The sequence below is a fragment of the Eublepharis macularius genome, chromosome 11 (assembly GCF_028583425.1).
Source record: "Eublepharis macularius isolate TG4126 chromosome 11, MPM_Emac_v1.0, whole genome shotgun sequence".
NCBI lineage: Eukaryota > Metazoa > Chordata > Lepidosauria > Squamata > Eublepharidae > Eublepharis > Eublepharis macularius.
Genome location: NC_072800.1, coordinates 59,099,325 through 59,229,209, shown reverse-complemented (window position 1 = coordinate 59,229,209; position 129,885 = coordinate 59,099,325). Strand labels below are relative to the sequence as shown.

The 129,885-nt window shown below is 42.6% G+C and overlaps 1 protein-coding gene across 8 annotated transcripts; it reads right to left on the bottom strand.

Moving 5' to 3' along the window:
- Window positions 1–9,483: 9,483 nt before the first annotated feature.
- ICA1 (islet cell autoantigen 1) lies at window positions 9,484–109,780 on the bottom strand. 8 transcript variants are annotated; one of them, XM_054991845.1, is made up of 15 exons: window positions 109,625–109,780; window positions 95,926–95,964; window positions 95,452–95,620; window positions 90,284–90,356; window positions 88,944–89,067; window positions 82,420–82,618; window positions 62,912–63,037; window positions 62,596–62,694; window positions 50,555–50,652; window positions 46,659–46,708; window positions 36,751–36,813; window positions 36,615–36,656; window positions 29,057–29,329; window positions 10,996–11,091; window positions 9,484–9,745 (listed from the first exon to the last, which is right to left on the bottom strand). In XM_054991845.1, exons 2-15 carry the CDS (start codon window positions 95,940–95,942, stop codon window positions 9,624–9,626), a joined length of 1,551 nt encoding a protein of 516 aa, XP_054847820.1. In that variant the 5' UTR covers window positions 95,943–95,964; window positions 109,625–109,780; the 3' UTR covers window positions 9,484–9,623. The 8 variants fall into 8 exon arrangements, with proteins under 8 accessions (XP_054847820.1, XP_054847814.1, XP_054847821.1 ...); XM_054991839.1 differs by having other exon boundaries at window positions 29,057–29,332; window positions 109,625–109,779; XM_054991846.1 differs by having other exon boundaries at window positions 29,057–29,332; window positions 36,751–36,810; window positions 109,625–109,779.
- Window positions 109,781–129,885: the final 20,105 nt, after the last annotated feature.

Genomic DNA, 129,885 nt, shown 5'->3' with positions numbered 1-129,885 from the left:
CTTTGCCTCGTGGGATGTGTCTTTAATCTTCTAGTTAATGGGCTTCCTGACTATTAATCAAATTGATAATGTTGCACTCAAACTGTCTTTTTACAATTGAACTAGTCAGACATCAACTTACTTCATTTTCAGGCATTTATATAGAGAAAAATTCTTTAACTGTAAGACAGTATAGATTGAATCTAGAGTTAGTGCTAACCTGGCCATTCAGTAAACATATGCTTCTCCATTAGACACACAGTTAACATGTAATTTCTTATTTTGTTTGACTGTAACACATGCAATAGCACTGATGCATTAACTGTTCTTTTTATTTAACATCTTTTGTTCCTATAGAGTTGGGAACTGAAGTTCATATTAAAATGTGCTCCCCACTCCAATACTTATTATTTTATAGAAGCTGCAGAGCACAAAATTTTTCTGTATAACTAACACATTTGCCCCCTGCTTTACAGTTTATATATGTGGGAAACTGTCATTATATGCTTCAGCACCTATTAAAACTTCCATTAACAGCATCATACATTCCCCAATAAGCTTTGATTATCACTTACGAAAAAAAAAACAGCACTTTGCTTTGTGGCTTGAACACCATGAGTTCAAGAATAGAACAATTATGGTATTTGTACCTACACTGTACTGTTGATACATTTGGTGGGTCAGTGGAAAGCAGAAATCATCAGACTATAGTATGCCTATGCATTATCCCTGCCTGAATTGCTATAGTCCTATTGTTGTAAATGTATTAGCATCCTGAAGTGGAATACCATCAGTAAGGCCAGGACTGTGTCTACATTACAAAGTGTTGGTGTTGCTCCTGGGCACAGCTGTGCTTCATGTTTTAGTACAGCCTATATGCTTCACATTGCCTGCTCCATGTAAGCATCTGTGGGGGTTAGAAGCCTGTGGTGTGTGCAGTGAAAAAAAAAGGAAGTAAAAATAAACCATGATTCAGGTGATGAGGAGGTACAGGATTCCTTTGTCTTCGCTTGCATAGGATGATGGAGTCCAACGTTGCAGGTAGAGCCAGAAAAGCCTGCGCCTAACTTGGCATACTATTCTTAAAGCAGATCTCTTCAGCAAAGTGCCACTGGAGACTCCTTTCTTACCATATGCCTATTTGTTGATGTGTCCTAAATTTTAAATAGTCTTTTTTTACATTGTTTTATTGGTTTCTAAAGCAGGGACAAAATACCTGTATAACTAAGCAGACTACTGGGAAGAGATTTCTTATGCGGTCAGTGACATCTAACAATTCATCCTTGGCATTTACATTAAAATTCTGAAATTGTCACCGGTCAGTTCTCATCAACCAAATCTAAAAAAATCACGATTGAATTCCTTGAAGATAACTTGTTGAGCACTTGGATCCCCCTAGTTATAATCTTCTCCTATGGCAAAAGGGAAAGCAGCTGTAAGTTCCCATATACCAGCAACAGAGAGGCTCCTCCAGACAAAAGCACAGCAGTCAAGCAGGGGAAACCGCAGACACCGGAGGGAAATGTATGCAAAAATGCATACAGAATCAATTGTATATTTGTAAAGTGACAAGTGCTGATACTGAATTAATATATCTCATACAAAAATATCTACAAAATCCTATGCATAAGTAACAGTCCGCTTTACAAATATACAACTGATTCTATATACATTTTTGCATATATTTCCTTCTGGTGTTTGGGGCTTCCCCTGCTGATTGCCGTAAATTCCCATATAGCAAAAGATTCCTAGACTACCAATTATTCATGTGCTACTCCAGAAGCTCCTTATTTTGAGAGTTGTTATCAGGTCATTTGAATACATGGCCACAGCCTCACAAAGGGCAATTAGTGTCTGTTGAAACAGGGTTCGTTGAGGTATGACTTGCCAATAATTAAGCAAAGAGAAAGTACACTCTGTATCTCAAAGCCTAGCAGTAGAGTTTCCAGCAGGTAGCTCATGAATTACCAGTAGCTCACCAACAGCTGAGGAGAAGTTTGTGCATCACCTAGAAGAGATCTGCTCAAGGCTTTTTTTTTTTTTAACTTCCATAATTTTTTTTCTTGGCGCTACTTAGCTGATGGCTAGTAATTTCCTAGTTAATGTTCTGTTTTTAGGACAGAATAACACTTGATAACATGCTGAGGGTAGGGAATACCTCCAGATACTTTTTATTACTCAAAACTAGCTTTAGGTTTTTTTATTTAAAGGTCTAGCACCTGAAGTCTCTCTCTCCCCATAAGCCTGTACCTTACTAACAAAACTGAGCACCTCCCTATGAATCTATCGTTTCCATTTTCCAGTTTGCCACCTCCACTGCTTTTAGCTTACATGGGTCTTGATGCTGATGTTTGTTTCTGGTCTTGGAACAAATCTGAACGTTTTATAACATGTAAAATGTGTGCCCATTCCCAATGAGCTCTGTTCCAAGGTGATTAGGATTTGTACAAATGCACAGGTGGAAAGGAATGTGCTCATGTACTGTTCTGTAACTGTGGGCTTATAAAGATGCTTCAGCAATTTATTCTGTAGAGTTAAGAGTGCTGTAATGTAACCTTGCTTTTACAGTGTAGCATTGTGTAAGAAATCTCCAGTCAGACAGGTCAGGCAGCTCATGCTAGCAATAAGAAAGGAGAGAGACAGGGCTCTGTCATTTTCCCAGGCCTGGTAAATGTGTCTCCTTTCCAACAAAAGCTTGAGCAGCTCATCAAATGCCACAACTAATTCAGGAAATAGATGTTCATATTTGAGGAAATGATTCACTTTGGAGACAGAGGAAGGAGTGACCTCAGCTAATTTGACAAGTATGTCTGCCGCTGCTAGGCTGTTGTCTTTAAAACTCTCTAAAAAATATTGCTGTTTTTGCCAACATATCACCTGCCTTGCTAAACAATAACCCAGCTGAGTTATTTCCCAAAGGAGTGATCACATGTGCTATGTACATTATTCTTCCCTAGAAGTACAAAGGCATTCTCAAGCCTTTGGGATAGGCTTGTCAAGGGGTAGGAGGCAGAACTAAATACTACTATTGAGTCAACGTGAACAAAATTGGTGGAATCTCAGTCCTTGCTGGATGATGAAACATTAGTCTTACTATAATGAGTATCATTTTTCCTTAACAATGTTGGCCCATAGCTAATTCTGGTTATGTAGCACTGTGATTATTATCCTGTCCAGTATGTGATCCATGATAGGTTATGAATCATAACCTACCAGGGAGCACATACCAGATGGGATAATAATCATGATCACAAAAGAATGAAAGTAATATATTGGATTTCAAAGCAGTTACAGAGATATGAAAGAGTTGCTACAAGCAACTATGAAAAATATTTGAGATACAGATTCCTGTAATTTTTCAGGATGAAAATGGAATTTTGAAAACATTAGACTGGGCAATATTCTGATTACTTCCAGGGAAAGTAATAATTCATCCTAGCAGACCTAATGACCAGGAAGAGAGCTTTCTCTGCAGTAGCTTCCTGCTTTTGCTTGACATCCTTCTCATCCTTAGGAAGTGATTGCCACAAAAAACGACTAGCTTGTGAAGACAAAGGAGTTAATCTGGTAGAAACGGCTCAATGCAGTGGATGTTTCTCTGCCGTTCGCTTACTCTTCTACTGTTGCTCTGGGTTGAATGGAGATGCTTGTCAGCTCTCCCAGTAAGGAGTGGCAATTGGAAGCAGATAGACAGCTCATCTGTTCATAGCCAAGGTGTGTTACTTTTAAGATTGCATAGGTATTGGAAGGAAAGGCTTCAGAACAAGCTACCATCTTAGCAGTCTCCCACCTTCCCCAACAGTAAGATGATAGGCATTTATGAGTAACTGAATGGTGGCAAGGATGTGAGCATTCCAGATTTCTCCAAGGATGCTATCCTTTGAATTGCACCCATCCTGGAACCCTGTACCTGTAAAAAGGCTAATGGTTTGGGTGACGATGTTACAAATGATATCTGGAGCAGCAAAATTCAGTGAGAGAAGGTCTTGCAATAGTTAGTCCTGCTCCAATCCCAAATGGTACACATCATCTTCCAGAAGTATCTCCTCTGGATACATGCCTGCCCTCTGTAAAGGTCTAGAAGACAGTAGAGTGGAATTCAGCACCCCTCACATTCAAGTGGCCGCTATCTATGGCTACCCTCTAGATAACATTCTCCCACTCTAGCAAAATTTATGTAGTTTTGCTTAGCTGAGAGGGGAAAGGGGACCAGATTTCTCATGAGATCACTTCCCAGCATGGATTGAATTTATTTCTTTAGCCTACCCAGAGGAAGGAAATTGGATCCAGCTAAGCCATATGTGAAACACCACTTGCCTTTAGGGGGGTTTGAAAAAATGTTCAAGGCTATGTACACATTGCAGCTTATTAGAAAGGCTGATGGCAAACAATTGTCATCTACTTTTGCCTGAAGGGGCTACAATGGTGGCCCTGCAAGGACAAGTTGCATGATCGGGCCTGAATTGGGCAGCTGAGGTGCACAGGAACGTGCCAGGGTGCTTGCCTCCCCCTAGCCGGTCTCCCGGCAGTAAGTGGGCATTTTGCAGCAGCCTTGAGGCCAGAGTTGTCGGCAATGCACCTGCACAAAAATAAAAAATGAGTCATCTCCAGTACAGCTTGCCTTTTATATAGTAGACTAGGAAAAAGTAGATCCTTTTAGATAGCCAAGCTACTTGGAGATGAGATCTTTGTACATTTACTATGCAACGTGTAGCAGCCCCTGAACATCATCATCATGCAGAGACCCCCAAATGTGTTCATGTGGGTAGCCTGACAATTACTACTGTGTTTCCAGACACACGGTTCTTTTTTGGACAAACCCAAGAGGGCTAATTCTGACTTTACCTCCTTGGAGCAGGAAGGTGCTTCTGTAAGCAGCTAGGAGGCATCCCTTTGCATCAGTAGAATGTACTCATTCCAAAACAGCTGTCTTCACCGTAGAGAGACACTTGGTTGAGAACATCCAAATATTTTAATTGGCTGCACCTCCAATGGTAGCAATTTTGTGGCGGAACCCACTCGGTGTTCTTAATGTTCCCCAAGTTCCCACACGTTCAACAAGGCTAAAGATGCCTGTCATAAGGTACTGGGCAAAGGGAGAGCATCTGCAGCTAGGCAAATGTACTCAGATTCTAAACCTGTTTAATTTGCCCACAGTTGATAGATTCCCTGCCTAGAACTTCAATTAATTTCCCTCAACACTCACCCATGCTCAGGGCTCCACTTAAGAAACTAATGCTTAACGGTAGTGTTTTCAGTTGTCATCACAGCAGCTGAGTGAGTGCTTAAGGCCTTTCATCTAGTACTGAACTATGCATTTTCCATAAAGGGAAGTTAGGTTTGAGATGGAATCCTAGCTTTCTTCCTGTCCAATTTCTTTCTATATTCAGTTGTTCTAGGTCTTCATTTATCACTCTGTCTACAGAACAAATGTCACGGGTCAACAGGGGAGCGCTCTCCATTCTCAGATGCTCTGATGCCACTGCATTGCTGAGTGCCTCCTGTACAATCTCAAGTTTTTGAACCCGTATGAAAACCAGTGAGATTTAATCTTATCAGAAACCACTGTGTTGCTATAAAACATCAGCTTACTTTAACGCTCACTGGGGAAAGGGAGCTTGTTCTTCCTAATACAGGCCCCGTAAAGGTTAAGTCTACACATTTTCTGGAGACATATTCTACACTCCACTTCATCAAGATGGAGCTGGGGATTTCCTCTCTCTAAGTCAGGGGTGGGCACATTTTTCAACCTAAGGACCACATTCAAGTGTTTAGTACTGGATACAGCCTCAAACGTGGAACCTTAAAAAATAGACAGGGACCCAGATGTGGCCCTACTACTCTACTGCTCTTAATGCCATTTGATCCTCAAGCAGTTCAACAAGGAAGGGGGTGTTTGAGTTGCTAGCTGATGCTGCAGTCTGGCAGCTCTCCTGATAATTTGTTGAGCTACTTGAGGAGCAGCTGAAAAGTTCCCATAGGCTGTATATAGACCCGGGCCATAATATGTCCACATCTGTTCTAAGTCTTCTTTTGACAGACAAAGGTTTCCTCTACTGGAACAATTCTTAGTGGAAGGAAGTCTATGGATCTAAGCTATTTATTAAATAGTTGTTTAGTAGTTATTAACGCACATCCAGATGCTATATACATTACATCCCAAGTCAAGGATGCAAACTGATTAAACACAAAATGATGAACTAAACCTAGGATCCGTGCAATTTTATATACAAGCAGGCATTAATATTTGCACAGTGCATAGCAAAGGTATATTCAGGCTATCCTTATCTGTTTGGAGAGTTTTCCTCCAGAAAACAAATTAAATATAATTTAGTTGTACATAGCTTTTCATGCCACTAGTTTAGCTGCAAGTTTTCAGTTTCTATAATTCTTGAAGAATTATTGAAGTGGGTTTGCATGAGGGTTCATACATTCTTGGGCCCTCTTTTTCTCCAGCTACCAGTTGTCACAATCTAAGTACCCCAGGGAAGCTATTCTTGATTTTGCATAAATTCATGCTAGCTGAAATGAAGCAGCTTTTCATAAAACTTCCTTCTAAGAACAGCATATCAGCCACTGGCTTTGTGCAGCACATATCCTAATATTTTAATATATATTTTATATTTTTTATAAATTTCTCTTCCCTACTTCCAAAATCAAATATGCAACTGCAAGGTAGTTAGTACTCACAATCCAGAGGAATATTCACATTGGAAAGATAATCAGGTTCCTAGCAGTAAATCAATCTGTTAGTGCCTCAGTTGTCCAATTTAGCAAGAGTCTGTGCACATGTGCACTACAGTGAAAAAAACCCTACAGGGCCATACCATTTAATTACGCCTAATGGCAATTTAAAAAATCCGTACCGTATTTTTAAATTGTAAGCCTGGGAACTCAGCAAAAAGGTAAACAGTATGTTTGCCAAGCTCTGTTTCTAGATTCTCATTATAGTGATGGCCATTGTTTAAAATAAAATGCAAAATTATATTCATTGCTTATTCTGCATTGATGGCCTAAATAGTTTTTGCATTAAACAAATCCTGGCTTTATCTAGCTGTTGTTTGTCATTGTATACAGAGAGCTTAATCGGGGAGGGGGAGGGGGAGTTGGTGTTTTTCTGCCTCAGATCTTGTGGCAGTTCAGCTATTGTATCTGAAGTGTGATGTGAATTGGTGGCAGTGCAGACCTTTGTTACACTCGTGCGGCACTCTCTGCACAATACTCTGATTGAGTGGGAGCCATTTGCAGCTCAGATGTCTATGATCTGTGACCTAAAAACAGCTCTAATTAAGTCTGACACAGTAGCGTATTAGCTTGCTTGAAAGCCACTGCAATCTATTCACATTAGCCCCCTTTTCCCCGATAAAACATTCTCCCTCTGTAAGCTGGCAAGACTGCAGCTCCAGTTCATTAGTTGGCTGCAGATCTAACATAGATTGGGATGAAAATAATTGTGTATGGGGTTTTGGAACACTGTAAACAGTGGATGGAAATCTGCAATATATTATGGAATGCACTGTTCATTGTTTATAAAACCACCAGCTGCTCCCAGCCAACTTCAGCTTTGTCTCTAAACATAAAATCAGAAGAGCTTCTGAGCCTCCATCTTGTGGGCTTTAATGACATGGGACACAAAGAATACACCTAGTAAGCCAAACTGCTTCCATGATGTGGTAATATGCACTGGTGGGTATTCCCCTGCCCCACCTTAATTTTCTTACAGTGGAAAAGAACAAACAATACGAAGAGCATTAACAGGCAACGGTACTTGGGCTTGGAGCCGATGCTATTCTCCCGGTGTGCTGCTCTCTGGATGCAGGGGAGGCATTCCTCTGGCACGAGGCACTAGAGAGCTCCTTGGACAGCATCGCTCTAGTGCAAATGGAAGTGCTTGACACAAGAAGAAACAAGTTTGGCAGAGGAAGATCACCGCTACAGAGCTCAAAGAGAAGTGCCCCAGGGACAAAGGTGACCAAGTGGAAAGACCACTTCGTATCCTACATTCCCATGAGCCTATAATGTGTGTACTATCCAAATAAGCTGCCCACCATTCAAGCTTCACAGGTAACAGAGAACTCTCATAAATCATATTGGAAAGTCTTTCTTCAAGGCTATTTCAAGGAATAGGTATCTGGTATGCCAAATCAGGCGCAAGTTCAGAAGTCCTGCATTGTTCAATAAAACATGCCTGAGAACAAGATATACATTACAGGCAGGAAATACAAGTTTGCATTTTAGGCTGGATACATACATGAGATTGCAGTGGGAGGGGCCTAAGAATGGATTGTATCACTGACTGCAAGCGAGGATCTTTTTTTTTTTTACAAAAAACTTCCCCGTATAAAAACCTTGCAAGTAAAAAACAAACGAACAAAAAAGCACAGCAGAGGAGGATGGATGGATGTAGGAAGGCTTCTATATGGGGGAAGCATTATCCTTGCTTGCAGCCTGAACTGCTAAAATCTACTCACTCTCATTAAGACTTGCCCGTTCCTCTGCTAGATGCAATAATCTGTGTTTTAACAGCGAAGTTCTCTTTACAAACAGAAGCGAAGGGGGGAAAGGGCAAGCATGCTACATACGCAACTGCCAACCCATTTTTGTTTAAAACCATTCAACCAAAGTAAGGGACAGCACCTGTTTCTTTAGTGTCTCATGGTGGGAAGATCGAAGAAGAAAGGGTTAGAGATATTCATCTGAAGAGGAACGTCAACCTGAACCAACATCTTGGCTGCATGAGTCTCTTGCCAGCTGACTACATGCAACATGCTTTCTGGCAGTGAGAGGAAAGGTTACCTTGTGACTGAAAAGGGTTATATCTCCGCTGGGCGAATAGCCCCTGTTCCAGTTGACAGAGGGGAAGGTGTCTACACACACTTTTAAAATGTCAAAACCATCTTTATTAAAGAAGAGTTTTACAACAGGCTCAAGAATATGAGTGTATGAAACTGGCAGGAATGGAAAGTACTTGGCGTGGAAATGGAGATGACTATAAATGCACATCCTGGTAAAGTCAATGCCACCTGTTCTCTAATTGCAGAAACTGTTGGCACAACAGAACACACTAGGAGGAAGTAGTCTGGGCAGTAGGTGTGGACTTGCACAATGCTGTTGGCCTAATCATTTAAAGTTAGAGAATAAGCATGGCCAATTCATTGTCTCTGATATAATTCTCTTAATGATTAGATCCAAAGTATTGATTTTTTACTACAGATACTAAAAGATAGGTACATTTTCATATTGCAGCAGGATCCTGCATACTACTGTATATACAACTGATTCATGCATTACATTATTTCGTTTTCTGATTTACACCGATATAAAAAAATAGGCTTGTCATTTATATCTTCTTGTATTAGCTGTGGCACCCCTTTGCCAAGAGACTATGGCAGCACATTAATCTGGCTAGCAATCTCCCCTGAACTGAAATCGCCATCAGTACATTCACAGACATAAAAAAGGTGTGACTTCTTTATACAAAAACAAGAGCAAGGAACTATTACCTATAGAAAGGGGAGGGTCAATCCCTTTGATTTTATTAGAATGGCACAGATGTGAGAAGTTGTACAGCAGCACACTGATCTCGTTCTATAAATCCTCTAAAGCCCCAAGAACAGAGTTGATGAAGGGTGAAGGCAGACAACTCATGCATTGAGCAATTCGTGTTCTTTATCTGTTTTCCCAACAGCATCTGGATTGGACAAGGGGTCCAAATCAGCAAAGAGGCTAAACCAAGCAGTTAAATCTTTAGAGGTACTTGCAGCTTCTGCAAAAACAAAACAAAATCACCACCAAGTCAGGTTTTTGTTTGAGAACGATCTGAAACAACATTCATTCTGACCAGAGATATGCATTGCCCTGCTGAAGAAAAGATACATCTTTACTGAAATACGCTGTTAGGCTTTTAAGGTGCCACTGTTGTTACAAGGTGATGACAGCAAGCTTTTGAGTTTCACAGAACTCTTCATCGCGCTGCAGGAGTTAGGTGCAACTGAGAGGCATGCGTGTTTTTAAATTTACTTTTCCTCCACCTACAGTCTTTGTTATAGGACATTCTCTCGCGTTGCTCAATTATTTGCAAGGAAGTCCAGTTAACACTCCCTGACAGGGATGCACACGCGAACATCGTGCCCTTTATCTACTTGTGCAGGTGAGGGTTTTTTCTTTGCCACCGCCAACATTTTCTTGAAAACAGAAAAGAGGCGGTGATAACTGAGGAAGGGTTTTGCTTCTTTTTGTGCTGCTGTTCCCACCTGAATGCATTGACAGAGCCTCAGTAGTACACGCTGGATGAGCTTGGTGGGTGGGCACTATCCCTCGAAGCTTGAGCCTCGCGAGCTGCCATCGCGGCCTCTGCCAGCTGAGACTGTCCGATACATCTTCTTCTTCCCAGGAGATGCATGGCCATTCCACAAAACGTTTATTCTCTCTGCCATGTGCACCAGTACCGAAGTGACTCACATTCGCTCTAACAACGTTATTCCTCAAAGCATCCCTGGAAGGCCAGGGGCATATTTGCCTTTTGAGACTAAGGGATGGCCCTGGGACTTGCCTCTATCTTTGGTAAGCTTTTTTGGGGGGGGGGGAGGGAAATTAAGGAGGCCGTTAGGTGGCAAGATCAGGAATGCCAAAAGCTGGCAAGGCTGCAGAGCTGGGTCCATACTGCCTCCAGGCAGAAGTGTTTTGATTCAGATTGCCAATTGGAAAGGACAAGTGTTTGATTCCAAAGAAAGCAGAGTGTGTCCTTAATGATCCAGCGAAGGTTTGTGGCCTTTATAACTCAAGGGGTGCTGCTACACTGCCTTGGCTGCATTAATGCCAACCAACAAACAGGCATAGGAATTTCCACACTGATTACTTAAATTATGCTCTAATTAAAGCATAATTCCTGAAAGGAAACTGTTTTATGTAAATAGATCTGAGAGCAACTAGGGGAGAAAAGTAAGCTTTAATGGCAATGTGGGTAAAATAAACACAGATGAGGCTGAACAACCCAAAGGGTAACATATTTATCACCTTTCATAGGCGTCTTGTTGATGTTCATGACCAGGCCACTGGATTTTTGTGCTGTCTGAGGTGCAGGGGAAGGACTAACACTGCTGGCCGCCCAACCTAAAATTCAATAGCAAAGTTGCACTTGTGTCAATCAACAGTAATGACCTAATGAGCTCATACCACTAATGGTAGCAATACCTGAAGCAGCTGCTGGAGGTGTATCTCTCTCCCAAGGCAAGTCAACCACAGTTTATTTTTAGGTGCTATTTACTTGGAATGGCAAACAGCAATCTCTTTAACTGTCCTGCTTGGTTAAATCAATTAACCTATAGTACATCATATTGAAAATGCTGATACTTAACAGAAATCCTGAACAGATTTGGTGTGATGGGGGGAAAGACTTGAGCCCACTGCAAATGGCAGCCTGATGTCTTCTCAGCCTGCAATTCTGTACCCCAAGAAGGGTCCCTGGCAGCAACGAGCTGTGACCCTTCCTGGGTCGATATCAGCTGCAGTAGCCAACACTTGCCACATGCATGGGGGCGGGCTCTGCGAAAAACAGCAGTTTTAAAAAACTGTTACAGAGCAGCCCTTATCTAATGGATTTTCATTGTTTAGATACAGTGAACCTGTAAAGGAAGAAAATTGCCTGTGGGGAAAGACCCCCTTTCCAACCAGTTTTAAAGTGTTTGTGGCTGAAATCCTATGCCAGCTTGTACTCAAAGAGCAGCTAGAGGCAAGACTATCAGTGAGACATTAAGGAAACTAAGCCGCCGCCTCCTCCTCTGCCACCAACTGTACCAAATGTGGAAAGTTGAAACAAACAAACAGAAAGTCATCCCCTGACCCCCAATTAAATTTAAAAATGGAAACAGTCACTAGATTGTTCACTCCATCAGACAGCACAGTTCTTATACATGTAAATTAAATTTGACTGCCTTAATTATTATTAGCAAACTGGAATGCAAGCAGAGCAGGGGGAGGGCAGAGAAAGAAGTTAATGCCTTTTTTATTAAAGCAGTCTATACAATTAGAAAGGCAGCCAGATGAGAGAGAGACATTACCAGTGGAATACTGAAAACACCTCCCTGGAAGGCAGGCTCTCTTTCACCTGCACTGAGAGCATTTCAAACAACAATAATTATTTGTTCTACAATAGGATCCAGAATCTGTTCATCTGCCCCCATGCCGCCCTCCTCCCCCCGCAGTCAAAACGAGGATAAATAATATAATTTTGTAAACAGACAAAAAAGAATGAACAAGAACGCCTTTACCAAAAGGCTAGAGGATGTGGGGAGGGGGAACAGTAAAAATAATTTCCTAAGCCTGCGAAATTTCCTGTATATACTTAACTTGGTGTTCATCATCGGACTTCAGTGCAGTCCCACACTGGGCCTGTACAGGTGCAGGCCAACCACTGGAAAAGATTTTAAAGCTCTCAGAGCCAAGCTACAAGTGACGCCTGACACAGGTTGGACACTTGTCAGCTTCCCTCAAGTTTTGATGGGAAATGTAGGCACCTAGAGAGTAACTGACTTACTACCCTAGTCTCTTATGTGGATCTGAGTAACATGTGAACAGAGCTCTAGATTTTCTGAAGGGTCTTGTTCTGTGAATGTAATACAATGAAGACCTTTTCACATCTAATCTGTGTAGTGTGCGTTCTGATTCAGAGGTGGGACGTAGGAAGAGGATGGGGAGAACAACTTTTTGTTATATGTGGAACTTAGAAACTACCTTGGGAAAGAACTCAAGGCCTGGTTAGAGGATGACCTTTTCCTCAAAGAACTGAAGAAAGGGGGAGTCCAAGTGGAGCGCCGTTAAGTTTGCCCACTCTCCTCAGGAAGGTGACAGCTACCAAAAGAGCTACTATCCAGGAGAGCAAATTGAGGTCACAGTTTGCTAGAGGCTCAAAAGGAGGTAGCATAAGTTGCCCTAGCACTAGTGAGAGACTCCATTGAGCTAAGGGAGGAGTTCTAGTAGGGAAAGTATTTTTAACATCTTTCAAAAATTGTTCGGAGGCCTGGTGTGAAAAAATTGCCCTGCCATCTATGGTTTCGTGAAAACGGAGATGGCAGCAAGATGGACCTTGACAGAAGAAGCTGATAGTTCCTGCTTCGGAAGTGACACTAGGTATTCGAAAATAAAAGAAATGGGGCAAGAGAATGGAGAATTCTCAGTGTGTGCTATCCATACTGAAAACCTGGACCACTTGTGGTTATAGGCTGACTGATTAGATGGTTTATAGGCATTTAGTATAATCTCTGCCACTTCTTTAGAGAAGGGGATGTTTAAGGGAACAGGAGGCCAAGCTGTGAGCCTTAGGGCAGGCACATTGTGCTGGAGGATCTGTCCCGTTGAGGAGGTCTGGGGTTTCTGGTAGGCATATATATGTGCCTCTGGACATTTCCCATAGGATCGGGAACCAATGGCCAGAAAGGAGTGACCAAAATACAGTGTGCCTTGAACTGTCTGATTCTCCCCAGTACCCTAGCTATTAGTGGTATAGGTGGGAAGTATAGAACAGGCCGTGGTCCCATGGGATCTGGAAAGCGGCCCCAAGGGACCGTGGGTCTAACCCTGCCATGGAGCAAAAGATTCTGGCCTTGGTATTGTCTGCGGTTGCAAACAAGTCTATGTCTGGTGTTCCCCATTTGTGGAAAACAGCGTAAAGTTAAGTGGGGTTGATGGCCCATTAGTGGTTTCTGCCTTGCTGTTCACGGTGCCTGCAATGTGGATTGCTTGTGGCGAGACATTGTGTTCTATGGCCTGGTGCCACAGGCGTGATGCCTCTGAGCGGAGCGTCAATGAAGCTGTTCCCCCTTGCTTGTTCAAATAATAGAGGGCAGTAGTGTTGTCTGTGTGGACCTGGACCCTCTTGTTACATAGTGGATCTGCAAAGGAAATAAGGGAATAACAGATCGCTCTCAACTCTAATATGTTAATGTGCATACCCTTTTCCACAATGGCCCACTATCCTTGTGTGGAGATATCCCCACAGTGTGCTCCTCAACCCATGAGGGAGGCATCAGTGGTAATAGAAATATCTGGTAATTGGAGCCCAAAGTGTACCCCCCTGGGCAGGTTGTCCTCAGACAACCACCAATTGATGGATTTGAGGATATATCTGGGGATAGAAAGTTTCTTATGTTGCGGTTTTCTGATGGGGTCAAAACACCTAATGAACCAATTCTGTAAAGGCCTCATAAAGGGACAGGCAAAGGGTGTAACACTCGTAGTGGATGCCATGTATCCCAGAAGCTTCTGGGTCAACACGGCCAGTTGAAATCTGTTTGTGTGGAATTCTGAGACTAGAGTCTATAATGATCTGGCCCTACCAGGGGTAGGAAGGCTTTACCCAAGGTGGCGTCCAAGTTAGTTCCTGTGAACTGAATCACCTGGGTGGGACAGAGACAGGATTTTTTCCAATTAATTATGAGCCCCAAGGAGGATACCATTTGGATTGTAATGTTAATCTGCTCTTGGAGGGAGTCCCTAGAACACGCTACCAGGAGCCAGTCATCTAAATAAGGGTAGACAGAGCACCCCCTAGTCCTAAGGTGGGCCACCACAACTGCCATGCACTTTGTGAAAATATGCGGTGCCAAGGAAAGACTGAAGGGAAGGACTGTATATTGGAAGATTTCTCCACGAAAGGAGAATCTAAGGTACTGTCTGTGTTCTGGGTGTATTGCAATGTGGAAGTAGACATCCTTTTAAGTCCAATACAGCGAACCAGTTGCCTGGTTCTAAGCACTGCAAAACACCAGAGAGAGTTAACATCCTGAATTTTTCAAGTTTAATAAACACATTTAAATTGCGGAGATGAAGTATGGGGCAGAGGCCGCCGTCTTTCTTCTCCACAATAAAATATCTTGAGTAGAAACTCAACTGGGAGTGTCCGTCAGGTAATCGTTGTATGGGTCCCTTAGAAAGCAGTTCTTCAATAACAGGAGTGAGGACTTTGACTGAACAAGTCGAAGCATTGGTGAGGAAGGATAGCTGTGGCAACTCTATAAACCGTAATCAATGACCTTGTTGAACAATTCTGAGGACCCACGAGTCTGAACAAATTGTAGCCCATGTCCGATAGAAGGGGGCTAGTCTGTCCCTGAAGTGAGGTTGTGTTTGTTGAGGGGCAGTCAGTCATATGGAAGTAGTTGGGGTAAGCCCTCTGTTGGTAGAGCTGGTAAGAATATCCATGGCGTTGGTGATATGAAGGCCAGTTCAGTGCTTTTGCAAGGGTTGTTGTTGCTGCTGAGGTGCAATCACTCCAAGCAAATGGGCAGTCTACTGGTTCTTCTTCATTTGTTGTAGGGATTCATCCATACATTCTGAGAATAAAGATGTGCCCTCAAAGGGGAAAGCTTCTATTTTGTTCCTCTTCTCTTGGGACAGTGCGGTGGAGCGAAGCCAAGAGTGGTGTCTAAGGAGTATGGCAGAAACCATAGTTTTGGCTAAGCAGTCTGCTGATTGCTTCCCTGCAGACATCTGTCGCTTGGCTAACCTGGTTGCCTCGCCCTGAAGAGCCTTGATAAGAGCTTTCCTGTTGTAGTTTTTGTTGTAGTTTTTGTTGTAGTTGAGCTTTTTTGAGATTTTGTTGTAGTTGTAACTGTTCTCAACCTTCCTGGATGTGGCAGGGGATGAAGCAGGTTTCTCCCAGATATTGTGTGCAATGTCCAGGAGGTCCTCTATGGCTGGGAAGGCAACTGATGCAGGGGAGTTGTTATATAGTGCTTGAAGCACTTTGCTTTTAAATTTTGGTGTTTCAGAGGTGATGTCTAAGTCAAGAGCCTGGGCCATCTTGATCATCTGCTCGTAAAACAAGCAAGAGTTCTCCGTCAGTGAGGAGGAGGCGGTATCCCCAACTGCTTCCTCCGGGAATGCATCCGAAGCCAGTTCAGATACTACATCCAAACAGGAGTGAATATCATAAGAACATAAGAGAAGCCATGTTGGATCAAACCAATGGCCCATCCAGTCCAACACTCTGTATCACACAGTGGCCAAAAACCAGGTGTCCTCAGGAGGTCTGCCAGTGGAGAAGGGGCACTAGAAGCCCTCCCACTGATTCCCCCCCCCAAACACAAAGAATACAGAGCATCACTGCCCTAGACAGAGAGTTCCTTGTGGCTAATAGCCACTGATGGACCTTTGCTCCATATGTTTATCCAATCCCCTCTTCAAGCTGTCTATGCTTGAAGCTGCCACCACCTCCATGAATTCCATGTGTTAATCACTCTTTGGATGAAGATGTACTTCCTTTTATCTGTTCTAACTCGACTCGTCAGCAATTTCATTGAGTGCCCATGAGTTCTTGTATTGTTAGAAAGGGAGAAAAATACTTCTTTCTCTACCTTCTCTATCCCATGCATAATCTTGTAAACCTCTATCATGTCACCCCTCAGTTGTCATTTCTCCAAGCTAAAGAGCCCCAACCTTTCTTCATAGGGGAAGTGTTCCATCCCTTTAATAATTCTAGTTGCCCTTTTCTGCACTTTTTCCAGTGCTATAATATCTTTTTTGAGGTGTGGTGACCAGAATTGTACACAGTATTCCAAATGAGGCTGTACCACTGATTTATACAGGGGCATTATGATACTAGCTGATTTGTTTTCAATTCCCTTCCTAATAATCCCGAGCATAGCATTGGTCTTTTTATTGCTGTTGCACACTGTATCACATTTTCAGTGAGTTATCCACTACGACTCCAAGATGTCTCTCTTGGTCAGTCTCCGCCAGTTTATCCTCACCCTCATCAGAATCTGAAGGAAGCGGCGATCGCATTCCAAGTCATGGGATGATATAGACAGTGTTGCAGAAGCCTGGTATGGAGCTGGTAGGGTTGACAGTGTCGGAACCGGATGAGTTGGAGCTGAGGGAAGCACAGGAGTGGATTGCAGCCATGACAAGAAGTCTTGCCAGTTTGGAGCCTGATAATAGGCTATACCTACAGGCCATGATGAGGATGAGCTTGATGCCTGGTTCCAGTTGCCTTATTGTTGGGGCTGAGTCGGTTCCAAATGGGGTGTGTTGGTTGGAACCATGGTGGTAGGGAACAGATCTGGTATCGGTTCCAGTGAAAAATGTTGTTGAAAGCCTCCCGTTGGGCTTTCTTCCTCCCGGTGTAGTAAAGGAGTGGGTAGAGGAGATGGGATCAGTGGTTCTCGGAGAATGTCTTCCTCTGTGATGAGAGAAGGAGTGAAGGATGTGGACTGATGACGATGACAATGTGAAGAGGTCGAGGCTGGGTGTTTAGGATGTTTAGTTTTTGCCTTAGCCTTTTTTGCTGGCGGTTCCGATGCGCACGTTCCCCTTGTTCTGGGGAGTGATGTTTCTTAGGATCCAACGCTGTGAGTTCCCTTTGATCTGGAGAACGTTATTTCTTAGGATCTGATTTTGGTTTCGGAGGCTTGGTTGGAACTGAAGTCTTGTCTGTTGGTGCAGTTGTTGGAACCGAAGGTCGGTTCTGAGTGCTCGCCCTCAGTGTGGAAGGGGTTTATTGGAAAACAGCTTCGGTTCCTGCTCGGCGGATGGTGTTGCAGCTGGCTTAGCAGAACCTGTGAGGGACATTTCCCAGAGCGCTGCTTTCAGGTGTGCAGCACAATTGTGCCTGGCCTTTGGGGTACAGCATTTGCAGTGCTGGCAAGCCCTGATGTTCTCTGCCTCAGCAAGGGCCATGATCATCCAAATGTGGCATTTTTGTGTTGCATTGGGAGCATTTTTTGAACAGGACTTTTTGAGACATATCTTCAGTGTAAGCAAGAGATGAAAAGAATACTCAGAGAAGAGTGAGAGAGAGCAAGAGAAAGAACCTTTCACAGTGGCGACAAGAAAGGAACTGAGGGAAGAGATAATGCTCCGCCCAGCAACTTGGCACTTGGCGGGAACAACCATGCATGAGTGTTGCTGTGTGAGAGCGCCCTCTACTGTCTGAGATATTTAAAATCTTTTCTGGTGGAGGGCCTGTGCCTGCGCAGTCCCAATGTGTGCCTGCACGAAGACCTAGACGAACAACAGTTAGAGGTAAGTGCAACACTGTTTTACCAATATCTGAAGGAAGTCTGTCTGGATTGTGGCAACTCATAGAAATGCTTGATTGATTTAGTTTGACTGAAGAATTAGTCCAAATTTCTATGAGAGTTAGGATGGTTAAATCTCATATACTTCAATGGAAGTAGGCAGGGCAACAGCACACAGAACAGCAGCCTTAGAAACTACTCTCCAATTAATCAGATCTGTGAAAAACAGCGGCCTGAGCAATTTCCTCATGCACTGCTGGGAACCTTGGCTGCCTGTGTGCTACATTATTCCATGCTGGTGAAAGTGTCCATTATAGTGAGTGCATCACAAAAGGTAGGCAGAGGGGGGAGGGGGAAATTCCCAGACAATCAAGATTCTTTGTGTGGTATAGAAGGATCAGTTTTTGTCAATCTTTTAGGCAACTCTGTCGAACATCAAGTCTAGAAAGTACCTTTCTAGCATGTTTTACAATATACTCTCTCCCCCCTGCCCCCCCCCATTGCAAGCAAAACTATTTCAAGATCAGGGATGTTCCACATGCTTATCCCCCATAGCCCATACAACACTGACATGGATGGAGAAGCAAGGAATTTTAGAATACTATGACAAGGAATGCCTTGGGGGCATCACAGTATTATTAGAAACACAAAGAATGTATTGATACATGATTTTAAAACTTTGTAAAATCCCATTAGAAAATTCCCTTTCTTTTGAATACTGTGGTGGAAATAGACTTCTAGGAACACCTAACTCTGCTTTTATCCTACTCCCACACTGCAGTGACAGGATTCACAGCCATGTTTACCTCCAAGAAAGAAATTCCACAACCTGAAGAAGGGTCATGGCTCAGTGATTGTGCGCTTAACTCACATGCCCAAAGGTCTTCAGGCAAGGCTCCCTAGTAGTAGTAGTTGAGGAAGATCTTCCTCTGTGTTGCAAAGCCACTGCCAGTCTGGATAGACAATACTGAGCTCGATGGACCAATGTAATGAGTTACTCTAAGGAGGCTTCATAACTTTTACTGACAACTGCACAACTCTTCTTTGACATTTATTTTGACATGCAACTTTATCTCTGCTCTGCTTCAACTTGAATATCATCCTCATCCTTCAAATATCTTCTCCCTCTAAAACATTCTGGTTCCTTCATTATTTCCTCAAATGGCCTATATTCCAAGCCCTTGATCAACATTCTTCTCCTCAAAATGTGAAGAGCCAATACTGACCCAGCTGGGGGCAATCCAGTACCCAAGGGAGCAACAATGGTTAATACTTTCTTCTGTGGAGGAGGCCTCTGCTAACATAATCCCCAATGACATTAGCCTCTTTTAGCAAGCAACAGCATTGTGTAGGTGGCATACATTAACATTTTATGATACCCTCCAATCACCACATTCTTGGTTGTACTAGAGAAATGGGGCCTATACTCTTCTCCTCTTTTGAATTTAGGCATTCTCTTCAAAATGCGCAGTACTTTACAGCTGTCTTTATAAACTTCAGCCTACACTACAGTCACAGCCCATGCAAGGAGTCACAAATGGAAAATATGTTGTTTATGATTTCAATAACTTATTTTCCGGTATGCCAAAAATTGTTCATCCTCTCAATGACCTGCCTCACAAAACTTTTCTACACCCACAGTATCAGTAAGGACCCTAGGCTGAAAGACTTGCCCAAAGCCAGTGGCTCAGCAGGGATTTAAATTCACGTTTCCCTGACCCAAAGCCAGCACACTACTCTTTGGAACACACTAGCTGGCGTGGTCAGCTATTTGCAGTAGCATTGTTTGTTCATGTAATACAACAGAGTTTCAAGAGAGTGCATTTTTCTTACAAGTTACCATTATCCCTGTTAAATAACTGAGAGAATATTATAAATACAAATAACCTCTCCTTGGCATGGCTGAAAGACCAACCGTGGCAACTTTTTTCCCCCAGAGTTGCCATTTATTGTAGTGTAATGACTTGCTTATAAAGTATGCTTACTCAGGCTTTTCATTTCAGAAAAATGGCATTTTCATTTTTGTCATCTACTGAATGTATGTCTAAAAGAACAGTATCTTGTACTTGCGTATGTTACTGCCCAACGCATGGTGCCAGCTAAACAGAAGAAGGCATCACTGTAGATGCTCCAGCATTGAACCAGGAATGTACAAGACCTATGTTCAAATCCCTTCTCAACAAGGCACAAGTCAGGAACCTTCTGTCTCAGTTCCTCATGTGAAACTGAGAATGGAAGCTAAGAGGTGTCCATCACTCTCTCAGAAGGCTGCTATAAAGCCAAAATCAATATAGTAGGGCTGTTTGCACATTCAAATATAAAAAGTTAGGCCTATGTGAATTCAGTAGTGTCTTTGGTGACATTATATCCTATAACAGAAGCTGTAACTCTATTAGAAAAAGTGTTTCACTTACCTTAACTGTTGTTCATCTAGGTCTTCTGTGCAGGCACACATGGGACTGCGCATGCGCAGGCCTGCCGATTCCAGAGGTTTTAATAGCTAAAAACCACTAGGGGGCGCCCTCGCCTCTCTGTGCACATGCGCAGCCATCTTCCCGCCAGAACAGCCCCAATAAGGTGGGGCACCCCGTCATATTCTCAGTCCTCACCGCCGTACTGCAAAATAAGTCCCAAGAGTGTTAGTGGGGAAGGAGGGAGGGTATGTGTGCCTGCACAGAAGATCTAGATGAACAACAGTTACGGTAAGTGAAACACTGTTTTTCATCGATGGTCTTCCTGTGCAGTCCCACATGGGAGATTAAAAAGCTTAAATACCTGGGTGGAGGCAGAAGAACCAGTCACAAGAATAACGACTACAAAACTGCTGTGCCAATTGCCATCTCCTTTCTGTCTAGGACATCCAATGCATAGTGTTTGACAAACGTGTCAGCTGAGGCCCACGTCGCTGCTCTGCAGTTGTCTTGGAGTGGAACTCCTTTCAGAAGAGCCGCTGACAATGCCAAGGACCTGGTAGAATGAGCGTGAACTCCTAGAGGGCAAGGTAGGTTAGCAGTCTCATAACACAACATAACTGTCTGGCCCACCCAGCGAACAAGGGTTTGAGGGGTCGCCCTCCTACCCCTCTTTTGGCCTGAAAAACGTACAAAGAGGTGAGAGTCCACTCTAAATGATTTGACTCGATCTAAGTAAAAAAGAAGCGCCTACAAACATCCAAGGAGTGCAGTGCTTTTTCTGCTTCCGACGCCTGTGTATGAAAAAACACCGGCAAGGATATCTCCTGAGAGAGATGGAAACTAGAGACTACCTTGGATAGAAACTCAATCTTAGTTCGTAAAACCACTTTTTCCGCATGGATCTTCAAAAAGGGAGGCTCACAGGACAAAGCAGCTAACTCCCCCACCCTCCTAGCCGAGGTAATGGCCACCAGAAAGGCTACTTTCATAGACAGAAGGCGCAACGGGCACGTGGCCAAAGGTTCAAAGGGCTTAGACATCAGTTTAGACAGTATTAAAGGCAATGACCATTGGGGAACAATAGGTCTAACTGGAGGAAAAAGGTTATTTAACCCCTTCAAAAATAACTTGGACATGTGATGAGAAAACACTGTCTTACGGTCCACACAGGGATGAAATGCAGAGACAGCTGCCAGATACACCTTTATAGAAGAGTTAGACAGTCCCTTCTGTTTTAAGCCCCAGAGTAATTCTAAAACCTCTGGTAAAGAGGATGCAAAGGGGTCCGTATCCCTTTCCCCACACCGAAGACTAAATTTTCCCCATTTAGTCTCCTAAGACTGCCGAGTAGACAATCGTCTCGCATTCTGTAGGACGTGGGTCACTTCAGAGGAACATCTCTGCCCCAATTGATCAGCCAGGCAGTCAGTTTGAGATTTTTATCCTGTGGTGGGACACCCTCCTCCAGGACAACAGGTCCGATTCCACCGGGAAGCTGTGTTTCTGAGTTTGTAACCTGAGTAGGGCATGGAACCACAGCGTGGCCAAAAGGGAGTTACCAGGATAATCAAGGGTCTGTCCACCTGAATCTTGCTGATCACCTTGGTTATGAGAGGAAACGGGGGAAACACATAGAAGGTGGCCTGACCACTCAAGTTGAAATGCGTCCCCAAGAGACCCGTGGCCTAGGCTGCCCCTGGAGCAGAATCTGGGAGTCTTGTGATTGTCCTCCGAGGCAGAAAGATTTACGTCGGGAAAACCCCACTCAGAGAAGACACAAATTAGGTAATTGTCTCAAATGGACCACTCGTGGCTGTCTCCTTGCAGCCTGCTCAAGTGGTCTGCCAAGGAATTGTCTACGCCAGGAATATGAACCACTTGCAACCACGTAGAGTGATCTGTGGCCCAATCCCAGATTCTCACTGCTTCATTGCACAGAGTCGCCAAAGCCGTGCCTCCGTTTGTTTATATAAAACATTGTCGTTGTATTGTCTGTGAGAATCTGGACGGTTCTGTTCTTCACGAGATCTGAAAAAGAAATCAGTGCATAGAACACAGCCCTCAGTTCTAGATTAATATGCTCTTGACTCTCAGAGTTATCCCATATACCATGCGCATATGAGCCTTTGCAATGGGCACCCCAGCCAAGATTAGAAGCGTCCGTTGTGACAGACACTTGTGGTTGCTACAGCCAAACTGAACCCCTTTGAAAAGATTTGTATCCACTAGCCACCAATATAGGGAGTGGAGGATACTTCTAGGGATGGTAAACCTCCTGCCTTGAGGGTCCCTATCAGGGAAATAAACAGAGGTAAACCAAAGTTGTAGGGAACGCCTATGTAACCTAGCCAACGGCACCACTGCAGTGGTAATGCCATACAGCCTAATAAGGTTTGGAAGAAATGAGCCAACTGAAAACAGCATCTCTTGAGTTGTCTGATAAGGGTCTTAATCTTAACTGCCCTCTCCTGGGGGAGGAATCCCATATTCTGGGTACCATCCAGAATGGTTCCAATGTATTGAATAACCAGGGAACGGGTAAGCTTGGACTTCTTCTGATTCACAAACAAGCCCAGCCGTAAGCAGGTGGCTAAATTGTCGAAGGCTTTCACGGCCGGAGAACGATGGTTGTTGTGGGTTTTCCGGGCTGTATTGCCGTGGTCTTGGCATTGTAGTTCCTGACGTTTCGCCAGCAGCTGTGGCTGGCACCTTCAGAGGTGTAGCACCAAAAGACAGAGATCTCTCAGTGTGACACTGTGAGATCTCTGTCTTTTGGTGCTACACCTCTGAAGATGCCAGCCACAGCTGCTGGCGAAACGTCAGGAACTACAATGCCAAGACCACGGCAATACAGCCCAGAAAACCCACAACAACCAGGTGGCTAAAGTCAATGACACTTGCCTAGCTATGTTGTTGGCTGCATGCCCAACCAGTAACCAATCATCCAGGCAGGGAAAAATACAGCACCCCTGGATTCTCAAGTAGGCCACAACCACTGCTATAACCTTGGTAAAGACCCGTGGGGGTGTGGACAACCCAAAGGGAAGGACCCTATACTGAAAAATACGGGTACCATAGAAAAAACAAAGCAACTTTTTATGTTCTGAGAAAATAGAAATATGAAAGTAGGCGTCTTTTAGGTCCATCACTGCAAACCACGTTAGTGGGTAATAGTGACAGGACCGCCTGTAAAGTGACCATCTTGAACTTATGAACTCTAATAAAGGCATTCAAACTACGGAGATCCAGGATAGGCCGAGAGCCCCATCTTTCTTCTCCACCAGAAATAATTTGGAGTAGAAACCCATTGAATCGGTCTGGTCAGTGACTTCTTCAATAGCCTCTTTCTCTAAAAGGGCAGAGAGCTCAGTGAGAACCTCTGACTGAGGTGCTTCAGAAGAAAACACAGGAAGTCGTAGGTAAGGCAACTGTAAAAATTCAGCTTTATAACCAACATTAACTATCTTTTGAACCCAAACATTGGTCGTAACAGAACACCATTCAGAAAAAAATTCACTCACTCTGACACCAAAATACGGGTCAGGGCCCTGTAATTGTCAGAATTGTTTAAGTGGCTGGAACTGGTCCTTGGCATGCTGCTGAGTCATGCCTTGTTCAGACTTCTGGCCTGGTCTTCTCCTAGAAAAGGAGGACTGCGGGCTCTGGTAAGGTCACTGGTTTCTATAAGCATACCCCTGGTAAGGTTGGAAACGCTGTTGCTGTTGTCGTCCTCTTGAAAAGGACCTGTAGTGGGAGTGTGCTGTGCCTTGCTGTTGGTGATGTGGAAGCACACCATAGGAACGAGCAGTGAGGCGATCCGTCTGCTTCTTCAACAGATATTCATCTGTCTTGTTGGAGAACAACGTGGAGCCTTCAAAAGGGAGATCTTCCACCCTGTTCCTTGTGTCCGTAGGGAGAGCTGTGGTCCTCAGCCACGTGTACCGGTGAAGGACAACCACTGACAACAAGGATCGCTCCGACATATCAGCCACATTGCGGCTGGCATTGACTTGATGGCAGGAAAGGCGAACTGCTTCTTCCTGAATGACCCTAAGGAACACCTTCTGGTCCTCCAGTAATCTAGGGATAAATGTGTCTACCTTATTCCACAGGAGAAGCTGATAGGCGGCCATCATTGCTGAATAATTAGTACTCTTCATGCCAAATGCTGAAGAGTCATAGAACTTGCGTCCCATTGCATCCAGGCGCCTACTCTTCTTATAGGACGAACCTTGCTTGGGTCTCGCTTTGATCTCCTCAGTCACTAAAGATGAAGGCGGGAGGTGAATCGAAAGGAAGGGACAGAGATCATCCTTCACCCTATAAAGGTTCTCAACCTTCCTATTTGTGGCCAGTGTAGAAGCCGGTTTTAAATTCAGGTCTTTTAGTAGCTTCACAAATCCCTCAATAACCGGGAAAGAGACAGTCGGAGTCGACATGGAATAGATATGTTGGAGAATCTTATCCATGAACTTCGGTTCTGTTGAGGTAACTTCAATCTCCAAGGCTTTCACCATCCTCTGGAGCAGCTCGCTGTATTCTCTGAAATCATCAGTGGGAGACGCATCCTCCATAGGTCCAATCTCACCAACAGGGAGTCAGACAGGGGAAGTCGCTGGACTGATGACAGTCGGCGCTAGCTTCCATGATGGTGTCCGACAAATGCGGGGTACACTCGGAGCCGGCACAGGAGTGTGTAGACGGAGATCTGGATTTCCTTCTGTTGGGGAATTCCAAGTAACGTGAGTAGTCTTCGTAGTGACGACGGGGTTCATCGTGCAGATAGGGGTCTCTTGAGTAACTCCTATAAGAACAGGGACTCACTCTGTGCCAAGAATGCCCACTGCGTTCCCGGGATGACCAAGATGACCCACAGGACAGCAATCTAGGACGCCCCGTTGGTGTAGGAGGTTTTTCCACCAGAATGACATCCTCCTCATGGCTGCTTCTACAGCATGGGACACTACGGGGAGATGGGTGATCCCCTGAGTCCCTCTGTCTTTTATTAGGGGGTTTGGAACCAGCATCCTCCAATGGGGGGATCGGAGCCGAAAGCACACTTTCCAAGATAGCTTTATCTTGCTTCGATGAATGGTGCTTCCTTTTCTTCTTGTCAGGATCGGAATGGATTGATCCCGGAACCGGGGTCAGAACCAAAGTAGTGCCCCCTTGTTGACATGGGATCTTCGGATTGGGTGCCTGCACAGGAGCCTCTTGACAATGGGCTCTAGGGGAGATGCAAACAGCTGTCAACATCAAGGGCATTCGACTCCACGGAGTCTTCGAGCCCAATGCTGCCAAATCTGACCCGGCAGGAGTCCGTTCTGAGATACTTTGGACCGAAGTTGAGGTTGAAGCCAGTGGAGGTCTAGGTTCCGAACGAGCTGGAGATGACTGAGAACATGGCGTTTTAGAGCCCGTAGAGGCAAGACCTTGTCAGGTAGTCAAACCGGGCAAGGCAGAACACGGTGCCTTAGCTGGTGGACCAGAAGCTTCCATTGCATGTTTCCAAAGGGAAGCTTGAAGTCTACCCGCCCACTCTGCTCTGGCCTTCGAAGTGAAGGCTCTACAATGCTTGCATGCTTGTGTATTGTGGGTCTCACCCAGACAGTAAAGGCAGCTGGAATGGCCATCCAATCTGGTCATTTTCCTGTCGCAAGATGCTTGACGCTTGAAAAGAGCTGTTTCCAACATTGTGGACGATGAAATCGAATGAGCAGAAAAACTACGAACCTCTCTCATCGGCAGCAAAAGAGGAACTAAGGGTATGATGGGGCGGGGGGCGCCCTGCCTTATCGGGGCTGTTCTGGTGGGAAGACGGCTGCGCATGCACGCAGAGAGGCGAGGGTGCCCCCTAGTGGTTTTTAGCTATTAAAACCTTCGGAATTGGCAGGCCTGCGTGTGCGCAGTCCCATGTAGGACTGCACAGGAAGACCGTCGATGAACCCTAGTTCAATCCCACTATTAAAAGAGAAAGAATGCTGTTAGTAAAGCTGGGAAAATCCTCTGAGGGAATCACTTCCAGTAAGGACAGATGGTAATAGGCAAAGACAGAATAGATCCAGATCCCCTTACCTTCCCAGCTGGGGGGGGGGGCAGAACGTGGCACTCATCTTTAGAAAGTCTTCTGGTACCAATGTGATGACATCACTTCCAGGAATGGCGTCATTGCACAGGCCGCAGGAGTGCTCCCATGCTTTGAACCAGGGTGATTCTTAAAAGAATTGGCCTGTTTTGGGCCCAAATTGGCCCAGCGCAAAGTGCAGCAGTCCCACAGCCTGCACAATGACATCACTCTGGGGAGTAACACTGTCACACCGCATTGAGAGTGTGCCCCGGGAGGCCCATTTCTGCAAACCTCCCCCTACTGACTAGCTGAGTGGTGGCAGAGGGTAAGTGGTAGCAGGGGGTGGCAGCTGGGAACGGGGGATCCCCACCCCCACTGGAGGACCGGCAACCCTAAGACAGAAATTTTCTCATTTAACGTAAGGACCACTGGGTTGGGGGGGGGGGGGAGAGGGACAGAGGAGACAACTTTCAGAGAACCTGATATTCTTTAAAAATCCTGTCCCTTTTTCTTTACTGTTTCTTATCTGATGAACAATTATTTGTTTTATTATCCAATGAACAATTTTCTATGCCATGTATCAGGAAGCCAAGTGATTTGTTTTGTTATGATTAGTGTTTAAATCAGGGCCATATAGGGGGTGGGCGTGGAATCTTTGTCTGTAGACCTGAGGTAGCTCGCAGCGGCCCTGACTAAATAGTTCCATGTCCCTTAACAATTTTTCCACCAAGGGTGAAGTCAGGGTGAGCCATTCTTCATCCCAAAATTGCCCTCCCTAGCTGCTTTCCCCTTCACTGGGAAAAAATAAGATTCTTAGATTTTCTCCCGAGAGAAGAATAGCCATTTGAGAGGTGTAATTTTGAGTGGAAAACTGGCACTCTTGACTGCTGCCTGTGTTTAAAAAGTCAGGAAACTTACATGAAACTCTGTGCAACATGCAATTTGGCCTTAAGATAGAGTCTAACAGGATAAGACAGCTCATTGGCAGAGCACACACTTTTGGTACAGCTGGCACCATCAAGAATGAAGGGAGCTATGCTGGCACAGAACAGTAGCTGAGATCTTGGAGTCGAGCTACCAGAGAATTCAGTATTTAGCTTGATGAACCTACAGTCTAGCTCAGTAGAAGGCAACCTCCTATATACAAATACTTAGCATTTATATAGCCCTTGAAGCACTGAAAGTGCTTCACATAGATCTCAGAGCCAAGCTATAAGTGACGAATGACACTTGCCTGGCAAGTGAACAGACTCACGTGTATTCCTCCCTGTTCACTTGCCACTCGCTTGTGCTCCACTTGATCAAGTGGAGTGCAAGTGGAGCGCAAGTGAACAGGGAGGAATACACGTGAGTTTGTTCACTTGCCAGGCAAGTGTCATTTGTCACTTGTAGCTTGGCTCTCAGTGAGGCTTATAATAAGCCTGTATAACAGGCCAGCATTCATTCATGCCAAAGGCGAGATCTGAATTTCAGAGTTCCTGGTTCACAGCTCAGTTTCTTAAGTCAATTTGCAATACTAGATTTCCTACAGTGGGATACCCTGTATCTTTAAAAATTCAGTACTTTCCATTTTATTAAACATTTAAACTAGAATGAGAAGCCAGTTGCGTCCCTGGTGACACATCTATGAAGCTAAAGTACATGGATTTCAGTCATTGAATTCCCACCAATGACATGCTCCCATCTTAGGTCCACCAGTCTTGACAAAGTCCCTTTAATAACAGCTTTCTTATTGCTACTGCAAGCTCTTCTATTTTCCTCTACCTGAAGAATGTCAGAGGAATAATTTTCTCATCAACAAATGACAAGCAAACCAGCCCACGTTAACACCCTGGAGGAGTTAAGAACCCTTCACACACGTCATCCCTTCACTCTAAAAATAATGAGGCAATTTTTTCCTTTCACCCTTTACGCCTCCCTCCCACAACCACCATCTGCCCAAGAAACAGCGGCAAGATGAACACACAGAATATCGGCAACAAGGAAGCTGGTCTGCATATGAAGCACTGGAGTAACTAGCAGTGCAAATTTATAGAGCAGATTCATTTTAAGTCTGGGTGCAGATGCAAGGATTTTGCAGCGCAAGAAGCACAATGATACATATGAAAAGTGAAAACAGTGGCTGGGGGCGGGGGTGGTGAAATAAAATATATACCTCTCATAATATGACTAATCTGGAGGAAAGGATTAACCTGGGAGCTATGCAGAAATACCACCTAAGGGGTTGGACCCAGACTACATTTTCTAGTTGCAGAATGGAATGTTTGTCCCCAACCCACCTCCCATCCAGTGCAGCTCTCTGATCACATAAATGCTGCTTCTGAGGGACAGGGCACGTAGAGGAATTACATGGGGGGTGGCTGCAGTGGGAAGGGAGAATTAGTGAAAAATGCCAGTATAGTCTGGATCCAATGCCAGACATACAGTAAGGCACATGTACCTGTCATACAATGCACAGTCCATGTGTACACTGCTTAGTATGAGGGAAATTCATAGTTCACAGCTACTGGGGAAAGGCACTAAACCACAAGCTATGTTGTATTGCTAAAAAGTTTATTTCATTGGCAATAAAACTATACCTTGAAGGGAGGACTGTAAATCATTCATATTTTGGTCTAAAAGCTGAGAAGGAAGAAAGCCTGAAGGTGATGATGATGATGTTGACTGATTGATCTCCATTTCTCCTCCAGAAGAATTAGTGGTTATGTCAGCAAGTGGATCCTCTCCGAAGACAGCTGTCCATTCCCTGCTGAATTCACCATCATCCAAAGAAGATGCATTGAGAATCTCATTCAGCAATAGAATATCGTCCTTATCAGGCTCCAAGAAGGTTGCATGTGGGTCCTTTGATGCTGCTGAAAAAACAGGAGCAGCCATGTAAAAGATCCAGTAAAGAACAGGTGAATATTTTAAAAAGATCCACCATTTAGATCCACCAGGGCAGATACAGGTATAATTAGTTCCATTTACGGAAAGCAGTTGATGTAGATAACCTTCTAAACGTTCCTTCAACTTTGCAATTTACTTTGGAATTCCATCTGGGCATTTATAATTTCTTTCTTCTTTGATTAACCTTTTCAGAGGCTGAGCAGACATCTTTGGCAGATTAAACAATACACCAGATACTTAAATAGAAGAATGTAAATTATTTTTTCTGTATTAATCTTTACTTGCTGTAATATGAGATGTCATTTAATACAGTCAACAAATAGAAGGCTTACAAGTGAGGGACACACACAAAAATCTGGTGAAGTTGCGCAATGGAGCCACTAGGCTGAGCTCAGTTGCATGGTGAGAAACTAGGACTGCCAGGTCCTCCAGAGCCCAAACTGGGGGACTGGAGGGGTTAGGGGTGCACACACTGTGCACGAGTCATTCTCAGCATGACAAGAAAGTGAACACTAAATTGGGGGCTGATTTTTATCCACTCAGCACCGCACAGAGGCCTTCCCTTCCTTGTTTCACAGGGAATGACGTCATTCCTGGCACGACTGCTCCACAGCACACAGGAGTAGGCTGAGGGGTTCCTGGGTCCATTCTCCGCACCTTTTCCCCTGCTAGGAGTGAGTGGTGAGTGGTGGCAGGGGGGGATGGAGGCTGGGAATGGGGGATCCCCCACCCCTACCAAGGGAATAGGATCTCTGTGGGAACCTGCAAGGATTTGCAGGAGGCACCTTACTTTCCTCTGTATTCCCTTCACCACACTATTTCCTTTTTGTCTCCTCCTGGCAGCCCCCATATCCTCCGCTTGCCCTGTCTTGATAAACTGAAATTTGATCCAAAGACTTCTGAAACCAGGAAGTCTTCAACTGCTTTCTGTGTGTATCGGGAGGGAATGTACAAGCCAGGTTAATGCCTATCACAGACAAATCTCCCTATGTTTGTGATACCTGAATGCATCCATTGTGTGCCTGTGCACTGGACAAACCGAGATAGCTGGTCAAGGAGAAGACATTGTGCTCAACCAATCATAGCTGTGCAAAAAGTGAAAGCATTTTCACTGAGCAAAATGACTAGTGTTTTCCACACAAAAACAGGCTTATGCATTTCCCCCATCACTTCTGTGGCTGCCCATACAGCACAGCAGCAACAGGACTTCCATCTACCCCAGTCCCCCAGCACTCTCCCCGCCATATGCCACCAGTTCTTTTTCCATTTTTAAAAAAAATCAGCAATTGAATATCATTATAGTCAGGGCTCATTTGGAGGGGGAACGTGCAGGAACAGTGTTCCTGTAGATCTGAAAAGAGGTCACGTGGGTTTTGGCCCTGCCTATGTGATTCCTTTTCCTCCCTGCTGCCTCCCCACTGCCCGTGTCTTTAGCAGCAGGCAGTGGCAGAGGCAGCAGCAGCTGCAGCACCTGGATTCCCTGGTAGGAACCTGGGGTAGGGGGTGGCAGCCATGTGGAGGGGGGTGCTGCACACGGATGGTGGCCACGTGGCCCGTCCTCCAGGCCTGAAAGCAGTGAGGGCTCTGCAGAGGGGGGGTAAGCTGCTTTGAATTCATTCTGCTGCTTTATTTTCATTCGTGACTTGTGAGTGAGTGAGTGAGTGAGCAAGTGAGTGAGTGCAAGCCGGGCTACAGGTGCTGGCTCTCCAAAGGAGGGTAAGCTGCTTTATTTTCATTCGTGACTTGTGAGTGAGTGCAAGATGGACTACTGGGGCTAGCTCTCCAAAGGAGGGTAAACTGCTTTAACTTCATTCTGCTTTATTTTCATGAGTGAGTGAGTGCAAGCTAGGCTACTGGGGCTGGCTCTCCAAAGGAGGGTAAGCTGCTTTAAATTCATTCTGCTTTATTTTCATGAGTGCGTGCGTGTGTGCAAGCAGGGCCACTGGGGCTGGCTCTCCAGAGGAGGGTAAGCTGCTTTGAGTTCATTCTGCTTCATTTTCAGGAAATACTTGGAGATTTTTGGGGAAAGGGGCCTGAGGGGTGGGTGTTGTCTTCTAACACACTTCCAGTGATGTCAGGGTGTGTGGCATATGCTAATGAGTTATGCTAATGAGTTATGCTAATGAGTTCCTGCAGTTCTTTTTCTACGAAATGACCCCTGATTATATCGATATAACCATCTATGTAACAGGTTCTCTGAATTCCAAATTTTCATTAAAAAATTAAATTTCTGGCCCCTTTCATTGTGAAGATATGCCTTTCCTTTTATATCTCACTTCCCAACAGCATTAAACCTAAGGCAAATAACGCTCCTACATCAGAAAGGGGCTGCTTTAATCACAAAGAATACTACCAGATGCATAATGAGTTGTTATTGATAGGACAGTATGACTGGAGATATCCTATGAGTCACTGAAGCCTACTACTTGTTTATCACTTTACTTATAACCACCGCCACCACTACACCAGTTCAAGACAAAATCTAAAACAAGACTGGATCCTCATGACCACTTCCTGAATGGTGGATGTTTTAGAACATCCTGTTATCATACCCCTCATGGCTCATGGAAATATGAAGAAACAAAGTGTGCAGTTATACACAGCTCTGTAGGTGGGAGGCAACAAGTAACCATCTCTCCCTTAGGGTAGTGTTACCACATGGAACATGCTAAGTAAGCCACCCTATGAGAAGATTCTACCCTGAAAATGTGAAAATTTTACCTTCCTCTGTTCTACACATCATGCTGGATGCAACAGCTGTTGATACTCCTTTAGATTTATTGACCAATTTTGTTTCCATTACTGCTAAGCTCCCCAACAAGTTCCCTGTTTGAACTCAACAGAGAATTGTCAGTTAAGATTATGGGGTTAAAATGGAACCTGCCAAAAATAACAAGGCATAAAAGTGCAACATGGCTCAGAAGGGATACCTTACAGGGCGAGGATCAGTTGCTTGAACTGCAAGTAAATAAACAACAATAAGCACAATCAAAAAAGAGAGAAATAGTGAAACAAAGAATTAGGCTCTAGATCAGGGGTGGCCAAACTTGCTTGATCCAAGAGCCACATAGAATAAACGTCAGATGTTTGAGAGCCGCAAGATATGATGCACAGAAGTGACTTCAGAGGAAGAGGTGGGTTTGAGGGAGTGCCCTGAAAGTGACATCACAGGAATGGGTGGAGTTTGGGTACAGTATGCAGGAAGTGACATCAGCAGAAGGGGGTGAAACTTGAGAAGTGCCATCACCTGACCTTTGACCTGGAAGTGACATCACAAAAGTGATGCCACATCCTTGCTAGGCACTACCCTCAGAGTCTTCTGGCTCCACCCCCAAAGTCACCAGGTATTTTCTGAGTTGGACCTGGCAACCCCAATGTTTTTATTGAAAATATGAAAGACATGGAAAGAAAGAAGGAGGGAAAGGGAGGGAAGGTATGAAAAGAAAGAAGGAAAGAGAGGGAGGGAAAGACATGGAAAGAAGGAAAGAGAGGAAAAGAAAGAAGGAAAGGGAGGAAGGGAGGGAAAGAAAGAAATCTGAAAGGGGGGATATTAAAATGCACATGTGGTGAGAGGAGAAGAAAAGAGAATAGAAAAGGCTTGGAAGGGAAACCAGGGAAGGAAGCACTGGGATTGCTTACCTTGGTACTCTTAAATGAAATACACAGTGAGGGTTTAGAAAGTGGGGAGGGGAAGAAAAGGGAGGGCTGAACATGAAAAGCAATCTGAAAAGAGGAGGATATTAAAATGCACGCATGCTGGGGGAAGAAAAGGCTTGTAAATGGGAGGAAAAAGAAGATCAAAAGGCGTAGTTGGCGGGGATATAAAAGTTGGGGGCAGCAACACAAAACCATGGATGGGTTCCCTCCTCCCAACTCCTGCAAAGGCACCCAGCCACCCACTCAACCCTCTCCCAGCACTTCCTCAAGGGAAGGGATTCCCCATCAACACATACCACAGTTATTTCTCTTTTTCTCTCTCTCTCCCTCCTGCTTGCTCTGAAAACAGATTGGACTCTCCTCCCCACTTTCTCATTCATGCACACACAGGGGAAGGAGAGATGGGCTTCCTCCTGTGTAAACCACTGCGCAAAAGATTCACGCTGCAATCTCTGATTAAACAGCTAGGGAGGGAAGCATTGTGATTGCTTGCCTTGCCCGCCCTCCTGCCAGCAGCCTCCTGGCCCAGCACCATGGCCACTTATGTTCAGAGAGGCATGGAGAGGGGCAGCTGGGTTGGGTTGCTGCCTTCCTCCTGCATCGCCTCGGCTGAGATGGCCAGTCAGCAAGCCCCACTGTGCACCTGTTCTGGGGGGAGGGGGCGCCTCATGGCTCTGTGTTGAAAAACTACAAATCAATTAAACATGGAGTCAATAGACACAGGTTTAAATCCAGAGACCCCGCCATTTGTTGTGCAGTCCTAGGTATGGGCGGGGGGGGGGGTCTCCATTAGGCTTCCTATCAGTCTTGCATCATGGTGAAGATCAAAGAAGTGCTAAAATGCACAATAAGATTTATTTAGTAAAGCTTCAGTTGGCTAGATATGCTCCTGGGAATTAAATTCTCCACCCATAAACAAAGCAGAAACCATAAACTCTTGTAAAGAGTTGGGCATATCAGAAACATCTAGATGAAAGAGCTTTTTGAAGCACAGGGGTCACTACAGTCACATCAGCAGGTCTTACTTTAAAGCAAGTGTTTTCTCCCTTAGAGAGGATCTTCCTTTTAAAGAACACAATGCAGAGCAAAGTGATTGGGGGTGTGAAGGAGGAGAGGTAGGGGACAGAGCTGACTTTTAAACAAACATATGAGTCAATGCCACATGGGAGAATCAAAATACCTATGCAGGATGGATAAAACCAACGCCGATAAAAGAAAGCAGCAGCTGAAACTTTTATCAAATATTTGGATGAAGGCTACAGACAATCTGAGCTTAGAACTGTTCATTTATGTTTTCTCTCTCCTCTGCAGTTACATGTTTGTCCAAAAAAAGGGCAGCAACATAAGAAGTCAACCTGCTGTATCAAAATGGCAGCCAAAGCTTTCATCTCAGCATATCAAACTTGGTAGAATTGGGTGGTTAATGTCACCTTCTACCTCTTGGGAACAGAATCTGTACTTAGCCATTCATCACAGTCAGCAAATCACAATATAGAACAGGCAAGCCATGCTTAGGCCCAATAAAAATATGTTACAGGCTGGCGGCGCCACTGGTATGTCTCCTCCTAACCCGTACCTGACCTGTCGGGCTCAAGCTAAAAGCAGCTGTACTAGAATGCTAGTTCTTCGACCTAGAAACTACACAGAATCTGTGACAACTGTAGCATTAACCACTGCCACTCTGTCTACCAGTAAAATGCCTCTCATTCTGACTCCTGCACTATCTCTCAGTGTGTTGCTGTATTAGGCAGGACTTGCTTTGCTTCCAGGAACTTAGAAGCCTATCAGAGGGTTGGTGAAGTGACAACAGATATTAAAAACATTGTTACAATGATAAGATTCCCACCATTCCTCTGCTATGCCATAATTCACATTTATCGCAACAGGAAAAACATCTGACATCGGTACAGCCAAAGAGAAAGCTATCCTTTCAGTAATTTTAACTACCTGTACTTCATGAAGATGCAATATATACAAATATGATACAAGCTATTTCTTATCCTAAAAGTGCAGTTGTATAGTCACTAAGAAGCTCTTAACAAAGTGGCTCTTCTCAGTAAGCTTCATGCTTGCTTATTTGCTTTGCAGTGGCTTTCCCCTTCCTTTCACTTGTGTTCTGTGTGAACTGCTTCCGCTCCTTTTTTCCAACAATAAATCTAGCTCTCACAATATTTAAGAAAGAGAGCAAACCAAAACATAACCTGTAACTACACTCTCCATGTAGATTTACTACATGTAAGCTATTCAAGCTATTGAGCTTTCATATCCATCAGTGACCTCTGATGTTTTTGCTACCTTAGCCAATGTGTGTCCATGTTGAATTTTCCTGGTTTTTTTTGCCTTTCTTGCCTACTGTCTTCAGAATTTCTATTGATCAGTTAGTACAAATCCATCTTTTTAAAACGTTACTGCACATGTGTACATATGCACAATTTTTCAAAAAAGGCATAATAACTAAAGATAACAATGGTGCCATAGGAGAGATCCACATCAAGCCACCAAGTTTGCTTACAAATATAGATGCATCAAACGTCATGAAAGGCAGAGCTGCCAGGCATCTAACAGGAACAGCAGCTAAAGCCTCTTTGACCACACTGTCCATCAGTGCCGGTCATTCCACACCCACCTAACAAAAAGACCAGCACTGATCAGGGTGTGCAGTTTTCACTTTCTTAGATTCTACACACAGTAGAATCTAATGTCGTTTTTTGTATTGTAGTTTTACTTACTAAAATCATCACAAATGTTTTAATTCTGTTTTTATAAGTGATATTACTCCCTTCTCTAAAAGGTGTTTTCATACACTTTCATACATCTCCTACTAGGAAATGACTTTAAACTCTGTGACATTCATTTGTGAAAAAAACAGGTTTCAATTGTTTGTGTATTTCTTTGGAAAAATAATCTTTTATCTCATGGATAACAAATGCGACTTCAGGAGACAGTCAAGCGAAGATCAATTCACAGTCACCAAAAGTAGTAACTTCACTACAGGCTTATTTCCTAGATTTCACATGGTGGTTATTTCTTATGACCAACTCATTTGGTAGCAGCTGGTACTATTTATCACAATAGTAGCCATTGCCACCTGTGCTGAGTATATTACATATTCAAAACAGGAAAGGAAAGGATGATGATGACATAACTTCAACATGTCAAAATGGTCTGTGGAAATCTGCCCTTGGATGCTGGCAACAACGGATGGACTGGTACACAAAACCTCACAATAAGATGCAACCCCCTCCCCACAAAAGGTAATTGCCAGGATGTGTACATTATGCAACACATAAATGCTTAGAAACACATATATTTGTAACAGACTATTGAAGAACAAGGCTACAATAATGATTGACATCAAGGACACTGACAAAGAGTAAATTCTTATTACCATCAGCAGGGGTACAAGAGCAGATACGTTTCCATACCAATGTCACATTGAAAGCCCGCAGACTGAGCTGAATTTTCTTTTATATCCCCTAATCACCCAAAGCAAAAATGATCATACTGGAAAAATAGTTAGCTTGTACAACAAAGATTAAATTATATTTGATGTCTGTTTGCAGAACCCAGTTAGACAAAGACATTACCTACCATTTCCCTCAGGTTTCAAGTCTAATAAGTCATCTATAGCCCCTAAAAATAAGGCAAAAAAATGGAAACAATTAATCTGTACATTTTGAAATTTGTAGTTACAATGCTGTCGTTCTCATGAATCTAGGTCACATACCTGAACTCTCTCTGTGGTTGAAGCTCTCCTCAAAAGTACTCAGGATATCCTTGGCATCTTCTGCTATAACCAAAATATTTACTAAGTAAAATTAAATTCAGTAGAGATCTCCTAGTTTCAGACATGGAATGCTCCTCAAAGTTTATCAAGTAGGATGATCTGGTAGGATTTCTTACATAAACTGAAGCTATCCTGGACTGTTGATTCATTTATTTACACGTTCCTAAAAACTTCAGCAAAGAAGTCTTCACTTTAGATTATCTTAATGTATCTAGGCTCTCCCCCATTTTGTAGACCATTGGCAGATACTGAGAGAAACCCTTGTTGTAGTTTGCAAGGGCATTTCCTGAATTCAATTCATTGCTTCCCCAAAAAACAAGTCAAGCCTAAAAATGAATTCTATGGTCATTTTATCAAAATGCTTGGATCCATACACATTCTGAGCTATGGGTCACCACTAGAGGTGGGCATGGACTGAAAAACGAACCAAAATTTGACATGTACCGGCCCAGTTCGCCATTTGTGAACCGGTGGGTTGTGGGACGGGCGTTTTTCATGGACGTGACCACTTTTGGGGCAGTCCATTGGTCCATGAAACCAGACATGCTGGCGCCAAGCAATCTATTCCCTAGGCAATGGAGGGGATGTCCGCAGACCTTCTCTGGCTGTCAGACATAGAGCCCCTGTTCTTCTCTATGAGAGCAGAAGGAGTTAATTCCCCACCACCACCTCTCAGGCAAGTGGTTTCAGTTTCCAGCAGGCAGTAGACCCGGAGAAACTGCAGGGTGGATTTTTCAGTCACAGAGGGAAGTATTTGAAGCTTTTGCTTGAGATTCTGGCTGTTTCTGCTCCACAGCCAGGCTCAGGGGCTAAGCCTGTGAGGATTCACAGAATATATATATTATACTTATTAACAGTAAAAAGGTAATGGTAGTCCTCTGTGCAAGCACCAAGTCATTAGTGACCCATGGGGGAACATCGCATCACAACGTTTTCTTGACAGACTTTTTGTAACAGGGTGGTTTGCCATTGCCTTCCCCAGTCATCTGCACTTTACCCCCAGGAAACTGGGTACTCATTTTACCGACCTCAGAAGGATGGAAGGTTGAGTCAACCTTGAGCCGGCTACCTGAACCTGACTTCCGCCAGGATTGAACTCAGGTTGTGGGCAGAGGTTGGACTGCAGTACTGTAGCTTACCACTCTGCACCATGGGGCTCTCTACTTATTAACAGAACCATTATTATTTAGTACTTGTCCCGGCTGGAAAGGTGCCTGGGTGGGTCAGGGCACTGGACCACCCCGTCCTTGCCAAGTGTGAATGCACCCCTCCACAAGAGGAATTTTAACCTCCTTTCCCATTGGTCCTCCTGTTCCCTAGTCCATCAGGGCCTGCTGCCCTCTGACTGCATCCCAGCAGAGGGACTCGTAGTCCATAGCGGGGTTCGTTCCAGGAGGATCTGACCCCCCCTTTGGGAATTCCTTGCCACTAGGACCATGAGGATCTATGGTTTTGAAGCATGTTTTTGCATTGTGGTGGTGCAACGAAGCAGTGAGTGCATGGTTTTTTTGGGTGCAATTTGTGGCAATAGACATGATATGGGATTGTGTGGTGGATTTTGGGTGGCCCTATGTAAAAATCAAGGGAGTCCATGAGGATCTATGTTTTTGAAGTATGTTTTTGCGCCGTGGCAGTGTCACGGATCAGTGGGTGTGTGATTGTTTCAGTGCTGTCTGTAGACTAGGACATGATCTATAATATGATGGCCTTTTTGTTTTATTTCAATATAGAAATCATATGAATTAATGAGGATTTGTTTAAAATGATCTGGATCTGACTTTTACCCACTCCCTGTTCCCAGACACCATCATTCCACTCTGGTTGCTTTCATTCCTGGCCCAGATGGGGTTGCCAGCTCCAGGTTGGGAAATTCCTGGAGAATTTGGGGGTGGAGCCTGAAGATGACAGGGTTTGGGGAAGGGAGGAACCTCAGCAGGGTATAATGCCATAGAGATCTCCCTCCAAAGCAGCCGTTTTCTCCAGATGAACTCATCTCTGTGGCCTGGAGATCAGTTCAGGGAGATCTCCAGCCACCACCTGAAGGCTGGAGAGAGCAAAAACCTACTGAAGAAGAAATCAATGACCCTAATCGTTCTTAAAGTGCACTGTGCAAAAATTATATAATTTAATATTTAGAAATAGTATTCGAAATTTTTTTACAATACTCTTAACTTATTTAAAGTACAAGGCGCCCAAATTAGCAAGATAAATACGACAATACATAAGTTCACATCCAAGATTCACAATGTCAGGTCCAGAATGCTTTCTTGTATGCCTTTGCTTAACCGACTCCATTTTTAATCCTTTCAGTGTTTAAGTGCTCTCTTCACAGGTGCCAAGGTTCCCAGGCAGTTATCTCTCAGAAAAGGATTGTTTTGGCTACCGATGTTCCACCGTGAACCGGCCTTGAAGAACTTTCGCTTTCCTAACTTCAAACCCAGAATCAAAGTTCTTCCATCTGATAAGGTAGAACAGCTGATTTCTTTTTAGTTTAGAGTCCAATATTTGTTGAACTTCATAGTGGGTTTGATCATCAATTAAAGTTGGGATTGGAGGGGCACGGGTGTGCCACTGGTCTGCAGAGGGAGCTTTTTTCAACAGACTGACATGGAAGGTATCATGCACGTGGCGTAAGTTCTTTGGTAAATCCAAGGCAACAGTCACTTTGTTGATTACCTTGCGAACAGGAAAAGGTCCTAGGAACTTTAATGCTAGCTTGCGGCTGGTTTGGGTTACTTTCAGATTCTTTGTAGAAAGATAGACAAGATCACCAGGTTGTAAATCCCATTCCGCCGCACGATGGCGATCGGCGTACTTTTTGTAATCCTGTTTGGCTTTGATGAGGTGTTTTCTAATTTGAGTCCATTGTTGAGCTGCTTCCCCCCACCATTCGGTGACGTCTTTGGAGAATGTAGTAGGAGGGGGGAGCGCTTCAAACGGGAATGGTTTGAAGTGGAAGCCATAGACGACTTTGAAGGGAGTTTCTCCCGTGGAAGCGTGTACGCTGTTATTGTACGAGAACTCTGCCAAGGGGAGTAAATCAAACCAATTATCCTGTTGGAAATTAATGTAACAGCGTAGAAATTGTTCCAATATCTGATTAGTTTTTTCTGACTGTCCGTCGGTTTCCGGATGATGGCTTGAACTTAAACCTTGTTCAATGCCCAGCAGTTGTAAAAGCTCCCGCCAGAAGTTGGCAACGAATTGTCCGCCGCGATCCGAAATCACCTTTGATGGAAAAGAATGAATCTTTACAATGTTTTTTATAAAGATGTCGGCTAGTTTTCTAGCAGAAGGAATTGTAGTGCAAGGTATAAAATGAGCTTGCTTGGAGAACAAATCAACCACGACTAAAATACAGTTGTGCCCCTTTGAGGGGGGTAAGTCAGTGATAAAGTCCATAGAAATTATTTCCCACGGTCGACTTGGCGTTTCGAAAGGCTGTAATAGTCCTGGAGGTTTGCCCTTTCGGGATTTGTCGCTGAGACAAATGGGGCAAGACGCTACATATTGGGAAATGTCCTTGCGCATGCCCGGCCACCAAAATTGACGTAGCACTAAGTGAAGCGTTTTCAAGTACCCATAGTGCCCTGCCGTGGGGGCATCGTGACAGCGTTGTAAGACTTCTTTTCTTAAACTTTTGGGTACATAGAAGCGATCTCCCCAAAGCCATTCCCCTTGATCGGATTGTTGCAGTTTGTCTTTGGGCACGTCCCCCCCCTCCTTTTCCACTTCAGCTTTCAGTTTTTGCCTCCACCCCTGGTCGGGTTGAGGGGATTGGGTTGTGCGGCTGCGTGTGGTCACCACACCCCCTAATTGCGTAGGCGAAAAGACTGTGTCAATTGTCTCCTCCCTTTTGCTTTTATGCTGGGGCATGCACGATAGAGCGTCGGCCAAAAAGTTAGTTTTGCCCGGTAGAAAGTTTAATGTGAAATTGAACTTGGAGAAGTATTCCGCCCATCTCAGTTGTTTGGCGTTTAGCCTACGGGGGCTGCGTAGGGCCTCTAAATTTTTATGGTCCGTCCAGACCTCGAAAGGATGACGGGCTCCTTCTAACCAATGTCTCCAGGTGGTGAGAGCAGCTTTTACGGCAAAGGCCTCCTTTTCCCAAACATTCCAATTCCTTTCCGCCTCTGAAAACTTTCTGGAAAGGAAGGCGCAGGGTTTGAGCGTCCCATCCACCCCCCGCTGCAGCAGTACGCCCCCAATTGCAGTGTCGCTGGCGTCGACCTGCACTATGAAGGGGCGGTTTTCATCGGGGTGTTGTAGAACGGGTTCCGAAACAAACTGCGTTTTAAGGTGATTGAACGCTATTTGGCATTCTGGTGTCCAAGACAATCTTGCACTTGGTTTTTTGGCTTGGTCCCCCTTGTCTTTGGTTTTTAACAGTTCGGTTAGGGGGAGTGTAATTTGAGCAAAATTCGCAATGAATTCTCTATAAAAGTTGGCAAAGCCCAAAAAGGATTGTAATTCTTTGCGGGTCGCGGGGGTTTGCCAATTTAGTACTGCTTGTATTTTGCCTGGATCCATTTTCAATCCCTCTTGGGAAATGCAGTAGCCTAAGTAAGTGAGTTCTGTTTTGTGGAACTCACATTTAGAGAGCTTAATGGGCAGTTTGTTATTCATGAGAGTGGTTAAGACTCTTTCTACAAGGTCCACATGTTCCTCTTCAGTCTCCGAATAGATTAAAACATCATCTAGGTACACCACAACACCTTTGTATAGGAATTCATGCAGTACTTCATTGATCATGGACATGAAAACCGAGGGGGCCCCAGCCAGGCCAAATGGCATAACCAGATATTCATACTGGCCGAGGGGCGTGTTAAAAGCGGTTTTCCATTCATCCCCCTCTCTGATACGAACATGGAAGTAAGCGTCTTTTAAATCTAATTTCGTAAAGACCTTACCTTGAGCCACGACGTTGAGTAGATCTCTGATGAGCGGGATGGGGTAGGCGTTGCTGGAAGAGACAGCGTTAAGTCCCCGAAAATCCGTGCACAGTCTTAAGCCCCCGTCCTTCTTTTTGACGAAAAGCACTGGCGCGGCATGGGGGCTGTTAGCAGGGCGGATGAATCCTCTTTGAAGATTGAGGTCAATGAACTTGCGGAGCTCTTCCCTTTCGTTAGGACTCATGGGATATAGACGGCCTTTGGGCAGCGAGGCGCCCGGTAAAATTTCCACGGCACAGTCCGTCCTCCTGTGAGGAGGTAAAGTATTAGCTTCTTCCTCTGTGAAGGCTTGGGTGTACGCTCTGTACTGCTTGGGTATTTGGTTGATTTCTTCCTGGGTGAGGAGAGCAGGCTCAGTGATAGTAGGGTTATTACCCCAATTTTGATTCCAACGATGATTTTTGCAAGACTCATGGGTGAACGTGATGCTTCCCTCTGCCCAGTTGATATAGGGGTTATGATCGCACAACCACCAGCTTCCCAGGATCAAGGGGTATTTCGCAGTGGCACTAATGACGAATGATCTTACTTCCCAATGCTGTCCCATGCCTGTTATGACCGGAGTGGTTTCAGTGGTGACTGGATTCATGTTAGTGTCATCCATTTGCTCAAAAATGACAGGTATTTCCAATTCTTTCACAGGAAGTACTAGCCCATTTACTAGGGCTGGTGCAATAATGTCTCTGGAGCAGCCCGAGTCTATTAGGGCTTGCACGTGGATGTGCATTTTCTTGTCAGGATTCACCAAAGTTATTGGTATGAAGAGTATGGACCCGTGGGGTCGGTTCGAAACCAGAACTGACTGAGGTTTGATCTGCCGTTTGGGTCCTTTTACGACAGATCCATTTTGTTTCCTGAGGAGGGCCTCTCTGGGTTCTCCCCCCCCCGTTAGGGCTGTTGGATCATAGTCCATAACTTCTTCCAATTCTAATCCTCTTTCGGGAGGGTTTCTCCAAGAAGCTCCTCTACCTCTCGCTGTTCTGGGAGCTGGAGTAGGGCGCGGTGGCGCCGGGTAGGCTGCGGGGGCTGGGCGTCTTAGTTGGAGTAGAGGTCTTTGCACAGGCCGATATGGGCATTGCGCCGCAAAATGACCACTTTGGCCACACTGCAGACACAACCCTTGTTGCCATCTAGCTTCTCTTGCTCCACGAGTAGCATATCCAGCCCCTCGGCTTCCTCGGACGAGAACGGAGGAGCGCCTTTGGCCCATGGGTTGTTGGTGTTGTTCTACCAAACGAACTTCTAGCATGCGATTCTCTACTTCGCAAGTTAATTGGATCCAACCTAACAGTGTAGGAGGATTATCTTGCATGAGAGCTCTGTCCAGCAATTTAGGGTTTAAACCCTGCTTGAATAAAATGATTTTGGTGGATTCTTCGCACCTTGGGCATTTGGCAGCGAGCTGTCGGAATTTTGTGGCATAGTCTCTAGCCGACATGCTGCCTTGCCTAATAGACTGCATTTCAGTCCGGGCTCTAGTTTCTTCCAGGGGATCTTCATATTGGGCTCGAAGTGCATCCACTGGCCCTTGAAGTGTATCCAACTTGGGGGCCCCAATCTCATAAAGTCCTACATACCAGTCAGCGGCTTTGCCTTGGAGTCTTGATCCCAGGTGCTCGATTTGACTGACTTCACTTCCGAATAAATGTCCCCATCAATTGAAAAATTGTACTTCTTGAACAAGAAAAAATCCCAATTTGGAAGGATCTCCATCAAATGTAGCGTCCAGCTTAACCCAACCCATGGGAAGTTCTTGTCTGGGAGCTGGTGCTGGCATCGGGTAGACGTCGAGCGGGGCGAGTTGTAAAGGGGGCTGTCGCGGTGTTGGCAGTAGCTGCGGCGGAGGCTGCTGAGGATAAGGTTGAGGTTGTTGCGGGAGAGGCGCTCCCGGAATCGGCTGGGGAGGCCCTCTAGGTGCGGGTTGTAGCGGCGCTGGCCGTAAGGGGGCCGGCCGCGCCGGCGGTGGGCCTCGAGGCACTGGCACAAGAGGGGCGGGAATTGGCCCTTGGGGTGCCGGTTGCAACGGGGATGGGTGAGGAGAGATGGGTTGGAGAGGCGCCGTAGCCCCCTGCGGCCCCGGCGTTTGATGAGGCCTGGGAACAGTACCTCTTCCGATTCTGCTCATCCCAGGGATGGTTCGCGGTGCATCTCCTCTCAGGAGGCTTGGAGGCTGATTCGCTTGGGTCGTGGGTGGAGGCACTATAGGGGAAGCGGGCCCCAGCGGTTGTCCTGCTTCCCCACCTCCTCCTCCGTTTCCACTGTCAGCGGGAATGATTGGACGATCGGGGCAGGGGTCTTCTGGACTCGGTTCTCCCCCTCCTCCACCGGCTCCGTCGGCATCTGGTATGATCGGTTGTTCAGGACGGGGTTCTCCTGGGCACGGGTCTTCGGGGCAGGGTCCTTCCCCGGTTACAGAATCATCATCCCCCGTTTCTGGTGGCTGTTGCGGCCACGGTTGGATAGGGCCCTCTGGACGGGGCAAAAGATCTTGCAGGTTAGCCAAACTTTGGCTGATGTCTGGTAGACCAGCTGGCGGTTCACGACCACCGTTCCCCGCCACGAGTACGGATAGCAGGTGGACTGCGTGGGCTAAGCTTTCTTCTATGCTTGCTAGTCTGGTCTCCAAAACTTGCACTCTATCAGGATTTTCCTCCTCTTGTTCCGTATAACCAGTAGCTTGCGAAGTGGACACATTTTCAGTATCTGGTCTCGGTAGACCAGGTATGATTTCTTCCACTCCTTGCTCTTCTTGAGATCTCGCGGCTAAGATCCCTTTCGCCAAACCAGTGATTGCCGATATTCCAGAGTCGATTGCAATCGTTTGGCTTTGAAGCTGCACCCATTGATGCTCACTTACTTCTTGTTGCCCCGACCACGGGGTGACTTCCGCATAATCCCAGCTCAGGGCGCCACGGCGGGACGTCTCCCATTCCGTTTGTTCGGTCGTCCTGTTCCAGTAAAGCCACGGTCGGCTACTGGCGTGCTCGGGTATAGACTCCAAACTGCGCCGGCTATCCAGCTGCGTTTGCGTGAACATCGTGCTGGCCCTTCGTTCCCTCGTCTCCCTTGGTCTCGCGCCCCACTGCGTCGGAGTGGGCAGGGAAAACAGTGGTTCGGCTGTAGCTCTGGGCCGGGTATCTGCACTGCTGGGAGCGAGGGTATAAAGCGTAGTAACCGAGGAGTTGTTTCCTCGCGGTACAGGTCCTTGAGGTTCCAAACCTTGAGAGCCGGGAGAGGCATACGGGTCAAACAAAGGATCCCTGACTGGGACAGCTTTGGAGTCCGTCTGATCCGGCTTAGGCATTGGAAAAGGTGATTGGTAACAAAATGTCAGAACTGTGGCTAGATAATGTCCTTACTCCAGACTACCTTCTGCAATCAGACAACAGTCCATTGTTTCCAAAAGGTTTTTTACTGAAGAATTAGTTCATTATAGTCCACTGGCCTGAATGCAATATTCAGGATGGTACATAGGCATTGTTACCAATGACAGGCAAAGCATGAGGTACAAAGTAACAGATCACAGCAGGCCCAACCTCCCCCCACAGTTCTCAAAACAACCCCTTTGAAGTTAGGAAAGCGAAAGTTCTTCAAGGCTGGTTCACGGTGGAACATCGGTAGCCAAAACAATCCTTTTCTGAGAGATAGCTGCCTGGGAACCTTGGCACCTGTGAAGAGAGCACTTAAACACTGAAAGGATTAAAAATGGAGTCGGTTAAGCAAAGGCATACAAGAAAGCATTCTGGACCTGACACACAATTCCAATATACAAATAACAATAAAGACCATCAAAGGAGGTTTTTCTTTTTCAGTCAAACAGTATAGTCCAGAGACTTGGAGTCAAAGGTAATTTTTCAATTGATTATGACCATGTATTGTCGAAGGCTTTCACGGCCGGAGAACGATGGTTGTTGTACAGCCCGGAAAACCCACAACAACCATCGATTATGACCGTCTTTCTTGTTTTTTTCTAGATGCAGATCCAACCTGATGGAAGTCGCCGGTGCTGTAGCTATCTCCTGGGCGGAAGGATCCACCAAGGACCCACAAGTCTCACGGGAAGGAGAATCCGCAGCCACTTAGAAACGCTCAACAGGAAGCTAGCAATTCTCCTGTTTCAGAACAGCTTTTTCAAGAGCGTTCTACCAGCAGTTGTCTTCCTAAAGCATATAATCATTTAATAAAAATCATCCTCTTTACAATGTGTGTAGCACAATTAATTATCTAGGTCAATACTTACAGCTCCGACCTAGATAATTAATTGCACTTTTACACGCTCTTGAAAAAGCTGTTCCGAAACAGAAATTCTACATTAGAGTCTAGCTAAATTTAACTGCCTTTAATGTAGGGTAGGTTTGTAGTTAAGATGGCACTTACCCGGGACAAGGAAAAGCTGCAGCCAGGCCCAGCTCCATCACTACTGCATCTGCATGCATGCTTTCATTTGTCAAGAAAGAGCACACATGGAAAACCAGTAGGGCTCCTGCACATTTGGAAAAGCATAGCAGAATGCCATGTCTGGACTGCAGAGTCTCTCTCTCCTGGAATAAGGCAGGGGAGAGAACCCTAGAATTAGCAGCAGCCATATTATCATGCTATATTTCTCCATCTGTAGGAGACAGAAGTCCCATCAAGCAGTGGTAGCAAGCAAGAGGATGCAGCAGGTTGGTGCCCACTCTACAGCCCTTATTTTTCAAGGTGCCCTGACAGTTGCTAAAGAAAACCACCAATCTCTGCTCATAATTGATTTCATGTGATTTAAATTTCTAGGGCTTGGATGGAAAAAATTCTCAAACAATGCAATACAGATAGCTAGCAAAAAAAATCCATATTGCATCTATTAAGACAACTAAAAAATATGAAGCACATAACATCTGAAAGACATAATAAAAATACCTGAGCTTGCCAATTCCTTGGGGTGGCTTTCGTCATCTAATGAAATCAACCTGAAATTGAAGGATAGGGGAGAACAAAAGTGTTTCATTTTGGTCTTTGTCATAACACATGCTAAGGGAGAAAATATAACCAAGTTAGGGATGTCTTCTCCTTTCTTTGTTCTGTGGAATAATCAAGAGACCTTGAAATTTTGAGGATGCTGGTATTCCAGTATGCTCTAAGAAATAAAGTTGTGGATGATTGTCATTTTATCAGCCACTACAAAATTTCCAAGCATTATTTTAAACGTTTCCTGTGCCAGCAAATGAACACTCAGTATGGGATATACTAACTGCTACAGCAGTCTGTCATCACAAATACTAGGTGCAGTTCACTTCCACTGGTAGTACAACTTCTGCTGCAGCTACTGTGTGGGATCTGATCGAAGGTGCCATAAAATGATGGGCAGAGGCTGCTTCTACAGCATTGGTGCAGGTGCACAGCTGCTGAGAGCTCACACACATGAGGCTGTGTGTCTAGAATCATGTCTGTTCCTACTTGCCCGTGTCCATTTTGCCCTGGGTGAATATGTGTCCTGTAGCCCTAGTCCGAGCATGTGTCGGGTGATTGGTGTCGTCATGGTTGTGAGTGTCCAAGGTCATAATCAGCGAGTTGCATTGCAAAGCATTGGTTCTGGGCAGCTTCTGCTTCCCTCTCCTCTCTTTTTGCCCTTAGATCTGGCGTATACCCAAACTGTTTTGCTTTTAATCTGGTATGTTTTAAATTCTCCTGTTTTCCAGTTGACGCCACCTCCCTCCTCCTCCTTCCTGCACCCTCTTCCCCCCTTAACTTCCTCCTCCTCCTCTCCATGCAGCATCTTTGATCGGGATAAGGAGGTGAGGAGAAGAAAGATTGTGGCAACATGATTAAGCATCTCAGCAAAAGTTCAGAAGCATGCCCGATACATGAACCTGAAAAGGACGGGGTGGGGGGTACTCATTCTCCAGTTTGGTTTGGCAATACAGAACAAATGGGGTAAAATTTGGCCATCGTTTTCCAATGGGAAATTTGATTTGGGGCTTCCGGGGGTCTAGGGGGACATTTTAGGACCAAATTTTACCAAATTTGCTGGGGACTTACTCCTAGCTGTTCTCTAAAGACCTCCCCCCCCACCGCAAATTTCAGGGAGATTGGACCCCGAGGAAGGCATGATCTATGGGTTTCTGCAGTTGCTGTCATTTTTCTCTCCACAATAAGAAAAAATGGGGTGGCTGAGGGCACTTTCTTTGGGGGGGGCATTGAATGGCTCCCCAAGGTCCAATCTTCCAGAAACTTGGGGGGGTCTTTAGAGGATAGTTAGCAGTAGGTCCCCTGAAAATTTTGTAGATTTGTTTTGCAAAATGTCACCCCCATGCGCCTGGATAGCCCCCATAGTTTTCCCCATAGGTAATAATGGAGATCGGAGGTGGCTGGAGACAAACAGGCAGGAAAGAGTTGACTCTGGCTGACAGCAAGAAACACTACCGTGCCTCCCGAAGCAGGGATTGCCCACCCCCATTTGCATAGATGCCCCCCTTCCTGGTGAACCGAGCTGCAAGATCTCAGCAGAGGTGTGGACCCCCGTTTTTAGCATCTCCCCCCCCCCCCCACAAAACTCTGTGGCATTTTTCCCCGATACGTCCAATTGAGTAAAGAAGTCCCCCTCTCAGAAAAGCTGCAGAGGAAGGTTTCAGCATGAAGAAGGTAGAATGTGCTGCCCTGCTCACATGAGGAGACCTGCACAAAACCTGAATCTTTCTCAAAACTGACTGTAGCAAGAATAATTTGAGGACCTTATCTGTATTAAAATGTCTCTATCTTCATAACTGCTTATTACTACAGAGAGTTCTCTTTGCCATTGCTTAATTCCACCTCCTTCTTCAGTGAATGTATTAATAAGCACCAATACTGAGAAGCTCTAGATGGAGAGCCCTTGTGGCTTTTATAAACATTTAAGATTATTATTCAATGTTCTGGCAGGAGGAGCAGAGCAGCTCCTTTCTTTGACCTTGTGAAGAGTGGCCTGCAGAGCCACTGGACTGGTTACATGGCAACTGACCGTACCAGCTTGGCAGGGATCACTGCTATACTATGCCTGATGTCACACTGTGATCTTATCTGAACCACAAGCCAAGCACTGAGAACAGATCAGCTGTTTCTTTAGATCTATAAGAGGAACACAGACATAGTGAGGTTCTCTGAAAGAAGCTTTGAAGTGAAAGAGGGAAGAAGGAAGAAAAACGTGACAGCTTCACACTCTTCCAGCTTTGCTTTAGAAAGAGAAAAAGAACTTGTACATGACATTCTGAGCAACTTACATCAGGCAGGCTGGAAAAGAAGTAGAATCACTCATGTACTCTTTTTGGCACTCCCAGTGATTACCAAAAGTGCCTTCAGTGACTTAAGCTTCTACCCTTAGAAAGTGGTTTCATGTGGGGACATTCTTGTAGCAGCCATTCAGAACCACTCATCAACATAGCTAATTTAGGCTTTTAAGTGGATGCCATTTTCAGTGTAGGTAATCATGACCTGCTTCCATGGGCACATGTTGATGTGAAAATGGTCTACAAAAGTTACTCAGAAATATGCTCAAACCCTTTAAATGTGCAAAAACAGTCAGCATGTTGTTTACTGTTTGTCTGGAAACAATACATTAAAGACATTTTGTGAAGAAAGCTGCCAAACAAAACCAAATGGTCAGTACTCAAAGCAGCTCTCCAATTCACTGGCAACTTAACCCTGGATGCTCAGAACAACAATCAGCAGCAGGAACTTCAAAATTGGAACAATCCTCATCTCTGACTGGTTGTTTCCACCAAACATTATTTCTGTTCCTCCTTTTCTCCCCATAGTCTGACCAGCCCATTTATATATTTTTCCTGACATCAGTAACTTAAATCCCACCAGTTCAATTCTCAGGATATACTTTTACAGAGTACTTGCTGCTTTACTGGATTAACTTCCCAAACCCTGTATAGCTTACAAAAGCTAATCAGTGCTCAAAATGAGTAGTGGATCTGTTCCAACTCTTGCGGGCAAAAGGAATACCAAAGGACAGAGTGAAACATGCATTCCTTCCATGTGATATTTTTTGCCCCACCAAAAAATAAATGAAGAGAAGCAAAACTGGGCAAGCTATGCTGCCAGGATGTGGTCCCTGCTGAGGTTCAAGAAGATTCGCAGACAAAAACGTTATTCTTTGTTCTTTATAATGCTTTTCTTTGTACAGGGACATCCACGGAGACATGTGTGGAACACTGCACGAAGGACAAAAGCGACGTGCATTTTGCTCCATTCAGACATAGTGTATTTCAAATCTTCTTCAGCTTTAAGAGAAGAATATGCTAAATAGTCAGCTAGGAAAGCAAACAGTGCATAAAATTAGGAGGTTGTTCCAAAAGATGAAGTCACCATTTTTTTTAAAAGGGAAATTTTTGCCTCCTATCACAGACAAAAAGCTCAATAAAGCCCTTCACTTCTCTTTGGGATTCTTGCCACACTTTGAGATAAGGAGAAATAGTCCTTAGGCTCACCAGGTTGTGATCCTAAATGTCTCATGTCCATGTATAGGATTACACCATAAATTTCCTTTACAGCACTTCATATCAGCTGTAAAACTACTTTCTGGGGATGGGTGGGTAAGGACTACCAGTTTGTGTGACCAAGGCAGTTAGAAAGGACTACAGGCCAAGGTCAAAGTGCACACACTGGCAGGAAGCCAGTATTGTTTTGAGTCTCATCTGGACCGATAATTGCCAGCTTTTTATACTTTCAATCAGAAATACAGGTTTTTTTCAATAACAAAGCTAAGATGAATCTGAAAGTGTACCATCATGTAAAAGATTAAAATGTTCCAAGATGTATTTCACAAGACTTACTGACTCTGCTGATCCTCTTTTGATTTGGTGTTCTCCAGCTGCAGTTCCTCTTCCTTTTCTTCATTCTCTGTTAGCTTATTTACTGGTTCTTGTAAGCTCTATGTCACCCATCAATCCATTCATGAAAGAAAATATAAGAAGTCCAAAATAAAGAATGCTGATTTTTTAAAAAATATATATTGTGGCTGATCAAAGTTGCATAAAACAGAAGTTTCACAGTGATGGGAACTTTAATATAAGTAGGGAAAAAAGAGAATGACTATAGCATAAAAAGGTCAGTAGACAAATAACCTATGTAAACAGAATGAAAAAGAGGTAGACCAATCCTATAAATTTGCTTTAGTTATCAGACAGCAGCATCAATTTGCATGGCAAAACCAAACTCAGGTAAATGGACAGAGATATCCTGGAGGAGGGACATGCAGTTAGTCCAGCTGCACCAACCAGGAAATAATTGAAACCGCAGAGACTAGTGTTGTCACTATACCAACAGCTGGACTGAATCCCTTCATTAGTGTAAGGAAGACAACTTTATGCATCTAAGTGGACTTTGGCTGACAAACGCTTGTGTTATGATAAATTTGTTCATGTTTAAGGTGTTTTTGCTGTAAGAAACTAACATATCTTCCATTTTTATCCCTGTGGCACTTATGTGATAGGGTCCCATCTTGTTCTCCATGCTGTTTATCATCTACATGAAATCACTGGAAGAGATCAGGAGATCTGGAGTAAGGTGCCACTGATATGTGGCTGACACTTAATATTATTTCTTCTTAACAGCTAGTGGGGCTGCCAGGTATTTCCTGGAAACCGGTGGGAGGTCAGGTGAGTGGGATGATGAGAACTTACTGGGACATGCATGTGTGCACATGGTCCACAAGCGATAATATCACTTGAGGGGCAACCCAGAAGTATTGGCATCACAATGGAGCTGATTGTTTAACAATTGGCCAAAACCACAGTGTTATGTTTCTGGCCAATTTTTAAAGAATTGGCTGTGGTGCAACATCATCACTCCAGGTTATGGTAGAATTGACATCAGTGTGCTGGGATGATGGCCTTTTCACCCACCTGCCTCCTCTCAACAATTAGCTGGTGATCGGCAGGCAGAGGCACTGATTGCTGCTGGATTGTCCACCATAAGTGAGCACCCAACAAGCCTATGTGTCAAGTGGGAAGGCTTGGAGAAGGTAAAGGGGTGGTTGATGTCCAATTAACTGATGCTCTGTCCAGACAAGACTAACAAAGCTGTAAAAAGGTGGCGAAATATTGGAAGATGACACATGGGTTACTTTAAGAAGTATTAGGCACGGCCATACCTTTCAAACCAGAATTGTTCTTATTGAATATTATGTCGGAGGGGGTAGAGAAGGAAAAGGGGTTTCTGATGATTCATGTAAGTATGGCGGCAAGAATAATATATGTGTGGTATTGGAAGAAGCTAGAGATACCATTGAAAGGAGAAGTGATAGAAACAATTTTTGGAAAAAAAATGGGATGTGAAAGGAGAACTGTGGCAGTTTGAGAATTTTTAAAATAAGACATTTTAAACAGATGAGAGAAGTGACTTTACCATTAAGAATTGTGTATCTATTTCAATCTAAACTTAGATTATAGTATAAGAGGGGTGAAACTTAGAACTGATTTTTTGAAGGATAGGGAGATTAGGATAAGTAATACAGTATATATATAGTTTATATAAGGTAATATAGAATTGATTAGAAGAAATGGTGATTAAGTTAGGTTTTTAGTTAATTATATGGTTTGAAGAAGAATATGTTGTTAGTAATTGAAAATATTATCAGTATTAGTAACATAGTATGTATAGAGTAAATATAAGGCTTAGGGTAAGTAATTTTATATAGGGATGGTTAAGAAATGCTTAAGATATAATTGGTTAAGTAATATAGGGGGTAGAGGGTTGGAAAGCTGCTGGAAGTCAAGAAGGAGCGGGGGGAAAGGGTGGGGATTAGATTAGGTTAAATAGGATAGGATTAAAATGTAGTATATGTTTGATGATACTCACCAATAAAAATTGTTTAAAAAAAAAAGAAAGGAGAAGTGATAGGAAAAATCTTAGAAACAGCAGAAATGGATGTCTTAACAGACTTGATAAAAGAACAAAGTAGGGGCGATCTGCAGAAAAGATGGTCACCCTTTCATAGATGGGTTAAATCAAATTATGGAACAAGAAATTAAGTATAGGATATGAAGATGGGAGAGAATACTTACAGGAAATAAGCAGGATAGACTTACAGGAAAATTAGGTTTTGGATAAAGAAAACAAGATATAAAGAAGGAACTGTAGAGATGGAAAATGAGTATAATACATAGTTTGTTGTTATCATCGCCACTGATTTCTTACAAAGTTGTGCTGGATATCCCCTGATGTGATGTCTATGTGTATATGTATGTATTCTTTTTGAAATCAACAACAACAACAACAACAACAACAACAACAACAACAACAACAACAACAACAACAACAACAACAACAACAACAACAAAAGACTGACAAAGCTGCTTGAGGATTGAGGAGTCAGCCTGTTGGGTGGGGTTGCACTCCACCATTAAGGAGCAGATTTGTAGTTTGTGGTTCTGCTGGAATCTAGCCCAGGTCTCCTGTCTGGTATATAGCTCCTTTTATCAGCTTTGGTTGATATGCCAGCTATAGCTCTTCCTCAGAAAGAGTGATCTGGCCTCGGTGGTCCATGTTCTAACTACTTCCATTTTAAACTATCTTTGAAAATGTTCCAGAAACTTCAATTGGTCCAAAATGCTACTATCAGGTTATTACCAGGGGCTGGATATAGGGCTAATATCACCCTTGTGCTCAAAGCACTCCATTGGTTGCCCATTTGTTTCCAGGCACAATTCAAAGTGCTGGTTCTTACTTTTAAACCCCTAAATGGCTTGGGGCCTGGGCACCTGAAGGACCACCTCCTCCCATATTGTCCAGCTTGCCAGTTACAATCTGCCTCACAAGCCCTGTTCTCTGTGCCCCCCTTTTAGAGACGAGGCAGGTGGCAACCACAAACAGGGCTTTTTTAGTCGTCGCACCTTGCTTAGCACCTAGTCTACTATCTTTTAGGTGCCAGGCCAAACCATTTCCACTTACGTAAGCTCTGATTTAAAAAGTCGATTTTGAACACTATTTTTATAGTGCTGCCTGGAATGTTAATATTAATTTTAAGCTGCTCAGTGTTTTATGCTTTCACTAGGCTTTTAATGCTGGGTTTTAATTAATAACTCTTAATGTTTTATGTTGCTGTGTTTCATTTTGTAAATCGCCTTGGGAAGTTTCCCTGGAGAGGCAGCATAATTTCTTTATAAACAAAACCAAAACACACTGTGCCTTTGTATGGTCCCTGGAGCTCATACATAAGTAATAGTGAACTGTTACTCGCTCCCACTTGCTGTATATTTCAATTTTTCTCATTCATTAATCAGTTCCTGAAGGACTTGTCTGTTAAAATACAGACAGGAATCTTTTAGATTTGCAGAAAAAGCTGACTTTAAAAATCCTTAATTAGCCCCGTCTGGCATATGCAAGTCATCATTCCCCAAAGAAACCAGAGTTCAAGGGGCATTTTAGGTTGTTATGACATACAAACAATGCAGTGGCCAGCAGAAGGCAGCAAGGAAGGGGAGGGGGGAGCCAGACCCAGAAAGAAGAGCCTGCAGGGGAAAGAAAGCTTACTGTGGTAGAGGGAAGGGAGGAGACTGGTTAGACCTGGATTTCCCCTCTCCTGCAAGGCCTTTTGGTTCTTCTCCCTCCCTCCTGGTTTAATTCTATTTGTTGCTCCTTGTTCTACATTCTTTAATGGGGCGAACTACACAATTTTATGGCAATGGCACCTAATATGTTTTGTTTTAGTGCTGCAATTTTGCTCTGTATAAATAAGTGACATTTTATGTGTTTAGGAGATTTTCATGCCACCTCTCCAGAATCCTGCTCAAGATGACTTATAATTTAAATAATAAATTATCAGAATAAAAATAAACAAGCCATTAAATCAAGCCTGGGACATAAAAACAGAAAAAAAGCACCCATAAAACAGACCTTAGACCAGAAGCAAATCATAAAGCAGCTGGAAAGATAAAACCTCTTTAAAAAAGCCTGGGCAAAAAGAAATGTTTTGGTCTGATGCCCAAATGTAGTCACCAGGGAAACCTCAAGGGAGAAGCCATTCCAAAGGCAAGGTGCCACCACAGAAAATGTCCTGTCTTTAGTTGCCACCAACCTTACCTCTGAAGGTGGGGGCAAAGAGAGTAGGGGCTGGGAGTTAAATTTCAGATGCTGGACTAGATAGCATGGGCAGAGATGATCCTTCAAGCCATTTAGAATCTCAGAGGTAAGAACTAGCAATTAGAATTGTGCCCAGCCCAGAAACAGATGAGTTGTCAGTTCAGATATTTCAGTGCAAGGGTAAGATAATCCCTGTAACCAAGCCCTAATAATAATAGCCTGGCTGCACATTTTAGATCAATTGACGTTTCCAGACCATTTTCAAAGGCAGCCTCATGTACAGCTCATTACAGTTATCTAACTAGGATGTGATCAAAGAATATATCACTTTGGCTCAATGATACTTTTTTTGAGGAACGGCCATAACTGGAGTATCAGTCAACATTGATAAAAGTTGCTATGTACCGCAGAGGAGATCTGAGCCTCTAATCCTACAGCACCACAAGCTCTGAAGCTGCTCCTTCGGGGGGAGCGCAACCTTCTCCAGGACGGGCTGACTCCAAAGCCCCTGAGCAGCTTCTCCATTGACCAATAGCACTTCAGTCTTGTCTGGAATGAGCTTCAGTTTACTGATTTTCATCCATCCCATTTTCCAAACAACTATTCAGGTCTTCCACAGACCCACCCAAGTCAGCTGTTAAGAATTAAAGCTGGATGTGATCAACACACAGGACTCGTCACTCCAAATCCCCGGACAACCACTTCTAGTGGTTTCACGTAGATGTTAAATAGAATGGGGGACAAAGTAGAACCCTGCAGGAACCTATAGCGTAAATGCCGTGGGGCAAACAACAGTCCTCCAGCACCATCTTCTGGATTTGGCCAGTCACATAAGAGAGAAACGACTGAAGCACAGGGCTCCCCACTGCCAACCCAACTGCCCTATCCAGAAACATATCATGGATGACTGTTTCAAAAGCTACCAAAACATTCAGGAGAAGCAATAGTGACACACTTCACCCTGTCACTTTCCCGCTGAAGGTCATGGCAATGAAGTGGGGCATAATCAGCCTTTCTTCTATTATTACCACACTATCTACCACAAGGGCTGTAATTCCAGACAGTGGGCCGAGCAGAAAATATTCTCTCTTATCTAGTTTAGCTATTGTATTGTTCCACAGCTAAACAGCCTCATTCACTACTGGAGGCATTGCAACGTCCTGCCAATGTAATTTTGATCTTTCTTTAGCCGAAAACAACTGTTTGTACTTATGTTACACTTACCATTGGTATTTTTAGGCACTAACATGTAATTTCATTTCCTCCCATTAAAATACAGTTTTCCATGAATATTTACATGGGTAAGAAGCCCAGGAGACCCATTTATTCCAAGAACAGACCATGGGAAGTAGCAATACCAACATTCTTATTAAGGAACATTACTTCCTAGCCAAACTCAGATTTAAACTTCCAGGATGGGTCATTTATGTCAGAATGGTTTTCTGTTTTGTTTTAATAGCATGAGTATTTATCAACAGACCAGACTTGTAAATAGCAACTCTCTGACTGCCTGTGGGAATAAGAAATCACCTCCAGGTGACCAGAAGCAAATCTTTACAGAAGCTGGTTATTCTTGTCTTTTTGGCCAAAAATATAAAACTGATTTTAATAAACATAGCATGTGTAGAGATAGTCTAGTAAACATTTTTGTGTCCTAACCATCTTTGTGGACATTTCCAAGTTACTTTCCCAAAAGAGTTTGCATTATACTTTTTAAGGAATCAACTACATGGCAAATTTTGGGGGATAAATAGATATCCTTTTCTAGTAATAACTGGATGACTGTAAAAATTATTTACATCCTCTGCACCAAAAGACGACAAGTTAGAGTTGCTAACTCTGGGTTGGGAAATTCCTGGAGATTTGGGGATGGAGCATGGGGAGGCACTTTAGCAGAGCATAATGCCATACACTCCACCCTCCAAAGCAGCATTTTCTCCAGGGAAATTGATTGCTGAGATCACTTGTAATTCTGAGAGATCTCCAGGCTGCACCTGGAGGTTGGCAACCCTTAGACAACTACAACCATGCAAGGCAGGTTGTTCAGGCAGTTAGTTTTCTTTGCAGTTTAATGGCAGCCAAACCACTTTTAGAAGACTCAAGAGCTCTCTTGAACTGCAGTCTATGAGAAATAAGCTCCAGTCACAATAACTGGTTTTAACTCAAAGCTTGATATGCATTCTGGAGCACACAGACTGATGAGCATGAAGAGCTTCTGGATCAGGGTGTCAGATCATGTATCGTCTGCACAGAGAAATGCAGGCAGGGGTTCAGTGTCTGCTGGAACAAATGCAACTGGCTGTACAACACAGGATACCACATAGGATTGTCATTCTGACAATCTAGGGTATTCTGATCCCCAATAATGTGACAGACATTTAGAATGCCTGAAACCAGCAACTTCAATAGGGCTAAGGGGTTCGAGGGGAGGAGGGGAAGCACATGGTGAATTATTTTCTTCTGAAAAATGTGTCCCACCCACCAACCACCCCCAGCAATTTTTTGAAAGAGGGGTTTATTTGGAGCTCTCTCCTTCATGCGCTCAGGTAGCCCCATCACACTTTAAACCCTATCCCCTTTTTTGTCCCCCAAAATTTGAAGAACATTCAGCTCTGCCTTAATTCTTACAACTTGGGTACCATTTTAGGACAGCAGACAATAAGAACACCAAATGAAGAATCCTAACACAAACACAAGCACCAAATGACCAAAAGAAACAAAAGAATCCTCTACAACAGATTCAATTTCTACAGTGAAGTCATGTAAATGACTCCTTAAAATAAAATTTATACAGGCTTAAGAATAGTCCATCTCTCTAAGAAATGTGGGTGGTGGCCCTCCTCAAGCCTTACACATTATCCATCCAAAAGTGTGCCATTACACAACACACAGAGTTCCTTGAAATAGACCGTTATGTGTACATTAACACCAGCAGCAGAGCTTCAGAACCAAACAATACTAACTACATTGGGGTGGGGGGTGGGGGTCTTACACCTGCATTCACAACAAATTCTGCGAACAAAATATCTTACCTAAAGTCCACAAGTGAATACATCTGTCAAATATGTTTAAAAAAACATATGAAAGGACATCTCCAACACAAATACGATAAAACTAGAAGTAAGTGAACATTTCAGCCTTCCTGGAAAGTCCATTAGAGACTTCACAGTGTCCATACTTAAATCAATTTAACCATGTGCATAAAGTGGCAGAATAGGCATTCTGTTAAAAATAGACTATTGAGGGTAAAATTGCATTAATTCTCTGACCAGCTTTTTACTACTATTTCTCTGTTCAGTTCAAAGAGTTTATTGTCTATAGCCATAAGCCATCACAATTCACCAAACATTGACTAATAAACAATTAAAACCATTATAACAGCTATTCCTCTGTTATTTATATTTATTTTTATTTATGTTATTTATAGTTAGCCTATCTCATTGAAAATTAAGACAGATTATACTTTTGTTAGGTTTGTAGCCTACGAATGCTTGAGCTATATTAAAAACTAGCTAGCCTGAAAAAGTACTAACGGAAGCCACACTTGCAACAGTAATGTAACCTGACACTAGCACGACTATCTAAATATCTAAATAAAAGGGAGCTCTCAAATATCTGAGAAAGGACAGAGCAAGATCATAAAGAGAAGAGACTCCCTGCTTTCTGTATTTAGAAAATATAGTTAACTTTACATTGGGCTTTCTGCGTATTCAACCCATGAGGATTGGATCCACTTTATTCATCAGTTCTGGACCCATACAGCTTTGATTCTTTAATTCTACCTTTTGAGAGAATGGAACCTAAGTGGTGCCTGTTTTTTATTTCTCCACTAGAAAAATGCCCCGTTTCTGATGCAGACTTTGAGGACTGGTCAGTTTCCTCAGCTGATTGCTGAGGAAACTTACAAAGTTTTTTTTGGGGGGGGGGGATCTTTTTAATGGCACCAACATTGCCATTTAATTTAATTTCTTAAAAAATCAGGAAAAAATTGATTGTTTGCTGTTCATCCAATGAGGATGCAGAGGAATAAAGGGGAATGCGAAAGGCAGGGCCAGGGCCAGACCTCACATGGAGGGAAGCATTCTGCACTTCAAAAAAGTTCCAGTTTGACTTTGCTAGGAAAAAAACAAAACAATGGGGTATGTGCGCTGGGAGAAAAGTTACAGAAAAGCCAGGGAAAGATCAAGTCTGCAGCAGTTGCAGCCTTTCTCCGTGAGGAATGCAAAAAAGTCAGGGAAGCAGTCTGGAGACTGAATTGGGGTGATTTGACCCTGCGTGCAGAAGTCTGGAGAGAAATCAATGCAATGCAGGGCCAGAACCGATGAAAAAGCCCCGTGTGGAAAAGTCCACAGTGATGACCTTAGACCTGGATTAAATTGAATTTATTCTAGCTAATAAGTTAAAACAAAAGACATGCTATATGAAATGAAATTTATAGTCATAGATGCAGAGGAGTTAGCCGTGTTAGTCTGTGGTAGTAAAATCAAAAAGAGTCCAGTAGCACATTTAAGACTAACCAATTTTATTGTAGCATAACCTTTCGAGAATCACAGTTCTCTTCGTCAGATGCCTGACGAAGAGAACTTGATTCTCGAAAGCTTATGCTACAATAAAATTGGTTAGTCTTGAAGGTGCTACTGGACTCTTTTTGAAATTTATAGTGCAACTCTAAGAACTGAGAGTAAACCCCATTGAACAGGCCTGGATTAGGATTCTTTCTGAGTACACCTGTTTAGGATTGTTCTGATCAGTAGCATTCTGCCAGAAAGCTGTACAATTTAATTTTCTTCTTCAACTATCATAAGTAAAGACTTTTTTTCTAGTAAAAAGTAAAAAAAAAATCTACCTGCTTGTAAATAGCTAGATTTATTTTAAATTCAATTATATTGAATAATGTCAATGATATATCTTCTGGTGACAATTATTATGTAACACAGAAAACATAAAAACAATTAAGAAAATTAGATTACCAGCAGTGATGCAATTGCAAAGATACTGATTTATATTACAGGCTTTTTGAACTGCCTCTGTGTCAAATCAAACTGGGCAAAAATGAGTAATGTACTTCCCCCCACCCTCTTGAAAAGGTAGAAGGCAACCATGTAATATAATTTTAAACATAACAGATGCGAGACATGGTTCCTTAAACGTCCCGTACGCCTTTGGATGAGGCAGACCACTGGTGTTTAGGTTTGTCAGGTCTCAGGGCTTGCCCCAGAGTTTCAATGTAGTCTCTTTTTCTAGGTCCTCAGAAATTAAGTTTCAGTCTAAGAAGTCAGAAACAAAAGAGCCTCAATTTTCTCTACAGATGAGCCTTAGCATTATCCAAGAATCTCTAAGGCATATCATAAGCGAACTGATGTCTGTATACTCACTCACCTATTTCCACCAAGCTCAGCCCATGCAAATGCTGCAGGATGGACCTACCACCTCCTTGACCATATACTGCCATTTGCCACTAGGGCCTACCCTCTAGCTGTCAACCACTACCCTGAGCTATCAATCTTCCCTCTGATCTTCAGGGAACACGGAAACTTTAACTGAATCTCCTAATTTCCATCCTTAGCCAAGACCCTCTTTCACTGCCACAGAGCTGTCTGAAGATCTGATAAGATTAACAACTGCAGAAGTTTAAGATGAGCATGGAAACGCCTTATGACAAAGAGCCTCTCTACATGAGACGCCTCGGTCGGCACACGTTTGTCAAGTGTAGGGAGACGCAATGTTAGCCAAGAAGCATAGTTTTAAAAGACAACCAGTGGAGATCACTCCTCAGAGGGTTTGTTAATATCTATGCCTTCCAGAAGACTCTGTCAATTTCATCTCTCCAGTCTAAAACTCTGTAGGATCACAACCAGAGGGCAGCAAGGAATGGAAATGGGGTGGAGCTGCCTTCCAGAGCCAGGCTTGGATCTGGAGAGTTTATAACGGGCTAGGTTTCCCTTCTGGCATTTCACAGCCCTTCACACAGCTCCAGTGTATAGCAAAGCCTTTGCTCTGCCGCCAGCTCTGTCTTTTTGAACTACCCTTCCAGGCTACCATTGCATCTCCCGACGTGTGCTTCATGTATCAAATGTCTCACATAAAGAGACTCAAAGTAGCAGAGACATTTGGTAATGGTTTGGTACACTTGCAAATGGAGAAAAAAAGACCATCTTTAAGAAAATAGCAGAACAAGGCTTTTGTTTATTTAGTACTTTTAATCTCATTCTTCCCGCAAGCAGCTTGGAGCACTGTATATCAGTTTTCCCTTCTCCATTTTACCCTCACAAATATCCTGTGAGGTTTGCTGTACTGAGGGGAGGACTGGCCCAGGGTCACCCAGTGAGGGTCATGCTATAGTGGGGATTTAAATCTCTCCTCTCCTGGGTCAACAGCAGTGCTTCAAAACAAACCATCCAAAAAAGAATAGCATTTTGAAAGCTCTCCCACAATGTTAGCTGAATCAAGTCATTGTGATTTATTCTTGTCCTGATTTCCTGGTTTATACAAGACTTCTTTATTGGTCCCTATACTTCATTTTCTTTCTTCTCCTTCTACTGCTGCATAGTTCATCAGTTGTAGATAAAACTCATCTTTAAGGTGCCACTGCACTTACTCTGCTGCGGCAGACTAACATGGCTCTCCATATGGAATTTTCACTGGCTACAGAATTTTACAAGTTTAATGTATTTATAAATGGAGTATTCATTTTTTCCTCCTTGATACAGTTCAAATGTCCAGTGATGTCTTTTTTTAAAAAAAGAAGGGCAATTAACATACACACAGTGACAGAAGGTATTCAAGGAAATGAATCTTTAAAGTCTAAACAAAATCCAATGGTCCCCCCCAATAACAGTACAGCAAAATCCTATCTTCCTTAACAGGATGCTTGAAATTGTTAGTGCATTAAAAATATTCTATCAAACACAAACTTGAAAATCAGGAAATACAGCTGCAATTACATTACTCCCAGAATACACCCTGAAGCAAAGAAAACAAATGGCTCTTTCATTATCCAAGGCTAGCCAAAAAGGGGGGAAACTCTTCCTAAAACAATGTATTCTTTACAGACATAATCCCAAAGGCATTTAAGAGTCCTTCTGTCAGCAACACTTCAGAGTGAATAAATTATTAGTACACACAACTAATTAAAACAGAACTCTGAAAGTAAACTGTCTCTTCAAAGGCCTGAAATTCATCAAGTTGAGCTCAGATGCTATACTTACACACATCCTTAGTTTAGATAGCTGCAGTGTGGTCTGTGGGAGTACCTGTTGCTAATTTTACAAAGAGACCTTATACGACTCATTCAAAGCCCTCTTCTAAAATTAATTTGAATGCATTTCCCTTTGCAAAAAGGAGTAAACTTAATTTATATCAGTATGGTGACATTGCTTTTATTTTTTAAAGGTAGATATATGATCTTAAAGCTTTTTTGACTGATATTCTTATTTATCTTAATCAAGTTTTATGGCTGGCTAATTTTATTATGCTCCTTTTCATGTCTGCTCTCTGATACATATTTTTATTATATTTTATTGATTTAATGGATTGATTTTATTATGTATTTTAATTGCTTTGTAAGCCACCTCATGAATCATATAGGTTAACACACGTGCTTCAGCCTCACTCAGAACCAAACATCTGCTAGTGTGAAACGTACAAAAAGAATAGGCTAAGAAGCAAATCAAATATACAACTACTGATGTCCACTCCAAAATGTGAAGATGTTCTACAATGAAGTTTATCTGAATCACTCACTTGAGACTAGGAAGCGAATATTTTAAAAACTAAGCCATATAGACCTTACCCTGAGCGTAGTGAATACGTATGGCTGGTAGCCTTTGAAACTTTCATGGATAGCAGCCATGGTGTGAGATGTTTTTTCCCAAAAATGAAGAAGCGTTGTCTATAAGAAAGAGAAAGGAAGGTTATCTATAAAGAAGTGAAACTTCTAGATTCCATATTCTTATGTTCACCAATGGTTATGATTTCCTGCAGCATCCCACAATATTTACCCAGCTTGAGTCATATGGCTTAGACAACTTTATTGCACATCCATTTCAAATACACAGGTTCTGTCAAGTTACATGTCTTAGTTTTACAAATTCTTTCTTGCTAAATACCTGGTATGTTGTTAGCACATGAGACAGAAGATTGCATCTACTTGCTCCAAGAAGATCCACTTTTTGGCAAACATCAGTTTTCAGCTTGTCAAAGTTCAGTTTTGCATGGCGGACTTGTGCTTGGACCTGTTAATAGAAAGAATATTTACTACTGAAGAGTCCCAAAAAGATACCCTTGGAAAGAATAATACCTCCTTTATACAACAACAGATCACAGAAAACATAGAATCTTGACATGTCCATTCAATTATTACTTATGCCCAATATTGTTAAGCTCTATAAATAGTTTAATACCTGAGAATATTGTTAATAATATTGGCAACAATTAATGTATTGTGTGATTTATGATAAAACATTACTTAAAAATCAAGAGTTTAAGATGTTATTAAGTTTAACTTGATATCCAAATATGCTGGCCCCATTCTGCTTATGATGACTGTATGAGACTGTTTCTATCCCAATAATACCCTTTCTTTTGTATAATACTGTTCCCCCTCCCTTAATTTCAACTTTTATTTTTGTGACAAAGATGAAGATATATGTGCTAACATGGCATAGGATGCAGCAGTCTGCGCCTCTCAGCTACAATTTTGATTGTATAAAGACTAAGGCATTTGTTCTTCTAAATTCCATATACATGCCATTAATACAATTTTATAAACTAAATTATAAATTATGCATTGTATGTTGTTAAAGTGTGAAATTAAGTTTTGTTTTGATAGGAAGTACTGGATTTATTTCAATTTCTCCCGAATATCAAGGTTTTCTTTCTAAGGAAAGAAACACCATTTTAGTTTAGTCACTGGCTTCAAAATTTCTGCGTATTTTACGTTTTAACTTGGGAACAAATAGTACTCACCACCAGAGATAACTAATCACCAAAACTGCAAGTGAACCCCCAACCCCAACCCCTGCCAGGAAACAAACAGCACCCCACTGTGATTCCAGAGTCAAGGAAACACAGGACAGCAATGGGGCTGCTGCTTTGCGTCTCTCAGCAAAGACAGGAAAGAAGAAAAAATGTTTCAGGTGGATAGCTGTGTTGGGTGGCAGTAGAAGAACAAGATATGAATCCCTGGTACCTTAAAGACTAACGAAATTTCCAAGGTATGAGCTTTTGAGAGTTGAAGTCCCTTAATTAGGAAAAAAACCAATTAGACTGGCAGAAGACTAGGCTCACCATTAGCTCACTGCTGGCACTTCTATCACCAGTATGCAATGGGATGGTGGTGGGAAAATGGGAGGGGTGAAATGGCACCTGTTGACACCGTGACATCACTTACAGCTGCATAACAGGAAGTGATGTTGCCACATCAATGGATGCTCTAAGATCCCTCAAACTCTGTAATTTTGCATTGGCTCTAATCTACATTTTTTAAAAAAATATAATCTACAAATCATTTAATACTACAGTCATAACTATGTACTGGACTTTGTTAATAAAAGAGTTTAGTCCACAGCTACCCTGAGCATGTAAAATGAACATTAACTGGAGGACCATCAGTATTTGTCTTTAGGAGATATATATGATTGATTAAATGATCCACAATCTAGTCTTGTCTCAGAATGTACTATAATCTCCACCCAAAAAGCTCATATAAGCTAGCCTGGCATACATCATCATCATCATCATCACTTGGCCTATGAAAAGCACATTTTTCTCTTTTAAAGAAAAGATGGTTTATAAACAGGAAAAGATAAGTAACATTAGAACCACTTGACCCAATATGTAATATAAGACCATATGTTTTCTGTGTCAATACCAGTTATTATAATTCTTAATGTACTGCTGTGTTCCCAAATGCTACACATTTCCCTCTGCCAAGCATGGGAAAAGCTCCAGTATTTAGCATTATTAAAATGTCTGGCTTCTATTTTGTACTTTAGAGCTTCAGGAGGTTTCTTTAGTGTTATGCTATGCCTCTAACATAGCAGCACAGGACATTAAGCACGGAATTCAGAACAGTACATCAGCATGAGTCTGCACCTATTTTTGAGAATCTTTGCAGGCCCAGAAAATGGTCAAAGTTTACATTTTGAATCCAAACTTGCTTAATGGCTGAGTACACTCATAATTTACCTGAAACCTTAACCGACAGCAGAGCCAACAATGCTGATTAGGGCTGTTTCAACATGGGGATTTTTCTTTAGATGGAAAGCTGGAAGCCCCGGGTTAAAGCGGAACATGCACGTGACATTGTATTCATTCTGAGCTTGTCTTGGCACCCCTGGGATTTCTCCTTTGAGGGGGGGGGGGAGGGAAAACATGATTTTCTCCATTTAAGAGAAATCTTCAGCATGGCAGTGGGAGAGTCTGTGTGGATTTTCCTTCTGCCCTCACTATGGGAACTAGGCGCAGCTAAGCTCTGCTTTCAAAATGGCACAGAGCACTTTGCAGCCAGCCGCTTGCTATTTCCCTCCGTTAACCCTTGAAAGGGATTTTTTCTCTTTGCTTGCCGAGCTGTACAAGATGTTGGTATGTCTTCAATTAGAATATGTTCATTTTGCATTACACTGCTTTCTTGTACATATTGGAAAACACATGAGACTTCATCTGCCTGAACTGCTTGCCATGATTGTAATCATTTTAAAAACTGACATTGCTGGTATTATATCATTTCTATCATTAGATAATATTCCTGGACGAATGGAGTAATAGTGCCAGTCAACTCAAACTAGAAAAAAAACATTATGGAGGTATACTTCTGCTGACAGATGAAGAAGTGCTATGAAGTCACCATGTACAGCACTCCCCGCCCCCCGCCCCCTCCAATTTTAAAAAGCACATAAACATTCCATTTAAATTGATAATTATTATTTAGGTGTCTCTGCATAATTCCTGTGACCGCTTCTTGTGACAGCATAATGATGTAACACCAGCAGTTTCAATTAAAAAAAAAAAAAGTGGGCCAGAACTGCAAGAATCAAAGCCAGCCAGTTCAGAGGCTCAAAGAAGGACCACTGAGATGATCCAGCCTGCAGCTTGCCCTGCAAAGGGACTTGAGAACAAGGTTAAGTTTGCCTGACAATCATGCTTGTGCCGAAATTTGCTGTGTTCCTAGTCTGGGCCTCTTGCCTTAGCCATATCAATGCTCAAACATCACCTATGTGATTCGAGTCTTAAATGGTAACAGAGCTATTTAGTAATTCATAGCTGATGATGTCATCCTGAGAGTGGAGGATGGACAGAGAATGATTAACAGATTCAGAGCATGAGGATTTACGCTGGAGCAATATAAATTGCTAGACAGATTCTACTGTTGTTAAGGAGATCAGATTTTCTTTTCCCTCCAACCATAAATGTTGCGAGTTTACAATTTGAAGGTGATGTCCTGCAAGAATACTAACTGCATTTTACTTTGTCTGTACACCTGCTAGCATTTCAAATGTTTATGCCCGTTTCCAAAGACTTATATAGAGATGTAAAATGTGAAGCCATGTGAATCCCCTCCCCCTTCCCACTCCCATTTTTTCTCCAGGAAAAAATGAAAAAAATGGGAACACTGAAATATATGCAATACTTACTTTTCTATCAAACCTAAACTAACTTTGCTACATCAATGATATAGACACATCATTTATAATGTTGTATATAAATTGCACTATTTGGCATATTTACAGAAGTTAAAAGTATAAATGCCTATCTTTCCAACAAGTAAAATTGTAAATATGCCCAGTACATGAGACAGCTGCAAACAACTGCAGTCTGTGCTAACTTAGCATATCTTAATTTTTGCCATCTAAGAGACAGGAAAAATAAAGACAGCCACGCTGGAACTGCATGAACTTTCTATTAAAACACTATAAAGAGTATTTTTCTTTCAAAATACATTTTAATTTGTAAATGTAAATTACAGCTGGTCCTGCCAAATTTTTACTGGGAATGTTATGGCTGTAGTGTAGTATTGTACAGGGGAGGGGTGGGATGTTAAAACAGCCCAGGATATTAAACCCTTCCTGTGGTTCTCATATTGCTTGATTGTATTCCATTACACAGGCCTAATTTGACAATATGATTCTCTGTTAATTGCCATCTTGGTTTCTGAGGTTTGAGGGGGGAAACAGCACTCTTTTTTCTAAGACTGATATCCCAATTGAAAATTTCCAGTGTTGAGACTACAGAAAGGAAAGAAAGTAAAAGGCTGCACCAACCACAGAGAAATAAAACAGGTAAAAACTAGTGGTACAAGTGAAGAATAATATTTTATTATTTCGGTTTTGCGATAAAACTTCTTCAAGGGAATTTGTTATTTTATTTTTCTATATCAAAAATTTCCTACTGTTTTTGGATTCTTGCTGTAGAAAACTTGAAAGACTAGGAGAGATCCCTGAAGAAGTTTTTTGCAAAACGTGTAGGGAATTTTTTACCCAAGGCTGTCGATAAACCTAAATATAACTGCATTCAGGGACTAACTACTACATTTATTTCAATTTCTATTTTATCTAACTCCTGACTTCAATTTTAATGCATGAATCAGCAATTAAAATAAGCATGTTGAACATGGCCATTTAAAGACAACCCAAACAAGGCACCTTCTAAAAATATTTATGCTCTGAAGAACGGAAAGAGAGAGGGCGAGAGTAAAGTAATACTGGATGAGAAGAACCTTCTTTGTTTTCACATCCAATTAGTGGGTCAGCTTCAGAATATGGGCTAAAAATTAATTACATCTGGACTGGAATGGGGGAAAAGAGCAAAGAATGAAGGGATGCATGAAGGAGTAAACAGGAAGGCAACGCAGCTGTTGAGTGGATGCCGTTTACAGAAGAGATTTGCTAAGATCGCTACTCTTCCTTTGTAAGGATCATATCTAATGTGGCCCATCTGCTTCACTTTTGATATATAAATTAACTGCAAGCACAGAATATAAATATCGTTTTCCCTCCTTTCTTCTGCACAAGACTCAAACACAAATATTGACTAAATTAAAAAGAAAATCACACAATTGCTGAGGCTAGGGGGTCATTTCTAATTTGAGTTTTTTCTACTCTTGCCTTAGGTAAATGCATGAAAGAAAGTGAAACCTGAGCAGGGTGACAGAAGAGTCTGTGACACTGTTAGAAAAGAGTTTCTAATATTGCCTACATGCTTGGAAACTGTTCAAGATCATATTATTTCAAGGAAAGTGAAACAAGTGATTATTCTTCCATTCAGAATGAAGTTGAAAACACATCATGTGTAATGTTGGAAAAGAATTTCAGCCACAACAGAATTGTTTATTTAAGATGCATTTATCTTTGAGAAGAGTTGGGATAAGGCTGACGTGGACTCCACAAGTTAATACAGAGCAAACAATCTATTCTGGTGGTTGTGCTTAGCAGTTGCAAAGCTGTATCATCTTACTGAAAATTATGAGGGAAAACATGGAATGCATTATTCATGTTAGCAAATAATATTAGTGTCTCATTTATTTTAGGTTTGAAGATATATTTTAGAGTCCAAGCTTGCCATTAGCCTGATTTTTTAACTGGCCCCAAACCGCATTATAAATTCATAACCGTATGTATTCCAAACTGTTAGTCAGTTGCAGCCAAAAATAATAAAAGAATCCTATGGCACTTTAAGATGAGCACAATTTATTCTTACACAAGCTTTTTGGGCCAGAAATCCACTTTATCAGATGCACAAAGTGGTAGCCTAAGTGGTTAACAGTGCAATCCTAAGCAAAGTTGTATCCTTCTAATTGACTTCACTGGACTTAGAAGGGTGTAATTCTGCTTGGGATTGTACTGTGAGTATATTCTTAGTACAGATAGGAGGGGGACAATGGTGGATTTTGCAAAGTTAGGACAAGATATGCAAGAAATAACTATATATAGTCAAATGAGTAAGATTCAATTGCTGTGGATACAATCCACTCCCGACTAGATTCCATCAGTACAAATAGGCATAGTAAGATAATTAGCACAAACAATGAGTGACATTATTTCTGTAGTGAAATAAGAATTCACAAGATTTGATGAAAACAAATCAGTGTTAAGTTTGTAGATGAATTACAATTCAGCAGTTTCACACTGGAGTCGCCTTTGAAAGTTTCCAAGGGTTGTAGAGTAACTAAGATTTGTTACAGAATGTTCCAAGAGATTAAAAGAGCCTGAAGGGACCCTTTTTAATCATGGGTATGCGTTTCCCAGCAAGAGGAGAGCAAACACCCACTTTTACCAATGCCATCGCCCTGTCCCAATTGTCTCCCTCCCTCTGAGATGCTTTTTATGGTCAATTTACGTGTTTAGAGATTCAGTCATGCAATTCCTGATGCTGTTTGGTCCTAACTGGCTGTGTAAGACCCACTGGATTTAAATCTAGCTCCCCACCAGCTAACATTAGATTTCACGACTTTAATATAGGAAACTGGCTTATAATTTTAATTGAGCACATTAAAGTCAGATCTGAAGCATTTATTTTTACAAGTATTTCCTTTCCTACTTAACAAATTATCTATTCACTGACTGAAAATACCAAGCACGGAATGTTATGCACTCACAGAGGGGAACAGGAAGTCTTGTGCAGTGACAAGAATTTAGAAAGTAGACATTTATTTCTCAAACACTTACTGAATTTTAAAAAGATTCTCAGGGTTGGTGGGTAAACCATTTAACTGCTGGGATAGCCAAAGTGACTTGTGTAGTCAGTCCACAAATTCACAATATTTCACCTTTAAAATAATAAAATGGTCCTTAAAGTAGTTTCAAAACGTAAGAGTTTGTTTACTTTGATCTATGGCTTTAGGGGGAAAAAATAAAAAAAATGTAAACAGGAGATTCCACTGATTTTTATCAAAGACCTCTGGAAAGAAAAAAACTGTGTTTGTAGGACATCTGTGAACTACAATTGCTTTGCTTTGTTTTGTTTGCTCGAAACAAAGAAATCCTGCTCAGGCACATAATCTTTCAAAAGTAATGCAGAGAAGATAAAAATGAACCAAATTTTTAAAAATGGGATTTTTTTTTAGTTTAAAAATTATACTGTCTCTTTAAAAACATCGTTTCAAATGAAACCTCTATACAACACAGTACAAACAAACCTAAAGTAGACTTTTATAATTTTATTAAAACTTAATCATGATCACGCAGATGAGTTCACGGTTGCTTTTTAATGGTTCATCCCGAACATCATAGCCAAACCCTAATTTGGAATATGAGAATATGGCTTCTAATTCTCATCTTGAATCAGGAAGCAGAAGAAACCATTTGCAGTGATGTTGAAATCAGAGAAACTGTGATTACTGCTAATGTTAACTAACATTTGCTCCCACCCTAGAATATGAACCTATTAATGATTTACAGTGCAATCCTATGAGGACTTACTCCAGTCTAAAGCCATTGAAATTAATGGCACTGTTAAAGTAGTTTCTGATTCTGATGGGAAGCAAACTATGGTTATCAATAACCATGGTGTCTCCAAGGCAGAAGTCATCAGGATGTTGAGAGGATCATCACATGTGAGAAGAAGAGGCAGCACATGAGCTTGCAGTCTGTTCCTGATAGCCAGACCATGGCTTGGCTGTAATGAATTAATTGAGCCTGTGTGTCATCGTCTGGATGGAAAGGTTAGTGCCTCTTTCAATGACTTGGTTCTTTATCTGTTAAGTTTTATTTGCCAGAACACACAGGATTTATAAAAACAATGGGAATGGTTTTCTCCCTAGGTAAGCGATCTTGCTTTAGTTTCCTTGTGTCTCAAGAGGTAACACAGCAAAGATTTCATAGCAAATATAACTCTGTGTTGAATAGGGGCCACATGAACAAAAGTTTATACTCCAAGGTTGTATAAAGTTTATTTATTTTATTTATGTTATTTATAGTCCACCTTTCTCACTAAGACTCAAGGTGGATTATGCAACATGAGTCAGTACAGTCAATTTCAAAGATATTTCAATAAACAATGTAATAAGATATATCAATACAATTTGCAAGGATTTAAAACAAGCAAGAATTCAATACAGAGCTGAAGAAATGCTAAAACAGAGCATAAGCAACTCTAAGACTGACATATTAAACAACACAAACTATTCAGTAGAGTCATACTTACAACGACAGACAGTACATAGTCGTAATTAAAGTCTGTAGTCCTTATCCCTTTAGCAAGGGATCTCTTTGAAACCATGTCCTTTGTAAAAAGACCTCTTGAATAATTCAGTTTTGTATAGTTTGTGAAAAGCCAGGAGAGTGGAAGTTTTACTGACCTCTACAGGTAGGCCGTTTCATAAGGCAGGGCCAACACAGAGAATGTATTTATGGGCAGCTGTTAATTTTGCCCATGTACAAGGTGGCACCTGTTGAAGGCCCTGTTTGGATGAGTTAAGCTGTCATGGTAGAACATACGAAGAGAGGTGGTCCCATAGATAAACTGGACCAAGGCCAAGAAGAGCTTTGTATGTGACAGCCAATACTTTGAATTGAGCGCAGTAGCTGATTGGTAGCCAATGGAGTGACTGCAAAATGGGAGTGATATTCATGCACCTCCTAGCCCCTGCTAATAACCAAGCTGCAGCGCTCTGCACAAAATGGAATATCCAAGTTAACTTACAGGGAAGACCTATGTACAGAGCATTATAGTAGTCGTCTCTCACTGTTACCATGACATGGATCCAGGTGTTTTGTCAGAGTATTGCGTGTATGTATATTTTTCATATGAATTTTAAAATCTAAATCTTGATTTAAATCAGATCTCTCCCCCCGCCACCCCAGTAATGTAAATTCCTTTGATTTAAAAATCTGTCCACCATCAAGGATGCTCATAATAATAGAAGTTCTGACTAATGAAACTTTTTTTGTAATAGAATTTCTTGAGTCACCTGTACAGAGGAAAGCAGAAAGATACAACATCCTGACAAGGCAAAAAAGAAAGAAGTCTTTGTTTTGCTTGTATTCCTTTAATCTTTTTATTTTTAACTAAGAGCACAAAAAGCATTTTATTTCAAATTTTTAAAATATAAGTAAGTTTAAGGCAGATCTTTTCTATGACGGAGGAATAATGGATACCACAGACCTTCAATTGTATCAGCAGAATACTAAATTGTAGGACTATGCATCAAATCTATAAAAACCTTTGGTTTGTATAGAAATGTCCAATTAGTTAGAGTAATCCCCTGGGGAAAGTTTGGCACAAAAGGGGGATCCCAGCTTTAATTGGCTACAAGTCTAGATAAAGGATGGGGCTCAGATCATGGCATCCTGGAGAGTGCAGTTCTCAGACAGTATTCGGAATTCTCTCAAACAACATCATTCCTCCCCATACAGAACTACAATTTCCAGAGAGTATGCAATTCACCTGGATAAGTACTCAACGTACCAGGTCAAGACTTAATCCAGGACAGAATCTTTGAGGCCATGGCTACATCAGCTGTTTTCTGTAGGTATTATTGGGTCAGAATACAATTTATTGGTTAGACCAGGAATATAATGGGTGAGTGTGTGTTGGCAATCCTACACAGAAAATAGATTTGAATGTTACTTTCCCAAATATTTTTTTCACAGATATTAACCCGTATCTCCTACAAGCAGGAAGATGAATGATCCCACAGTACAACTTTTCAAAGATGTAGGCCACTTTGGGCAATGGTCTTTCCATGCATGGGAAAAGACAGCAAGATTCTCACCCAAGTCATCTACTCTTCTCCTAAAGTTTACTGGATGTCCATATAGAATAGTGTTTTACTGGATGTCCATATAGAATAAGACACATATGTACCCAAATAGCACATCAATATCCCAGATATAGTTTAGATATCAACTGTATAATCCCTGCTTACCCACACATAACCTTATTGAGATGGCATGCCAATATGCAATGTCAGAAGCAGGGAAAATGTGTGCTGTGAGCAGTAAGGACAGTATGTTTTCCCACCTCTATAATGTATAGAAAAGAGGCTGGCAGAGAGTAGCATCTGATCCAAGGCATAGTGTTCATATATTACATCAAGACTTGACTATTGTAATGCAATATACATAGGTCTCCCATTCAAATTAACTAGAAGACTCCGATTGGTGCAAAACGCTGCAGCGTAACTACTGTCAGGAGAGAGCAGGAGCATGCACATCACCCCATTCTGCAGTCACTCCACTGGCTACCTATCAGCTACCGTGCTCAGTTCAAGGTATTGGTTATCACATACAAAGCTCTTCACGACCTTGGCCTGGCATATCTACAGGACCGCCTCCCTCCCTATGTTCCTCCACAGCAGCTTCACTTATCTGAACAGGGTCTCCTGCAGGTGCCACCCTGCACATCGGCAAAATCAACAGCAGCCCATAGACAGGCTTTCTCTGTGGTGGCCCCTACCCTGTGGAACAGCCTGCCTGAGGAGGTAAGGAGAGCCCCACTTTCCTAGCTTTCCACAAACGATACAAAACTAAATTATTCAAAAAGGCTTTTGTATTACAGGAAGGGGCTCTCAGATGCTTCGCTAATGAGTTAAGGACCACAGACTTCACCACTATGTTGCCTTACATGCTACCTATTGTCTTAAATATGTGCTCCTGTGAGCTACTTGTGCTTCATGTGGTCTAATGACAGCGCTAGAATTGCTTGGTTTTGAAAGTCAGTTTTCCCATATAATTTTCTGAGTGCTTGAGGAAAGGATTATTTGCCTGAACTCGTTAAGTTCTTAGCAGCATCTTTCCTACTCACATTTTAATCACACTTACAGGAATGCTTACTTTATTCAATTGTACAATGCTTCTCTTGCCCTACACAGTCTAAGCATAAGTGGATAATTGCAGTCTCCATTGTGGAGAACGGAAAAACTACAGCCCTGCAAAACACATCTTACAATGCAGGCACAATGTGAAGTAGCAAATAAAGAATGGATAAAAGACAAGTCAGCTATGAAAACTGAAAAGCATGGGCAACAAAACATGCAATGAAGGCACATTTGATCCCAGGGGTACAAACAGGAAAAAAAGTTATATGAAATCTTAAAAGGGAGGAAAGGAACACATTGAAGAAAACTGGAAATGCTGGAGACAACCGAGGCAACTGGTTGTTCCTTTATTTAGATACTTATATAACCCATTTTTCTCGTCATTGGGGACCCAAAGCAGCTTACAATATCATTCTCACCTGTGGGTCAGACAGAGGGAAAGAGAGAGAGACTGGCCCAAAGTCACCCAGTAAGCTTCCGTAGCAGAGTACGGATTCAAACCTGGGCCTCCCAGATCCTAGTCCAATGTTCTAACCATTAGAACACACTTAGAGCCAAAACAGACAAGACGCCTGACGTGCGGAGGATGCTTGTCAGTTTCTGGCAAGGTTCAATGGGAAATGTAGTGAGAGAAAACAGCAGTAATTAATAATGAAAATATTTGTAACTTTAAACATTGAATTTACAGTTTTATTTATACTGCAATACACAGAACTGTGACCACTGATATTCAAGGGCATCCACTGATGCTGACTGTCCCAAAATAGACACACATTACTTACTTGTTCAGATATTGCAATAACTCCTGACAATCTCTAGTTAGGTCTCTCTATTTCAGGGAACACTTGCAAGATATTTCTGGGACTGTTTGTATGTTTACAGTCATAGAATTTGATAGCTCTGTAAAAAAACATTAACAGTGAAATCAATGGGCTTTGACCGGAGTAACTCTGCTTAGGATTTCACTGCAAATGTACTTCAGGATTCTTGTATAAATCCTAAGATTTAAAGAATGCAATTTAGCCCAGCCTACCTATATCACAGAACAGTTTGAGATCACTTTTTTAAAATGCTGCATATCTATATTACTTTCAATTCTACCCATTAATTTAAAGGAACTTGACCTGGATAACTTTTTTAGATTTTTATTTCGTAAAAATAAAATGGATCAGTTGAAGAAAATCACTCAAAGGCCTTTAGTCCCCCTACAGTTACTATAACAATCTACAAACAATACATCTTAAGATGATGTAATATGTTCCCAGAAGCTTGCTTCTATTTTTAAAGAGCACCTTTTTCATTATGCTTTGGAAAGACATCTCTGTTAGACGTTGCTTTTAACCTATTAACAGCAATGATGTAGTCCTCCTGGCTGTATATAATATATACTGAGAGACAGCAGGTAGATAGCTATTGATCATATAGTCTACATGCTTTGACCAATAGCCCAGCTATAGCAATTAAAACTCAGACACAACATGTTGGCACTGTGCAGACATTTCTTAAAACCTGATTCTTCAGAATCCTTTTTCAATCCCCCCCCCCCCGGATATACACCTTAATGTAGTGAAGGGATTTAAGTGTGTAAGTAAACTTGAGAGCAATATCATCAGGAGCTTGGACTCTGACATGAGTCAAGAGTCTAAACTCCTAGCAGAGACACTCAATGTGGAAAGGTCAAAGCTGAGACACCAGACTAAGATGCACCCACCCCCTTTAGGAAGCAGAAGACAATTGACAATTCCAATGAGAATGAAGGAATCTGGGAACGGCAGCGTCTAGGCAGCAGCAGTAGTGGTAGATATTTCATGGACAATTGCAGTGATCCTTCAGCTAAACCTGGTTAGTACCACAGAAGGAGGCAATGATGTACTGCTTCTAATAATTTCATACCTCAAAACCTCTATTATGAGACAATCCACAATGAAAAAAAAATATAGCACTGGAAGACAGGACCTCGCAGGTTGGATGGCACTCAAATACTGGGAAAGAGTGGAAAACAAGTACAAATAGCACTGTTCTTAATGATTGGTCTGGATTAAAGCCAAAAGGATGTCCAATTGCTGGCATGAATAGAAGCAAAAGGAAAGTCTAAAGCTGTGCAACACATATAATAGGATAATGGACTCAATAACGGTAGCCACAGCCTTCAGTTTGCATGGCCTGAGCAAGGCTGTCAATAATAGGACCTTTTGGAGGGCATCACCGTAAGGCAGAAGCTACTTGACAGACACCTCCCACCCCCCAACACAGTAATCACTGTGTTAAAGATCACAAATTGGGCTGGCTGGGCTGAATGTTCTTCAAATGAACAAAGTAATGGATGCCCACTGACCATATCAGAAACATTTCAGACAAAGAAAAAAATTAACTTTACTTGTACAAGCAATCATTGGCTACAAAAAACCAACAACAACAATAGCAGCTTCAACTCTGCCTAGAATTTCCATTGTGTGTGTGTGTGTTTGTGGATTTTTCCCAATGCTCCTCTCCCACAAGAGACATGATTCCCTCCCAAGCTGTTCCTGGGCGCTCCCCCATTCCCCAACAACAGCATTTCACGGGAGGCCATTTTGGACTTCTGTGGGAGGAAGCTATCAGAGAAAAGTGCCCCTCCTGTAGTTTGTGGAAATTCTAGGCAAGATCCAAACCATACAGGTGAGAAAAACTTGGCTAACATCTGACAAAGAAAAATAAAAGGAATAATATACACAGCCTATCACCCAAGATCTAAAACTCACCTCCTTTTGATGGTGAATTAGGAGGCAGGCAGAAAAAATCTTAGGGTTTCCAGATTTTTGTTCAGGCTCTATGCATGTCTGTCTCTTTCTCAGTCATTTTGTTGGCTTTCTTCCTTCTCAAGGTCTGATGATTCAACTCTCCCCCCGCAAAGAATCCCCAATATTATCATCTCATCCCCTTCCCTTCTCTCTCCTTCTTCTAAATAGCCCACTAGACTCCTCCCAGTCTACCTGATGGCAAATTACCTGCCAGCTCCTCTCAAATTCTCAGCAGCCTTCAATGCCCAAGTGCAGCTGCTGTTTCAGGCAAAGGTCTTTTGTTCTGCTATGTTATGCCATCAAAATATGAACAGACATCCTAGTACCTTTGCAAACTGAAATTTAGAAAACTTGTTCTGCAGCCGTTTGACTAACTGTTAAAAGTTAGGTTTGGCCTCTGAACATTCCCAGAGTGCAACTTCAATATTAACTTTGCAAAGTTGTTGTAAACTTTAAGCCAAATACTTGGGGCGGGGGGGGGGGAGTGTATTTCATCACAGAAAGAAGCTCATAAGTGGCACTGACAGAGAGCATGCTTCATTTCTAAATGGAGCACTACCGGGACTCAAACCAGCCTTACAACATGCTGTATCAACTAGAAGCCTCTGTGTCTTAATTCTAGTGGTAACATGGAGGATGGGTAAAATGTACTTTTTACATGTTTAGAGGTGCTCATTTGTAATACCTTCACATACTCAGAGCTTTGGCATGGAAAATACTGTAGAGATGAACTCTGGTTCAAGTTAAACCCTGTGAGAGAACCAGCATTGCTGCAGCTGTGTAACAGCTGTGAAAAATTAGTTTTTCAAATGGAATGTCAATTTCTTAAACAAAAGAACAAGTAGAGAAACAATGTGAACACATTTTAAAAACCCCTTGTTGTCCGTAATGTCTGAAAGTGAAGCCAGTGGGGGTAGACCCTAAGCTCTGCAACCCCCCCCCCCCCGGTGAAATCTTCCCCCTGGCAGCTGTGTGGAATGCCTTCATGGGGAAGAGAAAACCAACACATTTAAGGCAACCAGAAATGCTGTTTACACCAACTAAACCAACCTCAAAATCCAGCCACAACCACTTTGCATGAGATTGCATTTTTCCAGGAGAAATGCAAATGAGTAATAAGAGCAGAAATAAAAATGGTAGCAGAGATGGGTGCCAGGAGACAGGTTCTTCCTCCTCTCTATAAGGTTTAATTTATTAAAGATGTATCACAGTATAAGCCTACCTGAAAATCATGACTCACTTCTATCCTAGTTTTAACATGAGCAAAATGTGTCACGGGGCCCTTTCACATTTCCGTTTAAACCCAGCTGTTATCCGTAGCTGCCCTGACTCCCAAATAAAGTGATGCGCAGGCGGTAGTTTCAAACAGCATTTGCATCTGTTCATGAACTCTGTATGTGAACTGCTGTGGCTATTTCAAACAGCATCACTTCTTCTGGCAGGTGCCACACAGAGGCTTTTTTTTTTTTTACACTTCTAACTTTAGTGCTATAGCATCAATGCACTAATATGGTGATACCATACCCTATGTATATTACCAATGTTAACTACTGTACAGATATAGTGAAAATCACTGTAGAGATATAGTGAAAATCACTATCAGTTAAAAAAAAGGGAGGGAGAATGCACTGGAAATGCGAGGGAAAATAAAGAAGATGGAGTGGGAGGACGTGCCACAGACATTTCAAACAGTGAAATACAGTGAATCAGAAACACACAGAATACTTGAGAATGGGAATAAGTGGTTTTCAAAACACCCAGCTCAACCCTGCTCTGTAAATAGGACACAAGCAGCTTTTTGTGAAAAGATTTTTAAAAATATATTAGCAATGGCATCCAAACCAGGTTGTGTCTGAAATGGCACAAAAAATCCACTAGCAGCCAAAATGTTTTACAAAGACTATGTTAAAAGGGCCACACATAGGCTACTCCCTCCTGAAAGATTTATTCTGCTGGATATACTGTGTGCTAAATCCTTCAATTCCACATGAGGAGAAGGTTTATTCTATAATTTTGCTTACTTTGTCTAATTTATTCTCCTTCTAACCATGGGACATGACCACAGTCCCGTACAAGGAACTTCATCAACCTTCTTCAGACTTCTGTGATTTTGCAAGGCATTTTTTCAAACCTATTTTCAGTCTTCAGGATTATAAAGCCAAGATCATCAAGATGCTGAATTGTGTTTCCAAAACCAAATTCCTCATTTGCACAGAACAGTAGCACACACACACAACTCTGGGTATTGTATTCTCTCAGGATACTTAAAATGTCATCTACTAATACAGACTCTAAGCATTTCATGACTCTGCTAACAAAATGGCTGCCTAACAGAAGAAACAAGAGAGAGGTGCCAATTCACAGGTAAGAAACTGAGCCAAAACTTCTCCTTCTGTCCTGAATACCTGACTGATGGCAGCTCTGCTGGATTAACGATTCTCCATCTGCCAACTATCCTTAATCGACAGGAAGCCTATCTTATTTGTCTTGATTGAAGTCCAAATATTGGAAGAGGTCAGTGAAAACATACATGTAGAGAAAATGATTCCCCACCCCTGCATTAAAAAAAAAGGAATGCACAATGTGCATCCAGAAACACAGCTCCCAAGTTTACATCAGCTGTAATAAGAGAACAGCCAGGGCATGACCACTCTAACGAAGCCACGGTGCAGGAAAATTTTAGTTAGAAGGGTAGTTCCCCTCCCTGTCCCGTCACAGATCCCTTCATATCTAAAACAAATATAGGCTAGATGAGAAGATCAGACAGACAGACTTGTTGGGGGGGGGGACATCAGAAGTGCACAAAATGTATGAAATTATGTATTACTGTCAGAGGAGAGAAGAGGAATGACAGATTGGCACTTCTGGTTTGGCACAGCACAGGCAATAAAAGCTTAGTGAACCAAATGTATTAGAACAACAAGATTGTTTACCTATAATCCAAAAGCACCTCTGGAATACTTGTGCGTGATTCTGTCAAACGTGAATAAAGTCAAAACATTAAATACACTTTCCACGTCTGAAAATGAGATGCATGTTCCTGATAACGCATTCCAAACACCAAATTCAATTAAATATTTTAATCATGTGGATCATAGTTGACATAAAGCATCTAATAGAAGTCTGAAGTATGGCAATGTCCCTGTAGCACATTATGGAAGAGATGATTCTTCATCTGCAGCAGCAACCTGAACGATTTTGGGTAATCAAGCTAGGAACTAACACTCCCGTACTAGCACCATGCAAGTAGATGCAAGTAGTTGTGCATAACAAGGTTAAAGGCATCTCACAAGTCACTGTAGAGGTAGTGTGAAAACACTAGCTCTAACTTGCTAATTTCACATGGAACATACTGGGTAGGCTTTCAAAATAGTTGTTTCAATACCTTTGCAGTTTATGAAACTTGTCCTCTTTTTTATGCACCAAAAAAGTATGAAAACCTCATCTGCACCAACATGATCAGAATTAGCTTCCTGTTTTGTAATAACGAGAGGAAAAAACCTCTCCAGCAAAGAATTAAACATGCTTACACCAAAAGGAATTAGGTGTATCTTACCTTGTGCCAGATAGTTGCCTACATTTACAATGTGTGTGTGTTATTATTCTTTAGGCTATTTTTTTTCTGGCCAAGTGTTTTGAATGAAACCTTTAGTTGCTTTTAGAAGGTGAAACAGTTACAAATATGCCTGTTCTAAACAATATTCTAATAATGTATTAATATGTTTAAATTACAAAATGACATCCTATAAAATTAAGTTTAACTGCTGCATAGGGTTGCCAGCTCTAGGACTGGGAAATTCCTGGAGATTTTGGGAGTGGAGCTTAAGGAAAGCAGAATTTGGGGGTGAGGGACCCCAGGGGAATATAATGCTATAGAGTCCACACTCCAAAGCAGCCATTTTCTCCAGGAGAACTGATTCCTGTAGCCTGGAAATCAATTGTAATTCCAGGAGATCTCCAGCCACCACCTGGACATTGGGAAACCTGCTAGCAGACATGGCACTGTGCGTTTACAGGTCTTGTTTCCTCAGTACTTGGTATAATTATCTCTTGAACAAAGACTCAGACTGTAGCCTCTCTTATCATATAAAAAGTCAAAATAATTTAAACATTCAGTAAAATACTGCCACACAATGGTACAAATCAGAGTTGCATTGAACGAGAACAAAAGCAGCTCCTGCATATTTTCAAAACTACAGAAGTCTGAACATAGATCTGCTAATTCTCATCAAGTACCATATAAATGACATTTGCTTTTCAAATTTTAGCCATCAAGCAATGCAGACATCCTCCAATGCTACAGGATCCATCAGCAAAATCCGGAGTTAGCTAAATCAGAATGACAGGAATTGGTCGTTTGCAGCATAGCCATGTCTAAAGGTAAACTACACACCAAAGTCGACACGTGCTCCAGAGCCCAACATTGTAATGCTTCAAAACTTTTTTTGTGCTGACCGAACTGGTTACTAAGATCAAGAGTTAAAAAGATCCCCCTGTGAACGAAACATGTGGCTTCCCTCTTAACATTTTCAACACTCTCAATGGCTCACAGTTACAGAGCAGCGGCATCAAGTTACACTAAAGGCTTCCTTATTGCTCTAACTGCAGATTCTCTGACCTTCCCCCACTGTACACACAGCCAACTAGTTGTACTTATGGGCTCACAAGGTTTTAAAAAATGTTGCACTCCCCCCCAAAACTAGCAGTGCATAGAAGTTCCAATGTTGCTTTAAAACCACAGTTGTGGCAATGTTTAATTCCCCCCACCCCACTACTGTCAGTAAAAACATTATATGGATTTCTTATCTCACATATTTGTTGCTTGCTATTTAAATATTTATAACATAGGCATAAATCATATCTTTTAAAATGTTTTCTCTGCAATTAAAATATAATAAAAAGTCTAGTCTTACACCAAATGCTTTATTTCTATGAATTTACCATGGCCCAGAACAACAAAAAAGAAACCCTCCAACACACATTTGATAAATAATATGTAAATATTTTTAAATTTTTATAATTATAAATTGCACTAATCATTCAATGCTTTCAACACTAGACTTCGGTAATAAATTTCATAGTTATGCACTTAAGCATGAAAACCTAAAACATTTTTTTAAAGTGTCTGTATACAGATGCCCCAACAGTAAGGAATCTCAAAATCAGTGGCTACTTCTGGATAGAGGCACATGTCAGTATCAACCTGGTCTTAGAATCATCACTCCACTTACCTGCATGAACCCACTAAAATGCTATATCCCAATATTACGGACGCATACATCTGGACAACAAAAATGTTTACTATAAGCAGCATTGACGACCAAGAAATTATTACAACACGGGAAGGACAAACCACCCCCTCAACTTGCATTACAGGGGCCATGAACAGGAGACCGCAACAATAAGATATATTCAAAGCATAGAGCATCCTAAACAGAGACCAATGCCCAACAAAAGACTGGCTTGTTCTAGTTTGTTACACCTGTGTAGACATGAGTCTACGGAGACTTACCCTCTGTACTGAACAAGAATTACTTTCTCATCCCTTTTCTCCATCCCAGTCCTTCATTTTTGTTTCTTCTGTTTCTATTCAGTGAAGAGACAAACTTTGTTTTCACCCCCAAACTCAGTTATCCAGCAGCCTGCATCTTGCGGGTTGAGACTTAGCAATCCCAAAGAATGGAAAATTTTGAAGGGTTGGAACAACTGGGTAAAAAGCCAAAATCTACTAAAGAACAGAATCAACCCACTACCAACAGCCAACATAGGACAGAATTGACTGTTCATACTCCCTTTAGGGTAGCTGTCCTTGGGAAGAGATGCTTATTTGCTATATGGGGGTGGGGAGGGGAGAGGATATATATATATTTTTAAAAGCCTTATTTAGTTTGAGTCAGATCCTTGGAAACAATTTCTCACTTTTACATTTTATGGATGGATAATATGTTGTGTACCAGATGAACTACTATCTTGCCACTTGGAAATGCTTCCTGCTGAATCATATTTTTCTCAGAGGTATCATGCCCATGCTCCATTACCATAATCGAGCATTGCCCTCTAGCAAGCTTCTGAAACATCATACCTTCCTAAACTTCTCCATCTGTTTGTAAAGATCAGGATCCAACTCCTGAGACACATCTTTCATCCACAACAATGCCCCTCGATATTCAGTCCGGCACTGCTCCATTCGATTGACAGTCAGCCATGTATCAGAAATAGCTCGGTATCTAAATGTCTCCACTTCTTGGTATAGCCTACACAAAGGTGTGCGCAATGCCAACCTGTAGCAAAGGAAAATATAAAGTGTAGAGAACTGACTCCTTAAGTCTTATTGTGAGTAGCAATCCAAAGAGAGAAACAGAGGCTGCTTCCACACACGTTGGATAATCCACTTTTAATAATCTTTAGTGAGCATTTGGAACTGCTTTTCCATGTGTGGAACAAAAAATCCACTTCCAAAGGATTGCTTAAGTGCATTGAAAGTGCATTATTCAACGTGTGTGGAAATGGCCAGAGTCACAGGAAGGGATAATATAAGGAATGTTACCAAACAAACCAGAATAGGCAGAAAACTTCAAGGCTGATTTCATAACTTATCCAGCTCTCCCCAGCCCCCAGTGTTTTTAACTCCCCTCCCCCTTTAAACATTTCTCTAAGAAGTTGCAAGTATATGAAGAAAATTCAGCTCCATTGAACAGGAAGATATGATGCTATGGACTTCACCACAAATAGAAAAACCCCTAATGATAATTTTGTCTGTAATCTTAAATTTAAGTGAATTTAAAGAACAAATGAATCAATGAAGAATTTAATCAAAAATTAAAATTTCACTTCTGATTAACTGATATAACTGAGACTAATAACAACAACAACTTTCAATTTATATACCGCCCTTCAGGATGACTTAACACCCACTCAGAGCGGTTTACAAAGTATGTCATTATTATCCCCAAAACAAAACACCCTGTGAGGTGGGTGGGGCTGAGAGAGCTCTGAGAGAGCTGTGACTGGCCCAAGGTCACCCAGCTGGCTTCAAGTGGAGGAGTGAAGAGTCAAACCCAGTTCTCCAGATTAGAGTCCCACGCTCTTAACCACTACACCAAACTGGCTCTCCGGTTTCTCTAAATTTCTCTAAAAAGAAATTTTGGGTTCTTGAAAAGCATGTGCAACACTTTCTCCCTGTGCCAAGGGGAAAACATTTCAAAATGAGCTTTCATTTCATCTTGTATGTTAAGTTTGCAAATATTCTAGCTTTTAGACTGAGGTTACTATGGATTTTGTTCTAACACAGAAGCCAATTGAAACTAATGCTGATTAACTGAAATCAATACATATAAACCCTGGATCTTCCATAGTGCTGTACGTTCAAGTTTTGAAGCATTCTGGCATGTTAAAAAGAAACTATTAATATAATTTCTCTCTGTCTCTACCATAAACGATAGTTTGTTAAAGGTTAAGCTCTCATACTCTGGCTTTACCTATCTGGAGCCTCAAAATAGCACTTTAACGGAGGTAATATACAAATACATTTAATTTAAACTGCTTGATTAACTAGTTTAAAAGCCAGACTAATTAAGACATTTTTAATCAGCAGAAGCCCTAACCTGCACAGTTAAGGTGAGCATGATCTCTTCAGACCTCAGAAGCTAAGCAGAGTTGGGTTTGGTTAGTAATTGGATGAGAGACCTCCAACAAAGACTACAGTTGCAAAGGCAGGCAATGGCAAACCACCTCTGTTTGTCTCTTGTCATGAAACCCCTGCCAAGAGTCACCACAAGACCACTATGACTTGAGGACAAAGAATTTCTTCATCTTGACATTTAACCTTGAGATATTCAAGACTGGAGCTGTTTTGCCCCACACCTAAATATTTAATCTTGCCTATTGGTCAAAACAGTTTCCAAGCAAGAACAACAGTTTAAACAAGAGGTTAAAAACAACATCATAAATAGGAGTTAAAGTTTCAGAAATCCCTAGCACTTTAAGAGGAAGAAGCTTGGCCATCAGAGAATTCCAGAGGCACATTAATCAAGGCTCTTTTGAGCGATTCTCAGGAAATTCAATGAAGATCCCATCAGCCTATCTGCTGGCCACTGAGAACTAGTTAGAGTCACAACTACCACCCAAGCTAACTCAATCACCTGCAACCAGCCACATCTCACTTCTCCATCACTTACCCTTTACTAGTAACCCCTCAAAATAGGTCTGAATTAGCCAGTGACTGTTTAGATTTTGACACTTTTGCCAATGGTGTATCATATTCAGAAGTTTCACCAAACACAGGGCAACCCAAAATTTCACCAACGGGTTGCTTGATCCTGACGATCCAGCCCAACATCATAACAGATCCTAATTCTCCACTAATGTTGGCCGCCAGTACTGCTTCACCTATTTGTGCTCAGTTAAATCCAGGTGTATATGAAGGGCATGCCACACTCCCCACTTTTGTAGTTGGTTCTTCCTTCAAGCCTTCTTCCATCACTACAGACAATGAAATCATTGGACTTCCTTGTCAAGGTAGGCACAGAATATGCCTTTTCTCTGTCCTGTTCTGCTTTCACTCCTGAATGGATCCTCCATCTCTTTTTATCCCTCCCCACTTCCTCAATTCTTGGTGTTATGCCCAACTGGTCTTCTCCGTAACATGGTTAGGGATTCCTTCCCTTCATATTCTGACCCAGTCATCTGCCTCCTCTGGTCCCTTTGTGAGTGATCCCCCCATCTCTCTTTTTCCTCTCGGTTGATTTTTATGAACTAGGCATGTAGGAGGAACATAGTTTGCGCTAAAAGTAACTTTAATTGGGTTAAAGAAATATAACAGTGATAGAACTGGACAACAGTGAATGGTTTTTATTGGATTGCCGCAAACTGCTAGTGTTACCACTGAATAATTCAATTATTTTGTTTTCTTGTACTGCTGCCATTTTTGCTTCCCTTTTTCTATTGTGTCCCTTAGTTAGGTCAATAAAGGCTACTTTCTGGTTAAATATCTGTCCGCTCTTCTTCTTCTCTTCTCTGTGAGATTTACTGCATCTGGCTGGGAACTGTGTATACAATGGCCTCAAACTTGGTATTTGTGTTCTGGATTTACACATGGAGAGGAAACTCTTCATGCGCCTGTCCTGACATAGGGATTAATTTTTATTTACTTACAGGAAATGTGAATGGCTTCTACCTTACTGGTGGTGGTGGAGAGTGCCATCAAGTCATAGCTGACTTATGATGATCCCTACTGAGATTTTCAAGGCAACAGACTAACAAAAGTGGTTTAGCATTGCCTGCCTCTGCAATCCTGGTCTTCCTTGGAGGTCTCCCATCCAAATACTAACCAAGGCTGACTTGCTAAGCTTCCAAGATCTGATGAGATTGGGCTTGCCTGGGCTATCTAGATCTGCATTATTTAATTTCAGAGATGAAATCAGCTGTGCATGTAAGCATGCAGCTTCCCTTAATCCCCATACAAATATTTCTGTAGAGTTAATTGCTCTCACTTTGTGTGCAGAGATGTCTTATCCTAGGCGATTAGTTCTTGTCAATACAGCCTTCTTATCTGAAAAGGCTCACATCAGCATCAGGAAAGCAGATACTTCCTTGCAAGACTGAGGTGCAGAACCTACTAGATCTTCACTCTAGAGGTATCATGAACACTGTGAGCAATCATTGTATCCAGAAAGTGTACTAGTCTAAACTAGTGCTTTGAGAAGTCTGAACAAATGTTCCGTATCATTTTCATAATCCTATCCCACTTCTCTGAAGCAGATCTTCCCTGTGCCTAGAATGACATCCAGATACTGAGCACTCTGAACAGAGAAAGGTTGGCTTATCCATCATGCTAATAGTGAAGGTCTGATCCCCTAGAAGGTGAAATTAGCATCCTGACTTCCCAGTCCCTAGGTAGGCTCTGTATAGTAAGACATCTAGTATCAGATACACATCAATTCTCTGCCGCAATGAAGATACTATTTTTAATTGTTGTTGGCTGGTGAGGACTCTTAGCTTTGGTGTCCAGAAACCTGCTCCTCCGTCAGAAGAAACCAAAAAACTGGGAAGGAGTTCCTTTCTGAAAAGGGATAACTTATGAATGGAAAGAAAAGTTAAGAGTTTCCTTTCCTGCCTGAACAAGAAGCCAAGGGCAAAAGAGGCAGGGAACAATTATAAGCAGACCAGACAAAATTCAGGGAGGGTCAGAGAAGAACAAAGCAAAGGAGGTATGGAAGGGACAGTAATCCTCAGAAAGCAAACCCAAAGAATAGTCAAGGAGGTTTGTTGATCAACTTCTCAGTAGCCTCCTCCTGTTTCTTTTTACAGGGGTTTCTGACAGGCTGAAGAAAGCAGGGGATACTGTGGCCCCATATGGACTTGTCTGGTTAGGAAAGGCACAAATAGGTTTAGGAAAAGGCCAGCATGGTTAACAAGCAATGTAATAGAAGCTGTAAAAGGTAAAAAGGATTCTTTTAGGCAGTGGAAAACTAGTTGGAGTGAGGTTGATAAAAAGGAGCATAAGCTGTGGCAAAAAAAGTGCAAGTCTGTGATCAGACAGGCAAAAAGGGAATATGAGGAGCATATTGCAAAGAACATAAAGAAAAACAATAAACAATTCTTTAAATATATTAGAAGTAGGAAACCAGCTAGGGAGGCAGTGGGGCCCTTGGATGACCAAGGCGTAAAAGGATTACTAAAGGGTGATAGGGAAATGGCCGAGAAGCTGAATGCGTTCTTTGCTTCTGTCTTCACTGTGGAAGATAAGAAGTGCATGCCCACTCCGGAAGCACTGACTTTGGGAGGGGTTTTGAAAGACCTGAGTCACATTGAGGTGACGAGAGAGGAGGTTATGCGACTGCTAGATAATTTAAAAACTGATAAATCACCGGGCCCAGATGGCATACATCCAAGAGTTCTGAAAGAACTCAAGTGTGAACTTGTAGATCTCCTCACAAAAATATGTAATCTGTCATTAAACTCTGCATCTGTTCCTGAGGACTGGAAGGTAGCTAATGTTGTCCCCATCGTTAAAAAAGGTTCCAGGGGAGATCCGGGAAATTACAGGCCAGTCAGCCTGACGTCAATACCGGGTAAGTTGGTGGAAACTATTATCAAAAATAAAATTAGTGGGCACATTGATGACCAAAAGCTGATGAGGAAAACTCAGCATGGGTTCTGTAAGGGAAGATCTTGTCTCACCAATCTGTTAGAGTTCTTTGAGGGAGTGAACAAACAAGTGGACAAGGGAGACCCGATAGATATTGTTTATCTTGACTTCCAGAAAGCTTTTGACAAAGTTCCTCATCAAAGGCTCCTAAGTAAGCTCAGTAGCTATGGGATAAAGGGCCAAGTCCTCTTGTGGATCGAAAGCTGGCTAATTAATAGGAAACAGAGAGTGAGTATAAACGGGCACTTCTCACAGTGGAGGGTGGTGAGCAGTGGGGTGCCACAGGGGTCGGTATTGGGTCCAATGCTTTTTAACTTGTTTATTAATGATTTGGAATTGGGATTAAGCAGTGAAGTGGCTAAATTTGCAGATGACACGAAATTGTTCAGGGTGGTGAAAGCCAGAGAGGATTGTGAGGCACTCCAAAGGGATCTGTCGAGGCTAGAAGAGTGGGCATCCATGTGGCAAATGAGGTTCAATGTAGCCAAGTGCAAAGTAATGCACATTGGAACCAAAAATCCAAAATATAAATACAAGTTGATGGGGTCTGAACTGGCGGAGACTGACCAAGAGAGAGATCTTGGAGTCATGATAGATAACTCACTAAAAACGTCAGCACAGTGTGCGACTGCCATAAAAAAAGCTAATGCTATGCTAGGGGTTATTAGGAAAGGGATTGAAAACAAATCAGCCGGTATCATAATGCCTCTGTATAAATCGATGGTGAGGCCTCATTTGGAGTACTGTGTACAGTTCTGGTCGCCACACCTTAAAAAAGATATCATAGCACTGGAAAAAGTACAGAGAAGGGCAACTAAAATGATTAAAGGGTTGGAACACTTTCCCTATGAGGAAAGATTGAGGCGCTTGGGGCTCTTTAGCCTGGAGAAAAGATGACTGAGGGGAGACATGATAGAGGTTTACAAGATAATGCACAGGTTAGAGAAGGTAGAGAAAGATGTGTTTTTCTCCCTTTCTCACAATACAAGAACTCGTGGGCACTCTATGAAATTATTGAGCAGTCGGGTTAGAACAGATAGAAGAAAATACTACTTTACACAAAGGGTGATAAACACATGGAATTCGTTGCCACAGGAGGTGGTGGCAGCTACAAGCATTGCCAGCTTCAAGAGGGGACTGGACAAATATATGGAGCAGAGGTCCATCAGTGGCTATTAGCCACAGGAGATAGATGGTATTCTCTTTGTGGGGAGGTGGTGCTCTGTTGTCTTGGTGCTGGAAGGAAGGCAGTGGGAGGGCTTCTGGTGTCCTGGCCTCACTGACAGTCCTTTAGATGGCACTGGATTTCTAGCCACTGTGTGTGACAGAATGTTGGACTGGATGGGCCACTGGCCTGATCCAACATGGCTTTGCTTATGTTCTTATGTTCTTATGTCTTCTAAGGCAGGATGAGGCAAAGGAGTTAATCCTTACACATAATAATAGATCAAACATACCTTTGTTGAGAAGAAAAGCAGAGGGCCTTTCCTGTAGCTTGCATCATTTTGCCTGCTCTAGTTTTATCTTGAGCACCTTGTGATCGGAGAAATTTCCCCAATTCATTTTCTTCTTGAGACAAAACTAACACACACACAAAAAAAGACCAAATATAGGTAAGTGCAACATACATTTTGTAAGAAGGGCAACAAATAATATCATCTTCAAGAAACACAGACTAACCCTCCACCCCCACCTTGCAATTTCCAGTTAACCTTCACGCAGCTCCTGCACTTACAAAACAGAAGCTCAGATTCACTTCAGCACATCTCTTTGTGGCTTGGTGTAATGTAACAAGAACTGCAAAATGACCTCTATGCTGGAAAGGCAACAGGAGAATGTGCTATTTCTTGCTTGAATAGAGGTATTAGCTTGGAGGGAACAGATGAACTAGACTACTGTGACCGGACTACAATACCTAGAATTTCCCTGGATTGTTTTGGAGTCCCTTTCAACTTCTTGAGCAAGACATTTCAATGTCAGGAGTTCACATAAACAACTCTGCCTTCTAATTCCCTTCCTTCTGATGAAATCTTTTATTATGAAGATCTGGTTCTCCAGGATATTTTTTAATTAAGAGGAAAGCCTTGATCATCTGTTTCTAAAAGGGAGAGCAAGCCATTTCCTTTGGCCCACAAGCCACAGAAAGCAATGAATGCAAGGGCCAAATTAAACATTACACAGAGAACATGTGAAGAGTTTTCTTACAGCCTGTTTTGTTTTGTTTTTAAATAAAACAGCCGTGGGAGCTGCTGGTTTAAGTGGACAAAGAGTAAGGACAGAGAAGCTGCTTAACTCTTTCTCCTTCCTAGTCATGTGCTCAGAACTGTCTTCCCCACACTATTTTTCTCTCCGCGAAAAAAAACCCTACAAAACTCTCTTATCTTTTCCACACTGGAAGTGGGAAAGCAACTTAGAGGGAAGCAATTTTAAGCGACCTGAAGGGGAAAATGTTATGCAGCCTCTCTTTATTTTTTCACTCCAAATTGCAGCCTCTGAGGCTGCTTTTTAGTTTTAAAAACTACAAATGATTAACTGGCAGTTCACATATTTCCAGGGTAGCATTTACCTTGGCTATGGTTCAATACCTTTTCAACACTATATCACACTTGGACATTTTCATTAGCCCTAAGAAGTGTTTCTGCCAGAGCAATAAAGGTTAACTCTGAAACTTGGGTTGACATAATTTTAGTATAAACCTGGAATTCTAATTAAAGCTGCAGCCATTCCATAATTACCACTGATTAAGTCAGATTGAAAACAGAGCCACATGAGATTAGCCACAACTAAAAATACTTACAACATATCCTTTTTTGATATAGTTCAATAGCCTTAAGTAAATCCATACATGTCCTCTGAATTGAATGGAACAGCTGAAATGAAATATAAAATACAAACAAATTACTGTTTAAGATTTTTTCAAAAATTGGAGAGAAAAAGAAAACTTCCTTTCTTCCCTGAAGAAACAATGTAGGAGATATAAATATTTCTTTTTCCAAACAATACCATTCTGCCAAAACAATTGTTGCGATGTAGCTACAAAGATATTTTTACTGTACAAAAACCACTCATGTAACCATGTGAGAATACAAAATCTTCATAAAGGTAACAACATATGAGGTGTGAGCCAAATTGGTTTGATCTGAACAAAAATTATGCTCAAATTATTTTCAGAAGGAAATGCTTCCTGAGACAGAGAATTTAGAAAAGAAGAGGTAAAAAAGTTATTTTCTTTCTGGCAAGTATTTCTTTCTTTCCTTGCTCTACTACAGGCCACGCTACATGTCACAGCAGCCACCTGTGCCGTTTGAGAAAAGAATTTAGTAGTTTAAAACTTGCGATGAGTGCTGAAACAGGTTGTTTGAGAACTTGAAAAGGCACCAGGGAGAGGAGACAAGATCGCATTGTGCCATAGTGCTGCAGACTTAATCGGGATTGGGTCCACACAGCAATTTTTAAACAGGCAAATTTTCCTCTAAAATGGCGTCAGTGGCCACAGGTTTAACCTGTGGCTGGTATAATGTGCCGTCTGGCTCAGTAACAAGTGTTCTTTGATTGAGATACTTCATTATCTGGAACAGTAAATTTCAAGGACAAGTAAGGAGAGATTTTAGTGCAAGTCATGCAAAAGGCTTTCAATATTCCTGTGTATGGAGTTACCCTTTACTGAGCCAGACCACTCATCTGTCTAGCCCAATACTATTTACTTTGACAGACCAGGGTTCTCAAATAGTGACAAAGCAAACCACTCCAAAGTAATAGACACTAGGGCAGACTGGCCATTAAGGCCACCAGGGAAAGTCCCACTGGATTAATGGCCTGGGAAGGCCAATCCTGCCCCCTACCCCCAGGCCACTCTGATCCCAGGTTAGTCCAGCATGAGGTGAGGGGGAGATTCTTTCTGGAACGGCAAGTGGTAGCTGTGGTCCCAGCTGGTTGCCCACACCTCCCAGGAACCAGTGGCCACTAACATGCACAAGCCCTCCACCCATAAGGCAGAGGGTGGTGAGCTGGGAGGAGTCCCAGTTAGCTTGCTCCTGTCATAGGCCAGTCTGGGCTCAGTGAAAGTGAGGACTCCTCAGGAGAAGAGGAGCTTCACCCCTGACCCAGCCAACGGGGTGATCAGGAAGAACAGCTACTGGCTAATCAGAGTCCACAGCCAGCAGCTGAGGCAGAGCCACCAGTACCTTCCCGCTCCTACACCACAGGGGACACCCAGCCAGGGGCTTCCATGCACCCCCCCAGGTTCGCCCACATCCAAAGAACGCCGCAGACAAAGGTAGAGTGGAGCTGCAGGAAAGAAGGTGCAGTGCTTGCCTCCTGGGACGACGCCAGCTGCTTGTGGATAGTGATGATGAGTAGCATCAGGATAGATCCCAAGCAGCTGGCTGCCAACCCTGCCTGGCTATAAAAGCCGTTCTAGAGGAACTGCTTGGTGTAGAAGCAATGAGTTGAATTTCTGCTACTGTTGTGACCATTCCCTTGAACCTTGCCTTGCTCCTGTAGCCTTTGAACTGTGCTCTGTCTCTGCCTGCATCTGGACCTGGCTTTACTGGTACTGACCTATGGACCCCCTTGACTTGGCTCTTGGACTTTGGACTCGTGCTCTGACCCTGGACTGGACTTTGACTACTCTGCTTGGGCTAGCCTGGCCTATGACAGCTCCATCCCTCCCCCCCCCTTTGTCAGGGGCATGGCTGGGAGCTGACCAAGGGCAGGGTCATTTTCCAGGGCTTTTTTTGGCCTCCCAGTCCACCTCAGCCATAGTGAGCGAAGAGGGTTCGCTGTCATCTCAAGCTCCAAGGCATCCATGCCAAAAAAGCAGGAGGAAGCAGGACCGTACAGCTTGTAGAAGAAAAAAAAACCCCGAAGGTTCCCAAGAGAGCAACTTTAACCCATTACATCCAGGTTTACTACCAAGTGCACACCTGAGAAGGAACCACAGCCAGTCTTAGCTTCTTGACTACTGTACTATCAATGACCTTTATTGGCATTGGTTACTGCAGTATAGACTACACAGCCTTGATAAACATTGGTTGATTTCTACCTTTACATTTTCAGTTACACAGTGGGAAAGAGGATAAACATCCCATAACTCAAACAGGAGCAGTGTTTGGATGTCAAAAGCCAATTATAAGGCTGAAAGGCAGAAGCCCACATCAAGCCTCTCTCTGCCTCCCTCTCAGCCCTTGCCTTCTTCCCTTCCTTGACAATTTTCTCCTCATAGTTCTGATTTATGAAATCTTATGCTGGATTAAATGCTGTTAGTCAGTCTTTAAGGTGCAACTGGACTTTTATTTTGCTACAACAGACTAACATGGCTGCTCTCTTTGGTGAAGTCCAAAAATTGTGCGTTAAAATTAGTAGAGTTCAAAGCATTTGTAATTTCACTAATGCTAAAAAAAACAAAACACATAGAAATTGCAAGTAAAGGTAGCCAACTGTATTTCCACTCCATGCAAGCGCAAGATCTTTGGCATTTTGGGCTTGCTCGTAGTTTAGGCTCCACACTTATTTGGGTCCACCCCCTCAAAAAAAACTTGACATTGTTGCTGCATCCATTCCTTCAGTGGGCATTTCATGTCATGAATTTTGACATGTATCCAAATCCTCGTTAAATATTTATATAGTTTGCCTCTGTGTTTCTTCTGAACTGCAGAGGGAAAAATTTGGAACCAAAGTTCTCCATGTAGCTGGCCTTTCAATTTCTCTCAAGTGCGGGCAAACATGAAATACCAGACTATACTATACCTGTTTTGCTCACATAATATGGAAATTAAAATAGCAACTTTAATTTACAAATTAAAAGGGGGGGGAGGAAGTGTGAGGAAGGGCACTTAAAAATGGTGAGTGCCCAGAATCTTCTCTCTAATGAAACATGTTTTTGTTTTATTTTATGTCTTTTTTTTTTCAAAAAAAAGAAAAGAAAAAACAAAGAATTGCATGAGTCTTTGTTGAAAGGTTTGGCAAAATGCTGTATTTTTTCCTTTCTTCCCTTTCTGCAGAAAAATGATGTGCATAAATCCAGCAGCACATTTCTTGGCTCAAGGTCATGGGGGCATTCACTGATTTTCATACACATCACTGGAAGTGGGGATTATGATAATTTGTTATTGTGAGAGGATACTAAATGATTTTTCTCAACTTTCTGTTCATGGTCCTAATTCCAATTTAGATCTCAACTTTGTATACTTTGAGTCTGATTAGTGTTTCTATAAAGAATCAGTCTCAGGAGTATTTTTGGATTAATGTGTAATAGTCTGGTTTATAGGGGGTTAGAATGGTTTTCTGTTTGAAGGTGGGTTTTTTTTTCATTTGGGGAGAATGTACCTTTAAGACAACCAGGAGAGAGAGAGAGAGAGAGAGAGAGAGAGAGAGAGAAAAGAAGATTACTGACCCAGCTGCTGTGGGAAAGATTAAGTGAAGGTCAGCTTTCTGAGATAAGAAACTATATGATATTTATGTGTGTATGTGGGGAGGGGGGCAGGGTAATATACTATCTTTTTTGCCCATCTTTTTGTGCTTTTTTAAATGGATATTCAAGAATATAACCTTGAAATTATTAATATATGACTGAAAAGATTCAGACTGATTAAAGCTGTCAGAGTTTACTTGTCTGGAAGCCTTAGGATAATGTTGAGCCATCGAAGAAACCAAAGTGAGTTTCAGGATTGAAATACTGAGGTACTGACTGCACTTTGGCTTGATTTGATCAGTAGCTAAGCAGTTTGAGTTTCTCTGATTAAGAGGTTTGATTAGAACTGTATGTGGGCAGCTGTGCTTGATATCTTGTTTATGGTTCTGATTTGTGTCACTTAAAATGCAGTGACATGACTGGTTGGAAATCTCAGGATAATTCTAGAATTGTTTTAGAAAAAATCATTAAAAATCTATTGATTACAGAATGTCTAGTAGTTGATAATCATCATCACAAACATTGCTTTTTTAAACTGAATTAAGTTCATTCATTTAGCCGAAAGCTATTTGGGTGTGAAAAATAAAGTGAAGCTTAGGCATGTGAAACAGTCTAACAGCACAATTCATGACAAAAGACCAGAATGTAGAGCATTTATTTCTAGAAGGAAATTTGTGCCACTGCTCACACTTCATGCTTTTGCAAATCAAAGACTAATAAATCTAAGAGATGTCCTCTGGCACTGAAACATTTCCACATTTACAGTAAAAGCTTGGTAGACATTCTTTGCCAGGAATGTGACTGTACAGCTTTCAAAAGGTGTAACTAAGATCGTGGGTTGAATGTACATAGGTAAAATGTCATTCCCAAGTTGGTTTGAGGCCAAGAAACAAATGCTTATGCTCAACAGTTGTTTCAAAAACCAGTAAGTTCATTTGAAGGGAATTCAAATGCTATGTGCTATGTGTTTTCTGCCATGTCTGCTAATTCCACAACAATACATCCATACTACTTTTAATTCCTCTTTTCTTCAACCATGAAGGATATATATTAAAACCAATTATTTTAAATGTATTTTACACTGTGGAAAAATATCAGCAGGGAATCAACAAAGGCACACTAAGGAGAATTCAGGTGAAGGCCAAGATCACACACAGACATGAAAGTATGCAGAACTGTGCGCATCCCAGCGGATGGTTTGCTACATCTGTATCCTGATCTTCCTTCAAGGGGATGGCAGCAATTTTATTTTCATCACCCTGGCAGGTAAGTTATTAAAGATACAAAGGTTTTGTGTGTGCCGAGTGCGAGTGTTTACAGATTCCCCTTTCTATGGCAGTTCCAATCACCTCCGTAAAACATCACCCTGAAAGGTACCCCCTACTCTGGTTGGTGGTTTTCCAGGAGTTGCAGGAAGCTGGAAAAACATTGTGGGGGTGCAGCTATACTGCATTCCCATTGGTCTTTGGATCCTAGCTAAACTTTAGTTTCTTGAGGTCCTTTTGAAAGGGCTTTTCCCCCCAGGGAAGAAAGTTCCTGGTTTTTATACATACCTCCAACTTTGCATCCAAATCTGCATCAGATGCCACCACATGCTCATCTTCCTTCTTCCCTGTGACTTTGATAAGGGTTTGTTTTGTTTTCCAGTACTTCTGCTGCATTTTATTGACTACAGACTTTTCTTGGCCCTGGGCATATCGATCATAAAATTCCCTTGAGTAACTGTTGAGCATTAAGGAGATTTTTTTAAAAAAAAACTAAATTAGTAGATAAATATTAGGACATTTTAATAATATATGCATTATATATTCAGATAATTTTGACATGATATTTATGCCCATATTTACACTCTTTGAAATTAAGTCATACTGCTTTATAGTGACCCACACTTCCCACTCACTCTGCTGATACAATCACCATCACAAACTCTGAATGTAATATTACACCAGTTTGGGGGAAAGACTGTACCAACTTTAACTTTATTAATACTACAGTTACTACAGAACTTCATGCACAAATTTACTTACTATTTATGGCTGTCCATGTTTCTTTATTTTCTTCGAATGCTAGGATTTAAGAAAATGACATGATTAAAATTAATGCTATTATCCAGTTAAAGCCCTTGGGATGGGGCTGGACTAGAACTAAAAATAGTTAAATACATTTTTAAAAAGCACTCCTACATCAAAATAAAACAGAAGTCCAATAGCACTTTAAAGACTAATAAAGTTTATTCCAGCATAAGTTTTCATGTGTCAGAGTTCGCGTCTGTGACTTTTAGTGCAATCCTAAGTAGAGTTACTCCAGTTAGACTGGAGTAACTGCTTAGACTGGAGTAACTCTGTTTAGGATTGAACTGTCAGTCTTTAAGGGACGTCTAGACTTTTGCTTTATTTTTCTGCAACACATATACACCTCTAGAGATAGTACATTACTTTTTTACCCGCAGTATACAAATGTAAGATATCAAGGACCCAAAACAGACATGCTGTACTTAGCAAAGGAAATGCACAGTAGATTCTGCAGTACACTATTAATGACCTTTTTAGAATTTATTATACCTATCTCTGTCCTCAGAGCCGATTGTATTCTCTGACATGGTACATTCTTCTCTTCTGACCAGCTGAGATTTCTCTGGTCTCTGAAGCAACAGGTTTTAATTTGGGAAGTATTTCTGTCATCATTGGCCAATAACCGTCTCCGCCATTTTCTGTTCTAACATTTTAACAATCACAGAAGGCCAGTATGTTGTAGTGGTTAGATCATCAAACTGAGAACAGGGAATCCTGGCTTTAAAGCCCCACTTAGCCATGAAACTCACCAAGTGACCATGGATCAGTCACTCTTCTCTCTACGTACTTCACAAGACTGTTAGAAGCAGTGCTGGTTCTAGGTTTTGAGAGGACGTGGCCAGACAGTGCCCAGGGGCCACTGTTTGCACATCACCAGGCCCTCCCACATGCTCCACCTGGGTCTCCCCCTACCTGACTGTGCATTCTTCCCCTGCTCATAAGTCCTCCCACTGCCTGTGCTCACAGCCAAATGCACCACATTCATGCCCCTTCTCTGACAGAACTGGCTGGTGTGTGCAGCTGTGACTTCTAGGAGTGCACCTGCTGTGCAACACTTGCATGCACTTCCTCATCAAAGCTGGGAACAGGGCAGTGGACCACTTGCAACTGAACAGGTAAGGAAGGGAGGCCCATGGGTGTGTGTGAGGGGAGGTGTGTAAGTGGTAGCGGGACCTGCCGTATGTCCTGTGCCCCAGAAATTACCCCACCTCAGGGTATGCTGATGCTGGCCCTGACTGGAAGCTATGGCTGACCCCCTCATATCCATATGTTTCAGACAATTTATTATTACATACTTTACATGTTTAGGCGCATGTTAAAAATGTAACAAAACATATTTAAAGAACAAGATGACTTCTGAAATGCCAGGCTGCAAGGGACTCATTTTTGCTACGTAATGTATATTTAATCAATGGGTATAAATCTCCATATTCACAGTATTTTAAAAAAACCTTCCCCCCTCCCCAAATACGCGTTTATGCACAGACATACACTGACAATCACTGCATTGGTTTCAATGGGTTTAAACTGGAGTCGCTCTTCTTAAGTTTACACTGAATGTCTTGCATCATCACGGAATCCTCATGATTTAAGGTTATGTATGGATACTGAAGTTGTTCTCATTACACGTTATTACAGAATCAGCACTGTTTCTTCTGCAGCATTAGATGACATCACTACAGTTATTACTATATGGGAACTAAGCTGGATAAGGCACTGTTTAGTCAACAAACAGAGCCTTCCAATAAGAGGGCTTACTAATATCAATCCAATTACCAAGAGCAAATAAAAGTGGAAAGAACAAGGTTATTCTGATATATGTAGAGTTTGTCACTTGTGACAAACACTTTCAACAAAAGTGCAGCTTTCTTTCCTACCGATGCCTTTGCACTTACCAGGGGGGAAATCAAAACAAATTCAGCCTGTCAGAGACAGCAGAAACAAACTGACCGATTATGCCAAGAGAGGGATGGGAGACACTTTGATTCAGTAAAGACGGAACCCCACAAACCAGCAGAATAAGTCCAATGATTTTTCAGGACAGATTATCCTGCATTTTATTGGGAATTTATTCCATGACAGCCACTTTGTTACCAAATCAAAGCCACCAAAGCGACTGTTTTGACTTTTCTTTGCTTCCTTAGTGCAAGAAAAGTTTCAGAAAAGCCCAGAAGAGCACCTGCAAAGAGTACACATTTAAAAGCAGTTGCCTCCATCATAGAACAATGCTTCACTTCATGTACCAACACTATGTGACTGGCTTTGCCCCCATGACAGCCTGTGATACCACCTGCTACTGTTTCTTAAAATTCTAAAAGTGCCTGCAGGCTCAACAAGGTTGGAGGCCCCTCTGGGCAAAAAACTATGGTTTGCAAATTGGTAGCCAGCCTTCTGAATGCATGCTCCCCCTCCTTTCTATGCAGTGATTTCTCCCTTCCTTTCTCAGCATTATACATGGTTTCACTTGACATGTGTACCAATGCAAAACATGGTTAACAAAAAAACCCCCCACATTTATAGATTGCATTACATTATAGATTACAATTGTTTAAACAGGTGCACATGTAATATGAACCTGTATAAAACCACGAAGGAAAGGGGAGGGAAAGGACAAACAACACAAGAGAGGGGAATAAGGAGATATTAGGAAGGTGCATCCCCCAAAGTGGGTCCAAACGTGAAAACTATGATTTGCAGGAACCATGGAACACCCAACTTTAGTGACAAATCATATACTATCATCATAATAAAAAAAATATAACTATTTGAAGAAGAAACTAAGTATATGAAGTTTAGAAAGATGAGATGTATACCTTTAAACATACTTTGGTTCCTTCATGCTCATGCCACCTTCTCTTAATTTCTCAATCAGTAATGTAGATGGATGTCTTAATCAGATACTTTGGAGTATGTCTGCTTATAACCGTCTCTTAGCTTTTAGGGAAACAAGACTACAGCTGCTGCCTTGAATTTAATTCCCGCCAAAACTTGTTTCTGCTACAGGTCTATTTCCTCCCTGAATAAAGGAGTCAATCAATGCAAGAGACTTACTGCTGGATAGACTAAATCCAGCATCATCTGAATAGGCCTTGGGAGTCTAACAGACAACTCTATGCATGCTTACACAGAAGCAAATCCCACTAAGTTAAATGGGGCTTACTGAGTAAGGCAGAGGAATAGAGTTGTCACTCCAGGTCGGGAAATTCCAGGAGATTTGGGGGGTGGAGCCTGGAGAGGGTGGGGTTTAGGGAGGGGAGGGAACTCAACAGGGTATAATGCCATAGAGTCCACCCTCCAACGCTGCCATTTTCTTCAGACAACTTTTTAAAATTCTTGTAATGGAAAAAAAACCTGGACATTCTACACCAGTTTTGCTTCAGAACTTTTACTTCTGTAAGAAACAGGTTCGTTCCAATCCTAAAAATCATTAGCAGTATCAAAGAAACTGACTGTTAATTTTTGGGATGGGGATAGGTATTAAAGAAGAAAACTACTGCATAAATTTATGATTTTCTGCCACATAATGGTACCCTGCAGTTTATCAGATTAACCTCTTCAGGCTGGCTACATGGTACTCTGCAGTTGTGTTAATTAACAATTTTTAGGCCTAACTTAGGCAATATTTTTCATTTTAACCTTTTTCCTTAGTTAAAAAAATAAGCAAACCTGACACTAATAATGCCAAGTTGTAATTGCATACTTTTATGCAAAGGTGGGGGGGGATCCCCTTCAGTTTGTGAAAGGTAATACTCATTTTGCTGGCTGGCAAAACCACAATAGTTGATAATCTAAGACATTTAGCACAAGAGAGAAAAAAAGGAGTATGATGGTCTCGCATATTCCCTACACTATATACTTGTCTACTATGAAGGCCATTTTGGGTCATTTTCAAATAGCAGAACTAGTTTTATGTTATACTCTGCAAAGATGCTATTTCCAAAATCAGGCATCCGGCATCCAAAGACTGTTTCTGGGTTTTATTCAGGGCTTTTTTTCAGTTGCAATGCAGTGGAATGGAGTTCCAGCACCTCTAGAAAATGGTCATGTGACCAGTGACCATTAAACTTTAAAATCTCTCCCCCCCATGCTCCAGCTGACTGGTGCCAGTCAGCTGGAGCAAGGGGGGAGTTTAAATTGCCAGCAGGGCAGAGGGCAATTTAACCCCCCCTTGTGGGAGCGCTCCTGGGGGTGGCTGCGCCCTGCACGATGATGTCACTTCCTAGAAGTGATATCATTGCGGGGTCCTGGGAACGCATGCACGCATGTGGTACCGGGGCACCACCTCCTGCCAGGAGTTGCCCCATGTGCTGCCAACCCACTGAGTTCCACTACCTATTTTCCCAGGAAAAAAGCTCTGGCTTTATCTGTTTATAACTGGTAGCGCCAATAGAGCAATGCAATGCCAAGTAAATCATATAATCTAATTCCACCCAATCTCTTAATTCAAGCCATTTCCACACGTCTTAAAAGGGATGGCCCATTCACCGAATGCTGATGGCTTTCCCCCTCACTCCAGACGTCTACATTTTCAAAATGATTGCAGACTGTTTAGCTTCCATTTTTTTGGTGCTTTTTCGGGGTCCGCAGCAAAGTACATTCTTAGAAAAGGCACTAAAAAACCAGAAGCACTCCCAGAAGCCAAGCGGAGACATCTGGAGTAAAGGGGGAAAGCCGCCAATGTTCAGTGAGTAGGCCGTCCCTTTAAGGACATGTGGAAACAGCCACAATTATAATTTCTTACTATTCCAATGTTGTAAAAAATCTTCACATTCTCTGTAAATCATGGTTCCAGCTTTTCTCTTATAACACTTCCTTGTTTCTAGTTTAGACTTTTAAAAGATGAATTTAAGGCAAGGAAAGCAAACATGTTCCAAATGGTGAATAGAATCTAGTTCATTCAGAAACTAAGTTATGACCAGTAACTTCATGTTCCTTGATAACAATTTGCAGTAACGTTTTTCTTAGAAGAACAGTTTAGGAGAACAGGGCTTTATAATACTTTGAACGAATTACAGAGCTATTATTACTTTTATGATTTTACGCAATGTACCTATTTTACACTATGATCTTAAGGAAAGAATATTGTGACCGATCATAACCAAGCCCAAGCATAAACATTTAATCCGAAGAGAACTTCTCAGTTTCCAGCGCTACTTATTTTACCACAAGTATGCATCAAACTGCAGTGTTAATCTAATTTCTCTATTAGCTAGATGCATTACATGAGTTACATACATAAACGATTTCTAGACTTTTAGTCCTCATTATGCACAAAAGCTCAAAAGTAAAAATAAAAACCAACAATTTGTCTTTGATACCAAGTGTGAAACAGCCAAAGCTCTACTTTAGACTGATCTAGAGTGTAGTGAAAATTTTTCGTTTTCTCTAAATACTAGACCCTCCCTCCTGTGTCATGATCTGCTTTTGAGACTTTCCTTTGTTTTCACAAGTGCTTTGGCATGCAAAGAAAGGCAGAACTACTGTTCAAGAAATATAAATGTAATGTTGGAGTAGTGTTTAAAGTGTCAGAATAGGATTTGGGAGGACCAGGGCCGATTCCGCACGGCTTACCTGAAGCTGGGACGTTGCGGAACATGCCGGATAAAACGTGGAAGATCGCGTTTTCTTGCGCGAGTTTTGCACGATGTCGCGCAAAACTCGCACGAGAAAACGCAATCTTCTGCGTTTTTTTCCGGCACATTCCACAATGTTCCGGCTTTAGGTAAGCCATGCGGAATCGGCCCAGGTTTGAATCCCCACTATGCCATGGAATAGTCTATTATAGCAAAACAGGACTCCAGCAGCACCTAAGGTTACCAGGTCCCCTTACACTCCCAGCAGGAGGTACTCACATTCTCTGTGTTATGCACATTCCTGGGCCTGTGCAATGACATCAGTTCCAGTGACATCACTTCCAGGCGATGCCATCACGTAGGTGCAGAAGTACGCATGCTTCACAAAGGGCTGATTTGAGCCTCAAATGGGCCCAATTCAGCCCGTTTGGGGCCCAAATCGGCCCACTGTAAATTGCAGAAGTGCTCTCGGGGCAGTGCAATGATGTCAGTCCCAAAAAGTGACATTGCGCTGTCCCAGGAGTGCACCTGGGAGGCTTGTTCCCGCGCTTTCCCCCTCCGCTGGCCAGGTGAGTGTTGACAAAAGGTGGAGGTTGAAAGTGAGGGATTGCACTGTAAAGACCAACAACAATTATTCCAGAATGAGCTTTTGTGCCAGTCACTCTTGCTTAGCCTACCATATTGGACAGGGTTGTTGTTAAGTGTAAACAGGAGGAGAGGAGAACAATACGCCCAGTCATTTTTGGGACACCATGGGGAGAAAATAAATAAAAAATTCCCTTGGATGCCAGAACTAATTTTATTTTTCCTTCGACTGATCTTTTGCAATGTTATGGTGCACCTAATCACACTGATTTCACAGGATCAGCCTGTAAAAACCTCTGCTCATACTCAATAATGTAGGAATAGTACAATACCTTACAGTGCAGCAGAGGAAGAAGTAGGGTTGCCAGGTTCCCTGGAGCCCAAACCGGGGGTTCGCCAGGTCCCTTTACTCCCCCAGTGGGAGACTAGGAGGCTGGCACTCACCTCGCAGCTCAGGGGAGTTTCTTTTTCATGCACGCATGTGTGCATGCGCTCCTGGCTTGCGTGATGACATCACTTCCAGAGCACTCCCGCACTCACTAAGAGCCAGATTGGGCCCTATGGAGCACGATTCTCTCCAAAACGGGCCTGCTGTGGATGCAGGGGCGTGCGGGGGAGCATGCCCCCCACCAGCCAAGTAAGTGGGCATGGGGGGGCTGAAGGGTGGGAGCGGGGCATCCCCCACCCCCAGCTGGGGAATGGTAACCTTAGGAAGAAGGCATTTCTCTGCACACTCTACCAAAAGTCAACCCCTTGACAAGCATTCCCACAGAAGTAAGCCAAACTGTTTTGCTGGCTGTCCAGGCATCAAGCAACCATAACACTGGCAGCACTGCAGGAAAAGGCAACGAGAATGGCTTGTGCGTATCGCTGCTTCCCAGATGTTCCCAGCCACCAGTAGAGACCAAAGTGAATCTCTGAGCTGTTGGCCGCACCACTGGGGCTTGGCTTGCTCTAAGTGTTTGTCTGGCCAAGGAGAACCCTCATCTCTCCCCTCCCCATTTGGTTTACCAGCACACCAACATCTTCACAAGTATGGAGAGCATTCTTTTTCAGCTCTTGGCTCAAAATGGTTGTCTACTCCTGCTCTATGATTTGGGTTTTTAAAAATACTTTTATTTTTTATTTTTTGCTAGCAGTCTTATATGGGATCATCTTGATGTTTGGCCATTCAGTCTATTTACTTTCTTCAAGGATCTGAAAGGATTATCTGCTGTTCAGCCTTATGGAACCCGAATGAGACCATGAGACCACAAACAACACTGCTTGTGCTGCAACCATTTCCCTCAAACGCTCCCCTCTCTATTTTTCCACCCTGAGGCTCCTTGTGCATTCTCCCCCTCTGACACCTCATTTGGGAAAAGAGACTCAGGCTGCCCCTAATCTCCCCACATGTAATCACAAATATTATTGTAGCAAAATTAGGTGCCAGGACTTTTTCAGGATATAAGCAGCAAACCTGGGTCAAGTTAGCTGGAAGAAAAGTTTGGGCTGGTAGGTTTAATAGGAAAATGCCAGGCACTTGCAGGATATGGAAAGAAGCTAAGGAAAAAATGATGGGACAGAGCAAGAAGAAAAACAGAAACATATGGGTTCAGGGATACAGAACCCCAGAGATGACACAGCAGAGAGAATTATTACAGAGTCTGCCAACAGCCTTTTCCTGCTTTCTTTTTGGAAGGAAAAAAGCTGAAAGGATAAGAACGTTGAAAGAAAAGCAGACACCTCAGTATCAAATAGTTCTTTGCAAGTAAACCTAGAGATTCCAAACATACCTGCTGTTAAGCGTTTGGGATGCGTATCCAAAGAGATGTTACTTTATACCAAGTCAAACCACTGGACCAACTGGCAGTAGCTCTCCAAGGTTTTTCCCAACCTTTCTGCATTTTTCTTAAATAACCTGGGAATGGAACTTCTGGTATGCCAGGCAGGAGTTCTACCACTGGACTATGGTCCTTTCTCTTGACAATCCACCGTCACTCACTCTCATTAACTTGCTTGCTCACACAGTCATTAAAAGGATTAGCTTTTATAAAGTTTCCCTGCCTGGGGGAAATTTTTATTCTCTACTTTACAAGCCAGGTTTAATGGAAAGTTTAAATGAAAATCTCATGAGTAATTTCTAACATTTGTCTTATCAGACATAGAAAGTACAACATATCAATTGTTTGCGATGCTTTTAACATTGCTCTGCATGGTTATAAATCCAAAATGTATATAATGGCAAAAACCCTTGAACAGTTGCCTGCTTTATTAATATATAGTGGTTTAAGGCAGAGTAATTATTTAAACAAACGTTTCAAAAATACATTTATTTATTTTATTTATGTCCCACTTTTCTCCCCAATGGAAACTGAAAGAGGCATATAATATTTTCTCCTCTGCCATAGAAATGGTATTTCCTGACTTAAAATAAAAGTTAGTTTTCCAGCCAACTTAAGCAACCACTAAACAAAACATGGTATTCTATTTTCAATTCTTCATATTTTTGAACTGGTATCCAAGAAACATTATAAAACCAGCTTGGTGGGACCTACTGTAAAGAAATGCAGTGTCTGAATACAGTGTACTATGGACAAGAATTATCAGAGGAAAGTTCCAGATGTAGTAACCAGAATGGTTGTTAATAATAATAAAATTCTTATTATAAACACTTTTTTGAGAAATAGTCTGCAAAACAGCTCATAGTTTCAAAACACAGTAATAAAGCTAACTCATAATATATCCATATGCAGAGTATATACCATTTGGTAAATATTAGCATTAAAAGACATTCTCCATGTTCCCAGAATATTTTCCTATGCCAAGATAAATCTATGTCATGGTTTGCAGAAGCCTGGTAAGAGTCCCTCCACCAGCCTCATTTTGCTACAATATGATGGTGCACACATCTGTATTTTATAGTATACTAGTATATTACATGTTACTTGAGGTCAGGCTACAAAAATTTATTAAGCTCCATGATAATTTGGACCTCCTGAGACATATTGTCTGCTGCCACTTAATCATTCTACCATTCTCCCGCAGCTTCAGCAGTCTTCATATCCTCTAGTGATTTTTGGCCTATTTTAACAAGTTTGTGAACAGCTAATGTACACACAGCAATCTCTCACCATCTTATACAGTGCCTAACTAAGGCATTCAATTCATGACAATATCTTACATGACAGGAAAAGATCAACACCACAATAATAAAAAATTGTCTAACCAGAAATAAAAAATCTTAGAAAACACTATTAAGAAATCTAATATGCCAAACTATGTTTAAAGCACCCAAATATCATCAGAAGCATAAAACATCTGAAGGCTATGGGCCAAACTAGACCGTGACATGTCCTTGTGTCTGCCATGGAGATGCCACTACCATTTATAAATGATTTAAGAATGCTGTGGCAGGCTGAGGCACTCATTGGGTCTGCAGTGGGGCAGGATGAGGCACTCTTGTCCATCCTGCCCTAGGCCACTGTTTCAGCACCTTAGCCCTCTGTGCCTGATCAGAATTGGGCCCTTACGGCATTTTTAAATTGTTTTAAAATGGTGGCAACATCCACATGGCAGACACGAGGATGCTATCATTTCTAGTTTGACCCTAAGACAGATAAAGCGTAACAAAACTTGCTAGGCAAAGAGTTCCATAATCTTGCTGCCAGCATGAAAAAAGTTGAATCTCCAACCAAGCTGCATGATACGCCCAAAACATAGACAGGCATTGGGGGAACTAACCTTACAAAGCTCTCAGTCTCTAAGAAGTCCCCAGGGAGGCCACGTGGAGCTGGAGAAAGGGGACATCAAGCTCCACCTCTTATTTCCCTTTCCATTGGTGGAGGTGGGGTTGCAGGGAAACCTGAAGCCCCTTCTCCTCCCCTCACAGTGTCAAGCAAACAAGCACTTTTAGAGGTGAATTCCGCCAACGAACATCTCAGTGCACATCTGGTCGCACATCTGTAATATGGCACATGTTGAGGGTATCATGTAGTTACACCCTTAGACTAAGGAGTACACCTGCTCCTATTACAGTACTTACAAACGGGCCTATGTCACACAGAGGTAAATGATGAATATTGTATTTAGGGAAGGCAGTATCTCAGTAATAATTAAACTACACAAAAGTCCTGAAGCTATTAACACAAAAGTGAAATTTCATATAGTTAATTATAAAATATGTATTTAAACATAGATGTAAGTGATAAACATTCAACTATATGTTGGCTTTTAAGAAAATTAGCCCCGTCACTCTTTAAAAAATACAAACATCATTTACTTAGGAACTTGGAAATTTAGAATATATATTCCCTTTGAACTAAGGCTTCTTAGATGTGTTTTACAAAATAGATCAGCCAGAATACCAAACAGGGTAACTACTAATCTTTGAGAATCAAAAATCATCATGCACAAAATGCTTTAATAGATATGTCTACATTAAACTTAGCACAAAAAATTATATCCTTATACAGTCTACCTGCAAAGAAGAATAAAGGGATGTTATTCCCACCCACCCCCCCTCACCCTTAACAGCAGCATCTTTAGTCACTACATAACAGGCAGACATCCATGAAGCAGCAGTGCTGAGGGGCACCTGTTGCATTTCAGCTTTGAAAGGCAAAAGATCTCTGCTTAGGAAAAACTTGGCAACCTTGGTGAGGAACTGTCTTGCTTAATTTTACAAATAAAACATTAATTAACATAGGACTGATTTAAACAAGGTTTTTACTTATTAACTTGTATCCCACCCTTCCTCCAATGAAGTCAGGCTGGAATAAACAGGGTCATCTCATTTTACTTTCACGACTAGAGATGGGCATGAACCACAATACAAACCAAAAAACCCCACGAATCAACCCAGTTCGTGCGACATGAACCAGTGGTTCGTGGAAGCTCATTTCCACGAACTTCCACAGAACTGGTCTACTGGTTCTGTTTGGTTAGTATTAAAGGGCAATGCCCCTTTCCCTGCCACTGCCCCAGGGAAATGGCCATTTAAACTTTTCCTGCCGCTTGGAAGCGGCAGGGCCCTTTAAACGGCCCAAACCCCCTCAACCCCACACTTACCTTGTCTTACTGCTCCGGTGTTCTCTGCGGCCGTGGCGTCCTCCCCCTCCTCCCGCAAGGGGCGGGAAGGCTGTTTTCAGGTTCCGCATTTTAGGGCCTGCAGAGCAGTGGAGAAGGCCAAAAACAGCCTTCTCGTCCCTTGCAGGAGGAGGGGGAGGATGCTGCGGCCGCGGAGAACACCAGAGCAGTGAGACAAGGTAAGTGTGGGGCTGGGGGGGGGGGGTGCTGGGGTTGGGGTTTGTGCGGTCTGGGACATTTAAAAGGCCCTGCTGCTTGCAAGCAGCAGCTCCCTTTAAACTATCAGCTGGCAGGCGGTGAGAGGGGGATCCCCCCTGCTGCCTGCCAGCTCATAGTTTAAAGGGACCTGCCACTTGCAAGCAGCAGGAAAGGCCCTTTAAACAATGAAATGTTCTTTTCCCTGCTGCTGCTAAGCAGCAGGAAAGGGGCATTTAAATTCCATGAACCAAATGGAACCACAAACTGGTTTGCGAACTTGCCCCAGTTCGTGGGAGTTTGTGGTTCCTAGTTCATGGAAACCCCATGAACCACAAACTGCATGGTTCAGGTTTTTTGTGGTTCGTGCCCATGTCTACTCATGATCATCTTCAGGGTTAGGCTGAGTTAGCTCACCCACTAAGCCCATGGCTATGCTTATGAAAAGCAGTATGTTTCAAAGAATAAATAAAATCCCATACCCCTCCATGCAGTGGTTACTACAGATGAATTGTTTTTCTCAAATCCCATAATATTTTTCTGACACTCCAGTCCATACCTCTCTACCTCTGCCACTGCCGTCTGATTTAAGTCCAACAATCTATCTAGTGAGAGAGACAGCGTGGTGTGGGGGCTAGAATGCTGGGCTTCCATTTGTCAAACTCAAGCTCAAACCCCTGGTCATCTAGGAAGTTTGCTGGATGCTTCATGGCAAGTTGCCATCTCACAGGGCCCTCTGAAAAAGAGGCATGGATTACAAATGTGAAACCAACATCCAAAGGACCACACTGATGCCTTCTTAGAAAGCAAAGCATGACAACTGAAGCCTGAATAAGGAGTACTACAGTACCAGTCATACTGTTAACTTACTGATCCTCCTGAAACAGGAAATCATTGTTTTTATGTCTTGCCTTTTATTTTCTATCTATTGTATTTTCACCTTATCCTTTCCTCAAGGAGCTCAGGGGCTACATGTACAGTTCTTCCCTCCTCTAGTTTATCACCACAAGCATGCTGAGAGGTGGGTTAGACTGAGAGCAAATGATTGGGTCAAGGTCACCCAGCAAGCTTCACAGAACCATACTCCCCCCCACACACTTTGTTAAGCTTACATCATTACACCCTATGGTTGAAGGGACTTGTGGTTTACAGAGTAGTGTGGGCAAAATGAGACAAGGCACACTAATGGGTTTGTAGGATTGGAGTCCAGTGGCACCTTAGAGACCAACAAGATTTTTAATGTATAAGCTATCGGAGAGTCAAAGCACCCTTCTTCAGACAGCAGCAGCAGAGGTGAATAAGTATGCAATATTCAGGTTATCTGAAGAAGGAAGCTTTGATTCTGGAAAGCTTATACCCTTGAAAAATCTTGTTAGTCTCTAAAGTGCCACTGGACTCCAATCCTGCAGTTCTACTGCAGACCAACACGGCAACCTACCTGACACTAGGCCTGTACAACTAATAAATAAATATAAGAGGACCAGCAGTCACAAACCTTCAGCCTTTCCACACTGTAAGCCAAACGACGCCTCAATCATCAAGGCTTTTCCCACCCAAGCTGAAACGGACTTCAGGCCAGCTTCAGGACGGAACAGCACCCTATAGAGCGCTGCTGATAGTTCTTGGGAAACAGGGACGGTAAAAGACCAGCTTTAAGCACGAGGTGGCTCGGAGCGGCAAGAGCTCGAGTTAATAATTAAAGGAAAGCCTAGACGAGGCACCGATAAGCAGCCTTTAAAAAGAAACCCGGACTGCCAAGCACCTGCGGGTGCGTCCTGTGGCTAAAAGGACGAGCGAGGAGGAAACCAGCAGGCGACGGGGACGAGATGCCATTTTGGAGCCAGAGCGTGGCGGCTTCAAATCCTGGCCCAAGGGCCCCACCAGCCAGCCCCCCGTCTCCCTCCTCCCCCGACCCCCTCCTGACCAACCTGCCGCGGCTCCCAGACCTCCGCCGTCCCTTTCTCTGCCCGCGCCGGCCCGGATGCCGAGGGGTCCCTCCCCGGCCTGCGCAGCCCCGTCCTGCAGCCGCCCCGGGAAGAACCTGCTCCTCCAGGCCGCGGCCGCCCAGGGCCGGCCCCCCTCCCGCGCCGCACTCACCTCGTCAGCGGCTGCAAGGGGAAGCGGCCGCGTCTCCCTCTCCCTCCCTCCGCCCGCCCACCCGCCACCTGCTCAGGGGGCCGCCCTCCTCGCCTTCCCCGCGCCAGGACTTTCCCGCCTTTCCCATTTGGCCTTACCTCGTCTGCCCGTCACCCCGGCGGCCCCAGGTATTCCAGCGCCCCGAGCGTCACAATGCCTCCGCCGGAGGGGAGAACGACCCGGAGCGGGGCGGGGCCTCGGCCGCCTCCATCCTTGCCCTCCTCCTCGAAGCGCGCAGGCTCTCCCCTCAGCGCTCGCCGAGGGAGGCGGCGAGCGGACGAGGCTCCCCCCCCCCCCCGCGGGTGCCGCCTGGCGCTGGCCGTTTCCTGCTGTTGTCTCGCTTGGCTCCCAGCAGCCGCCAGTGGAGACGACCCCGCAAAAGGCCAGGAAACGTTCCCCGAAACGCCTCGTCTCTGTGACAGAGGTCGTTGTTTTCCCCCTCTAGCTAATCTTTCTGGCACATTTTTATCCCTCCTTTTCTCCCCAGGAAGGTAGTTTCAGGTAGATGGCCGTGTTGGTCTGTAGTAGAACAGCAGGTGGCACTTTAGAAAGGTTCAGTGGCTCCTTAGAAACCAACAAGATTTTCAGGGTAGGGGCTTTGGAGAGTCAGAGGTCCCTTCCTCAAAAGGACACCCCCCCCCATTTAAGCCTCGTAACAACCCTGTGAGGTAGGATAGGGTGGGTGGCCGAGTGTGACCCAAACTCATGGCAAAGCAGGGATCTGGACATGTCTCCCAGTCCAGTACTCTATCAGTACCACACTTGCTTCTGGGATTGCCCCCCCCCTTCCTGGCACCATGACAGGCAGAAACCCAACAGGTGCAGTATTTTTACAGCCCACATGATCCTATGCATGCCTCATAAGTTGGTCAGTCTGCGATGCCTGAGCTCTTGAGTTTTTCTTAATTTTATACTGGGGGGGGGCACCTCTGTTGAATTTCTGCATGTCAGGCATGAGCACAGCTAGGAAAAAGGTGACAATGCTACTCACTAGCTAAGCATTTCCTGTACAGGAAGTATTTCCCCATAAGTTACAACCTGACCCATGAATGAAGAATGTAACTTCTTTGAGTCCCTCTGCTGCAGCCAGCTGATTTGTTTCTAAGGAATTGTGTGGTCTGATCGCATTGTAAAATTCAGATTCTTCCTACTTTACTGGACACTGCCTTCTTTATTTTTTTCTGTCCCTTTATTCTAAAATATTCCTAAACACAGTTGTATTAGCATCTTTGATTTTTACTTTGAAAGGCTAAAGCTTTAAAAAAGAGAGGAGCTTCTTTCCAATATTTTGTAAAGATGAAGTGTTAACAGTTAATGCGCTTTACTTATTTATTTACTTCATTTCTTCTGTGCCTTTCTCCTTAATGAGGACCCAAAGTGACTTACATCATTCTCCTCTCCTCCATTTATCCTCACAACAACTTTGTGAGGTAGGTTAGACTGAGAGAGTGTGACTGGCCTAAGGTTCTATGGCAGAGCTAGGATTCAAATCTGGGTCTCCCAGATCCTCATGCAGCACTCTAACCACCACACCACGCTGGCTCTGTGATTCACAGTCTATAGCCGGGCTCTGCAATTTATGGTTCTAGAGTCAATGTGACTCATTGTGGAACTAAATATGACTCTAAAAAAGAAAATCAAAATTTACATTTAAGGTATATTGGCGGTGAAAGTGAGATGCTAGAATAACCAGTATGTGAAGGGAACAGGAGGCAAAACCTTGTATGGGACTAAAAGGACTTTAGAGAAAGGAAAATGATAGCAGCCAGGGGTCATTTTGTAGAAAAAGAGCTGGAGGAACTCATTAGCATAGCTGATTTGCATATGCCACACCCCCGGCATCACCTGTCCTGGCTGTTTTGGACCCAGTCCTGGCCATTCAGGGTTGAAGTGTGGCCCAAAATGGCAAAAAGGGGATGAAAATGGCCTAAAAGGAGCCCAAAATGGTTAGGATCAGGCTGCTGCTGAGCGGGAGAATGATCCACCACCCATCAGAGGCCCAGTCTGGGCCAAAACGGCCCCAAAATGGCTGAGAGTCAGGTGAGCGGGGCCACTTGACATGTGACCTCTTTGGGGAACTGCCGGAACTGTGTTCCTGTGCATTCCCCCTCAAAATGAGCCATGATAGCCACGAACAGTTACCAGTGATGCCAGTGCAAAGCATGCACACAGATTTATGCCAGTGCTGTAAAACAATTGTGCAGGCAGCTCCTGTGTTTATTACTTATTATGAGATGTTTGCCTCTTCCTAATAAAGGTCTTGCCATGACCAGTGTTTGGGCTGCAAAAACTTGAACTTATTCATACCTTTAGAAGAGTGAAAGAAGAGGGTATATCTCTAGTCACATTGACATTGTGAAGATGGATATTAGCAGTATAAAAAGTTGATGATTTATTATTGGTAGTTTTAAAAGCTGCCTTCCTCTCACCTCAGGGTCTCCTAATGGGGACTCAAAATGGCTTACAATTGTTCTCTTGTCCTCCATTTTATCCTCACAATAACCCTGTAAGGTAGGTTATGGTGAAAGTGTATGACTGGCCCAAGGTAACCCAGCATGATGCTTTCATGGCAGAGTGGGAATTTGAACTTAGGTCTCCCTGTTGTGAGGATAATAACAACACACTTTGCAAACCACTCTGAGTATGGCATTAAGTTGTCCTGAACGGTGATATATAAATATGTTGTTGTTGTTATTGTTATTATAATATATGCTTTAGGCTGATCTTGCACTGGGCAGGGGGTTGGACTAGATGCTCTGTATGGCTCCTTCCAACTCTATGATTATATGATTCTGTAATACTAGTCTAAGCACCATAACCACTCCATCACACTGGTTTTACCATTTCCTAAACAAGCATTAAACCATTACTTTTGCCTTTCTAGTTGTAGACTGTTCAGCAAAACAACTTGGTTTCTGAATGCTGTTAAATTCTGGTAAAGTGATTAGGAGTGCTCTGTTATTTATGACAACTGTACTGTTATCTGTTGCACAGCTGTTGTAGACACATGGCCTACTTATATCCTGGTGTTTAAATAGGAATTGTTGGTTTTCTAAAATCCATTTACTGTATGTTGCCTGCTAATGTTTAGTAAAATGGGTTCATTTGTGCAATATGAAAAGTTATTTCATCTCCCTCCTTCTTCCCTATCTTTGCATAGTGCCCTCATTTCACCTTCCATTTTATATCCCATCATTGGCATTGTCTCTTTCATTTGCCAGTATTTTGATACGTTATACATATGCAAATAAGAAATCAATGGTGGGCTTGTTTTAATTTGAATAGCAAGATTGAAGCATCTGGAGCGAGCATCTGCTGGTGTTCATGAAAATTTAACTCATAAGCTGGTATTATTCTTTTGGCTAAATCAGAACTACATAGTAGGAGGACAAGAGTTGGCATGGGGGTGGTTCCATGTGGATTCTCATTTTTAAAGAACAAAATCTATTTTTACACACACACACATACTTGCTGTGTTAAATTTGTTCATGAACTGATTACTTTAAAATTATCTAAACTTTTTGTACATTTTAGTTGCACCTCCAGCTTCATTAAATAGCACAACCACTTTATACCACTCATTAATTTTATAATAATTCAAGGGAGTCCATATTCACACAAAAACTTCCATTTAAATGTGCAACAAGACTAACATTTTAAGACTCCTGGCTGGTCATATTAACTAGTTGTGCACAGGGGTATCATCTTGGTTTTGTGGGATAGGGGGCAACTGCATTGGTAACACATTGTTCCTCCGATATCCTCAGACAAATTGTCCTATTGTATCATCACAACAATTCTGTGAGCAACTTAGATTGACAGGTAGTGATCTTCCCAAGTTCTGAATTGCAGGATATAGTGACATAAAAATACAGAGGGCAAATGTACTAGGGAGTTAAAAAACAAGTCCAGTTCAGGAACCAAGATAGGAAGGGAGATTTTTGTAAAATAAAATAATAGTAACGACCACAATTTATTCAAATGTATTGCCGTGGTCTTGGCATTGTAGTTCCTGACGTTTCGCCAGCAGCTGTGGCTGGCATCTTCAGAGGTGTAGCACCAAAAGACAGAGATCTCTCAGTGTCACAGTGTGGAAAAGATGTAGGTCATTTGTATCTACTCAGGAGGGGTGGGGTTGAGCTGAGTCATTCTGTAAGAGTTTCCCAGGGTGTGGAATGCTAATGGCGGGAGGCTTCACTGTAACCTGAGGAGGTTCTTTTGCATATGGATTGGTGCTTGATGTGCTAATCTTCTCTGCAGGGCTATTGTCGGGTGTGGAGTGTTTTGTTGGCCTGGTGTTTTTCAGAACTGGAGCCCATGCTCTGTTCATTCTTAAGGTTTCTTCTTTCCTGTTGAAGTTTTGCTTATGCTTGTGAATTTCAATGGCTTCCCTGTGCAGTCTGACAAAGTAGTTGGAAGTGTTGTCCAGTATTTTGGTGTCCTGGAATAAGATACTGTGCCCTGTTTGAGTTAGGCTATGTTCAGCCACTGCTGATTTTTCAGGCTGTCCAAGTCTGCAGTGTCTTTCATGTTCTTTTATTCTTGTCTGGATGCTACGCTTTGTGGTCCCGATGTAAACTTGTCCACAGCTGCAGGGTATACGGTATACTCCTGCAGAGGTGAGGGGGTCTCTGCTGTCTTTTGCTGATCGTAGCATCTGTTGTATTTTTCGGGTGGGTCTGAATACTGCTTGAAGGTTATGCTTTTCCATAAGCTTTCCCATCTGATCAGTAATTCCTTTGATATATGGCAAATTCCTTTGATATATGAAATCCGAAGAGCAATCAAACCCAGGATGAATCAAACAACCAAGGAAAAACAGTCACCTACAGGAAAAGTGTTTTTGCCATATATCAAAGGAATTACTGATCAGATGGGAAAGCTTATGGAAAAGCATAACCTTCAAGCAGTATTCAGACCCACCCGAAAAATACAACAGATGCTACGATCAGCAAAAGACAGCAGAGACCCCCTCACCTCTGCAGGAGTATACCGTATACCCTGCAGCTGTGGACAAGTTTACATCGGGACCACAAAGCGTAGCATCCAGACAAGAATAAAAGAACATGAAAGACACTGCAGACTTGGACAGCCTGAAAAATCAGCAGTGGCTGAACATAGCCTAACTCAAACAGGGCACAGTATCTTATTCCAGGACACCAAAATACTGGACAACACTTCCAACTACTTTGTCAGACTGCACAGGGAAGCCATTGAAATTCACAAGCATAAGCAAAACTTCAACAGGAAAGAAGAAACCTTAAGAATGAACAGAGCATGGGCTCCAGTTCTGAAAAACACCAGGCCAACAAAACACTCCACACCCGACAATAGCCCTGCAGAGAAGATTAGCACATCAAGCACCAATCCATATGCAAAAGAACCTCCTCAGGTTACAGTGAAGCCTCCCGCCATTAGCATTCCACACCCTGGGAAACTCTTACAGAATGACTCAGCTCAACCCCACCCCTCCTGAGTAGATACAAATGACCTACATCTTTTCCACACTGTGACACTGAGAGATCTCTGTCTTTTGGTGCTACACCTCTGAAGATGCCAGCCACAGCTGCTGGCGAAACGTCAGGAACTACAATGCCAAGACCACGGCAATACAGCCCGGAAAACCCCCAACAACCATCGTTCTCCGGCCGTGAAAGCCTTCGACAATACATATTCAAATGTATTTGGTACCTTGCTTACTATAACAACCTTAAAACAATGATAAAAATACTATTACAGTTGTAATGGCTTTGATCCGGACTAACATTTCAATTTTACTGGGGCACATGGGTATAGTGGGTCCACACAAGCCTCTCACACTCCTTGCCACCCACCCCCAACCCCCCTTTGGGGCTTCCCAGGCAAGTAAAAGCAGGGAGTCCCCTGCCGCAAGCCGCCTGTCTAGCCTCCACCACAGAAGACAGAGAGCCCTGACCAAAATTCTCAAAGGGTCCCCTCTCTCCTCTTCCAGAGGCTCCATCAGACAGGCAGGCAGTTAATTGAGTGCCTCCCCTCACCCAGCCCAGGGCAATTGGCGGGAAGGGAGCTCAGAGGTTACTTTCCCTCAATATACACTGCCACCATTTAATGCAATAGGCCCTTTTCACATGACCAGAGCATTTGAGTGTGTCTGATTTCTCTAACAACTTCAGGCCAGCCAGGGTTAAACTAAACAAAAATAAACTTTATTTATAAGAAAGAACATAGGAGTGAATGGATTTTAAACTAACATGGATTGTACAGGAAAGATTTCAAAGCAAAAGAACAGCTATCTTTCTGCTGCCTCTCTGAGCAGCATCTCAACCCCCTCTTTCCCTCAGAGCCAAGCTACAAGTGACGCCTGACACAGGTTGGACACTTGTCAGCTTCCCTCAAGTTTTGATGGGAAATGTAGGCATCCTGGTCTTGCAGAGCCAAGCTGCTGAGCCAAGCTGTAAAACCAGGACACCTACATTTCCCATCAAAACTTGAGGGAAACTGACAAGTGTCCAACCTGTGTAAGGCGTCACTTGTAGCCTGGCTCTCAGAGCCAAGCTCCAAGTGACATTTTTCACGTGAAGGACACTTGATCATTTTCGAAAGTCTTTCTGGGAACTGAAGTCCCTCTCCCCCACCCCTTTTCCTTCTGTTCCTTCCCCTCTCTGTTAGAATCGCTGCCTGAAGAGACAGAGAAAGCCAGCGGCAGCAGCAGCTTTTGCGAATTGTCTTGCTCCTGGGGAGCTGCTCTAATTCTGATTGCCCCAGCATTCAACCTGCTCTCATTGGCTGTCTCTCAGGTGAGGCGGAGCTGGAGCCAGTCCTGTCAGTATCATTCACACCTTCTAAAACTGTCCACACAGAGCATTCCTGTGGACTTTGACATATGAAGGGAGTAATGTTGGCTGACTGATTTGAGGAGACAAACAAAATGAATATTGTGACCCTTGCTTTACCCATCACTCTCCCATAAATCACATTTTCTGCAAGGGGCTGCAGGGATGCTCAAGTGATGGATCTGGAGAGCCTGAAACTAACAAATAGAAGAGAGGCAGTGTTGAATCTATTCAGTCTTTGTTTTGCCACAAACTATCTGTAACCCCTATCAAATGTATTTGCGTCTTGAGACACGTTTGTGAGAAATTCCGGATTAGGAAATTATATAGATTACATGTTTTCTATAGATTACATTGCTTTCCCAACTTTATGGAATCATGCATCTTTTAAAAACAACACATTTTACACATGTGCACACCCCTTCCCTTATTGAATAGAATTACTTGGTTCTCATACTCTTTGCTTTTCCAAATCCATCTATATTATAACCCCCGTCTTCCCCTCCTTTCCTACATGCACATGTCCCCCAAATCACTTTATCTTCTGTTTAAGAGAATAAAGTCTGCATGAGGAAGAGTATTAGAACGCCATTGCAGCAGCCTAGTGCATTGTGACGTGCACCTTAGGAGAATGTTTATAGACCACTAAAACATGCACTTTTCTGTGTCTTACTACTGAAATCCTTTCTCCCACCATCCATTTGAAAACATTCTTCTAGTCTATTGTATAAGTCAATGCTCATTTTTCCCATTGCCAGAATTACTGAAAGAAAATGTATGCCCTCTTCTCTGTGGAGACAGCTGATTTTCATAGATTCCTGGTGATAACATTCTTGGCAGAAGCAACCAAATTCTGCACAACAGTTTGGTATGGAAAGTTTGAGGTAAACATTCCAGGGGGAAAGTTAAAGAGTTAAAAGAATCACCTGAAATTGCAGCTGCCAGTTTGTGCCAAGACATCCTGCGTATGTAGCACAAAAGATGAAGTGTAAGCATTCTGTTTATCTTACCTAGTTGGACCTGACAGACCGATGCAGGGCTGCTGATCCTGTTGTTGCCCGGAAGATTGGAGCCTAGTTGGATATGGCTGTGAAAATAGATGTGATCAGTTGCTTCAGTAGACCCTTATTATGGTTTAGTTGTATCATGAGGTAAAAATGTTCGACAGAGAGACAGATTAGGGTACAGATAGAAGACATAATGATGGATGATTGACTCAATTCAGAATTCACTTGGTAATTTTTAAAGAGAAGATACTCAGCAAACAAAAGACTGGTCACGTGGTTTGGACACACACTTCATAGCAATCAACAAGCGCTTCAGTGAGTGATTATAGACATTAATTTTTTTAAAAAAAACATTAAAAACAACAGCTAATATACCTTTACGGGGAGAACATTTTTTTTTCTTAAAGGCTTGCGGAGGGGGGGCGGGGGGAGGCTTCTCCTGATGCTTAAAAGAATGTAAATTCAATGCCAGATAAGCTTCTGTGGGGAAGGAGTTCCCCAGTATGGACATCACTACTGAAAAGGGTCTGTCTCTTGTATGCTCCCACTTGGTCTCTGAGAATCTTAATCAGCAGGTGAGATATGGTCCTTATAACTTGTACCCGCTAGCATCATTTTGAACCAACTGAAGTTTCTGAACAATCTTCATAAATAGCCCTGTATAGAGCACACTGCAGTAGTCTAACCACAATTTGAGCACGAAAAGCTGGCCAGATCGTGTCTCCTGAAGAAGGACTGTAGTTAGTGAATCAGATGAAGCAGGTTAAAAGTGCTATGTAATGCAGAAGAGATCTGTGACTCTGTGTTACCTATGGATCTAGAAGCAGCCCTAAGCTGCATACTCACTCTTCAAGATGGGGTGCATTTACTCCACAAATCTCAATTGACCTTGTTATCAAGTAACAACCTTGTTATCAACTATTGGGTTATGCTTTGGTTTGTTGGCGCTTGACTACCTCTTAACACCAGTTCAGGATATCTGCTGTTTTACCTGACCCAGCTGAAAAGGAGAGAGAACTAGGAGTCATCCATATATTAGTAACACCTCAGTCCAATCCTCTGGATGATTTCTTCCAGCAGTTTCATGTAAATGTTAAAACATCATGTAGGACATAAAAGAACTCTGTAGGACCCTAAAGTCCAGATGTTATGGGATCAAGCAGCCGGCTTCCAGCACTGACTTCTGAAACAAGTACACCAGGTAGGAATGGAACCACTGATATACAGTGCCTCAATATCCCCCCTCTTTTAACTAGTCCATAAGACAATGTTCATCTACAAAGTCTGTTGGAAAAATTGGAGCTTTGAACAATCCCACAGCAGTGTGACTTCTGTGCTTCAGCTGAATGTTATGATTATCCAGAGCTCTGTCCTTCTACAGGAAATTAATCGGAGAGTTAAAAGTGAATATCCATCAGAAATTTCACTGCACTTGATGGAGTTTGTTAGCAGAGCACTTTATGGACCAACTGTTAAGATTATCGGCCTGTCTCCAGGAGGAACCAACTGAGAAACGGTTTCACTTTATGCCCTGCTGCCTACCTCTCTGCTTTGCAAAGGGGCATGTAATAAAACATCTACAAGAAAGGTTTCTGAATGGATTTCTGTCCCAAGGAGAGTGTGCACTCCCAAATCAAGTCCCGAGGTGAATGCACTCCCAAATCAGCCAGGAAACAAATGGAAATTTAGTAGGGCTGCACATTTTAACCAACGGGCTAAGAACATGTTTATTTTTAAAAGTATATTTTAGTTCTGGTGTATAACAATAAAAAATGAGAAATAAAGATAGTATTTCCCTCTAACAATGAGAATTACCTTGCATTTATTAAATTATATTGTTTTGCCTTTGATTATTTTAAAAGCACCTATACTACAAGTTTAAAAGTGCATGATTAAAAGTAGGATGACTCAGCTAAAATGCAGATGAATCAATTAAAATCTTTAATTTGCTTAATCTATAAAATCCCTCATAGTTGTCTTTATGAGTATTCTTGCCACTTGGGGAAATGTCTCATATCTTTCCATACAGTTATTTGGTGGGTTGCTGAGTACATTAGGAGTCTCTTATTTTCTGACAACTCTACCCCCTGCTCTGCTGAGGAACAGCACTTGTTTAAAGAAGAAAAACTGTTTTTCTGCTCAGAACTACCAATTGGTGTGGAAAATAGGCTTTTCAACTCCATTTCTAAGTACAAGTATTGCCTGTTATCTCATGCATCTTTGCTGAATTGAGAAAAGTGACTGCAATTTTATCTATCCTCCAAAATGGTTATTTTTCCAAAATGTGGATCAATCTGCTCTGTAGCACTAAGGACAATTTCTTTCTTTTAAAGTTCAGGGATCACCTGGCACAGAAGACAAATATACTGTAATACCAATTGTTTCCTGTACCATGTCAAATGTTTATTATTTTCTCCTCTGATGACTCATTATAGTTTAAGTTTTCTGCTTCTCTGGGCTAAAAAGAGGCAGTTGATCTAGTCCCTACCTAGACTGGACAATGCAATCCTATGCAGAGTTACATTCTTCTAAGCCAATTGACTTTGATGGACTTAGAAGGGAAAACTCTGCTGAGGATGGCACTGAAAGAAGCTTTTGATTCAATACTGCATAGGACACGCACTGACACACGGGCTATATCTGCCAACGCCAAGCTTTACAGACAGCAATTCAAAGAGAAGAAGGTGTAGCATTGTGCAGATGAGAAAATTACAAGTCACAGAAACATAACTAGCAGCATTTTTCAAGGATTTAAGTGGTGGGGCTCATTTTATGCCACTAGGCGTTAATTAAGAGTAAAAATAAGAAATAGTGCAATTACTTAAATTAATAATATTAATAATAATATTTGATTTATATACCACCCTTAGGACAACTTAACACCCACTCAGAGCGGTTTACAAATTATGTTGTTATTCCCCACAACAAAACAGCCGTGAGGTGGGTGGGGTTGAGAGAGCTCCTAGAAGCTGTGACTGACCCAAGAACACTCAGCTGGCTTCAAGTGGAGGAGTGGGGAATCAAACCCAGTTCTCCCAAACTGGCTCTTAGGTTCCCTTCCATTCGGTATGTTTCAGCCTAAGGAACCACTCAATCATAGATGGTTCTCCTGAAGTACACATTTATTTATTTTATTGGATTTTTAGCCCGCCTTCCCCGCAAGCAGGCTCAGGGTGGGTTACAATCATAAATAAGGTACAATAGGTAAAACCAATAAAATAGCATCTCAGTGCAAACATGGATATCCACATTCCAAATGGGACACCCTTCCCCCTTTCCCTGCCCACCATACACAAGGGAAGAAAAGGATAGAGGTGTGGGTTGGTGAACCTCTAACTCTTCAAGCATGGGGAGGCAGATGGACCATATGCTCCCCCCCCCCCCCACTGACAGGAGACCGGCAGGGAGGCTAATTAGATGGATCCAGTGCTGGCCTCAACCATGTGCCTGGCAGAACATATCTGTCTTACAGGCCCGCCAAAAAGATACAAGATCTTGGTGGGCTTGTCTTCTGACAGAGAGTTCCACCAGGTTGGGGCCAGGACAGAAAATGCCCTGGCCCTGGTTGAGGCCAGCTGAGCCTCCCTGGGGCCAGGGACCACCAGTAGATGTTTACTTGCAGATCTAAGAGCTCTCTGAGGTACATATGGGGAGAGGCAGTCCCTCAGGTATGCTGGTCCCAGTCCGTTTAGGGGTTTATAGGTCAGAACCTTGAACCTGATCCGGAATTCCACGGGGAGCCAATGCAGCTGCTGCATAGTTGGAGTCATATGTGCCCTGAAAGAAATTCCTGTCAGGACATGAGCAGTAGCATTTTGGACCCGCTGCAGTTTCCAGGTCAGGCCCAAGGGAAGCCCTGCATAGAGTGAGTTACAGTAATCTAATCTGGAGGTGACCATTGCATGGATCACTGTCGTTAGATCATGGGTTGAGAGATAGGGGGCAAGCTGCCTGGCCTGCCGAAGATGGAAAAAGGCAGTTCTGGCAGCTGCCTTGACCTGGGCCTCCATTGTAAAAGAGGAGTCCAGCATCACACCAAGGCTCCTGACTGATGAAACAGGAACAAGTGGCGCCCCCCCCCCCCAAAGGCCAGGAGCTGAATCCCCATATCTATCTCCCCACGGCCCAGGTACAGGACCTCCGTCTTTGTAGGGTTCAACTTCAGTCTGCTCTGCTTCACCCATCCAGACACAGCCCCCAATGCTCTACTTACGACCTCAGGAGCAGAGCCAGACCGTCCGTCCATCAACAGATACAACTGGGTATCATCTGCATATTGATGGCAACCCAGTCCGAAACTCTGTGCCAGCTGGAGTTTTGAAGCTTCATCAGCTGGGAAAGACAATGTAGTGATTGTAACAATACTTATCCATTTACTACAGGGAATTCGTTTCAACTTTTGTCTGCAGTTTTGGTGTGTTCCACTCTGCTTCATATCTTGCAAGAAAAAATGAGTCACGGGTGTTTGATCAGCAGCACTAGCAGTCATTGGAACACAGTATATAGTATTTAAGTACAAAGGTGATTGTGCTTTATAAAGCACATCGTGAGGATTTGCTTGGGTTTCAATGTCTGTGGCCAACAGGGTTCCCCCTTCTTGCATGACATACATCCTTTTATCCTCTGTGCAGGGGATCGCAGATACTACTACTTGCACCTACGGAGTAAGGAAGATTGCAATCTAAGAACACTTTCATGGGAATAAGGTCCATTGAATAAAATTGGGCTTACTTGAGTAGGCCTGCATAGGATTACTCCCAAAGAGTCATTAAACCAGTATACATTGTCCTCTCTTGTGGCTGTGAAGAGAAATAGAGACAAGCATCCTGGCCTCTGTGTTAACATCACTGGAAGTTAGGGTTGCCAGCTCCAAGTTGGGAAATTCCTGGAGATCTGGTGGGTAAAACCTGGAGAAACCTGGAGAAAGTGTGGTTTGGGGAGGGAAAGGACCTTGGCATGGCAAAATTCCATAGAGTCCACCCTACAAACCAGCCATTTTCTCCAGGTGAACTGATCTCTGTGGCCTGGAGACAAGTTGTAATTCCAGGAGATCTCCAGCCACTACCTGGAGGCTGGCAACTCTACTGGAAGTGTCTTAACTTACAGCCCCCATTGTGCAGGCATAGTATCACCCACTTTCCCCGTCTGTGCTGGCAGAGTTGGCTATATCAGCCTAAATTTGTCGGCTGACATAGCCTTGCTTAGTTATTGCAAAGTTTTGAAGAGCAATCCTATCCTGCCTGGCTAGCTTAGAGGCTTGCTGTGTTAAATTATTAGATCTTGTTATATAATGCCTCGCTGTAATTATACTTGGTACTCTGTCTGTGATTCTAGAGGACTTACATTATACAAAAAATCCAAAGCCTTCCTGTGAGGCTCAATAACCTTCATCTCTCCCTCTTTGGTGTTTTCAATTAAGACTTAATACATTGCAGACAAGCTGCTTCTTTTTAAGGTATGCATTAAAGGACCTTATAATTTCCGAATTTCATGCTATTGAAAACAGTTGCATTAGATCAATACAGCAATGTTCAGTGGATTGTATTACACAGCTCATCTGAAAGGACTGCCAATATATTTTTCATAAGCTCTATATTACCTAACTCAGTGACTAGAAGTAGGCTGATGATCTCAAGCTTTTATTTTTAGTGCCTGAAATTTCTATTGAAAGCACCTTTGAGAGAAAGAGTTGCTGAAGGAGCATTACGCTGCAGTGAATGACTGTGCTGAATGTTACAGCAGAACACAGTTAAGTGGCCTTTAAATTTTGCTTTCCAGAAGAGAGTGACAAGTCAGGCCCAAGCAGTGTCCTGGTCCCAGCTTTCCCATGGAGCAGGCTTACACCTATTAAAACTGCCCATAAACACATTCAGGCGGTGGTCTCACCAGGGCTCTAGCCAGCTTTTTTCACTAAGCAGGGCTACCTTGCTCTCAGTGATTTCCCCATAATTACCAGAAGCCTCAGTTTTCTCGGTTTCTTATTGCCAAAGAACTTCAGAAATGCCTGGGCTAGATGGTTATTTTTTAAGTTCAGGAACTTTTACTTACCTATGAAGAATTTTTCGTTGTCTTTTATTGATTAAATAAACAAAACACCTCTCTCTCTCTCTCTCTCTCTCTCTCTCTCTCTCTCTCTCTCTCTCTCTCTCTCTCTCTCTCTCTCTCTGAACGTGAGATATTCATCCACGAAGGTCAATTGGAAAGGAACTGCTTAGAATCTTGTCTTTTCAAGATTTATGATGCTTTCAGCCATGAAAGAGCCTTTTCTGAGGTGGCTCCGCTGTTGTGGAATCATTGTTTAGTGGAGCCTGGCAAAGCCTATTTACATTTTAAAAAGTGCAAGGCATTTTTAAATTAGAGAACTATTGTAAGCCCCTAAACTGTAGCCTATGAAAGCCTTGGTTCACCATACACTATTTATTTCATGTGTTCATATCTCACTTTTCCTATGTCATGGAACTCAGCTACGTATACAGGAAAGTTCTCTTATTCAGGCACTGATTAGACTAGGGCCGATTCCAGATGACTAACCTTAAGTCGCTTCATGCCGCCCTCTTCCGGATCGCGACGGGGAAAATGCGAAATATCGCATTTCCTCGCGCGAGTTTTGCGCGTCGTCGCGCAAAACTCGCGTGAGGAAACGTGATATTTCGCATTTTCCCCGTCGCGATCCGGAAGAGGGCGGCATGAAGCGACTTAAGGTTAGTCATCTGGAATCGGCCCAAGACAGGACTTTTTTTCTGGGAAAGGTGGTGGAACTCAGTGGGTTGCCCTCGGAGAAAATGGTCACATGGATGGTGGCCCCGCCCCCTGATCTCCAGACAGAGGGGAGTTTAGATTGCCCTCTGTGCCGCTGCGTGGAGGTCAATCTAAACTCCCCTCTGTCTGGAGATCAGGGGGTGGGGCCACCAGCCATGTGACCATTTTCAGAAGGTTCCGGTACTCCATTCCCCCGCGTTCCCCCCTGAAAAAAAGCCCTGGTGCCATCTCAGAAGAAGCATTCCAGCTGAAAAAAAGCCCTGGACCCAGGTAACCTCTTATTCTTTAGCCCCCATTATAATTGGGGGTTAGTAATACTGACCTATCTGTCAATGTTGAGAAGACACATGAGAATCTTTAAAAAGTTTGAATATTCTAAAGCACAACGTACGTGCTAAACATTATTAGCCATAATATTGTGTCTGTTGTCGACTATGATTTTGTACTGAGGATGATTGTGGACGGTTAATGTTTTATGTCAGTTGGTGATGTTTAATGATTACAGATGATTTGTCATGTATTCCAGAGTGATGGCTGACTTGTCTTGTTTTTAGCTGCCTTGGATGTACAAAAAGGCAACACTTGTCCAAACTCTTAAATACAGAAGTTCTTTAAAAATCTTTCTTATATGAGTTGCTCAGATAAACTGAAACAAGATAGCTTGTTATTGTGCAGGGAATGATCACTGTTTCTAAAATGCCTCAAGCCCATTGCTGCCTCTAGCTGACAAAAACAGATGAGGGATTGAACAATAACCGATTGTGTGGCTAGTAGGGTATGTAATTACTACACAAGGAAAGAACAGCACCTTTAGGAGGTGAGTGGCTCAGAATGATGAAGTACCACGTCAGCCTATAAACGGGATAAACAGAGATTTGAAAATATCAATTATGGGCTGATCTGCCTGATTTTCTTTGCAAGAAGCCACTTTTGTTTTCCTCAGCTGGGAAATTTCTAAGTTTTTATATATATATAAGTTTACACACACACACACACACACACACAGGGCTTTTTTATGGAAAAAGAGGTGGTGGAACTCAGTGGGTTGCCCTTGCAGAAAATGGTCACGTGGCTGGTGGCCCCGCCCCCTGATCTCCAGACAGAGGGGAGTTTAGATTGCCCTCCGCGCTGCTGAGCAATTTAAACTCCCCTCTGTCAGGAGATCAGGGGGCGGGGCCACCAGCCATGTGACCATTTTCAAGAGGTTCTGGAACTCTGTTCCACCGCGTTCCAGCTGAAAAAAAGCCCTGTATATATATATAAAACTCCTAATTACACTTGCACACACACAAGCAATTTGTTTTTTAACTTACACAATGGGATGGTTAGTGAGGATTTTTAAAAATAGCCTGTTGAAAAGAACACTTTCCGAAGTCAGTCACAGTCAGAGTATCAGACTAGGATCTGAAAGGCCCAGGTTTGATTCACTACACTGCCGTGGAAGTTTGCTGGGTGAACTTGGTCCAGGCACAGTCTCTCAGGCTAACCCACTTGACAGAATTGTTGTGAGGATAAAATGGAGGAGAGGAGAAAGTTGGATTGTAAATATCTAAAATAATGAATGTCCCTATCTATGATGGCGTTGGTGCAAGCAAAGAGGTTTCCTCCCTCTCTTTGTATTAACTTGTTGTCAGTAGCATTTCCTGCTCCAGATACACTACGACACACACAGGAAAGAGGGTTGTGACAACATGCCTGAAATCCACCCAAATGGCATAGGAACTTGCTCACATAAATAATTTGCTGCATGGCTTGTTTACGTGATTTCTTTGCAAGTGACCATGAGTGTGGGTCTCTCAGATCTATATTAATTGGGCCTAATACTGATACTCAAGAGATGGTCTGTTGTTCTCTTATTTCAAGATATTTCTCCACCAGCCAGACTTCTGCTAGCGTACATAGCCAGATTTACAGTGCAATCTTAAACAGAGTTGCACTTTCGAAGTCCATTGATTTTAGTGGGTTTAGGAGAGTGTAACTCTGCTTAGGATTGCACTGTTAGGCATACTAAGGCCCTCTGATTTAAAGTAGTTTAGGCCAGTGGTACTACTCACTCCTTAGTTTGCGGACAGCCATGTGCAATTACCATCGATCAAAAGAGCCACATGGCTATAGTATGCCCTGTGCATCACCTCCCCGCAGCAGCTCAGATAAGAAAGTAAGACTGCCAAGGCTCCTGGAGGACAGCACGCTGCTCATGGAGAATGGGGAATAAGCTAGCAGTACGACCCACTGTGGCCAGCTTGCTCTTTCTGGGTGGCCTCTTCTATTGGTGGTGGTCTTTACTTTCTCTTCTCTGTTTCCTCTCAACAGCTGCCTGGTGCTGAGATGAGAGTGCAGAGGCTGCTGAGAAGGGAGGGGTTGTTTAGAAGGATGGACCTGAGGCTTGCATCTTGCAGCTTACCCCAGTTCCTGCGCTGGTGATTCTCAAGGCAGGAAGCACCTTGCTCATTTTCTTGGAACATGGGGTAAGTGCCCCCTTGTAGAATAGTGCCCGGAAGAGTCACAGGTGGCTCCTGAGCCACTGAGTGAGTATTACTAGTTCAGGTAACTCTGCATAGGATTATAGAAAATATTGGTTATCACTATCATTATTTTAAATACATATATTTTTGTTATAGAAAATGCAAGTAAAATGTACCTGTAGTTGTGTAAGAAAAGTAGGTTCAGAAGCCATTTACTAATGCAGAAACGGAAACCAGATTAAGGGCTTTGTTGGCTGCTTGCATTTGTTCATTTAAATCCTCATGCAGTATTTTTGCACCTCAACAACATGTTATATGGACTGGGATAAAAAAAGCACTCCCAACAGTCAAAATCAATATATTCCTCAGGTTGTTTTGTACTCCGGGAGCTTCTTTGCAGGGCCATATTAACAAATGGCCGTGCCCCCAGGCTTTCAGGTATTTTGGGCCCCCTCTGGCGCTTCAGTCTTTCACCCCACTACAGCCAATAGCCCACCCTGGTCCAGTAGGTAGTAGACCACAGTACATAGCCCTATATCCATTTTGAGGGTCTCCTGAAGGATTCTATTCTCAATTTTTAAAATATTTTGATTGCGCGAGTAGAACTCTTCAGGAAAGCACATTTTGGGGGTATAATTGTTCAATACTGTAATATTTTGAAGTGAATAATTTTTTTATTATTTATTTAAAATATATAATTTATGGATTATTGTTTTAATATAAGAAACAATTTTGTTCACTTCAATAAGGAAGCAGTTAATTGTCTTATTAATAGAGATTATATAAGAGAATCAATTAATTGTAATTTTTGTGGAGGTGTGCCTCAGTCAAAAAAATTGACAGGCCCCTAGTCCCCGCAGGGCCCCTTGGCTTCAGCCTAGTCAGCCTTATGAATAATATGGCCCTGCTTCTTTGTTTGCAGAAAGAAAAGTAGTAACACTAATGAGACACTAATGCATAGGAGATAAGGTCCTAAGAGGAGAAAGCTGTAGAGCTCTATGCGCTGGCACAACAAGGATTAGAAATTCACCTCGTCATTGGCTTCAGGCCTACAGTGCAGCATCTCAGTAAAGTTAATACAATTTACTGCCCTGTACAGGATTGTGGCCTGTACAGGATTTACTGCTCTGCACAGAATTTTGTGATTGTCCCTTATTCTGATTCACGGTTCAGTAGTAATAGCCTATAAACCGTGATTGCAAACATTTATGATATACACATTTTTAATCTTTTCAGTGGTTACTAACACTTCTTCTCATTAACTACCTAAGTAATAAATGCTAATATACTCGCTGACTAAAGATCTAAACTCAGAATTTGTGTTTTATTTCCGGGAGTTAACCTCAAAACCGTTGTTGAAAAGTTGTTTCTGTGCAGCAAGAGTGACACCTGGTGGCTATTATGTTCATCACAACCCCGTAATATTCGTGGATACATAAGCTATGTAGTAGGATCTAAATCTATTTATTCAAATTTTGCAAATGAACCCTGCAGCAATCATGCAAATGGATTTGCTTCTGTTTTTCCTTTACATAAGATCATACAAATGTTTTATAACAGGTGGTCACATCTCTTGCAAAATACATGTGAGCCAATATAATGCGGTAAGGATGCTGTTCTGGAAAAACCAAGGTTCAAATCCCTGTTCGACCACAAAACTGAGTGACTAACCTTGAGCCGCTCACCATCTATCATCCTAATCTATATCACAGAGTTATTGTCTGGACAAATTTGACAGGGGAGGGCCATGTATGCTAGCTGGAGCTCACTGGAAGAAGCATGGGATGGAAATAAAATAGAAAATAATCATACTTAAATTGTATGAAGAAAGAGTGAAAATACCCTAATGACCCTCACACCAACAGCTCTCACAAGGAATTAAACATGCACAAGACGGGAACCCTCGAAGATTGTGGGGGGGACACTTCATTCCCCCTGTATCCATTCCCCCCACTATTTCTCCTTTTTCTCCTCCTGTCAGACCCTGTATCCTCGCTCCTTTCCCTACTCCCTTTTCTCCTTCCCACTCACCAACCAATCTTCCTTTTACCTGTCTCCATACTTTTCAGTTTTATTATTTATTTGCTTCATTTATACCCCACCTTTCTCCTCAACGGGGATCCAAAACAGCTTACATTATTTTCCATTTTATTCTCAAAAGAACTCTCTGAGATAGATTGGGCTGCAAGAGTGATTGGCCCAAGGCCACCCAGTGAGTTTCCATGGCAGCAAGGGGGGTTGAAACTACATCTCCCAGATTCTAGACTGACAATGTAACCACTATACCATGCTGGCTCTTATATTTACCTCCTTTCCTCACCCTGGCAACCTCTTCCTAGGAAAAGTCTGGCTAAGTTGCAAAAGTCATACGTTAGCAAGTCACTCATTTGAGTTTGTGGAGTGGCCACTGCTAGGCCTGACCAAATTGTGCAAATTGTGCTGAAGCTGCTACTGGTCCCAAATGAGTTGTGTGGCATCAATTCATTCATTCAGAGTCAATTCATCAATGTGGCATCAATTCATCAATTCATTCATTCAGAGTCTACTGCTGTACTTGGGTGAGCTGTGTAGATTGCATGGTAGCAAGTTGCCTGGTTGTTGCTGCTTGGCCTGGATCCAATCAGTCATCCCTTCAGGGCAGTGGGGGGGGGGGGGAAGTAGTGGACTGCAAGGCCAAAATCGCTCTGAAAAGAGCCCTCCCCCTAGCTTTTTACTTACAGAAACCAAGATTTGAAGGCTGACAATATTGTGTGGTTGCTTAGCAACCTCCACAATGACTACTTTAGATCCCAGAGAATCTCCATTTCCTGAAGGTACAGACAGGTACTGCTTCTATTTACTCCCCCCTCCATTTTTTTTTTAAGATTTCAGATTTTTCTACAAACCTGTGGCTTTTTTCAAGTTTGTAGAAAGACTATTACATTCAAAGCCCTTAATGGCCTCAGGACCTTATATCTGCGGAACCACCTCTCTCCCTATGTTCGCCATGGCAGTTTCACTCATCTGAACAGAGTCTTCTACAGATGCCTCCCTGCACTTGGGCTAAATCAACAACTGCCTGTACATGCGCTTTCTCTGTGGTAGCCCCACTTTGTGGAATGGCCTGTCTGAAAAGGTCAGGGAGCTCCTATTCTCCTGGCTTTCCACAAACAATGCAAGACTGAATTATTCAGGAGTGCTTTTTACCCAGATTATAGGGCTATGTCATAAGGAAAGGGTAGTTTGACAATACTAAAGATGTCATGTTAATTACTTATGCCTTAATTCAGAAAGGTTTCATCTATGTATTTTGGCTTTATGCTACTTTTCAAATTTG

Excerpts from the sequence above, each read along its gene's own strand:
- ICA1 (XM_054991839.1), bottom strand. Across the intron at positions 90,357-95,451 it reads ATTTGGATGCAAAGTTGGAG|CTGTTCCATTCAATTCAGAG; the intron begins GTATGTATAAAA and ends ATTTCATTTCAG. Across the intron at positions 11,092-29,056 it reads TTTACAGTCCTCCCTTCAAG|GTTGGGCGGCCAGCAGTGTT; the intron begins GTATAGTTTTAT and ends ATTGAATTTTAG.